Source organism: Trifolium pratense, linkage group LG5, assembly GCF_020283565.1.
Source record: "Trifolium pratense cultivar HEN17-A07 linkage group LG5, ARS_RC_1.1, whole genome shotgun sequence".
Lineage (NCBI taxonomy): Eukaryota > Viridiplantae > Streptophyta > Magnoliopsida > Fabales > Fabaceae > Trifolium > Trifolium pratense.
This window is the reverse complement of record NC_060063.1, coordinates 2,187,316-2,300,523: the sequence shown is the minus strand read 5'-3', so window position 1 is coordinate 2,300,523 and position 113,208 is coordinate 2,187,316. Positions and strand designations below refer to the sequence as shown.

General features: G+C 31.5%; 8 protein-coding genes across 58 annotated transcripts; 2 read left to right on the top strand and 6 right to left on the bottom strand.

Moving 5' to 3' along the window:
* Positions 1–8,516: 8,516 nt before the first annotated feature.
* On the bottom strand, positions 8,517–9,983 carry LOC123884372. Its single transcript, XM_045933456.1, has one exon. It carries the CDS (start codon positions 9,981–9,983, stop codon positions 8,517–8,519), a length of 1,467 nt encoding a protein of 488 aa, XP_045789412.1.
* A 3,846-nt stretch (positions 9,984–13,829) lies between these two features.
* LOC123884697 lies at positions 13,830–15,415 on the top strand. The gene is made up of 2 exons (XM_045933860.1): positions 13,830–14,188; positions 15,096–15,415. Exons 1-2 carry the CDS (start codon positions 13,986–13,988, stop codon positions 15,379–15,381), a joined length of 489 nt encoding a protein of 162 aa, XP_045789816.1. The 5' UTR covers positions 13,830–13,985; the 3' UTR covers positions 15,382–15,415.
* Positions 15,416–19,258: 3,843 nt separating this feature from the next.
* On the bottom strand, positions 19,259–27,829 carry LOC123884487 (arginine--tRNA ligase, cytoplasmic-like). Its single transcript, XM_045933584.1, has 18 exons — positions 27,612–27,829; positions 27,372–27,469; positions 26,129–26,280; positions 25,919–25,994; positions 25,532–25,633; positions 25,091–25,309; positions 24,434–24,514; positions 23,711–23,794; positions 23,518–23,622; positions 22,901–23,079; positions 22,562–22,646; positions 22,133–22,319; positions 21,889–21,958; positions 21,295–21,364; positions 20,590–20,679; positions 20,236–20,304; positions 19,915–20,016; positions 19,259–19,595 (listed from the first exon to the last, which is right to left on the bottom strand). Exons 1-18 carry the CDS (start codon positions 27,688–27,690, stop codon positions 19,485–19,487), a joined length of 1,959 nt encoding a protein of 652 aa, XP_045789540.1. The 5' UTR covers positions 27,691–27,829; the 3' UTR covers positions 19,259–19,484.
* An 8,502-nt stretch (positions 27,830–36,331) lies between these two features.
* Positions 36,332–38,604, bottom strand: LOC123884655 (metacaspase-7-like). Of its 2 annotated transcripts, none has more exons than XM_045933802.1 (4): positions 38,434–38,603; positions 37,514–37,572; positions 37,111–37,433; positions 36,332–37,008 (listed from the first exon to the last, which is right to left on the bottom strand). In XM_045933802.1, exons 2-4 carry the CDS (start codon positions 37,552–37,554, stop codon positions 36,623–36,625), a joined length of 750 nt encoding a protein of 249 aa, XP_045789758.1. In that variant the 5' UTR covers positions 37,555–37,572; positions 38,434–38,603; the 3' UTR covers positions 36,332–36,622. The 2 variants fall into 2 exon arrangements, with proteins under 2 accessions (XP_045789758.1, XP_045789759.1); XM_045933803.1 differs by having other exon boundaries at positions 36,362–37,008; positions 38,429–38,604.
* A 15,469-nt stretch (positions 38,605–54,073) lies between these two features.
* On the bottom strand, positions 54,074–57,196 carry LOC123884370 (probable polygalacturonase At3g15720). Its single transcript, XM_045933453.1, has 9 exons — positions 57,053–57,196; positions 56,809–56,940; positions 56,092–56,256; positions 55,590–55,797; positions 55,170–55,251; positions 54,670–54,778; positions 54,418–54,522; positions 54,212–54,301; positions 54,074–54,151 (listed from the first exon to the last, which is right to left on the bottom strand). The coding sequence occupies exons 1-9, from the start codon at positions 57,194–57,196 to the stop codon at positions 54,074–54,076; spliced, it is 1,113 nt and encodes a 370-aa protein (XP_045789409.1).
* Positions 57,197–68,405: 11,209 nt separating this feature from the next.
* Positions 68,406–71,356, top strand: LOC123884369 (probable polygalacturonase At3g15720). Its single transcript, XM_045933452.1, has 8 exons — positions 68,406–68,549; positions 68,669–68,794; positions 68,888–69,052; positions 69,284–69,491; positions 69,858–69,939; positions 70,643–70,751; positions 70,913–71,017; positions 71,129–71,356. The coding sequence occupies exons 1-8, from the start codon at positions 68,406–68,408 to the stop codon at positions 71,354–71,356; spliced, it is 1,167 nt and encodes a 388-aa protein (XP_045789408.1).
* Positions 71,357–75,829: 4,473 nt separating this feature from the next.
* Positions 75,830–84,614, bottom strand: LOC123883604 (casein kinase 1-like protein HD16). Of its 50 annotated transcripts, none has more exons than XR_006800295.1 (13): positions 84,026–84,464; positions 83,728–83,763; positions 83,364–83,432; positions 82,476–82,558; positions 80,203–80,258; positions 79,629–79,839; positions 79,392–79,475; positions 79,252–79,309; positions 78,465–78,526; positions 78,177–78,267; positions 77,469–77,626; positions 76,347–76,558; positions 75,830–76,231 (listed from the first exon to the last, which is right to left on the bottom strand). XR_006800295.1 is itself a non-coding variant. In XM_045932467.1 (9 exons), the coding sequence occupies exons 5-8, from the start codon at positions 78,492–78,494 to the stop codon at positions 76,367–76,369; spliced, it is 471 nt and encodes a 156-aa protein (XP_045788423.1). In that variant the 5' UTR covers positions 78,495–78,526; positions 79,252–79,309; positions 79,392–79,475; positions 79,629–79,766; positions 83,364–83,382; the 3' UTR covers positions 75,830–76,231; positions 76,347–76,366. The 50 variants fall into 50 exon arrangements, 4 of the variants coding, with proteins under 4 accessions (XP_045788423.1, XP_045788421.1, XP_045788422.1 ...); XR_006800287.1 differs by having other exon boundaries at positions 80,203–81,395; positions 83,892–84,433; XR_006800271.1 differs by having other exon boundaries at positions 83,892–84,433.
* A 10,692-nt stretch (positions 84,615–95,306) lies between these two features.
* LOC123887149 (protein DETOXIFICATION 51-like) lies at positions 95,307–97,298 on the bottom strand. Its single transcript, XM_045936438.1, has one exon. The coding sequence runs from the start codon at positions 96,974–96,976 to the stop codon at positions 95,504–95,506; it is 1,473 nt and encodes a 490-aa protein (XP_045792394.1). The 5' UTR covers positions 96,977–97,298; the 3' UTR covers positions 95,307–95,503.
* Positions 97,299–113,208: the final 15,910 nt, after the last annotated feature.

Below are 113,208 nucleotides of genomic sequence, written 5' to 3'. Positions count from 1 at the left end.
GCGGTGCCAAATAAGACCTGACTAAACATCCAAAGTAACTGCATCCTGCGTCGTCAAAATCTGATATGCTCCACGAACAGTATAACCACCATCCAGGTCAGACTGCCACTGCCACCTATCGAAAACATGATCCTGCAAAGAGAGGGTAAAAAGTAAAGTCTGACATTCCCCCAGCATCTCCCCCACCATTATAGGGTACAAGTTACACTAAAAAAGAAGATGGAAATTGTCTAATGAACTTAATTTAATTAATAGAAACATCATATTATATATATTATGTTTAAATGCAGTTTTGATCCCCCTATTTTGAATTTTTTGAAGTTTTGGTCCCCCTATTTCAAAAACCAACTTTTCAGTCCCCCTATTTTATATTTTTTGTACTTTTGGTCCCCCACTTCATTTTGAGTCAATTTTCATGATGTGGCAGATGACACATGGACACTACAATTACACGTGGCATTATTATTTATTTTATTTCAATAAATCATATTATTAAAAATTATTTTGATTACAGTAAAAAATAATTATTTTGATTAATAAAATATTAAATAAATAAACTAAAAGAGATTAATCCCATAAATCCCTAATTTTCCTAGAATTCTTCACCATCATATTTGTGTTCATCCTCTCATCTCCAAATCCAAATTTATTCGTCTATCAACAAAAAAAAATCCAAATTTATTCAACTTCATCACCAACCCCACCAAAACCTTTCTCCGTTTCCTCCACTTAACTCCTCGTAACCAAAAATCTCACTAATGTGAACAAGAATTTTTTTCATGTTTTTCAATTAGGAAATCGTTCATTGTTTCCCAATATCAATAAAATTAGGAAATCGTTCATTGTTTGTCACAAGAAAGGGGGGTTTGAATTGTGACCCTTTAAAAATTTAACTGCAAAACAATTTAAGCACAATAACACACTACGATAGTAAATGGTTAGATTAACTGGAGAACGTTCTCCTCGAATGTAAGTGCAATATAGTGATTCGTGTGAGTTAGTGTTTGCACAAATAAAAGAGTAAGGGAAGAGAAGATCACACAAAGAATTTATCCTGGTTCACCCCTTAATAGTATGGGCTACTCCAGTCCCCACTTGCGTGAGATTATCCACTATAATCTAGACCAAGATTACAGAAAACTTCCCTTTGATCTAAGCCCAGATCAAAGACCCTTTATGATCTTAAACCAAGATCACAAAGTATCCAACTATAACCAGCTGCTCTACCTCAATCAATTATACCCAATTGACTTGAGATAATCCTAAGGTTTTTTCAACAATTTCTTTGGATCTAAGCTTATACACCTAACCGGATGTGAAGCTTACAAATTGATACACTCAAAGTACTCTACAAATATATGATCCTAGATTTCTAAAGAGCTTTAGAGTAAGAGTGAAAAGGAGAGCTTGTTTGAATGTATTAGATTGCTTTGTGTGCTTGAAGTTCTTGCTCTTCCAATTAAACCAACGTGCTATTTATAGATGGAGATGCTCCTTTGTTGCTTGGACATCACACATATCTGTTGTGAGTGAGGAACTAGCCGTTGTGAGAGAAACAAAACAGCCCATGTGATTTTGTCTTTGAGATGCTTCAGGAGATCATTCTTCTAATGGTCTCTGACTGTCACATTGTACTTGTTGGTCAGAAATATTCTTCCACCAACTGTCAATGAGTTGTCTCTGAGTGTATATCCCTTGCAAATGTATTTCCCATGTGGGAAATTAAGATTTGAATTCATTTGGATAAGATTGCCACCTAAGTGCAGAAACTGGGAGATCATTCTCCAGAACGTTGGAGACCATTCTCTGAGATGGTGTGGATAAGGTCCAACGAAAATATAGCTGTTGCAAGTTGTTGCAAGTTGTCAACCAGCTGTAAACTCTTCATCAAAGGCATAGAGTAGCCACTGTTCACTTGTCCTTCAAAGGACACATGAATAGTGAGATAAGTACTATTTTATGGGAGAGTGTAGCCACCCATGTCATAAGCTTGTACTTTGGATCAGATATGAAACATCATTGCAAGCTGTATGTACTTGTTGCTGAGTTCTCATTGGTCTAGATTAACTTCTTTAATGATGTTCTTGGAGAACATAAAGCCTTGTTGCAAGATGTGAAGTTATTATTCCTTAAAGAAGCTTATTCGAGTAAGCTCAAGAACCAAAATCAATTCCTTGCCTTAAATGACTTATTTGCACGGTTATGATCCTTTAATAAGTCCAACTTAAAAGTTCTTTCTTGTCTTGTACCAGTTGACTTGAATAAGTGCTTATGCTTTAGAACACATAAGTCTGGAGACCAATCTGAGATCATTCTCTTGAGGCAGATTTGTCTAAAACGTGTTTGATTCTTTTCTTATGAGTGAAACAAGGTTAATTTAATCCATTGCATCTGTTCTTAAATTAAATCACTCAAGAGCACTTGTTAGATCACAAAATGATCAGAATCAAATTAAAATTTAATTAAGGGTTGTTATCTTTAAAACATCAAAATAGGATTTTGTCTCAACAATCTCCCCCTTTTTGATGATGACAAAACCTTTAATTAATTTTTGATTGTGATTCTGATTAAACCATATTCAGTAATAATACTTGTGATTTAATCATATAAAGCTCCCCCTCAATTTTAGCATTCTTTATCAATTTATAAAATATGCAAATGCAAATTGAGTAAAAATATGTAAAGACATAAATTTGAATCAAACATAACATTCATTAATCAAACTCATAATCAGAGAATATGACATTGTTCAGGTACATGATTAATGATCAAAACAAAGTGATTCAAAACATAAAAGTAATTTAAAACATAATCTAATTCTTAGAATTCAAACAACATACAATTAGAAGTTGAAACCAAAACAACTTCCAACTATATCTACAAATTCTAAGACTGATAATACATAATTAGAAACAAACATAACAATTCAAAAGAGTCTAAAAACTTCACAATCTCCCCCTAATTACTACAGAGTTCATTCTCCCCCTTTTGTCAACAGCAAAAAGAGGTGGGAGGCATTAGAAAACGCTTCTAAGGATCAGCTGGTGGAGAGTTATCAGGGCTGGAATCCTGGTCAAGTTCTGGAAAATCAGGAACTTGTGGAGGAGGATTGGATGGAGGTGGATTGATACGCATTGCTGGGCAAAATTCTTCTGTGAGCCAAGTTCTGAAGAGTTGGTGTTCATGGATGGTGTAGTTCATCAGAGTGTTGTTGATTTTGATGGCTTGGAAGATCTTAGTCATATCTTTTTCAACTTTTGATTTTTTGGAAGACTTGTTAGTGAAGGAATGGATGTTGGCAGAACTTTGATATGCAGCAGAATCATGTGGGATATTTGTGCAAAAAGAGCTAAGTGAAGCAAAATTTGGAGGAAAGGAAGGTAGTGATGGTCCAGCATCAGTAAACACAGGTTGATGCATCTGAGCATACTCAGGAGGGGTTTGAATGAAATTTCTCAGAAAATCTGAAGTGGTGGTGTTGAAAGAGGTTTGAGGTGATGTCATCAAAGGTGAGAAAATTGATGTATTCACTGGATTGTTTGAAAAACCATCAGTTAAGACAGTGGTGAATTGATTTTCAGAGTTATGTCCTAAGTTATCAAATTCTAAGGATACAAAGGGATTAAACTGAATGGAGGTGGTTTTCTCACTTACATTTTCCTTGCTTTTTTCACTAGCTGAGACAGGGAGAACGGTCTCTGGATGGTCTTCCTGTTGAGTAGTCATGACTTCAGCTAGAAGGTCCAGATTGTTGTCCTTTTCAAATTCTTCTCTTTTCCTTTTTTGGCCTTGTTCACCAATGGTGTGGTCTTCAATATCTCCTATGAACTTCATTCTTCCAATATTCTTTAGAGAGAATGTGGTAGATGAATTCTTTCCTTCTTCTCCTTCAAAGCTTACTTTGAACTTGTTGAAGACTCTTGTTAGAAACATACCATAAGGAAGAGTGACTTTTCTGGATTCATTTTCAATGACAGAAACCATATGTTTGAGCATGACAAAGGGTAGGTTGAGAGGAATTTTGTTGAACATATGATACATTATCAACATATCATTGTCAGTGACTTTATCCTTGCTACCTTTTCTGGGAAACATGGCATGAAGACACATGTTGTGGAACATTTTGAACACAAGTTTAAGTTTGGAAGAGGATGGATTTTTGAGAGAGGTTCCGGGTTCATAGATTTCAGACATGAATGTTTCTTTGTTTACTCCTGCCATGGAGAACCAGCTTTCTCCATACAGTTTGTGGCCAGATAAGGGTACATCTAGGAGATCACTCAGGAGTTGTTCAGTGACTTTGAATTTGATTCCTTTGAGTTCAGAGGCAATGTAGGTTTGTTCAGAGGAAATAACAGCATTGAAGCAAAAAGCTGAGATAAGGTTAGGATAATGAGTTTCTCTAATGTTGAACAAGTTTGTCCATCCAAGAGGGTTGGTATATTGAGTTAGGTCATGATCTGTGTTGATAAGATCATCAAAGTTATACACTCTACCAGGAAGAACAGGTTTTTTCTTTGAAAAGATTTCGAAGCTTTGTTGACAATCCTCATGAATAAGAGGAGCAGGTTTTTTGAGTTTTCTAATCATGATATCTTCTTCAGAAGATTCAGATTTTGAGGGTTTGGAGTGGTGTTTGGACGATGAAGGTCTTTTTGAGTAGGTTTTAATTTCAGGAACGGATTTGGCTTTTGGAGAGCCTGAGTGTGTATTTTCTGAATCATCATCAGAGAGAGAATACACAGTTTTATCTATTGCTGGTCTTCTCCCAGCACCTGAGGCTAATCTACTTGATTTTCTGACTTTTGAAACATCAAGTGATTTGGATTTTTTGGTTTTGTTCGAAGTTGAAGTCTTCTTAGAGATAGGGTTAGTTTTGATTTTTGGAGTGGTGGTTTTGATTTCAGCAGCGGTTTGAGAACATTGAATGGGTTCAATGACGGTTTTACAAGTAATTGGAATGGCTCCAATTAAAACTTCAGAGATTTGAACCATTGATGGTGGTGGTGATGCAGGTGTGGTTTCTAAAGTGGGTTGGTTTGTTTGAGGAGTATTTGAGGGATTTGATTGAACTTCAATCTCATTTTCACGATTTGAAAGGGATTTAGTAGAGGAGGATGATTTGGTACCTGACTTTTGAGAAGAGGATGAACAACTTTCCATTTTGGGAAGATGAACAGTGAGGGTTTGATGAATAGTGGAGAAGAGATAAGGATTACGGAAGTGATGATGAAAGAGTGTAGAGTTTGTTTGGATTAAATAAACCACTAATGAGAGAGTGTCTAGAGAATAGGAAAGGATTTGATAGATAGGTTAGGTGTAGCTTAGTACAATTATGAATAGTTGTAAATTGTACTTAGAAAAACTAAAAGGAGAGAGAGAGAGAGAGTTAAGGCGTGAGAAAGAGAGAGACAAATGTCATGGGAAGAGTAAAAGATTTAAAAGTTATAATTAATTGGAGAAATAAACACTCAAGAGTTTTCAGACATAGCTTATATCATTTTTAAGACATGATCTTTTTCGTTCAGGGAAAGAATGTTCTCCTGACGTTCTCCAGGAAGAGGAATTTTGTTCAACAATGTTCAGCTGGAATTTTTATAATTCTTAAATTTTCTTTAATAAAATTAAAACGATCTTCAACTAGAGGTTTTGTAAAAATATCAGCTAGTTGAGACTCAGTGTCAACAAATATTAATTCAATATCCTTTTTGCAAACATGATCACGTATGAAATGATGTTTAATTTCAATATGTTTAGATCTAGAATGCTGAATGGGATTCTTTGATAAATTAATGGCACTAGTATTATCACACAGAATTTTAATATTTGTGTACCTTAGAGAAAAGTCTTCAAGCTGGTTTTTGATCCATATCACTTGTGAACAACAATTTGCAGCTGATACATATTCTGCTTCAGTTGTTGAGAGTGCTATGGTGTTTTGCTTTCTACAGCACCAACTTACAAGAGCTTCACCAAGAAATTGACAAGCACCACTTGTGCTTTTTCTTTCAAGCTTATCACCAGCATAGTCAGCATCACAATAGGCCTTTAGGTCAAAATGAGATCCTTTCTTGTACCATAGCCCAACATCTGGTGTTCCCACCAAATATCTAAAAATCCTTTTGACTGCTGTAAGGTGAGATTCTCTTGGAGATGTTTGAAATCTTGCACAAAGACCAACTGAGAATACAATGTCTGGTCTACTTGCAGTTAAATATAGAAGTGATCCAATCATTCCTCTATATTCCTTTTCAGACACAGTTTTACCATTTTCATCTTTGTCTAAATTTGTTGATGGATGCATTGGAGTAGTCATGATCTTTGCTTCATTCATGTTGTATTTTTTGAGAAGATCTTTGATGTATTTTTCTTGACTAATAAAAATTCCATCATCTTGTTGCTTGATTTGCAAGCCAAGAAAGAATCTGAGTTCTCCCATCATGCTCATCTCAAATTCACTTTGCATAAGGTTTGAAAAATCCTCGCACATTTTTTCATTAGTAGCACCAAATATAATATCGTCAACATACACTTGTACAATTAATAAATCATTTTCATTTGTTTTTCTAAAAAGTGTTGTATCAATTTTTCCTCTAGAAAAACCATTTTCAATTAGAAAAGAGCTTAGTCTATCATACCATGCTCTTGGTGCTTGTTTAAGTCCATATAGAGCTTTGGTAAGTTTAAAAACATGATTAGGTTTTTGTTCATTTTTAAAACCAGGAGGTTGATGGACATAAACCTCTTCATTTAAAAATCCATTTAGAAAAGCACTTTTTACGTCCATTTGAAAAAGTTTAAAACATTTATGAGATGCATATGCAAGTAAGATTCTTATTGCTTCTAACCTTGCTACTGGTGCAAATGTTTCATCATAGTCTATACCTTCTTGTTGATTATAACCTTGAGCAACAAGTCTTGCTTTGTTGCGAATTACCTTACCATTTTCATCCATTTTGTTTCTGAAGACCCATCTAGTTCCAATGATAGAATGGTCTAAAGGATCTGGTACTAGCTTCCAAACTTCATTCTTCTCAAATTGTGAAAGTTCTTCTTTCATAGCAATTATCCATGATTCATCAGTGATTGCTTCTTCTATGGATTTTGGCTCAATTTGAGAGATCATAGCTAGATTGTTCTCATCAACTTGAAATGATCTTCTGGTTCTTACACCTTCTGCAGTGTCACCTATTATTTGTTCTTGAGGGTGATTGCTTACAACCTTCCAAGTTCTAGGAGGTTCTTGTGGTGGTGATTCCTGTTCTATAACTTGTTCTTTTGATGAGTTTTGCTCATCTTCATCATCTATTTCTCTTACACATGATATATCATCAAATTCATCAAATTTTACATGCATGCTTTCTTCTAAAGATTTTGATGTTAGATTATAAACTCTATATGCTTTAGAGGTTAGAGAGTATCCTAAGAAAATTCCTTTATCAGATTTAGAGTCAAATTTTCCTAGATTATCTTTAATATTTAAGATGTAACAATAACACCCAAAAATGTGAAAATAAGAGACATTTGGTTTTTTATCTTTCCAAAGTTCATAAGGTGTTTTGTTTAAAACTTTTCTTATAGACATTCTATTCAAGATATAGCAAGCAGTGTTGATAGCTTCAGCCCAAAAGTATTTTTCAACATTGGATTCATCTATCATAGTTCTTGCCATTTCTTGTAAGGTTCTATTTTTCCTTTCAACAACTCCATTTTGTTGAGGAGTTCTTGGACAAGAAAAGTTGTGAGAAATACCATTTTCATTGAAGAATGATTCAAAATAGGAGTTTTCAAATTCTCCACCATGATCACTTCTTATGGAAATGATATTTGAACCTTTTTCATTTTGAACCTTTTTACAAAAGATTTTAAAAGATTCAAAAGATTCATCTTTACTTTTTAAAAACAAAACCCATGTGTATCTAGAGTAGTCATCAACAATAACAAAGCCATAATTTTTACCACCTAGACTAGTAGTTTTGACAGGTCCAAAAAAATCTATGTGAAGTAATTCAAGAGGTCTTTTAGTTGAAATAAAGTCTTTAGGTTTAAAACTACTTTTGGTTTGTTTTCCTTTTGTACAACTTTCACATAATTTATCTTTGTCAAAACTTATCTTTGGTAATCCTCTTACTAGATCAAGTTGAGAAAGTTTTGCAATTGTCCTCATATTTACATGTCCTTCCCTTTTGTGCCAAATCCATTTATCCTTTTCAAGAGATACAAAACACGACTCAACAGGCAGTTCATCTAGATATATGACATATACATTCTTTTTTCTTGATCCATTAAAAAGAGTTTTTCCAGTAGATATTTGCTTAATTTCACATGTATGAGTTTTAAAAATTACTTCAAGACCATTATCACACAGTTGACTAATACTTATTAAGTTATGTTCTAGACCCTCTACATAATGAACATTTTCTAATTTAGCAGAATTAATTTTACCTATTATACCTTTACCTTTGATACTAGCTTTTTCATTATTACCAAAGGTAACGGTTCCTCCTTCCTTTTCCTCAAGGGAAAGGAAGCTGTGTCTGTCTCCGGTCATGTGCCTCGAGCAGCCACTGTCCAAGTACCATGGCTTTTTCTTGACTGCTAGCAGACATTCCTGCATTTGAGTTTAGTAAGACTTTTGGTACCCATAGTGTTTTGGGTCCTTGATGGTTAGTGTTTTTAAATGGTATTTTCTTATGAGGTGATCTTTTGTATGATTTCTTTTGAAAATAGTTTTGGAGATTATCTGGAGAATGATCTTTTACATGGTGTGTAGATCTTTTCTTAAAGCAAAAGTATCTTATATGTCCATGTTTATGACAGAAGGAACAAAATAGTCTTTTTATTTTTTGATCCTTTTTAGGTAAGAAATTTTTATCATAAATTGTTTGATACGTTTTAGAACCTATTCCATCTTTATCAACAACTCTTTGTTGAACTCCTATAATATTTTCAAAAGTTTCAGTAGCTTTCACACATTTGGTTATGTCTTTTTCTAAAACTGAAACACTTTGTTTTAGTTCTAAGTTTTCTTTTAACTTATAAACTTTATCTAGATCATGCTGAGCTTTTTCCAAAGTTTCTTCTAAAATTTTATTTTTAGTTTTATATTCATCTTTTTCTTGAATTACTCTAGTAAGTTCAATTTTAAGTTGATCATATTTTTGAGCAGTAATTTGTGAATCATATAAGAGATTATCAAATAATTTTTCAGTTTTCATGCATGATGAACAAGGTTCAAGGTTTACCTCATCAAAGTCAGTTCTTGCCATTAGGCAAACATTTGCTTCTTCTTCTTCTGGTATTTCTTCTAGATCGTCCCATGTAGCCATCATAGATTTGTAGGGAGGTTTTCTTTGCTTTAGATTTGGACATTCATTTTTGTAATGTCCAGTTTGATTGCATCCGTAGCATTTTACTTGGCTTAGGTCAGCTTCATTTCTTCTTGGTGGGAATGATCTTTTGATTTGATTTCTTCTCATCATTAGCTTTTGGATTCTTCTCGAGAGAAAAGCCATTTCTTCCTCATCGTCTTGTTGAAGATGATTCTCTTCATCACATCTTATTTCTCTTTTTAAGTTCTCTTCTACTTGTGATTCTAGAGCAATCATTTTGTTCTTTGCTGGTTTCTTTTCTTGAAGTATTGCTTCATGAGCTTTTAAGGATCCAATGAAATCTTCCAGATCCATTGTTTTGAGATCTTTTGCTACAGTTATTGCAGTTACTATGTGTCTCCATTCTTCTGGTAGACATCTTAGTAGCTTTCTTATTCTCTCATGTGTGGTATATTTTTTACCAAGAGAATTTAGCTCATTTATGATAACTGTAAACCTTCCATACATTTGATCTATAGTTTCACTGTTACTCATTTCAAACAGTTCAAACTTTCTTACTCCTATGTCAATCCTTGTTTCTTTTATGTGGCTGGTTCCTTCATGGTGTGTTTGAAGAGTGGTCCACATATCTTTGGCCGTCTTGCATTCCATGATCCTGTCATATTCTTCCCTGCACAAAGCACTTTTAATAAATAATTGAGCTTTAGTGTTTAGTAGTACCCTGTCAGATTCTTGAGTTGTCCACTCAAGCTGTGGTTTTGGTGTGAATGAGTCTTTGACCAGTGGAGCATAGTCTCCAACTTCTACTACAGCCCACATATTGATATCTTGTGACCTAAGAAACAATTCCATCTTGTCTTTCCAGTAGTAGTAGTCATTTCCTTCAAAAAGAGGTGGTCTATTTGATGATCCTCCTTCTGAGATGAATTTTGCAGGTTTAGACATTACTTCCTTCCTGAATCTTTTCCTCAAGCACTTGTTAGATGCTTAGCTTTTAGAGGCAGTGCTCTGATGCCAATTGAAGTAACAATGTTTGTCACAAGAAAGGGGGGTTTGAATTGTGACCCTTTAAAAATTTAACTGCAAAACAATTTAAGCACAATAACACACTACGATAGTAAATGGTTAGATTAACTGGAGAACGTTCTCCTCGAATGTAAGTGCAATATAGTGATTCGTGTGAGTTAGTGTTTGCACAAATAAAAGAGTAAGGGAAGAGAAGATCACACAAAGAATTTATCCTGGTTCACCCCTTAATAGTATGGGCTACTCCAGTCCCCACTTGCGGGAGATTATCCACTATAATCTAGACCAAGATTACAGAAAACTTCCCTTTGATCTAAGCCCAGATCAAAGACCCTTTATGATCTTAAACCAAGATCACAAAGTATCCAGCTATAACCAGCTGCTCTACCTCAATCAATTATACCCAATTGACTTGAGATAATCCTAAGGTTTTTTCAACAATTTCTTTGGATCTAAGCTTATACACCTAACCGGATGTGAAGCTTACAAATTGATACACTCAAAGTACTCTACAAATATATGATCCTAGATTTCTAAAGAGCTTTAGAGTAAGAGTGAAAAGGAGAGCTTGTTTGAATGTATTAGATTGCTTTGTGTGCTTGAAGTTCTTGCTCTTCCAATTAAACCAACGTGCTATTTATAGATGGAGATGCTCCTTTGTTGCTTGGACATCACACATATCCGTTGTGAGTGAGGAACTAGCCGTTGTGAGAGAAACAAAACAGCCCATGTGATTTTGTCTTTGAGATGCTTCAGGAGATCATTCTTCTAATGGTCTCTGACTGTCACATTGTACTTGTTGGTCAGAAATATTCTTCCACCAACTGTCAATGAGTTGTCTCTGAGTGTATATCCCTTGCAAATGTATTTCCCATGTGGGAAATTAAGATTTGAATTCATTTGGATAAGATTGCCACCTAAGTGCAGAAACTGGGAGATCATTCTCCAGAACGTTGGAGACCATTCTCTGAGATGGTGTGGATAAGGTCCAACGAAAATATAGCTGTTGCAAGTTGTTGCAAGTTGTCAACCAGCTGTAAACTCTTCATCAAAGGCATAGAGTAGCCACTGTTCACTTGTCCTTCAAAGGACACATGAATGTGAGATAAGTACTATTTTATGGGAGAGTGTAGCCACCCATGTCATAAGCTTGTACTTTGGATCAGATATGAAACTTCATTGCAAGCTGTATGTACTTGTTGCTGAGTTCTCATTGGTCTAGATTAACTTCTTTAATGATGTTCTTGGAGAACATAAAGCCTTGTTGCAAGATGTGAAGTTATTATTCCTTAAAGAAGCTTATTCGAGTAAGCTCAAGAACCAAAATCAATTCCTTGCCTTAAATGACTTATTTGCACTGTTATGATCCTTTAATAAGTCCAACTTAAAAGTTCTTTCTTGTCTTGTACCAGTTGACTTGAATAAGTGCTTATGCTTTAGAACACATAAGTCTGGAGACCAATCTGAGATCATTCTCTTGAGGCAGATTTGTCTAAAACGTGCTTGATTCTTTTCTTATGAGTGAAACAAGGTTAATTTAATCCATTGCATCTGTTCTTAAATTAAATCACTCAAGAGCACTTGTTAGATCACAAAATGATCAGAATCAAATTAAAATTTAATTAAGGGTTGTTATCTTTAAAACATCAAAATAGGATTTTGTCTCAACAAAAGGCCACTATTGTGTAATAGTGCACCTACACGTCTTCGTTGATGTTGTTTTTTGATTGGAAGGTCGAGAGCTAATTATCGAGACTTATAAAATGTATTTAGGCTCTGTTTGGCAAAAATAGTGGTTGACTGATAAACTAGTTGATGGCTGATAGCTTTTAGCTTATAGCTGATGACTTATGACTGATAGCTGATAAGCTAGTTGAAGTGTTTGATAAAATTAGCGATTCAACTAGCTGATAATGTAAAATGACATAAAAGGACATTCTTAACTCATAATAAAATTGATATTAATTTAATATTTGAGATACTTTAATTATTTATAATTATTTATTTATTTATTTTGATTATTTATAATTAACTTTTAAACATTTATATCCATTTATATAGTATTTTAATTTCATTTTATTTCATATCAAATCAATATTTATCTTCATTTATTTATTTTTTTGGTATAATTATCTTCATTACTTGTATGTAGGATATCTAGTTTCATTATATATAAACTAATATTGTATATAAATGTATATTTTTATGTTTAGTGGTAAATGTTATCTTTGAAATGGAAGCATTGACAATTGCTTTACATTCAGTAGATTGAACAATGAATAGTATAAGTATATAAATTGAAATTGAAATAGAGACAAACTGTAAAGGTAAAATATAAGAATTAGAAAGCAACCGGAACATGAATAACGTATTTATTTTATTTTATATTATACTAATACTATAATAAATTAGAAAGGATAAAATTGGATTTAAGATAAAATTATAAGGGTAAAATTAGAAGAAAAATTGATAAGTTAGAAACTATAAGCTCAGAAGCTACTTGAAATAGCTTATAAAAAATAAGCTATAAGTCAGTAAAATAAGCTATAAGCTCTTTCTGAAAAGACTGTTACCAAACAGGTCTTTTAACTTAGCCATAAGACATAAGCTATAAACTAGCTTTTTTGGCTCGCCAAACAGACCCTTAAACTGGTTCAAATACATGTTCAATCCATTCCCACTACTAGTTGGAGCATAGGATATCGATTCCCACGTAAGGCAAAAACCCTACTAATGAGGGGAATAGAGAATATCGTGAGGTGACAGTGTCGAGATCACCTAAATTGGTGGGTCCTGAGCTGTTACAGGTCCGTGCTCAGCCCTAACTGTAATTGCGTTATTAATAGTATGATTTTAGTAAATAGTAAAGATTATCTTAATTTATTTTGTCAATTTCACACTCATTGTGAATCAGGTGAATTATATGAGTTGAAATATCTCTATTTTGTATTATTTCCATTTATTTTTATTTTATAGTTTTAGAAATATAAATGTAAAATGTGACATTAAATAAATCAAAACCTTTTTTTATATATCCCAAAATATTTAAGAATTATAATAATAGAAAAAAGTTAAAAATCATATAAAATTAAAAGATCCTTACTTGAATATGAATTATATAGAGTAGTCATATAGATAATGGTGCATTAAAGGATGGGAATGTATTGTAAAAAAAAAAAAAAGAGATGAGAATGTATAAGATACCTATCTGTCATGACTTTACGAAACAAATTTGGTTAATGTGGACCTCACCTTCACCTTCTCAAAATTAAAAAAAAAAAAAGTTAATTAAAGACGGTGTGACTCATTTACATGGATATAGATGTCTTCAAACTTAGATCTTATCCTTTATCCTAGTTGTCTGATACACATGTTATTCATTTTCCACCATATATAACATTATCGGATAGTGACAAAAATTTATGATAATACTATACAACACAATCTTAGTACATATACAAAAAAGGATATAATTGGTCAATATTATCCAATAATATTCTCCAACATATTCTTATAAATTAGCCTATAAATTCTTATAAATACAATATAACGTATCATTGCTTTTTCATTGTTTCATTTCTTGTTATTAACACATAAAGATACAAAAAATATTTCTTCAAAGATATAATGGGTGAGGATAGAACAAGAAATATTAAGTGGTTGGTTAAGGAAAATAGCAATGATTCATCATCTATTGGAACGTTTTCAGAAGATTCTATGTGTTCTTGTTCATCTGATTTGACTGAGGATGCTGATTCATCTTCTTCATCATCACATTCAAATGGATCTTTAGGTGATTTATCAGAGCTCATGAACAATCTCCCTATAAAGTATGTAATTCCATCCTACATTTTTATAACTTTTATTCAAATCTTTCATCATACAATATTGTATATGATCTATTTATTTATCTATCTGTCTAGCTAGCTACATGAATTAATATTAAGAAGTCTCACATCGATTGTTAGATGATCTGAAGATGTTTTTTTTTCTTCTTTCGTAATCGAAAAATCAAAATTGATATATTTATTTATTATGAAATGAGCTTTATATTGTATCTTCTTAGTCCAATTTTCGAGCAAATGATAATATAAAATCTCTGTAATTTTTTATAAAAGGTGGATAGAACTTTCTCCTTGGGTTTGGACTTCCTTAATATAGTTTTATTTAATTATCAAAGAAAAAAAATGTCTAAAAAGAAATTATATGATAGTTTCTAAAATTTTGAGATGCAAAAACTATTTCAACATATATACAATAACTTATTAAATAAAATAAATAAACATGATTATTATAAGGTTCTTTCTTTTATTCATCTAAATAAATTGAAATTTTGAAATAAAAAAATAAATAAATTGAAATTCATCGAAAAAATTAACAGTTTTTTCATATAGTTGAAAATTGTATCCAAATTAAATATGTGATAGATGGTTAGTTGGTCTAGTGGTGATTGATGATGGGCTTGGTAGAAAGGACCATGGTTCGATCTCCGCAACTGTAATTAGAGTAGGCTGAAATCATTCACTTGATGCAATAACTGACTCGTGAACCAGATTAGGTGGTCCAGTGAGCCGGATAGTGACTGTGAAAAAAAAAGTGATAGTCTTTTTTGTCAAAAAAAAAAAAGAAGCTAGCTAGATAAATATAGATTAGATAGATTATTGTTTTTTTAAAAAAATTTATATCTGCTAATTGGTATGAGTTTATGTATTAATTAGTTGTTTATGACTTGTGCAGGAGAGGGTTATCTATGTTCTATCAAGGGAAGACACAATCATTCACTTCTTTAGCTGAAGTACAAAACATAGAAGATCTTCCAAAGAAAAACATGCCTTATAATAAGAGAATGAAGTCATGTAAGAGTTATGGTAGAGATTTGGATAGTCATAGAATATGGTATAGTCCTAAGGCTACAATATCAAAAAAGTCTTCAAGAGTTCCTTTTTCATCTGTATTAAGCAAAAAAGGGAGTTTCCTAGAAAGATCTTCTAGGCCTTCCATTGTTGTACATAAGAACTTTTGAAATCCAAATAATTAGAGATACTTTTTTCCTTAAACATGACAAATAGAGAATGTTCACTTACAACTATTCGTTTCTTGCCTTAAATGACTTATTTCACCGTAGGAATTCTGTCAATTAACTCCCTTGAAAATGTTTATTATTGTCTTGTACCAAGTTGATTTGCATATAAGTGGTTATGTTGAAGTACGAATTTCAGAGTGTTCAACTTTAACCGGAGAATGTTCTTTGATCATTCTTGTAAAAATATGTTCAAGAGTTTCTTTATGAGTGAGTAATGCATATCACGATTAATACGTCTAAATTTAAATTAGTCAAGAGCACAAATTAGATCACAAAATAATCATAATTATTTAAAAATATAATTGAAGATGTTTGTTATCTTTAAAATACCACAGAATGATATCCAACAATGATCATTGGCTTACCTTTATCTTCAAGTTTCTTTCTTTCTTTCTTTTTTAGATAAAGTTTCTTTCTTTTCTCTCAAGGAACATGTTCGATTTTGATCCTTATAATTTTTCTTCCCTTAAGTGGACATTATCATCCTTTCTTGGTGTTTTAATGGAGTAAATTTTTTTGTTTATTGTGAGTGGAACAACTTTCTCAAGGTTAGAGACGACGACGGATGATAATGTGCACGAAAATCAATTCTCTCGAGATCAATTCTAGTCACCAGAGAACCAAACACACGTAGCTGATTAACCTTTTCTCTCCCTTTGAATTTGTTTCATTTAGGCAACTTTGAAGTAATAGAAGCAGTGCAGAACTTCTTGTGGCATCATTAAGGAATTTTGTGGACGTGCTTACAATATTAGCAAAGAATGGTAATGTCCAAATTTCAGTTCTTGAATGTGCTTCGTCTCACCTCAGATCATATACTATCTTAAATTTTGATGAGTGAGTTTGAAACCATTTTATTTATTACTGTAGCTCATAAATTTATAAAAATTGTGATTGATAATAAAAATTCATAGTTAACATTTCTATATAAATAAATAAATACTAAGAAGAAGAGTTTTTGGAGGTGCCCCCAGCCCAACAGGTTTCAGTTTTAGCACAGCTAATAATACCGGACACCCAAAGAGAGGCAGAGCTTTACTCTCGGTTCTTGGTCAAGAAGAATCAGATTCAGAAGAAGAATCAAAATCAGAAGAAGAAGAAGAAGATCGTGGACATGTACCACTTCCTTCTGTAACCAAAAATCATATGAAAATTCTAAACCACCAAAAGAATGACCTTTCTTAAACAAGTAAAGTTTCTCCTTAAATTCTTTCATAGCCTTAGCTTTTGCCAGATTTTGATTACTGAGGGAGAAACTCATCCTCTCCAACATCTTGCCATTTTTCCAAAGAAATTCAGCTAAAAATAGCTCTTGCTCATCGCCTTTAACCTTTTCGAAGTTCACAATCTGGAGAGCAGATATCAATCAATCGCGTGTTGGAATATTTTATATTATTTAATTATTATATTTTAATAATTATTATGTGAGCATATATATATTTAAATTGATTAAGTGGTCAAATAAAATTAAAAGGCTATTAGATTTCTATTTAGAATTAATTAATTAATTATTTAATTAGTTAGATATGAGCTCAAATGAGTGGATGTCAGGATGACCCATTTCGGGATAATGAGAACTCTAATGGGCCATCACCCTATATAAGGCTATGGTCCCCAATACACCGTACGTAAGCAAACACTCTCTTCTCCCCATCTGAAGAGAATCAAGGCACTAAGGTACCGGTTGAGGAAGAACCAAACTAGCCGCAATCTTTTGTGTTTCAGGATCACTGCAAATGATTTTTCACCATGAATCCAGGTATTCCTAAAGATTATGTTGTCAATCCTATGATTTTATACATGCTTCTATGACTATTTTGTTTCCGGACTGAAGTATATGTCATAATATTGTTAAACATATATATGTGTTTAATCTTAATTTTAGATTTAATTCTAACATCGGACACAACAGCAAAATTCAGATGCTCTTCGGCAAATTTTGGTGTTTCCTGATCATTAATCATCGAAGTTAAAAAAACTCGTGAAGAGCAAATAAATTAGCTTTTTTTTTTTGACATAAGCAAATAAATTAGCTAAAGCATGGCAATATTAGAAAAATCCCTCCAATTTGTTAATGGAAATATTTAAAGCTTCCCTCCAATATTTTTAGAAAAATCCCTCAAAATATTTTATTAATCTCTTCATCCTCTTCACTATTAGCATCAATCTCATTTTCCAGAGAATTTTCTACTGATTCTGGAAATTTTGTTGAATCTTTGGAATTTTTCATGTTACTAATATGGAATAAATTAAAGTCTTTGTAGAAAATTTTGAAGTTTATAAAGAAGTCATGTACCAATGAAAATTTGCAATGAAACATCAGACAAGTAGTTATTTTTTCTCCCTCATATACTGCTATTCAAAGATGATTTTTCGTTGGGAATAGATACACGTACAGCAGGGACGGATGCACTAAGGGACATGGTGTGGCTAAAGCCACACCAGATTTTTTGATATTTTTTTTATAAACATATATATAGATATATATTGTGTTAAATATTGTCTTCGGATACTAGTTAAATATATTAATAAGGAAATTTTATCTTGTATTTTGTGTGTGTTTTTATTTTTTTTGGTAAAGTGTATTTTGTGTGTTTAATACCTTAAAAATAAACTACTACAAAGTTATCTTTTCAATATTAATTTTATCTTTGACTTCCTCTTTTAATATGTTTAACAAGTGGCCCCAAGTACTATTTAACATGACTCATAAAAAAAAGGTTAAATTGGACAATTGGTCCCTTAACTATTTATGGTTTCATATTGGGGCATTAACTAATTAACGTTACAAATCGTCCCTTAACACACCTACCAATATTACTCATAAATAAATCATTGTCATTTGGAGCTTTAGATGTGAAAAATTATCATCGTATTTCTTAACATCGCCCACCCTCCCCATAGCCACCACTCACCAAATTTGAGTCCTCATTGTCATTTGGATCTTTAGATGTGAAAAATTATTGAAAATAGTTGAGCTTAATTTATCCAAGTGATTTTGTAGATGAGCCAAAAATAGTGGTGCGACATCAACTTCAAAATTATATTAGAAATGTTTAATTTTAGCCACACCAGTTTTTTATGTCTGGATCCGTCCCTGACGTACAGACACACAATAAAAGCATGCATGGGAAAGTTTTAAAAAAAAATGGAAAAAGAGAATAACAAGGGTATTTTAGGAAGATCAACTATAATTATACATTAATATTGTAAAACGACTTACATTTTAGTACAAATTTTCTTCCCAAAGTAACTTACATTTTAGAACGGAGGGAGTATATCCCTGAATCCTAGCCCTCCATTAAACATGGGTTTGATTAACCCCTCTTCATAGCTTTCCAATGAATTTTATTGTGATTTCCATTGTTCCCCCACCTGAAATTTCAGATAGCTTTCTCCATTTGTTCACAAATGCTCTTAGGAATCAAGAAGCTACTCATTATATATAGGTGGGAATAGCTTGAATAATTGCACTAATTAGGACACCCCTCCCAGCAAAAGAGAGGTCTACCGATGCAATTACGAGCACCCAAAAGATCAATATGACAGTCAACAGTCCACAAAACAAGCCTCGCATTTATGAAACAAATGAATAAAAATAAATGAGATTAGCTACTACTACTTTCTCAAGGCATCTCCAATAAGACACCGTTCTTATTCCTTGCATTCAAGTTTAACCTACCATTCAAGTTTAAAAGTAGAAACTCCAAAGTCTATTCTTTTAACCTACCGTTCTTGTTCCTTGCATTTTATTTTAGCTTGTCCATTGAATCTACGTAACGTCCAATTCTTGTCGGTTCATTTGGAACACGACGAGTTAACTGAAATTTATAGCGCGCTTACAACAATGAAACAAATTTGATCCTCGTCAATAACATGTTATAAAAAAATTACAACTTCCCTCTTACACCTAATACAAATACAATAAACAAAACAAAAATGGGAAGAGATAATTTACCATAACAATTTTCATTTTGGAAGTTTTTTTATAATTAAATAAATAAATCCTATGAAAAAATTCATTTGAACTTCTTTCAAATAGGTTATAGCTTGTAAACAGGTTCAATTCCAAGGAGATAAAAGCACTTTCTCATCACAATAGCAGTTGCTTCGCATAGCAAAAGTCTACTAGTTTCCTCAGGCGATCCTACGACCTGCCAAAGGGAAAGAACTTGAATCAAAGAGCTTGAATTTAAACATCATATTTTGACCTCATCTTAACAGGAATCTAGATTGTGTGACATTGATAGTAAAATTTGAGAAAATTTTACGGATGAAGAGATTTTTAATAACCGACTAACAAGTACTTGACAAAACGATGACTAATAATATGATGTATAGTACCCTATCTTTAACATGTAACACAGTAAATTTAACAAATATTCTACTAGGCAGCTTTATGCAAACCTCGTCACTGGGAAATACGAACAGAAAAGCCATAGAAATTTGAATATATAGCATCATAATATATACCTGACAATTAGAATAGAACTTTTTTGTAAAGATTTCTGCCAAGTTATAGAGGTAATCACACAACACACTAGGTAATAAATTGCTGCATGCCTCTTCAAAAACCTGAAAAACAAAACAATACACGAAGTCATTATATGAGTGAGAGTATCTTCTTGGATGATAAGATAATATGCAGAAATGTCCCGGCTGCTTTTAATCATATGACATTTCAAGTCTTTTGCTTAAAGAAAACGGAGGCCCGGTAACAAAGTTATAAATATTACAAGTAATATGCAAAAGTCTAAAGCTAAAAAAAACATAAAAACTATTCACATGTCTTACCTCGGGAAATTGTAGCAGATGAAGCCCCAATAAACGCTCATCTTCATGATCCAAAACTATATACCCATTCTGTCACAACAAGAATGGCAAGTACATGAAATACAAAGTAAGAAATATGCACAAGTTGATTTCATCTAACCATAACTATTATATAAACACACGGAATACTGAGCCATATAACAACTGTAATGGATGGGTGCTGAATTGACTCGTTTCAAATCAACCATGGCAGGATCTAAACTAGGCACAACTCTTGTATCTTATATTGTAAAATTAAGCATATGATACAAAAACAAATAAATCAATTTATAGCAGATATGGTAGATCGTCATTTCAAGGAGAAAATAAACTTACTTTCTTTACTTCTTCTATGTCTTTACCAGATTTCCTGATAATGGAACAAATCCTAGCATGTGCGTATAGCAAATAAACAGCAGTATTCCCCTGTTGCACAACAAACACAGGAAGGTAAGACAAACAACTTGAGATCTTTTAGTTTTTTGGGGGATGAAGAAAGGGTTCATCAATTGCTAAGTTTCATAGCAAATTGATAATAGGAAAGAGCAAACAGTTTTAGCTGGAATCATGCTAAGGTTTTCCCAGGTGGTTTAACTGAGTGAGGAGTGATTCTCTCTCAGCAGGGGTTCCTTAGACTCATACATTTTTCTTTTCTGTTATCATCTTGTAAGGAACTCTGCTCCATCCATCTTTCCCTTAATTTCCTTTGCTAAGATTACTTCCATATTTTTAATTGAGGAATTATTCATCTGTTGACAGAAATGCAAAATCTGTTTTGTTTTCATTGTTCAGTCCAATTGGTTGGTTTTTCAAGTCCTAACTATTGAACTTTAGAAAGTTGTGAAAACAAAAGTCATAGGAGCGTTTAATCAAAATTTATAATAGTGATGTTTTCAATCCATGGTTACTGAAAGTTGCCCTATAGTTCGAAGGATCCAAATATAGTGGGACAGGGCCTGAAGAAAATGGCTACTAAATCTACTGGCTTCTTCACTGTAAGTTCACAAGCTAACTCTCAAAATTTGTATGCAGTGAATGTACCTTATCACTAAGCATCTGATCAAAATTGAATGTATAATTCGTTAATCTGTTGATTTTCAAGTCAGCATACCTGTAAACACAAATCAAAAGCACGAACATAAGGGACTATAAGCCTACAACTCATTTAGAATTTCAATCACAAAAGCAAATTGCAAGTAACACATTTGTGAAGTGGAACCATAAGTTACTAAATCAAGCTTCATAGCTTATGGACCAGAAAAACAACACCCATTAAGTAGAGCAATTAATTGGAAAATTCACAATAGGGTAACAACCGAGTAAGCTGAGACTATGCTCTTATACTTTACTTTTGTCATGATTTGTTCTACTTATCAGTTAGCACATGCAGTCAGAAACATCCGAGTCAAAATTAGGATACAATTAACAGGACTCAGAGCAATAGCTCGGGAATTAAAGCACCAAGTATATAACAATTTCAAAAATTCTGTCAAAGGGAAGATGTTTGCCAACACATCTGTCTCAACATTAACAAAAAAAATATGCCCCCTAAGAAGCTAATTATTGCTGAACAAAATGTTTATTTTGCTTTAAAGTGGGAAAATGAAAAAAGACTTTTAAGTTAAAGAAGCTTACTTGACAGCCCCATAACCAATTGCCTCTGATATTTTTTCGATCTCCTCCTCAGACCAATCACTAGTTGTATCTAGAAGAACATAGAATATGAAAGGTTAACGCTCAGGTGTCTAGACACTAAAACCTCACCCACCAAATGAAAATAAAATAGACAGTCATTCATAGATCATGATCAAACAGAAATTTTATATCATGAATGTCTTTATGCAGAGATAAGTAAAGATCATACTAAACAACATTTTACCGCGTTCAAGAAGGGCAGTTTTACAGCGCCTTTTAGCTTCATCAAGCAAATCAACCAAACGAACAACCTCACTGCTCCGACTCCGAAATCGCTTTCCGTCATCCCCAAGAACAAGACCAAAACCTATATGGGTACATTTTGGATACGCATTCTCATTATGTGGCAGCCAACCCGCACGTCTAAAGGCCTGAAAGGAAAATCAAAGGGGAACTCTGTCATTTTAACACATCGAAATATTAGCATTAGCACTATGTGACTAGTCTCTTTTGAAAAATTACAAAGAAAATGAAATGACAGATCCAATAAAAGCATTTTAACAAGTTAACAATAAGGAAAACTCAGTACTGGCAAAAGCAAGTAGAAAGGGTAGTGACAACAACAAAATGCAGTAACCATAGTATACCATGAAAATCATCACTTGAGATATACCTTAAATAGCATATCGAAGTGTTGTTGTTGCCCAATATCTGTAACATATACAATCCACTCAAGTTTTTCTTTATTTAGACGATACCTGCATGGTTCAAATAGCTCAGATAAATTTATCAAAAAAATAAATAAAAATAGCTCAGATAAACAAAACAGTTTCTTTTCCCAAGTCAATTCAGTAGATAATAATAGAAAAATAGAAATAAGTATACCAAAAATTTACAAGAAACGAAGAATATATAGTAGACATTTAAATGGAAAATATTTAGCAAAAAAATTAAATAACAAAGTTTGATTACTAAAATATATGCACAAAAAATCTGTAAGAGTAAAACTAACCAAAGTGAAGCTAGATCAGTGGAAAAATAGTTGTAGCCACCATCTCTTTTCACAGCAATAAGTGGAATATTTACACCCTCAACATATATCACACGAGCACCGTCGCTCTCTTCAACCAGTCCTAACTTATCCAGCTGCTCAATAACCCCGGGAATATAAGGATTATAGAAGCTCTCTCCCTGTGTTCAAACATATCATTCAGTACACTGTAAAAAAAAAATGTCAAAATCACTGATTGAAGTAAAAACTTCTGTAACTAATGCAACATAAATTAAGTGTGTGTATGTGTGTGTGTATTCAAATGCACCCCATGCCATTAAAGACAGTCAGTAAAAAAACAGTCATTTCACCCACAGATTTATTCGACAGCATATGGTAGATCCGGTTAAATCAGAAATGAGAGAATATAAACGGTAAGCCACATGATTAATCAAATATGCACAACAACTGCAAGATTTTTTAACAAACCCAACTAATATTAAGCATTTACAGAATTCATAATGGTCTGATAATACAAAGTAATAAAACTGCTCAGAAATTCCTCCTGGAAGGTACAAAACATAGACATCATGGATAAAATCCACAAATTATTAAATATACAAAACTAGAACCCTTACCATTTCCTCCAATTGAACTCCAAGGCGTTGATAGACCTTGTCGAACTCAGCCCTACTAATAGCACAAATTTGTTGCCATGCCTTGCGATACCTTGGATTCCCACTCTGAGATAAAAATTAAGGCATACACATAAGTCAAAATTAAGCTCTCCAATATCTCACGAGTAGGGGTTAAACTTGGGTTATCATTTACCTGGAGCAGGATCACTGCCTGTTGTGCCCTCAGCTTAAATTCGGGATCATCATCAAACCTCAGTTTTGATGCCTTATACAATGCCTAAAAGTGCACCAACTCACATGAGTTTCAGTATCAGTAATACTAATTCACTTTCCCAATGAAAATATATTTGAGACAAAGCAAAAGGCAAGAAAATAAGTGACAATTAATGAGAATGTTATCACTGATAGACCTATAAACATTGTCATTTCAATGCTGATGGTTCATTTATAAGAATTCACAAAGATTGATATTACTTTATCTAACATAACCCAAATGGTTTTTTCGGGTATCACTCCTTAACTTCTTTGTACTTAGGGGCAAAAGGTGAAAATACATGTACAACAATACAAACAAAGCCTAAAACAACCATTTCCAACACTAAATGCATAGGAAAACGATTGTGCATATGCAATTTCTCATTTGATAGCAACTTATAACTCCTAGCTAGGCTTAATGGTATTATATTTATAGCACATTAACTTCTGGATAGCTTGGAATGCACGGTTTTTACTTCCCTCTTGAAATGTATTCAATTAGAATTAGAATTAGAACTAGAACTGGAATGAGCATGAGCGTGTGGCAAGAAGAACTAAAAACTATGTCTTTTCTATCTGAACCAAAATATGCCAATAAAATAATATAGGATTAAACACCTGAATACGATTAACTAGAATAAAGTTCAATGTATGTTCTCACCTGAAGATCTCCAATGGCTGTTTCACTAACATCTTCTTGGTTTGGAAATTTTTCAAAGAGATATTCAATCAGCATCCCAAACTGCAAAACAAATGCATGAACTTTGAGCCCTATAGTGCCAATACCAAAATGAGAACTTTCCTAGTGAAATGTTTTAGAATTCCGGCAGATATCTCATTAGAATTCCAGCCCTATGGTGTCATTACTAATTTAGTGACTGATTAAATTAATTGATTATTTTGATAACTACAATATTATATTTAAGGATGAGACAACACTGTCTTAAGACATCAACTGTTCAAGATTACGGTCAAAGTAGAATAACACAGAACACACTCTATACCTACATTTAACTAGGAGAAGGAATCTAGTGCATATCTTGATCAAGAAATCAGTTAGAAACTCAACTTACATCACTATCCAACGTAATTGGTTCTCAAGCAACTAATTAATGCTAACAAACATAATGTCGAGTTAACTGATTGTTGCAAATGCAAAAATGAATCACCCAAAGTCATGAGATATATGGAGAAACCTAGCTTTACAGTGTATAGCAAATGATTTATGCTATTTCTTGGGCACTGATTCCCAGATTAAACATGCACTATATTCTAACTTGTAGCACAAAAATAGCAGAATTTTAGAAATTAAAACTACCTGTGTTCCCCAGTCCCCAACATGATTTCGGCGGGTAACAAGTTCCACACGTGAAAATTCAAGCATGCGAGCTAATGTGTCTCCAATTATGGTAGATCTAAGGTGACCAACATGCATTTCCTTTGCTATATTAGGTGAGGAAAAATCAACCATAGCCCTCTTGATTGGAAGTCGAGGTGCCCACGTATCAATACCATCACTTAGCATCCTTTGTACGCCCTGTAGGAGGATTCTTTTCATTAAGTATTAACATAGGGCTTGAATAAGCTCTATAACCAAAACACAAGTAAAAATCATAGCATTCTTGTATAACACCCTTCCAATCAATGGACATTGTGACTGAAATACCAATCTCCTCTTGCAACAAAAAAAAAACTGAAGTCTCAAACACATGAGAAATCTATTTATAAAGTAAAATTATAAGATAGAAAATGCAATCACCTGAGCTATCCAATTCTTTGACAAGACAACATTAACAAATCCTGGACCTGCTAGAGAGCATGAATCTATCATTTCAGATGGAGGAAGATTGTTAATGATGGCCTACACAAATAAACGAAACAACATTACTATTTGACAATAATAAATCAAAATCTAATTTCAAATCAACAATTAACTAAAGAGTTTAACAACTATACAAACACTCTAAACAAGTATTACACACGTCTACTTACAACATCATAATTATATTACTTCCTAAAATCTACTTATATTGTAGGAAGATGGTAAACTATGATCAGAACTTGTGAAAAACTTGTTTTCCACCATAAAATTGAAATACATGCGGGTTGCAGGGAAATAATAAGAAAAAAATGTCACCAACTATACCTGTCCAATAGAAGGGGGACCCCTAAATCCAGACTCCTTCCCTTTTAGCTTAGACCATATACCCATTGCATTATTACTGCACCAATTAAAAAAGTCTTAGTTTTCCACACATGCCCATTTGCCAATGCACAATGCAAATACTTTAGCTTATCAGACAACGCAAAGTTTGAATGCAAATAGAAATACACAAACCTTAGAAACTGAACTTACCATTGATAATCACCAAATTTTACACCACCGGTTTTGGCGGTGCAAACGTCAACTAAGGGCACAACATCTTCTTCATCAGGCACAGTTGCCTTTAAAGAAACATCAAAAATCTGTGCTAACTGTCTTTTCACACTAGCAGGATTATCAATATCCTATATCCAAATTCAAAACACATTAACCAACATTACTAATGCATGACTACTTCAAAACAAAATAAATTTGAGTAAATCACCAATTTACTCCCTAAAGTTTGAAACAGGCAAAAAAGACCCCGATTTTAAATTACCTCGAACAATTTAATTCTTTTGTTAACTCGTATCTAATTTACTGTCAAATTAGTTCCTGAATTATATCACTTCGTAACAAATTAGGACCTATTTGGATTGGCTTATTTGAGCTTATCTACCGACATAAAGTTTGTGACTGTCAGGGAGAACTTATGAAAACAGCTTATGACAAATCTCGTAAGCTTATTTCCGTAAGTTCTCCAATATAGCTTATGAAAACAACTTATAGCATATAAAAAAAACAATTTAACTTTATTTTATTTTTTCCTATAGAAATAGCTTTATGTAAGCTTTCACATAACCTCTTGTGCTATAAGCAGCAAATAAGTTGTTTATCCAAGATTCCAAACTGGGTCTTACTCTTCGTGTCTAAATATTCGACCCTTACAATTTCATGGGACAATTTAGTGATTTGCTCAAATTAAGTTAACTATTTTATTTTTGTCTATAGAAATAGCTTACGTAAGCTTATACATAACCATTTGCGCTATAAGGTGCAAATAAGTTGTTTATCCAACCACGGTCTCGTTTGGCCCAGCTTTTTTTAGAGCTTATGCAAACAACTTATGCAATATAAATTAGGTTTTATGCTATTTTATAAGTTCACACTAGTGAAAATTGTAATTTTATAAGATATTTTATCATAAACTACCTTGACAAACTTATAATAATATATAAAAATAAGCTCTAAAAAAAGCCGTGCCAAACGAGCCCACTCTGAATTATATCACTTATTAGTAGCAAATTTTTCACTTAATTATATCATTTACTGTCAAACTAATCCATAAGTTATCCAACATCATTCAAAATGAGATTTTTTTTGCATATTCGCAATTCGGGAAGATAAATGTCCCACCGTTACAATTTCGTAGGACTAATTGGTAATCTACTCAAATTAAATTAACAGAATTAAGCAAATAATTAGTAAATTAATGAATTGAATTGAATAAACTTACAATAGATAAGGTTGGAGGTGATTGAGTTTTAGAAGTTAATGGTGATTGAGTTTTGGTAACTGCTAAAGCGAATCTTCTAGATGCAACTTTGAGTAAATCTGTCTACACAATAACAACAACAACATTGAAAATGAAAACTACGTCGTTTTAGTGAATTAGGAATTCAAATAATACTAATAATAATTCTCTGGAAACAATAACAAAGCAATGAAATAGAGAGATAGGAAGTATATAGCTGACCAGAACGTGATGGTTGAAGAGAAGGTGGAGAATGAAAATGAGATAATCGATTAAGATTTAAGCACCCTAAACCTAGCATTTTTTCTCTTCTTTAACTATTTTTTTTTATTTGTTTAAGTTTAATTTTGAGGAGCTTCCACGGTTGGGAAGCAGAAGAAGGAGTAAGCAGAAGAAGCATTGTAGGTGTTTTGTTTTGTATACTGTGCTTCCTTTGGCTGAAGATAGCTCTAGTGGGCCACACCACCTATTATAAAATACTAAGTGATTTTGGTAAATAAGTTAGAGATTTTTAGGAAAATGTTAACTAGTGACCCGGGGTACTAGTTAAGAATACTAATTATAGTAAAATTACATTGAAACTTGTGTAGTCAATATTTGTAAAGTATAAAAAGTGTCATTTCCAATGCAAAAATTGCTTTTTTTTGTATCCTTAACTAGTGCCCCGGGCACTAGTTAGCATGACCCTTTTAACAAAGGGTCATGTTAACTTGTGCCCTAAGGGCACATGTTAAGCTACCTAAAAATAGAAATATAGTATTAAATACAAAGAATTTAATGTTTAGATAATTGAATACACCACAAGTTCAATAAATTTTTTCCACATTTATCTTCTTAACATGTGCCCTTAAGGGCACAAGTTAACATTCTCCTTTAACAAAACCATTTGTCTTAAGCCACATAGTAGTGAGAAGTTTGGTTAGTACTCTATAATCCCCCAAAATAGTTTTCCAAAAATAGGTGATCAAAAGATCAAATCACTATGCATATTTTGGTTTCTTTTTGGCCGACTCCTCTTTCTGTTCTATTGATCAGAAGTATTCGGCAGCACCACACCAGTAGAAAGAGTTAAGCTACTACTTTCATAAAAACATGAGCACCACCAAATTGAAGCACATGCTCTCTAGAATTAACAAGTAAATCACAACAAATAGTCAACTAATTTAACACATCAACCCACAACTTACCAAAAAAAAAAAGTTACATTAAAAAAACAAATGAGTTATACCAAAAAAAAAAAAAAAAAAAAAAAAAAAACAAATGAGTAACATTTTCATCTTTTCAACGGTCACCGGAACACAACAAAAAACTAGATCAACATATATTAAAGATTTAAAGTATACAAGATTACTTTATGAATTATAAGAATCGTTAAATTTTGTGGATAACTTTAATTAAATTATTAAAATATAATAAATTATGTGGAATATTGCACTTGATTTAAATAAATATAGGTGTATATTTGAGAATGACTTGTTATGGATTGAGTCATTTGTAGACGACTCGTTGAGATGTCCCTCTCCCTACTAGTAATTATAAATTTTGATCATCTCATTGAGTCACTATGCGTAAAACACATCGGAAAGAGAGCAACGACTCACACTCAAAGTCAAATTCTTCTTCTCCTAAGTCGATATATTATATTATCATACAAAGTACGATTTACCACTATAATATGGTATACATGTGTATCTATTATTTAGGTTTATTGTTAAAGAAAAAAAATTCTTCTACAGGCACAAACACAAATAATATTTGTTAGGCACATTCACATAAAACAAGAAAAAATAAAGAAAAAAAATGATTAAAGCGGTATAAATTGACGTAACAATTTTATTTTATTTTAAGTTTTTTGATTTGTGCGTCTAAAGCTTGTGTCCAAATAATTATCCCTAAACAAGTGTGTCTCTATTGTTAAATTCCTACAAGAATCTTTTAACCACACAAAGTGAGTTTTTTCCTCTTTTCACGCTGCATAAAAAAATTTAGAAAAGGAATTGCTAGCACAAATTTTGAGTTCAAATCCAATTATATGAACACAAACAATATTGCTAAAATCTTTTGAGAAAGAGTTTAATTGCTCAATATTTTGGGTTACGAGGGGAAGCCGGATGATTATCCACATTGGATTCAAAACAATTATAGAAGTGAGTTGGGCACGACATTTTCACCAAAAACCTTAAAACTTTAGGTTTATGGGTAATTTCACTTATAGAGTGTTCAACCTTAACTTTTTCAAGCAATGTGAAACTTAAATCACATTGCAGTTGTCACAATAATCTCTCTTCAAGGTTGTCAAAACCGGACCGGCCGGTCGAACGTATGAACCGGTGTCGAACAGGAAAAAATCGGTGAACCGGACCGACCGGTCTGGGCGGTTTGGCGGTCTGTTTTATTTTTTTATAACGTTTCTTATTTTTTTTAAAAAAATTTAATGAAAAAGATCAAGGAAAAGGAACAAACACGCTAACTCTATTTCAAGGAAAAGAAACAAAAACTGACCCCTTCCTCCTCTAGTGACCATTTTTTAAAGTCAGTTAATCATGCAAAACTTTTCAAGATTTTTTCTTTTGCAACTTATTTTAATAAATACTTAAATTTTAGCCTCTTCATTTATTTTCAATACCAATGCAGAAAGCCAACAACAACATATATAGATTAAAAATTCCAACTTTATTGAAATTGAAAACAGGTTGTGTAATGATGTTGTGGGAGTGGAATATGAGTGCTAAGAGAAGATTGATAAAATAACAAGGATGTATTGTTCCTTTAACAATAGATATTTGTAAAAAAAGAAGAGTTAAAAAGGTGGGGGGAAGAAGAAGAGTGGAATCAGACAATGAGACAAGAAGAATTTTGTGGAGGCTGCTGGTTATGCCTTATCAAGATTTGAGAGTTATAAATACTATAATTAGGGTTATGCCTTATCAAGATTTGAGAGTTATAAATACTTTTTTTATCAAGATTTGTGGAGGCTGCTGGTTATGCCTTATCAAGAATTTTGTGGAGGTTGCTAGTTATATCTTATATGAGAAGCCCAAAGCTCTTAAAAAAATAAATCTTCAACATGTTTTTTTTACACTATATTAATATTTTTTGACAGAATTAATTATATATTAATTAAAATATATATTTAATTAAAAATAGTCCGACCCGATTGAACCTCGATCCGACCAATTGAACCTTGAATCGGTAAGCTCACCGATTCGATGACCGGTCCGATTCTGACAACCTTACTTCAAAGTGTGAGTCATTCCATTTTTTATGCTCCTCACAAACGAAATTTTTCATTCATACACTTAGACTGCCGTTGATGCTTCTCAACTAGACTCATCTTCTGACCACCATAATCCTACTAACTCAAAAAAAATTACGGCTTTGGCTAACATGCACAAGTGCACCATATGGTGCACGGTGCACAAGTTAGCGTTTTCATTATATCGAATACGAATTTTACAAAATCTACCGTTGGATTGAAATTTTATATCATATAGATCATCCGTAAATTTTTTTGAAAAAATTGAAAATCGTTTGATATGTTATTGAGACTCATCAAAATTAACTGTTTATAAATTTTTATTAAATACCGTTAATCTTTATGAGTCTCAATAACATATCAAATGATTTTTAATTTTTTTAATTTTTTTTATGAATGATCTATATGATTGTTTACACTGATTTTTGGTAAACAACCGCTAGTTTAAATTAATTACTTGAGAGATCAACTAGTAAATCTCGGGACAATTGTTCATGCATGGAAAAAGAAGTTCGGATGTTCATCATTAAAGATATCCTTGTTTTGCAAAAGAACAATATGTTTGGTTTCTGAAACATAAATTAAATGCGAACAAAATAAGTTCACTCAAACGATAGAACCAATTAAATGCAGAAACTTGTAAATGCTTAGAGAATAAAGACTTATGAAAAGTAAATTTGCATTTAGAATGTAAAAATTACAAAGTAAATAGAATGGTTCACTGATTCATACATCTTTCTCGAGTAACTCGTTTCTCGCTTTAACATGGGTACTTTGAGTGTTTGAGAATTTGTGTAAATGAATTGTGACCCTTACTTCGACTATACAGACTCCTATTTATAGAAAACTAAGTAACGTCTACTTTAACGTTAAACTACTAAATTTTGGCCACGCGTCCCTTTGCATTTGAAATGAACCAAGGCTTTTGAACCGTTGTAACTGTCGAAGTCGAATCATATTTGAAGGATGAAAAATACTCTAAGTCCACAATCTTGAGTGTCTCGATTTATTAACTTCAATCGAATTAACCTTCTACTCGAAAAGCAGCATATCTTCATAACTTGCAGACTCATATGAAGCAATTTAAGGAATACTTTCCATCAGAACTCTCTTGTTCTTAAAGACATTACTCTTCACCTTCATTAAATGATAAGATAAGAGAGTTAAATTCTCTTGTTTTTGAAGACATTTAAAACCTGGCACTATTAAAGCCATTTAACAAGCTTTTTAGTAATGAATGTCTTTGGAATTAGAGATGAAAACATATTTTAGCTCAAGCTAAAATATGGGATAACAATGAATTTTTTTAAGTAATTTTAAGTAAAATATGAGATGAAAACATATATAAGAATTTTTTTTATATATATATATAATAACAACTTTTAGTCAAAAAAAAAAAAACTTTCTTTTAAGTAAGTTCATAAAAATATAACAACTTTTAAGTTTTTTTTTCATTTTTTTAATATTATATTATTATACAAAGTACGATTTACCACTATAATATGTTATACATGTGTGTCTATTATTTAGGTTTATTGTTAAAGAAAAAAAGTCTTCTACAGGCACAAACACAAATAATATTTGTTAGGCACACTCACATAAAACAAGAAAAAATAAAGAAAAAATGATTAAAGCGGTATAAAGTGATGTAACAATTTTATTTTATTTTAAGTTTTTTGATTTGTGTGTCTAAAGCTTGTGTCCAAAATAATTATCCCTAAACAAGTGTGTCTCTATTGTTAAATTCCAACAAGAATCTCTTAACCACACAAAGTGAGTTTTTTCCTCTTTTTACGGTGCATAAAAAAATTTAGAAAAGGAATTGCTAACACAAATTTTGAGTTCAAATCCAATTATATGAACACAAACAATATTGCTAAAATCTTTTGAGAAAGAGTTTAATTGCTCAATATTTTGGGTTACGAGGGGAAGCCGGATGATTATTCACAATGGATTCAAAACAATTATAGAAGTGAGTTAGACACGATATTTTCACCAAAAACCTTAAAACCGTAGGTTTATGGATAATCTTACTTATAAAATATTTAACCTTAACTTTTTTAAGCAATGTGAAACTTAAATCACATTGCAGCGGTTGTCACAATAATCTCTCCTCAAAATATGACTCATTCCATTTTTTATACTCCTGTCAAACGAATTTTTTTTCATTCATACACTTACCAGTGCCGTTGCTGCGCTTCACAAGGAGACTTATCTTCTGACCACCGTAATCCTACTAACTCAAAAAAATTCCATATAGTTTTTACAATTGTACACATAGATATCCAATTTAACAAAAATAAAAACTACTACTACTATAGAACTTCAACTAATGAACGGATCGACCTATAGGTTATGTGCACCTTACCGCATACAATCTTTTCCCCCACCATCCTTATCCAAATTAACCGACGTCCCATTCCTACAGTATCCCATTATTAAATCATCTAAACAAAATCCCGAAACTACCCTCATATTTTTATATATAGACCCTCATATTCAGTCACTACTCACTCAACTTTCTCACTACTCACTCGACTTCAACAATGAAAGACGCCGGAAAAAGCCACAAAGCAAACCGAAAACCGTCGTTAGCGGCGGCGGAAACTCGGAAGGATCGCAAATCATCATCAGGAATGAGCGGATCACCAAAGAAAGGAGGTCACGGTGGAAAGTTCACATGGATCGGACATAGCTACTCGGATGTTCAGATCGAAGATAATCATGCAGCTTTGGATTCTAAGGATCCAAACTTCGAAGATCGTGAAGAAATCGCCGCCGTCTGATTACGGTTGTTATCGGAACCAGATCTGTAAATAGAGTAATTTCTGAAATGCTAGTTTAACTTTGTATTTTTAATTCAATAATGTGAATTTTGAAAAAACTGAAATGAATCGTTATGTTTCTATGTGATTTTGTTAATTTCTCTGCAATTTACTTATGTGCCTTCATTTGAATTTCAATTATGTGCATCTGTACACCCATAATAATTTGAGAAAATGGTATAATTAAGTGTAATCATAAGTGTCTCGTGTCGTTGTCGGTACACGAAATACTCCTAATTTGAGGAGTGTCCTTGCTTCATAGAGCTTAATACTCCTAAAAAGTTAAAGTTGTAGTTAGATCTTTTTATTTTTTTGAATCATAGATTTTTTTCTGGAAAAAAAATGAATTGAATCTCCATGTTTATATATTTCAGTAAACAAACTGTTTATTTGTTCAAAAAACCAAACTGTTTATATATTAGTAAACAATTTTTATATTTTTAGCTCCCAACTTAGCAACTATGACTTTACAAGAATTTAACTCTTGGAAGATATGATGAATAGAAATAGTCCAATTCTTAACAAGATAATTTCGGATGAGCATCAAGAGATTTGTGTAATGATGGAATCACAAAGTGTTCTTAGTCACCAACTGTACCAAATGTAGCGAGTCAGAGTAATAGCATGTTTTATTTTTTATTTTTTTTGGTTTATAATGAGTTGGGGATATTGAACCCAGGACCTATAGTTTACTACCTGAATCCCTCACCACTGGACCAAACCTAGTGACTTTAATAACATGTTTTATGTCAAAACCGAATCGACCAAATTTAGTGGGTTGATTTAAGTTGAGTCGATTTAAGTTGACTCGACGAGTCATTAAATATAATGTTTTATTTGTAAAAATATATTGAAAATTGAATAGGTGGACAATTGTTTTTGACAAATAGGTCAATTAATATGAAACAGAGGGGGTATAAACTGGCGGAACTCACCTAATGGATATGTCGCATTTGTTCATCGATTAATATGAGCAACAAAATTCGCTTTGCCAATTGATAAAACTAACCCTACAGTTTTGTAAACGATGGATTATATTTCTGCATCTCTGCAAAATTAAAGCCAAATTCAGTTTCATTTTGTTTGATTTCCATTGATTCAACCCATCTACTACAGCCTTACAATCCACCTTGATATTGACCCTTTGGACACCCAACTCCTACAACCAAACCAGTGCCTCATAACACCCTGCTGCTTCCGCCTTTGAAGCTGACAATTGTTGCAAAACACTGTTTTTGCGCACATTAAGCTACCAGATCCGTCTCTTATGCAGATGCCGATACCATGTTGCCCTATGTTGGGACAATTGTTACAGTATCTGTGTTGCATTTAAGTTTCCCACTACCCAGTTTCTCCCACATCTGCATAATATATGCTAGCTCATGCTTGCTAGAAAAATTTGTTGAATCATGCTCCCTTCTTGCCATTGCTATTCATGCAATACTTACGATACGCGAACTTCTGAACTTTGTCATTTATTCGATGCCAAATGCACCAAAGCTGCACGACAACTCGTTGACAAGTAGTGCTGGAATAGAGGCCAAGTTAAAGAGACCCTCCTAAAATTTCTTGTGCAAAATTTATCGCGACTGTAAACTAGTTCTGTAGTCCTACTTCTCAGAATACTGCTTCAGTCTGTGCACAGGTAGAAAACAAATGCAAATCTGTTTCATCCGCACTGTTACATACTTAGAACAAGGACATTTACCAGAACAGTCCACTTGCTTGCATTGGAGATTAATTCTAAACGATTTCTTGCAGTTCCCCAAATAAACAACATTTCTGCTATGGATACTCAACAAGTGCAACAATCACTCTTTAAGGTATATATAATAAAATCTCAAATCACATTATGATTATAATAAATATCTATAATTCCACTTTTCTGTTATTTTGGAAATGAAGCACGCAGTCAAAAACATAATGAAATAACATTCCATGATAGAAAATCTAGTTGAATTATAAAAAATTGCATTCAGACTTTAATATAATTGGCTTTTGATGCGTCGTTGTTTCAGTTTTATTATGAATATGCATAAATGTCGCTGTAAGTGTGGAATGCCCTGAAATTCTTCCTGAAATAGGGACTCGGAAATCTAATACAGCCATTAGGAGAGATCCCGGCATAAGATGCCAAGCTTAGTCTTGAAAATTGTTTTCTCATTCAATTTTTATTCTATTCCAAGGAACCTATAAGTTCAATCTAAAATCACCAGCAAGTTGTATAATTCTCTCATCACTAGTCTTCTACAACTAGTACCTTATCTATCTGTGACAACACCATCATATAAATTTATATATGTCATGATAACTAACTAGTGTCCCCGAGATATTAGTTAAAAAAATTAAAAGAAATTTCACATTGAAACAAGCATTTTTTATATGTTAAAAAAAATAGAATACACAAGTCCATAACTTGTTTATCATATTTAGTTAAGCAGTGTCCAGAGACACCGGTTAACATTTTCCTATAATATATGACCTAATAATCTCATTTACCCAAATAATTGATAGATTGAAAATTATTTTTTGATGTCAACTACAAAAACAATAATCCATGTATAAATACCAAGAACCATGAAAGAAATAAATTAGAAATAGATAAAAGAAAGACTCATCCTGGATAAAAAAAATTGTTGATATTGTTAGGTCGAACGCCATGATCAGGGTTCAAATCTCAGCTCTCACTTATGTGTTATGCGTGTAAGTTTACGATGACTTTGTCATTTCGTTTATGTACCAAAAAAAGAAGAAAGGAAACAACTCATTCATTCTGTGAAATGTTTCTTGCATTGAATTAAAAACACAAATAAATACTATAGCAAAATATTTGCAATGGATTATATACCGAAGCTGAGTTGAGTGCATTATAAAAGTGATATATTTTATACAACACAACGATCAAATTAGAAGGACCTATGCAAGACTTGGGTGCACAATTTTTAAGATTGATACCATTCTTATATTACCAACATTCAAATACCTAAGTAAAGCATTCAATACCAAGTTCACATTCTTACTGCTACAGAAAAGATTACAAATATTTATCACAAGACACAAATAACAATCAGCATGGATAAGTTACTTTAATTAAAGGTGACTTTTGAAATCTCTAGTGACCTTGTAACCTCTTTCTCATAACATTCATGTTTCTATTCATAACAACGAAAAACCTTCGACTTTGCTTTCTCTTTAGTGCATAAGAGAGCCGGTGTATGTACGACGCCGCACTGACGGAATTTCAAACTGATCTTGTCTATCAAATCCTGATTAAGTATATCATTGTTTTCTTCAATAAAATGCAAAAAACAACGTGTAAAATTGGAACCTGATTCGGATATTGGGTTACGACCTCTTAAGTTCCTAAGAGAACCGTAACTTCCACTACTTATATGATCTTCATCTGTTCGTGAGGATGTGAATAACACAATTTCCTTAGAAAATATTTCAATAAAGCCTCCTCCATAGGGAGCATCAATGATAAACATTGCGGCACATCCCCTAGGTATTTTTTTCAGATGCTGTGATAATACCTCGCCTGCGCGCACAAGTCACAAATAAATAAAATTAATATATTGTGTAATATTATTTAACAAACAGGTATGTACATACATGCATTAAAATGTGTAATAGAAGTTACCATCTACAGTACAATGATCAGCTCCGACAATAAATCTCTTATTTTCGGGGTTAAAGTCAGTAAGACCACTAAAATAAAATACCAAACTATCACCAGACTTTGACGATTTAATTAAATCATATAACTTGTCGAGTATTAGATCACTATCAATAGGACCCGGAAGTGTATAGTTCAAGTTTGTGTCTAACATGAGATAAAGATCCTCTTCAGGAAATCCAAATCTTTTCACTAAGCATTCTTGCATTCTTTTGCAATTCACGTGTGTGAAGTCCATTAAAGGTCGCTGGTATTTTAAACCGACTAATAAAGCTCTTTTTCTTGGGCTGTACAAATGAATTTGATTGTTAGATAGAAAAGAGTTGTGTAAACAAAACTATACATATAATTTAAGTTGGTCCATTACCTAGTACTAAGAACCGGTCCTTGCGACTGATGCTCACTCATAATTGATTGTTTCACAACCTACCAAACAGGATAAACAAAAATCATAGCGAAAATTAGCGCATAACTAATTGAATGGACATTAAAACAGAACAATGAAACAAAATGAAAAAGAGTAACAACTACTAACAATTGAAATTGAAATGAAGTGGTATTTGAATTTGAACGAAGTTTGTTCAATCTTAAAGTCATAAATTCATACCAAATACACAAAAGTAACATGACATAAATCCATAACTACACAAACTGAAAATACATAAATTCATGCCAAATCAAATACACTAAACATAAATTTTTGCTCGTCCTTTTAGTCAAATTTTTGTTTAAAATTGTCCACGTGGCCAACAGATTTGCATACGCGGACAACTTAGGAGGATGTCATGCATGCGGAAATTTTAGACGAATTAACTCAAAATAATTTAAAAGTTAGACGAAATTAGCTAAAAAATTAACATAAAGGACAGGGACCAACTTAAAACTTTTTAAACGGTAAGAGACCAAATTAAAACCTAAAATAAACATAAGGACCAAATATGCAATTAAGTCTAAATCAAAGTTCATAGTTCAAAAACATCAAAATATCAAAGCTCATGATTTTCTGAAATAGAAACAAAACCTAAAATCAGACATCAGATTAACAAAACCTAAACCTAACAAAACCTAGAAAGAACCTAAACTTAACAATCTAAAATCAGATTAACAAAGTTAACAGAACCTAAACCTAACAATCTAACATCAGATTAACAAAGCTAACAAACAAAAAAACTACAAATCTAACAAACAAAAATCATAACCTAAAACTAAAATAAGAACAGAAGTTACTAAGAAAATGAGAGGAACAGGAAGATAAGCATAGAAAGAATTAACTTTACTTTACTTTACCTGTTAAGAATGGTTATGGCGCGAGCAGGTTCTGGTGACGGAGCGAGTAGAGCAGTGAAGCGGCGGAGCAGAGAGATAAAGTGAGGCAATAGGGAGGAGTAGTAAAAATGAAAACTGGTAAAGTAAATAAATGAAGAGTTTGGTAAGAAAATAAATGAGGAGTTTGGTAGAAAAAATAAAGAGTCTTGCTAACGAGTGCTCGAGGCATTTTTTAAGCATTAAAGAAATTTTTTATTCAAAAAGTTAAACACTATAATTTTTAATGCGTTGACTTTACGCATTTCGATAAATATTCTATAAAAAGCTTACTATTTAAGGGCTTAAAGAGTGCTCGGGGATACTATTTAGCATTTGCCAAAAATAAATGTATATAACCCAATGTTTTAAGAACCGAACCGGAGGTCGAGCCGGTGTGGTCACTGGTTCATGGTTCAACTGGTTAGACCGGTTCAACCACTATTGAACCATTTATATGAACCGTTCATATAATTTTCGTATGTGGTAGCTAATAAACAAATTATTAGTAACAGAATAACAAATACTTAGACATAAATTGACAAATTAACAAAATTTAGTTTTAAGGTGAACGATGTTCATAACAAAATTTAGAAAATAAACTTTAAATTGGTAAACAAAGCAACAAATTACTAAAATTGGTTCATAATAATTATTCTACTTCATAGGTGATAAACAAACTAATAAAATAGAAACTTTAAAAACCTAAAATAAACAAAACACAAATTAGAAACTACTGTAATATAAGAAGAAAAAAAACCCTTTTCAAATATAAGAAAAAAAAACTACTGTATTTAACGTTTTTTTTTTTACTGTAATATAAGGAAAAAAAAAACCCTTTTCAAATTTGAAACAAGATTCTGAAAAATATTATTCTTGTTGCAATCAATCAATGTGTTGAAACAAGATTTCCTAAAGCAAATAATATAAAGATGAAACCCATAAAAATTGAACAAAACCTTAGTTCTTCATTCCACAAATTAAGAAACAAATTAAGAAACCTAAACATAACAATAGGATAAATTTGTTTCATTCCACCATCTAATATAAAAAAGATTAACGAAGAAGAAGATAAAAATTGAACAAAACTTTAGTTCTTCATTCCACAAATTAAGAAACCTAAACATAACAATAGGATAAATTTATTTCATTCCACCATCTAATATAAGAAAAAATTAAAGAAGAAGAAGAAGAAAAAAAGTGCAGGTGTTCAATCCTTACCGGTGGTTTTGCCATGAAACTAAGGGATTTGGTTCCTTCCACCATTTTCACGCTCTTTGAAAAGGAAAAAATTAGGGTTACAGGAAAAAAAAAACACGTTAAATACACTGATATATTTTTTTTTTAATTTTCAAAAGATTCCAAACCGGCCGGTTTTTTCAAACCGCCCCCGGTTCACCGGTTCGAACGGATCCGGGCGGTTCGTACCGGTTTTAAACGGTTTTTTTTCTGATTCTGTAGACTACCGGTTCTCAACACTAGCCCGAACCGCTGCTGTGTCCGGTTTCCGGTTGAACCGATTGAACCGGCCGGTCCGGTTCTTAAAACATTGATATAACCACCTATTGCAATAGGATTAATTAAATTCACAAAAAGAAATGCCACGTACTTTGGTCAAAGTGTCAAATTTTAGGATACATCGTTAAAGACAAACGAAAATTGGTCCAGAGTTAATGTTAGGGATGATTTGTCAGATAAAAGAAATGGTGATAGATGATAGAGATATGGGAAATCCGTGATACTTTCTCCGGACATAAATATAAGAAAAAAAATTTCAAATTTTGGACACAAATATAACAAGAAGTCAACTATTTTTAAACTAATTAATACTACTATTCCTAATATAATTTTATTTAATCATTTCACTTTTCAAAAGTTTATGTGATTTTCAAGGCATAAATCACTTTTCAAAGGGTAATATAGTAAACTCAACTCATGTTTTACATTAAATCAAGAAAATTAACTACACTTAACTAAATTTCTTAAACACCACGTAAACAGTTATTTTTTCTTATATTTGTGTCCGGAGAGAGTATAGTGTAAGGAGTAAGGTTATGCATTAACTGCTCGATGAAATACGTAGCACAACAGCAGCAACACTTTCATTTTATTATAGGAGTAAAAAAGTGACAGGACACAATCTTCTTAGATGCTTAACTGCACTGAACCCAAATCCGAACGTGGAGTACTATGTCATGGCTAGTGGCTATAGGAGAGCCATCAAAACTCGGCCGGGCTAATGACCGGCCTATTAGTCTACGGGCATGGGCAGATCGGGCCTCAAAAACCTAGCCCAAATGAAATCAGATTTTTTGGTCCAAGTCCATGCAGCTCAAATTTGAGCTGGGCGGGGCTATTTCATTGTGCTTCGGGTCGGCCAATTATCGAAAAAATGTGTCATTTTTGTAAAGTTATTATCATTTAAAAACATAAAAAAAATTATCATCAAATTCAAAAAATTATTTTAAAAAATATAGTTAAATGTGTAAGCATAATAAAAAGGGTCATATTTACCTAATTTTTTAAAAAAAATTAAAGTTATAATTTATTATTTTGATTTAATTTCTTTTATAAAAATCAATCTTGAGTTTAATTGATATTTAGTGCTGATGTAAAAATTATTTACACTTGCATACAATTATATATCAAAGTCATGTAAAAAATATCAAAATGTAGAACTCAATTTATTAAAAATTTTATTTCAAAATGTAGATTCCAAACTTTATTTTCAGGGTCATAGATAAAAATTTCGGGAGATAAGAGAAAAGATGGAGCGGGGGAGGGGGAGGGAAGAGAAACTTTCTAATTCTGCAAGGTTTTCTGGATTGGGGGTAGGCCTAATTCATGTGTGAAACCGTCGAACCAATCAATTTTTGAGAGAATTTCTTAAAGATTAAGTTTATATTTTAAAATATGTTTGATATTTTTTAAAAACTCAATTTAGAACTGAATAAATGTGCTGAGAATTTGAGAGGGAATTTTTTTTGACTTAGTGCAACAATTTCAAATTTTCAATGGAAATCTCTTGCTAAAATTAATAAAGATATTGAGTTTATGTATTTACCTCTGGAATTTCGACGAGACAATCACTCACGGTACTAGCCGTTCTTAGGAAATATGACTATTGAGATTAAGATTTATTCACACTAATAAAAAAATTTAAGATTTACGAAGCGAACCACTAAAATCTAAGAATGCGTTTGATATGTTAAAAAATTGAGACTGAATTAAATAACTATTTATAGGAAAAATAATCTATTTTAATCTAAAAATATGTATGCTAAAAATATGTATGTTCCATAAAATTGATGAGAATTTTTAGTTTAAAAACATATTTGTATGTTCTGTTAAATACTATGTTAATAGTGAATTTTATTTCATATTTTAGTTCGAATGCTTCGTTAAAAACTTCATTTAGTGTTTTGTTTAAAGTGTTCTTACCAAGTAAAATAATTTTATATGGATCAAGTGCAACTTGTAAGTTGTTTGAAAAATAGAGCATGAAATGAAATAGATTAGTATGAAATATATTGTTTGAAAAAATAATAAGAAGAAATACGTAGATAAAATATATTTTCAGTCCCTAGTTTTATAAGGAGTTTTGATATTTTCAGTCCCTAGTTTTATAAGGAGTTTTGATTTTTGTTCCTGTAAAATAAAATCACTTGTTTTCATTACTACATTTTTTTTTCTTTTGTTTTTGGTCCCAAAGAGCAAATTTTTTACATTTTAATGTCAATATTATTACATTTTTATGTCCAAGATGATCTATATTATGTATGTATATCATATTAAACCTATATAAGGCCATATTTTTATGTATGTTTTGTAAAAAAAAAAGTCCACATTATGTTAAAAAATGTCTAATTTTTTGCCAATTAGGGACTAAAAACAAAACAAATATTTTTGTAGGGATGAAAAAAAGTGATTTCATTTTACGGTGACGAAAACCAAAACTCGTTATAAAAGTAAATGCTGAAAACATATTTTACCCAAAAATGATAAAAGAAAATACACATTACTATAATATTTAGGAAAAAAAAAAATATTATAAACCGATTTCAATTCAATATTTAGAAAACACCAAAAACCAAACACCGAAAATCACAAAAAGGCGATTCTGCAATAATCAATCGATGGGAAGCAAAAATAGCTCGACCGACGCAAGTTTCAGCTTCGCATGGTTCTGTTGTGCGTGATGGATGATTCTTACTCTCTAAAACCCTAAAAATGGTGTCTCTGCAACTTCGAAGACTCCTACTACTCCTCCAATCCCTATCTATGTTTTCGTTCAATTTCACATCTCAAAATTCAACCACCGCATTTTCCCCCTTCCAATTTTCCATCACATTTCCATCACCCAATCCAAGCACTACTTTCATTTTCTTACCATTTTGTGTGGCATTGAGAGGATTGATCATGCTTTCATCTTAGAATTTCCAATTTTCCATCACATTTCCATCACCCAATCCAAACACTACCTTCATTTTCTTACCATTTTGTGTGGCATTGAGAGGATTGATGATGCTTTCATCTTAGAATTGAGTATTGGGTCTAACTCAACCTTACAAAACCGGCATTGTAAAGTGAGGATTGCCTCTAGTTTATAAACACCTAGTCAGTCAGGTCAGGCCATATCGCAATCAATGTGAGACTTCTTAACATTTCAAGATCCTTCTATGATGAAGGCTTCAGTTCTTAGTTGTTATGGTTAGTTCTATTTCAATACTTCCACTTTTTTTTTTAGAAAGATGTTAAGGTGTGAACTCAGAAATAAATGTCTAGGCCTATGTTTGATTATAGATACCAGTTATTAGGGCCGGTTGGATTGACTTATTTTTTGACTTGTGAAAATTATGCAAATAAATAAGTTGTTATATTAATTCATAAGTTCTCACTTACAAAAGTTGTATCTTTATAAGACATATGTTCATAAACTATATTGACAAATTTATAATAATACATAAAAACTTATCTATTTACGTAAACTGTTTTGTATAAGCTCAAAAAATAAGCCAATCCAAACATGCACTTAACATAAATGTTTATTGGTCTTTAGGGATAACGTTTTATGTCTTCATTATTATTTAGCTTAGATGGAAAGTTATTTAGTTATTCTGAAATTATCGGAGTTGGTTCATTTTTTAGACATTCTATAAGGTCTCAAAGTTCCATGTGTGCCTTTTATATGTTTTGTTTTGTAGAAATTCTGTCTGTTGTTGTGGCTTTTATTGAATGTGTCGTGTATTTGATTATGTATTTTCGCCATATATTTTCTAAAGGGATAGATCTTTGTAAGAGAAATATAAGCAAAGTTTGAAGTGTAAATTAGACATTGATTCATTTCAAGTTTCAACTAATAGAAGTAAATTCATAAATCAATCTTCCGTAAAGCACCTTCCATTCGACTAACGGATTTCAACAAAAATTGTTAAAAAAAATCCTTCTCCTTTTTTTTATTTTGGAAACATCCTTCATTTTCTTTGAATGCTTTTCAATGACAAACACTTCTATGATATGCCAATTTTCGATGTTGGTGTTTTTGTAAACTGCTATGGAGTCTAAATAATAAGGGCCCATTTGGTGTACAAGATAAGAGACAGAATATGATAACTGTATCATATCCTGCTGCAATCCAGTGTTTGGTGATACAGCAGGATATGATAAGTTAATCCTGAAGCTTATCCTATCCTGTCTCTCTAGTTATAATTCTTATCCTGAATTTGAGCTGGGTTACCAGCAGGATAAGATAAGAAAAAAAAATTACTGATTTATTTTATAAAATATATTTTAAAATACATAAAATAAAATTAGTAAGATATAAATAATAAAATAATTCATTTTTAAATATATATATGAGATTTTCTCACAGGGATAATTTTGTAATTTATATATTCTAAAATATCAAAATTTTACTAAAATTACAATATTTTAAAGTAAAATGGTTATTAAAAAATTGACAAATAGGGATATTAATTTAAATTTTATAAAAAGTTAAATATAATGCTTTTGCAATAGTAGTTTTATTATTTACGTATGAGATATATCATATATTTATTAGGCTTATCTAACATGTATATATTATTGAGTTATTTATTTGATCATGATTCATATAAAAAATTTAACTTGATTATTTTCTCATGATTTTTATTTTAAATTATATAAAATTATTTGATTACTTCTTTATATTTTTTATATATAAAATTCAAAGTATTACAAAATAATTTTTAAAAAAATAACAATTGTTTTACAAGAGTAATTTTGTCAATTAAATATGTTATATATTTTATCATATTATTATGAGCAAGTATGTATTAAAAACAAAATATAATAGTTATCATGTTTGTTATCCTGTGTGCACCAAACACCGGATATGATAACTGAGTATAACTGTTATCCTGCTGTTATCCTATCCTATCCTTATCCTGTTTTATATCATATCATGTCACTATGCTATCCTGCGCACCAAACGGGCCCTAAGTGAAAATTGGAATCATTTAGAAACAAAAGGAATTAAGAGATACTCTAATTATGTTAATAGGCATTCATTTAGGTGAGGGTTGGAATTAAGGTGTCCTCTATCACAAAAATAAAAGAAAAGATTTGAAAAGCTTAAAACAATGGAGCAAATATTAGGTGATTTGGTGGAGAAGTATTGTTTTCAACAATAGAAAAGTAGTGGCTAATGGATGACAAATGTTGTAGTGTTGGGAAAATTTAGGGGAGGTTAGCGTCTCTTAGAATTTGGTTTGTGCCTAACTCAATTCTATACAACCGGCTTGTAATGTAATGATTGCCTCTACTTATAAAACATACCATCTCACGCCCAATACTATTGGGATCGGTGCATCGGTATAAATGGTGAATGGTTTGATAGCATAAATCTGATAGCTAGTGGTCCAACAAATCATAGAGGAAGCTCTGATACCATCTTAAAATTTGGTTTGGGACTAACTCAACCCTACAAGATTGACTTGTAAAGTAACTTTTCTGGACTGGGCCTTGAGCCCAATAGCAGAGGAAAACCCCTTGGATAGTTGAGCATAGACCTAATTGAGAAACAACCCACGAGGGCACTTACGTGCCAACGGTCTCAATGCTCGACGCATTGTAACGACCGTTTACCGGAATGATGAGCATTAACTGCTCATCATGGCTTTCCAGCCGTTTCCGGTAGCCACTTGATGGTCATTAACGTCATTAACGTCATTAAGGGCCTTGACCCAGTGCTGGGGAACTATATATACATAGCTCACTACCATCACAAGGTATGTATTGTTATTCAGAGAAAACCTATACTCCACATCAAAACTGACTTGAGCGTCGGAGTGTCTTCAGGTACACAACCCCCCTCCGTTTCACCGAGGGCATTCAACGGAACTACGCCGGCACGGTAGTCTTTCTGATCAGGTACGATCAGTAACGATTGTCTTTACTTATAAAACAATGTCTACTATAAAATTAGAAGGAGTGTTACTTGTTAGTGTCATTTAAAGAGAACTTAGGAGAGGTTAATGTCATTTTCCCTTATACTAAATATATAGTAGTTATTTTTATTTTAAAAAAATATTTAATAATGAGGAGGGATCCGTTGACTCTAGGAGTAAGTCTCCATTGACTTACTCCGCTTAATAACTCGATATCGACATTATATTTCTTCAATCCAACCGTTGAATTCAAAGATCTCATTGAGTAGATCAACTCCACAAATTTTTATAAAAATTCAAAACTGTTTGATACTTTTTCTGATAACTTCAATTGAACGCACGAAAAACTTTTGAAAAAACCGTTGAATTTCAATAGTCTGAATACATAACTACATTTTTTGAATTTCTATAAAAATTTGTGGAGTTGATCTAGTCAATAAGATCTTTGAATTCAAAGATTAGATTGAAGAAATATAATTCCGATATCGAGTTATTAAGCGGAGTAAGTTTACTCCTGGAGTCAACAGATCTCTCCTCTTTAATAATTACTGCAATAATTTATTATTTTTACTATTATTTAATTATGTTATTTGTTTACTTTTATAAGAAATATTTTCTATGGCAGCCTCATGTCATTTTTTTTTATTATTTTTATTGTACTGGTAATTTAAAACTTAGAGGCCCACATTTCTCAAAGCCTCAAACAGGAAAAATAAGCCCATTAGGTTATTTTGATATTTAAGTATGTAACCCTACATCAACAATACAACGCCGCCGAACTTCACACTTTGGTTTCCCTTCTTGCAAAGGGGAACCATGAAATGGCGCCGATCTGGCAATTTCAGCCGTATCTTGCAAGACGACCAAATCCTGTGATGGTGATAAAGGGGGACCATGAAATGGCGCCTATATGACAATTTCAGCCGTAAAAGTGCCTCTTGCTCCATGAAAACACAAAAGTGGGCTATACTAGCTGGAGTGGCCATGACCTGCTCCACTATCCTGGATTGACTACTATTGCCTCATGTATGAAAGAGGCTTTTATGATTGTTTCTATGTATACACCGATTTTTGTTTAAAATTTGATATAAATGTTTCTCTTCGTATGTATTTTTTATCTGAGTATGGAATTAGATCTACTGTGGAAAATAAACAATGTGTGATACCTTAAAAAGCAGTGACATATATATTACAATCAAAAGGGCAGTGTCAACATTTTGACATGCTTTTTAAGGTATCTATATTGTTAGTGCTACTGATAATATTCCAATGACTGACATCCCTTTTGATTTATCTATCAGGCCTTTAGATGAGCAGGGTGGCTTCCAAAGGATGCAAATGAATATCCAATATACACTCATATAGGTTTTGCTCTTGTTCTTAGCAATAATGAAAACGATTTCGGAGTCGCAGCAACAAAAATGCTATGATCCCATTTTCATCTGTCTGGTGTTACTTTGTCCTTGTTATAAGAGGAGTAGTAGCTCAGTTCATCTACAGAGGTTCAGATTATAAAATCATGGCATGATGTTAAATTTGATATTAATGCTTGTCTAAGCATGCTTCTGATGGTAATTGTTTCAATTTTGCTTTATTAGAGCTTGCTCAAATTGATGACTTACTGAAAGGGTTAGAGATGGGAATTATGGAGGTGATGGCATGTCTAGTCAGTCACATGGTGCACCTAAGGTTTGGAAGGTGTATGCGAGGAAAATTAAGAAGAGAGATAAGGGTGAGTTGGCAAGTGAAGGAGAAAATGTGTGAGTCTATTCAGTTTATGCGTGGAAGATTTGTTAGGGAGGAATCACTTTCGGATATTCTATTAGTTGTGAGAGCATACGGTAGATTCTCTTTGAGTTCACTAACTCAGAGAATCTACTCTCTGCTCACAACTAACAGAATATCCAAGAGTGACTCCTCCCTAACAAACTTTCTCCACAAATACGGAATAGCCTTACGCATTTCATCCTTCACTTGCCAGCTCACCCTTATCATTCTTCCTAGTTTTCCTCCCATACACCTTCAAAACCATAGGTGCACCATGTGACTGACTAGACATGTCGTCACCTCCATAATTCCCACGCTAACCCTATTACTTACTCTCTAATTTCACGAGTTTAGGTATCAATTTCGAGTTAAGTTGGCTACAAACTCAAAAATGTGACCGAGTTTACCCGATTGAACCTGATAAACTCGCAGGAAAGTTTTAAATGATATTTTTATCTTTTTTTCCATCTCACTTTTCCCATCAAACTTGTATCAGTTCAAGTTTTCATTCTGTGGTTATATTATAATACAAAATCCAGAGGCCTTCCCACTTTCAGCACGATTGAATGGAGTCTGCTAATTTTCCTCAAATTGTACTAGATGTAAATGTTCATTAAAGGTACTCTAGCTAATTGAGGTTTTGCTTGTTTAGTTTGTAATTATTTGTATTAGTAAAATAGCACAATACAGTTTCTTTACAACAATATAATACTCTCTAGCTAAATTCTCATGCTTTAATATACATTTCACATAGTTAATCAACTCCCTCCAGGATGAATTATACTTATCTCGGGGCCAAATTCTAGATTATCTGGTCCCCTTCTCTTGGAAATCAGAGGGTTAACACAATGTGTGTCTTAGAAAATGCATGTTTTAATAATGTGGAAGTAGGAGTTATTTTTTTAAAGAAATTGGGTAGAATTATTTTCTAATCATATAATTCATGTAAAATTGTCTTTTCCTTTAAAAACAGAAAGTTGCTGTCCATGACTCTAAGTGACTTTTAAATACTTCAATTTTCTCGTTGCTCAATTTACATGAATGATTTTATTTCAAAACAATATCTTTCTAAAACTAATGCTTTACAATTGACCAATGCTATATATATCACGAGAGTTATATTCACGAACAACTTATTACACTTTACAAGTTACTTGATACATTAGCTATCCTTCCTAATGCTTGTGTATCTTTACTTAGTGTACACCTTATGTAGAGTAGTCTAGCTTATAGTTTGTTAGAAGTTTGTTAGCAGTTTGTTAGAACTACCTTCACCTATATAAAGGTGCTTGTAACTACTTTGTTTAATCAATCAATGAAAATTCCTTTCGAAGCTTTCAATATGCTTCTTCTTCTTCTTCAATATTTCTCCGCGTTTTCTGTTATCTTCAACAACTTCATGATGGTATCACATCTCTTCTGAGCTCTGCTGCGCATCGCTTCCCTTCTTATGGCTCGTGGTGGTCATAACAACACTGCCGGTGGTTCAACCACCGTTCTCTTCCAAGATCTGTCGAACAATCCCGGCGATGTTTACTACGTTCATCCTTCCGATGGTCCTACTTCTGTCGTGGTGAAACCTGTTCTCAATCACTCCAATTATCAAGCTAGGGCGCGATCCATGAAACGTGCTCTTGGAGGTAAGAATAAGCTTGATTTTGTTGATGGAACAATTGAAGTTCCTAGTGAATTTGATCCTAATTTCAAGGCATGGAATAGATGCAATATGTTGATTCATTCATGGATCATGAATTCTGTTGATGAATCAATTGCGCAAAGTATCGTTTTCCTTGATAATGCAATTGATGTTTGGAATGAGCTTAAGGAACGTTTTTCGCAAGGTGATTACATTCGAATTTCTGAATTACAATGTGAAATCTATAGCATGAAGCAAAATTCACGCTTTGTTTCAGAATTTTTCACCGCTTTAAAGTCTTTATGGGAAGAACTCGAATCATACTTTCCTACTCTTGTATGCTCGTGTCCAATGCATTGTATCTGTAACACTGGTATACGCAACGCTAAGCATCAACATGAAGTTACTCGATCTATTCGTTTTTTGACTGGTTTAAATGATAACTTCGATTCAGTGCGCGCTCAAATCTTGTTGATGAATCCTTTACCTGCCATTAATCGCATTTTTCGATGATTATGCAACAAGAAAGGCACTATAATTCCAATCATTATGATGACTCGAAAGTGCTTGTTAATGCTAGTGACAATCGAAAGCCACAAGGCCGTGGGCGTGGCTATTCATCTGGTTCAAGCTCATCTGGCTCAAGCAATAGGTCGAACAGTTTCGGTGCAAAGAACAAAGAGTGTTCCTTTTGTGGTAAAACCAATCACATTGTTGAGAATTGTTATAGGAAGCATGACTTTCCTCCACACTATGTTAAATCTAATGCTTCAGAATGCTTCTCAAGAGGAGAGGGAAGATGTTGGTGACAATCAAGGTGCTCGTATTAGTGATTTTGGTCTCACAAAGGAACAATGTTCACAATTATTGAATCTACTTCAAACTACACAATCTGGTAATCAATGTTCTTCTTATAATGCTGGTAATCAAGCATCTTCCTCCACTCAAGTCAATATTGCTAGTGGACATGTTACTTCAGGTAACTTAGTTTGCACTTTGCACAGTAGTCCTGGTCAATGGATTATTGACTCAGGTGCAAGTGATCATATTTTCTCTTCTTTCGATTACTTCAACTCCTACAAATCTATCAAACCAATTAGTGTTAAGTTGCCTAATGGACAGGTTTCCATTGCAAATTATTTTGGTTTGGTGAAATTTTCTTCGATTTTCACCATTTCACATGTGCTTTTGGTGCCTGACTTCAATTTGAATTTGATCTCCGTTCCTAAACTTTGCCTTGATAACCATTTCCTTGTGTCTTTTGATAATGATAAATGTTTGATACAGGAAAAGAAGAACTTGAAGATGATTGGTTTGGGTAAGCTCAATGGAGGATTGTATTACTTTAATCAGAACCAAGTTCAGCCTAAATCGACTACCATTGCTTCTTCTCAAGTTACTCATTCTCATGTCATTCCTAAAGAAGCCTTATGGCATTTTAGATTGGGACATTTGTCCAATAGCAAGTTGTTAGATATGCATAAACAATTTCCTTTTGTAAAAGTAGATGATCATGCTGTTTGTGATATTTGCCATTATGCAAAACACAGAAAACCTAAGTTTTCTCTTAGTTCGAATAAAACTAAACACTGTTATGAACTTTTCCATTTTGATATATGGGGTCCCTTTTCTGTTCCTTCTATTCATGGACATAAGTATTTTGTTACTGCTCTTGATGATCACAGTAGATTTACTTGGATCATTCTTTGTAAAGCTAAGTCTGAAGTTAGTACTCTTGTTCAACAGTTTTTGTTAATGATAGAAAATCAGTATAACTGTCATGTTAAAACTGTTCGAACGGATAATGGACTTAAGTTTTTTATGCCAAATTTTTATGCCTCTAAAGGTATTGAGAACCAAACCTCATGTGTCGAAACACCTCAATAAATTGGTCGTGTTGAGAGAAAGCACCAGCATATTTTAAATGTTGGAAGGGCTTTGCTTTTTCAGTCGAAACTACCTAAGCAATTTTGGTCTTATGCAGTTTTGCAGGCCACTTACATCATTAATAGGGTGTCCACTCCCTTGTTACATAATAAATCTCCTTATTTCATTAGATTCAATCATGATCCTGATTTACATGATTTGAAATTTTTTGGTTCATTATGCTATGCTTCCACTCTTCAAAATCAAAGAACCAAATTCGATAGTAGAGCTGGAAAAGCTGTTTACTTAGGACATAAGTCAGGTGTCAAAGGGGCAGTTTTGCTTGATTTGCACACCAAGTCCATTTTTATTTCTAGGCATGTCACATATCATGAACACATTCTACCCTATCGAAACCACAATCCACCTTTTCAATGGTCTTATCATTCGATTCATTCTACTTCTGATGATATATTCCTGCATCAGACACAGTCACACCATCTACTCCCATTTTTTATGATGACTTTCTTGTTACCACCCAAAGCCATATACCTGACTCTGATTCTTCTCCTTCTTCTTCACCTACTCCTCCTCCACTTCCACCTGACAATAATGATATTGTCATTAGAAAATCTACAAGATTGAGGTCTCAACCTAGTCACTTGAATGATTATGTATGCAATATTTTCGATGCTCATTCCAAATCATCATCTCAAGGTATGCTTTATCCTATTTCACATTTTCATTCTTGTGCTAACTTCTCTACTTCACATACCAAATTTGTTTTGTCTGTTAACAATGATATTGAACCTAGCACTTACAAACAAGCTAGCCTGCAAGATTGTTGGGTTCAAGCTATGAATGCAGAACTTCATGCTTTGCAACAGAACAAAACTTGGATCCTAGTGCATGCACCACCTAATGTAAGGCCTATAGGAAGCAGATGGGTTTACAAGGTGAAGCATAAGGCAGATGGATCCATAGAGAGGTATAAAGCACGTCTTGTAGGTAAAGGATACACACAGGTCGAAGGTATTGATTTCTTTGAAACATTCTCACCTGTTGCAAAAATCACCACTGTGAGGACCTTGATAGCTTTAGCTGCAATTAAGTCTTGGCACTTACACCAGTTGGATGTCAATAATGCATTCTTGCATGGAGATTTGCAAGAAGAGGTTTACATGTCTATTCCTCAGGGTGTTACTACTTCAAAGCCAAATCAAGTTTGTAAATTGCTGAAATCCTTATATGGTTTAAAACAGGCCAGCAGAAAGTGGTATGAGAAACTTACCAGTGTTTTAATAGCTCAAGGTTATGTGCAGTCGAAATCAGATCACTCCTTATTCACACTTTACAAAGATTCTAGTCTCACTGCTCTTTTAGTCTATGTGGATGATATGATTTTGGCTGGTGATTCACTCGATGAATTTCTCCACATCAAGAAGCTATTGGATGATTTATTCAAAATTAAGTACCTTGGCCAGTTGAAATATTTCCTTGGCATTGAAGTAGCCCATTTCAGTCGAGGTATAACTCTTTGTCAACGCAAGTATTGCCTTGACTTATTACAAGACACTAGTTTACTTGGAGCTAAGCCTGCAAAGACACCTCTTGACCCTTCAGTCAAGTTACATCAAGATACCTCCACCATTTGAAGACATTGCTAGCTATCGAAGATTGGTAGGAAAATTGTTGTATCTCACCACCACTAGGGCAGATATTGCTTTTGTCACTCAACAACTTAGTCAATTTCTGACTACACCTACACAGGTTCATTATGATACTGCTTGTCGAGTGGTTAAATATCTTAAAGGTTCCCCGGATCGTGGTTTCTTCTTTAGCAGGACTTCAAAATTACAATTGCTTGGTTTTACTGATGCTGATTGGGCAGGTTTCCTTGATATACGACGATCTACTTCAGATTAACATATCATGGTCGCCATAGCCTCTAACAGAGAGACTAATTTGAGTGACATTTGAGCTAGTAATAGTATTGATGTTGGATCAACGTGCAATGTGACATGTCCAATTAAAAATGGCGGTACCTGACTTGGCATATGCATGGAACGTAGGGACAACCTCATCTGCCACACCAGCATAAGGATCACCCTCATAAACTTTTTGACTTAGATTGAAGTTAATACTATAGGAGGTTCTTCTTCTGATGATTTTGTCAACACCATGGAACGAGAAAAAGGTTATGTAAGAGAAACATCATAGGATGTTACATATATATGGGATAGTGTGTTACATGAGGTGAGTACCGATTGGTGTATATTATATAGGCTTTGGCATATATATAAGGTCTTTTCTTGTATTTATGGTTTGTTTCTCTGGTTTGCCTGATTGAGAGAGGTAGAGAGATATTGTTTTGCACCATTCAATAGTAATGATATGTCATGCAACCCATTTCTATTAGTGTCGGATACGTGTCAGACACCAACACTTTTTGGCATTTTTGGAGTATCGAGGCTTGTCAGTTGAGAACTACAGAAATTTAAGTCTGCTTCTCAGTTGACACCAACACCATTGCAACTGGCTGTAAATTTGTCATCCTAGGTAACCATAGAGATGCATGGACTTGAGGTAACTATGCCTTTCTACTTTGTAGATTTGGTTCTGTTTATGAGTATAATTTTGATGCACTTTATAGAAGAAATCATCTTATGTGTGATTTTTGAGGTAGTTGCGATTAGCATTGTTCATCCTTCGATTTAGGAAGGAATCCAAACTGAACCGTCACAAGTCACAACAGTTTGGTAAAACTGATCCAAATTGTTAATGGTTCGCCCCAAACTGAACTTGTATAAAGCAAAGGTTTTCTTATTCTTTTATCCTATAAAAGGTTTTCCTATTTTATTACAACAAAATTAATCATACATCCTTTCAATAATTTTTTCCCACATAATGAAATCCGGCCAATAAAACATTAATGAAGTAGGCAAGGGACACTTGGAATGGTGTTTGTAGCAGTTCCATAGGCATTGTGACAAATAGCTGAAACCTTCTTTCCTTGTTGATTTGATTTAATATTGATTTGATCCAATATAATGTTGTGACAACCAGCGGAGCTACAATCTAAATTAACAGCTATGTTGCCATCACAAGTTCCATAAACTCCTCGATATGTTACATCACTTACCGAAACATCTGTATCCTAAAAATTTCAAAAAAATTCAACACATATAACTATGTATTAGTATATTATTATGTATATGAATCTGTTGAAATGATAAGATATAATAACATGAGCATCTTGAATAAAATGTGTACCAGCTCCATATCTTGAAGATAATGCTGATCTATAATTATTGGGTTCTTAACATTAACTAGAATGATTTTTTCAAATGTAATATGTTTTGCATAACCCGAACCTCCCTGCAAAAAATTAGACAAAGAAGGTGTTGTCATAACATTACATGTTTGTCTAAAAGTAAGGACTAAAACAATCTCAATAACATATAAGGACTAAAATTGAATAAACTTTAACATAAAAATATTTAACCATATTAGTCATATACTTACCGGAGCTGTCTTTATTCTTCCTCCATTTGAAGTCCCGATGAAGGTGCAATTCCGTACATTAACATTAGAAACTTGATCATTAGGTCTTGTTTTACCAAGACTGCCAACACTGATCAATTCATGATGTATAAATTTTTATGAGATTTGTGATAAATATGAATACGTGTACAATATAAAATTTACAATTCTAGCACATCAAAACAAGTTTATTGATGTCAATAATTCAGACTCTAAACTAATAGTATATCATACTAACAACAATTGTTTATTAAAACTCATATTTAATGTTGAAAAATAAGATTTTTAAAAATATATATATCAATTTAGGATGTTAGTTGTCTAATATTCATATCATGATTGTGATCTCTTGATTACAACTAGTACTCTTAAGATGTAAACAAGTGTTCTTTCAATTACTTGCTCTCATTTTGATCTATGTTACAATACAAATAGTATATATATGAAATTGAACTTTAGATCGCGAGAAAAAATTTATAAACCTTATCCCATGTCCTGGTCCACAAGTAACCCCAGTAGCATTGATAAAAGAGGAGCCACCATTGATGGCAATACAATCATCACCTGTTTGAAAGAAAAACAATAGATTAAATTTACACAAAAAATGTTAATCATTTTAAAGATGACGAATATTTATATAAAAAAAAAACAAATTTTACAATTTTTAATATTTATTTATATAATGTTTAGTTATTATTAACTTTTTATTTTAATTTTTTTATTAAAATTTTTGCCTCTTTTATTCATAACAACTTATGTTTTCTCTCTTTTACAAAATAACATGTTAACTTTTTAATAATACTAAAAATTTAAAATATCATAAGATAATATTACAAAATAACATAATGATTTTTCAATAATACTAAAATGTAAAATCATAAGATAATATAAAGTTTATTTACCAGATTTTATGTTGGAATCTTTTACTAAGATATTACTAGAAAAAGAAATGTCAAAGCCATCAGTGTTGGGGCTAGTAGGAGGGGAATCTATGGATATATGAGAAAATGTTGCACCATTGCACATATTAACCGATACATGACTTCTTGGGCTATTAGTGATCTTTATGTTACTAACACTAAGATCATTGCAAGAATGAAAATGCAAGACCTGTACCATCAAGAAAAAAAGAAGTCAAAATATATCCATCATCACTTTAAAATATTAATTTGGGGATCAATCCTTTCAAAAATAAATTAAACAAATGAGTTCTATATTGAATTTAATAGTTCAATAAGTCAAAAATGTTATAATAATAATAATAATAATAATAATAATAATAATATAAAATGTCATAAAAAATAATAGTCATATGTGAAAGGGTTATACTTTTCACATATTAATTGTAACAAAAAAAAAAGTAAATAATAACTGAGACAAAGTAAATAATGATAATATATATACCCCAGGTCGTTGACAACCAGAACATTGCCACCATGTTGAACCACCTCCATCGGCTCCTCCTTGGCCATTGCCGTCAATTGTGAGTCCATTTAAATTCTCGATGGAAATCAAACTTTCCCCAGCTTTCCATGCTTCTCTAGATGGTGCAACTATTTTCCCTTCAAACTTCAATATAGATTGCAAAATATATATAAGGAGATTTGAACTTTGTCCTTTAAATAACATGTGAATAATGTTTATCTATATCTGTATTTGTGTGTGTGTTTGCTCACCTATTTATATATATATATATATATATATATATATATATATATATATATATATATATATATATATATATATATATATATATATATATATATATATATATATATATATATATATATATATATATATGTACTAGCAGCGTAAATATTTTTTAATTAATTACAACCATTAAATTTTGATTATATTTACGTTAAGAGTCATCTAAAATATGTTTTTTGATTGACGGTGTAAATATTTTTACACTAACAATGCATCATCAATCTCTTATTTTTTCTTATAGAACAAAATAAATATTTTTAACATATAATAAAACATTTTCGGAATGAGTTCCAAAGAATAAAATTATGCATATGTATATTTTCAATATAAACTATTATTTTAAAAACAATTAATATTATAAATAATATATATTAGTTTTTCCCATCAATATAAAACTAATATATTAGATACCTGAATGTGAATTTTGCCTTTGCAACGACCGCTGAAGTGTAACTTTGTCACCAAGAATGTTTTTTTTGCTGGTATAACTAGTGTTGACATCCCTACTGAATTGCACACATTGCTCCATGTACTTGCAAATGCCTACAATTGAACTTATACATATGATTAAAAATATTGTTAAGGGTCACTCAATTAGTGACATATGTCTAAATTATAAAAAAAAGAAAAGAAATATAAATAGAGAAATATATACTTGTGTATCATCAGATTTTCCATCGCCATGTGCACCATAATTCATTACATTATAAATACCATTTTGTGTTCCAATATTCAATCTTGTACATAGACAAGGAGAAATAAAATCAAGAAGGAGGACAAAAATAATGAACGATTGCATGTTGACTACAACAAAATTAAGCACGAGAAAGATTAATTAAGAAATACTAAGATGAATTGTAATGATATTATGTGGGAGTTAAATAAAGAATTACATGCATGCATGAAAAACACTTTATTATGAAATTTCTATGTTAGTAGAGAAGAAAAGTAAACGGTCAATATATAAGAATAATAAATATTTATAATATTATTCCGTCTTATCTTTTTAGAAATATATATAATTACTATTATTATTTTTTTTAAATAATACTATTATTATTATTATTACTATTATATTAATATAATTAAAAACTTAACCAAAAATGTATATGACTCAAAATGAGTCAAATTAAAATTAAATAATTACAAATAATATAAATCTATTTTATATAGTTTTTACCTCCCATTTAACGTCTAGTTATGTAATATTTTCATATTTTCTATTATATATCCGAATTTTAAATAAGAAATTAAAATGAAAAATATTTAAATTTTGTTAGATAAAATGAAACCATCAATGCATCAAGTTTAATATAAAATATTTATAATTTTATGTTCTAAAACATTATTACATTATGAAATTATATTTCGTAATGATTCCCATTATGTCAAAATAATATAAATGAATTTTTGACTAAATATTTGAACAAACTCTGCAAATTACGAAATTATCTTTCGTAATGACTCCCTTCTTTTTCGCTAATTTTTTTTAAGGAAGTTAAAGCAATTGATCTTTCGCATTTATTCTTCACACATGGGAGAGTGTGGGAGGTTTTTATCCCTAACAGAGTAGATAAGAAGGGTTAGAGGTTAAGATTTATCAAGGTTCTTACAAAAAAGTTTTGAATTAGGGGTTGACGAGTGGTTCTGCAAGTGCACAAAATCGCTACCAAGTAATAAAATGATAAGTTTATCGTTCTCCATAGAGATTGTGCAAAAGTTACTAGTTTCGCTTAAGAATTAGATAGTTTTGCATTCACTTTGTTTGTTTGGAGATAGTTGTGCGGTAAAAGTAAATTGCAGGAAAGTAAATGATAGAAAACTAAATAAAAGTAAATACAAGTGCATGTGTGACCACGCGGGGTGGTTAAGTGTGGTCGAATCTTTCCCTTACTCCTTTTTGGTGGTTAATTCCATTGTTCCCCTCTCTCGGGATTAGTCTTCTAAAATAGGTTCGGAAGCACGCGTTCCCTATTTCTATTACAAACTGTTCAGAGCCTAATTTAGGTTTCCTTACTCTGCATAAATATCATAGCCCCAGCCGGCTCCACTTACTCGTTTAAACTTTGGTATCATAACCTTTAAGGCTCAATGTGTCACAAGCTGTCACGTGTGCCTAAACTAGTCCTAACTCTGTCTCAGGTAGAATTTATCGTTCTTAACTAAGCTTTTAATCCTATACTAAGACCTCTGATACTGAATTTAATGGTCTCATGTTGGACCTTAGCACACGTCATTCGTTCGGGATAACTAGCTTAATTTCCTATCCGATATCCACTAGCTCCTTAGATTTCATTCTAATGTGATCAGTATTAAAATAAATATAAAATCAGACGATAAAAAAGTTTGAAAGTAGAAACAATTGAATTTATACCCAAATTATACAAAACCAAGCATTCGTAAGAGAGTTCAACGACTCCACCTAACCTAGGAAAAATAAATTACAAAGACAAAAAAGAAAAGAACTTTATTGGCTTTGGAGTTCCTTGACCCTCCTTGCCTCCTCCTTAGTTCTCCAAACTGTAGAGTGAATATTGAATATGCTCCAATATTTCTGAATATTTTTGAATTGAATAATAGCGAAGGAGGAATGCTCTATTTATAGTTTTTTAGCTGGGTTTGAGCTTTTTCTGCACGTCCATCGCACCCATCGTGGCCACGATGGAGTGTAATTTCGCCTCATCGTGGCCACGATGCATCATATCATGGTACGATGAAAGATTTACTCTACATTTTCTGCATGCTTTTGCCGTCATCATCGTGCCACGATGACAAGTCATCATGGTACGATGGAAAAGATTTGTTGCAGATTTTCTTCAATTTAAACTGCCTTCTCATCGTGCCACACTGGATCTCATCGTAGGTACGATGACTGCGCTGTTTATTACTTTTTTGCTGTTTTTTCTACTTTTCTTGCTTCTGGGCCAAATATCTTCACTTTTCAGGTATTTGCTTGCTTTTGAGCTTCAATTGCTATTAGAACTACCTTAATTTACTACTAAAATTATCATATAATTGATTGTTATTAGAGGTGGTTGAGGCCAATCTACTTAAACTTCAAAAATGTTTTATGGGTTTTTAAAAATATTTAAAGAACACATACTTATTTTGGAGTGGATGCACGTGCAAAAAAAAAAAATGCTTCCATTCCCTTTTGTATATCCAAATTGAAAATGAAATATTTATTTAATATTATTAATATTATTCCATCTTCTCTTTTTAGATGACTGGCGTCGATTTTACAACGGAAGGTGGAGGATAGCCGCCGGCCTAGATTGTCGTCGGAGACTGGGATTGGAGAATATATATATGTACTTCATCCGTCCCAAAATATAAGCAAAAAGTGGTCAATCAAAGTGAATGTATTTGGTTAAAAATTTAGTCCAAATACATCTATTTTGGTTGACCACTTTTTACTTATATTTTGGGACGGAAGGAGTATTATTTTTGTGTGTTGTGTGTTTCTGACGCGCACGTTGTAACGCCTCATTGTGGTGAAGAGGGATAAAACATTTTTGTTGTTCGGTAAGATTTGTGAGTTACCGGTTCAGAATTTCTCGAGAGATAGATGGTGGTTTGTAAGTGATCCTCTTATCCCCGTATTTTTTTTCTAACCTACTATTCAAGGTGAATTCTTTAGAGAATGTTGGAATATCAATATAAAAGTGAATGTGCGTTCTAAAACTATTGTGAATTCTAAAAGTGATGTTGGATCAAGGTGAATTCTAAAACTAGTCATTTACCTAGAAGCATACGGAGTAGAAATTATTGTGCGTTTTAATTCTATACTAAGATCTCAGGTACTGAATTTAATGGTCTCATGTTATCCCTAGCATACCATCCTTCGTTCGGGATTACTAGCTTCATTTCCTATGCGATATCTACTAGGTCCTTAGATTTTATTCTAATGTGATCAATATTAAAATAAATATGATACCGGACAATAAAAGAGTTTATAATAGAAATAACTGAATTTATACCCAAATAATATAAATTATACAACCAAACATTCGTAAAGGAGTTTCTCGACTCCACCTAACCTAGGAAAAATAAATTACAAAAAGCAGAAAGAAAAGAACCTTGTTGGCCTTGGAGTTCCTTGGCCTCCTTACCTTCTCCTTCGAGTTCTCCTACTCTAGTTGAATATTGAATAAGTCTCAATATTTCTGAATGAATAATAATGGAGGAATGAGACTTTATTTATAGTTTTTCAGCTGGATTTGGGCTTTTTTTGCGCATCCATCGCACCCATCGTGGCCACGATGGCGTGTATTTTTGCCTCATCGTGGCCACGATGGATCCTATCGTGGTGCGATGGAAGATCTTCTTAGGATTTTCTGCGTATTCTTTAAGTCATCATCGTGCCACGATGGAAAAAAATTTCTGTAGATTTTCTTCAATTTAACCGCCTTCTCATCGCGCCACGCTGAGACTCACCGTGGGTACGATGGTTGCGCTGCTTTATTATATTTTTGCCATTTTTTTGCTGTTTTTTCCACTTTTCTTGCTTCTGAATCTTGTAACGTGCTCCTCAAACGGACTGTTGTGATTGGTTTTGTGTCGATTTTGAGTTCCTTCTTGATTTTGAGGAGCACGTTCTTGTCTTGAGGGTTGCATTTCTCCGAATATAATGCAGGAACATCAAACATAATACTAGAACCACTGCAGTTCCACCAAACTTGGTTCTCATTTTTTGTTGTAATTTGAACTTTGATGGGAGAGAATTGAAATGGATTAATGGAACATCTGGACTTATAGAATGTAATAATAATGTGAAACACATGACTTTGTTGTTAGCATCACAGAATAAAATAAAATAATGAATTGTTGTAGTAATATGATCAATTTTCAAATCACTGTATGTTTCCTTGTAATTTTGTAAAAGTCGTAAATAGTAATCCATCCGTCCATATATAAGACATTTTTGCAAATTGTTTGTTATCCCATTTTTGCAATTTGTCTTTATTACTTGCATTTGTCCACACAAACGCTTGTTATGCAAATAAGCATAAACAACAAACCTGTCATGAAATCTCTCAGTCCCACCCTATCAATGCCGCTGGAATATTTCCATAAATCTTATTATGATTCACATCCAACCCTATCAAGCTAATCTAAAAAAAAAATCCAACCCTATCAAACTTTGTTTTGGAAAATAAACTTTCGAAAAATCAAACTAAAGTAAAAAAGTTTAGCGGCGCAGCTTGTTGTCCGTCTACCTTTTGTTCATGTGTAATTATTATAATTATAGCCAATAACAAACTCTTCCTTCACACGACAAGACTCTTTAAGAGAAGACTCTGAAACAAACACACACGGACTCTTAACAGTTAATTATAGGAACAATCTTTTACTTTGTTTGGGCCTTGTATGATTTGTTTATGGTTTTTTTTCCTTGACTCTTTGTAAATATTTGTAGTCGATCTCGGTACACCTTGTGCTGGGGAGACTGTTTTTTAATATATATCTCATTTTGGCTTGTTCAAAAGAAAATTATAGGAACAATGAAACACATAAAAGTAAAGGGATAGAGGATGACACATTTGATTTTTATATTGGTTCACCTATAACAAGTTTACTTCAGTCCACCCCACCTAGGTGATTTTGCCTTGCACCTCAATGACTTAATTCAATAATCTAGATAGATTACAACAACAAAAACACTGACTACCTATCAATCACTCCTTGAGAATTCTGACTTCGACAAGTCCCCCAAGAAGATTTCCAACCTTAATCTAGAAAGATTAATATTAGCCCTTTGTGTTTATAGCGTGCTTATTATAAGCAGATTACACAAATGATTTTTTGAGCTCTTGATACTTAGTGATTTCTTCAAAGTATTCTATACAGAAGATTTACAAAGAAATGAGAGAATTATATGTTCAAGTATATATGTACATTGTATTGTATGTGCAATTGTGTATATGTTGTTGTTGTACTTGCTTTGTCTTCTTTGATCTTCTTTTATAGCTACTTTGAGGAATTAGATCGTTGGAGTTTGAATAGGAGCGTCTTCCTCTTCATTGTTGATTGCCATGATTTTAACGCTGCCATTGCAACGCTTTCCTTATTTGATATCCTTGTCTGATGCTTCATATAAGGAAATTCTTCATTTAATATTGATGGCATTAGATCTTCTTCCAACGTCTCTTTTGATCGTTGACTTAGGTTGATTTATCATTGATGTGTAGTCAGATCTTTGGCTCCTCTTATATGTGATTACTTGGATTATTAATTGAACTTTACGCACAGTGTCTGAAGTTTAATACTAGTGACATAACTTTGAACTTCACTCATTCAGAGTCTTCATCTAGTTCAGAGTTAGAGTCTTGCTCTGTTCAACGTCCTTTATTTGAGGTCTTTCAGAATCATCAGTTACAACTTCTATTTATTTTTTGCAAACTCAACAAACACGTTAGTGCATAAAACTGTTCTCTCATATTTTGTTATCATCAAAACTCCTGAGTTAAATAGTTGCAGAACCAACCTTGTTCCAACAATCTCCCATTTTTGATGATGACAAACATATGTATTTTGATGAACAATTTTAAGTTCTTTTTGACAGAAAATAATGTACTCATTCAGAGTGAGGTTTGTAAGCTCCTCTGAAGGTGTTAATTCATGCACTTGATCATAGCGAGGTTTGTAAGCTCCCCTTGAAAGTGTTACTCATGAAAAAATTTCGTTTGGTTTAAAACAGCAGAGTTATGTTTGCAAGCTCCCTTGAGTTTTAGACCTTCAAAATTTTCTTTAGTCAAGGCGTGCAAAGTGAGGTTTGCAAGCTCTCTCTGTGTTTCAAGACTTTAGAAAATATCGAGTTTTCAGAAAATTTAGAGCATCATTTATGAGTATCTTAAGTTCAAGGAGTATACTACTTGAAAAATTAAATGTAGAGAGGGAAGGAATCCGTCGCTAATGTGTGAAATTTCCGTCACAAACATGTTTAGTAACGGATTTAACGACGACACAATATCCGTCACTAATGATTGCCCAAAAATGTAACATTTATTCTTAGAATTCCGTCGCTAATTATTGACGGATTTAACCTAGGATGCAGTGGAACATGATGATCAATGCTCTGCTAGGGTTTCACCTAGCTTGAGCGCAGCCGCCATTGCATATCGAATCGATCTGTTCAGTAGTTTTCATCAATTGTTTTCCATGATTGGCTGGCCCGACCATGGCCATGCTTGCTATTGAGTGTCAATTTGCATCAATTGGATCGACAAAGCCAAGTGGTGCAATGATTGGTGATTATGCTAGTCACGCATATAAGGTTAGTAGTTCTACTATTGCAATTAGTGGATGCAATCGGTGAAGTGGATACAAATTTACAAATCTGGTTGAGTGTCATGCTAATTCTTCAAATTCCAACATGGATGTAGCACCTACTAATGATGGTCACGCATATAAGTCACATGCTTCTCATATTTGCACCAAGCCGCATTCACAAAGTCACCAATCACATCATAACTTTTTTGTTTATCCCAACCTAACTTTTCATTCAAATTCAAATTATTTTCTCACTCTTAAATTTCACTATATACACATTTGAAATTTCAATCACTTTCATTGCTCTAATTTCTCTTTGATTTCAATCACTTTCACAATATCTTTTTTGCTTAAATGCAGTTTTACCCCTCCTATTTTGAAAAATGCGGAATTTTACCCTCCGTATTTTAAAATGCGGAATTTTACCCCCCTATTTTATAATTTGTTGGATTTTGCCCTCCACCAAAATTCTGCACAAAATCTGCTTATGATCCTCGAGTTCAAAGCTTCGCACAAATTTCAATTTGGATCAATAATTCACCAAACTGATACCGAAACAACCGCAATCGAGTTTGTTTTCCACAGAATCAAACTCCACTAAATTTGGAGTTACAGAGAGAGATTAATTACTGTTTTAGTGAAGGTATGTTCAAATTAATTATCGTATGAAACTACTACTGGTATTTTTGTCGTGTCTCTCACCCTGTAGCTCATTTTTGAATACTATTTACATGTATAGAAAGCTAACGAAATTATCCTTGTTGGCATTTCAATTTCGTCGAATTTGGAGTTACGATGCGTTCGGTAGACGATGTTGAATTTGAAGGTCACAAGTAGATTTCTGCAGAATTAGTAATTGGATAGACCTTCACTAAAACGGTAATTAATCTCTCTATAACTTCAAATTTAGTGGGGTTTGATTCTGTGGAAAGATAACTCGATTACGGTCGTTTCGGTATCAATTTTGTGAATTATTGATCCAAATTGAGTTCTGTGCGAAGCTTTGAACTTGAGGCTCAGAAGCAGATTTTGTGCAGAATTTTGGTGGGGGGCAAAATCCAACAAATTATAAAATAGGGGGGGTAAAATTCCGCATTTTAAAATAAGGGGGTAAAACTCCGCATTTTTCAAAACAGGAGGGGTAAAACTGCATTTAAGCCTTCTTTCTAAATATTTAACTACATTTTCCTTAAATATATAATAATTAATTTACTAAATAAATTAAACAATGGACAAAATATTCTACTAATAACAATTTTTTTTTTTTAAAAAAAAAACCATCTTATACAGGATAAGTTTTGACTGATATAAATTTCAAAATATCACCTGAAACAAATTTTAATTGATAAAAATTTCAAAATAATTATTATACGTGAGACAAGTTCTAAATTATATAAATTTCAAACTAACTATCATATAGAGAAAAAAAATTAACTGATAAAAATTTAAAAATAATTATCATACGTAAGACAAGTTCTAAATTATAAAAATTTCAAAATCATTATTTTATACGGGATAAGTCCTAACTTATATACAATTCAAACTAACTGTCATATATAGAACAAATTTTAACTGATAAAAATAATTATCATACGTGAGACAAGTTCTAAATTATAAAAATTTCAAAATCACTATTTTTATATGGGATAAGTTTTAACTGATATATAAATTTTAACTATCGTATACGGGACAAATTATAAAATGTATAACTAATAAAAATTTCAAAAAAATTATTTTACACGGGATGAATTTTAAATGATATATAAATTTTAACTATCGTATACGGGACAAATTATCACCGATAATAAATTCAAAATAATTATCATATATGTGAGTTCTAATTAATAAAAATTTCAATTTTTTTTTTTGCACGGGGTTAATTCTAACTCATATATAAATTTTAACTATCATATAAAGGATAAATTATCGCTGATAAAAAAATGCAAAATAATTATCATATGTGAGACAAGTTCTTACAATTTACTAATAATTTTTTTTTAAAAAAAAACTATTTTACACAGGATAAATTTTAACTGATATATAAATATGTTCTATGTAATTGCTTTTTTCAATTTAAATATTTATAATTGTAATCAATTTTGATTATCAAACTATAACTTAAAAATATATATCGTTGTAACGTTACGACCCGTGCGATAGCACGATTCGCACGAGTCTATTACTAATTTTTATATAATAATAACAATAGTAATATTTCTAAAAATGAGAAGACGGAATAATATTAATAGTATTTAATGTTTTTATATATTCACCGTTGACTTTTCTTCTATATACACTACACTGTTGACTTTTCTTCAAATGTTACTAAATCAAACAAAATGTTACTATTTCAATTTAGTATCATTTTATTAAGTGTTGCATAAAGCCTATGTTACTAAAACTAAAAGGCTTAATAACATTTCAGAGTAGTATTAGTAACATTTGATAAATGTTACCGATTTATATTTTTTGTAACACTAGAGTTTACCATTAGTAACATTAAAATATTGTTACCGGTTTGTTTCTTTGTAACATACAAAAATGTTACTACTTTGTATTTGTACATTGGAAAAAATATTACCGATTTATGTTTTTTGTAACATAAAAAATGTTATTAATATGTATTCAGAATTTTAATCTTCACAGACCACCATTCATATATTCATGTTTTGAGAGAACATAGCTAGTGAGCACGTGTAATCATTGAATTTGAAAATTACATAACAAATATTTTTACACAATTTAAGCAAATCACAATACTACATTTAGACCGTCACTTTTAGATAAGTTTCCATAACTAAATCTACTAATAATCATCCATGATATGATCTAAGAAGCTAATGAAATCTATGTGCAATACTAAGAAAACTTCTTGGTGCACTTTTAAATTGTTTGACAAGCTTTCAACACCATCTTTGCGAGCTTCACTTGAAGCCACATTTAGTGTTCTTTTCTGTGTTTATTCATGTCTAACAGTCTATGTTCTAGCTACAATTGAAAAGCAATCATTCGATACCTCTACTGCTCTACATATAGGTCTCATCGATCTTCCTTTTTTGCTGGTGTGTCATCTTCAAAATGAGTTTATTCACAAAGAGAATGCATGTTTTGAAATAAGAGAATGCATGTAGATGTAGCACCAGTGGCCATTTAGCACAATGAGATAATCATGTTTTGAAATATGAATGCTTATTTACTATCATTTCTGAATTATATTATCCACAAACTTTTATAAAAAATACTAGCTAGCTTACTGAAAAAAGACAATGACCTCTGCATGCTGAAGAATTGGAACCAAGCATAAAATTATTACACTTAAAACAAATAGAGAAATTTCTTGACGAACCTGAAATTCAAAATTTATATTTTAAAGTGACATGTTTCATATAAAAGTAGTTAAAATGTGAACTGGTTGTTAATTAATATCAGAAGCTATTGAGAGCAATAAGTGAACATAAGAAATAAGAAACAAGAAAACCAAACCTAGACCATCTTTCTTTTCTTGATGAGCTACTCAATTGACTTTAAACCATTCACAAACTAAGGATTGGTATCGTTTAAGCAATGCCCCCCTTATAGCAATGTAGAACAAACTAAGGATGCAGAGACATGAAAAAAAGAAAAGGAAGTCAATGACCAAAACGCTGCCTGTTGAAGATCATATACTTGTTGCTTCAAAGGAAACACTGCACCTTGTTGTAGTATTCTTTGTGAATAAATTCTCTAGACTATGCGTAACCCAACACTAACACTAACACTAACACATCACATTAGCTTTGGAAACACTTCTCAAAATTATTACAAATAGAATTTTCAATCCAAACAATAATAGCACTCTTTGAGTGGATACAGCTGCTAAAATAGCTTCTACATTTAGAAAATACAGAAAAATGACAAAACAGAATAACTAGTAAATTGGTGTAGCAAAATTCAGAATCAAAATTCAGTTTATTTACCATATCAAATCAAGCTACAAAATACAAATATCGCACAATACATAGAATGAGTTAACTATACAAGGTTAATTCAAAGTCTACACTAACAATAGATAGATATTTGTTCCTACAGCTCAAGAGTCATCATATGATATATGATATCATGTTTGTGGCATGCCATTGTTATGGAGTACCACAGCCTTCTACTTTATAAGGGTATATATGATCCACTCCTTTACATAAAGTTTGGTTGAAGCATTTTATCGAACAGAAAGCAAGCATTGTACAATGAGGCACAACAAAAGCAACATCAAAACAAAGCTAAAAAAAAAAAACAAACCAATTTTTCTTCTGAGAGGATTTCTAGTTAGGGATTTTACTTCTGAGAGGAAATCGAGAGCACGCCGTTTTTGCTTCTGAAATTTGCTTCTTGGTTTCTATCACGGTAGCTAGTGAGTTTTAAAACTTAAAACTTGAAATGTATATTAAAAGGCAAAGTATAAGCGCTATTAACAAAAAGAGCGTTAGAGTTAATTGTTTAAATGTTGCTTTAGATGCTAAGAGAATCCATGTAACACTACTGTTTGAAAAATGTTACAAAATCACCAGTAACAATTTTTTAAATGTTGCAGGTGAATGTTACTAAAAGTCATAAATGTAGTAGTGTATAGTAACATTCCATAATAAAATATTTTTCATACAAGTAATCTTCTATTTAACTCCCACATACTATCATCACATATCATCGTAGAAATTCTTAATTAATCTTCTACGTTCTTAATTAATTTTGTTGTAGTCATCATGCAATCGTTCATTATTTTTGTCATCGTTCTTGGTTTTATTTCTCCTTGTCTATGTACGAGGTTGAATGTTGGAACCAAAGGTTCTAATAATAGTGTGATGGATAATGGTGCAATTGGCGATGGAAAGTCAGATGATACACAAGTATATATGTCTCTATATTTATATATATATATATATATATATTTTATAATTTTGGCATATGTCACTAATTGAGTGACCCTTAACAATATTTTTAATCATATGTATAAGTTAAATTATAGGCATTTGCAACTACATGGAGTAATGTGTGCAAAACAGGAGGGATACTAGTTATACCGGAAGAAAAATCATTCTTGGTGACAAAATTACACTTTAGCGGTCCTTGCCCTGGCAAAATTCACATTCAGGTATTATTTACAAAGTTAATTGTTATTGAAATAATAGTTTATAACAAAGTGTTAATCCCCTTATATATATATATTTTGCAATCTATATTGTAGTTTGATGGGCAAATAGTTGCACCACCTAAAGAAACATGGAAATCTGGGGAAAGTTTGATTTCCATTGAAAATTTGAAAGGACTCACAATTGATGGCAATGGCCAAGGAGGAGCCGATGGAGATGGTTCAACATGGTGGCAATGTAATGGTTGTCAACGACCTGGGGTATACATATGATATTATTTATTTTATCTTAGTTATTATTTACTTTTTCTCTGTTACAATTAAATCAATTAAATTGTAGAAAGTATGATCCTTTCACATGACAATTATTTTTTATGACATATTTTTATTACTATTATTATTATTATTATTATATTTTGAATGAATTGATCCCCAAATTAATATTTTAAAGTGATTGGCATATTTTGATTTCTGTTTCTCTTGATTGTACAGATCTTTCATTTTCATAATTGCCAAGATCTTAGTGTTAGTAACATAAAAATAACTAATAGCCCAAGAAATCATATATCAATTAATAAGTGCAGTGGTGCAACATTTTCTCATATATTCATTGATTCTCCTCAAACTAGCCCCAACACCGATGGCATTGACATTTCTTTTTCTAGTAATATCTTGATAGAAGATTCCAACATAAAATCTGGTAAATAAACTTTATATTATCTTATGATATTTTTACATTTTAGTATAATTGAAAAAATATTATTTTATTTTTTAATATTATCTTATGATATTTTTACTTTTTAGGATTATTAAAAAATCATTATGTTATTTTGTAAAAGATAGTCAAACATAAGTTGTTATGAAAAAAAAGGCAAAATTAATATAAAAAAAAAGTTAGCAATAACTAAACATTATATTAATAAATATTAAAATTTGTAAATTTATATATATATATATATATATATATATATATATATATATATATATATATATATATATAGTCGTCATCCTTAAAATAATTAACATTTTTTGTGTAAATTTAATATATGGTTATTCTTTCAAACAGGTGATGATTGTATTGCCATCAACGGTGGATCCTCTATTATAAATGCTACTAGGGTTACTTGCGGACCAGGACATGGGATAAGGTTTATATATTTTATTTCGATCTAAAGTTTAATTTCATATACATAAACCGAAACCATCTCAAGAAAAAAGAGCAAGAAAGAAAAGCAAACCAAACAAAGGAAAGAAAACTAGAAAAATAAAAAGAAACAAAAAGAAACATCGGGTAACTAACCAAACTTCCAACCCGAAGAGCGGGTAGTATAACCAGATATTCCCTTCTTTTTCTTGGCCTTAGACACCACTTCTGTAAATTGCTCCTCCCTAGCAGCAGAACGGTTCTTCAAATAATTAATAGCTGCCGCATTCTTTTCCCCATCAATATACACGTATGACCAATGTCATTTGCCTCATTTTCCTTCCATTTTTTCAAAATATCTAAGTCATGAGCATCTTAGGGGTTTAAAAGAGGAATATAATACCGCACCAAGATGGAGGATCTTGAATGTAGTCCAACCTAGGGGTCTATTGGTCAATTCTTTGTTTTTTAGCCAGGTCATTAGCATGAATGTCTTCAACCAGATTTGGTTGCACAAGAATTGCACTAGCGGAGAATCAATGGGCAGCAGTTTTCGCTTGCAGTTTATGTTATACTATTAGTTTAGAGTTTGAATTATTGACATCCAAAAATTTAATTTGAAGTGTTAGAATTGTAAATTTTATATTGTACATGTATTTTTATTTTTCACAAATCTCATAAAAATGTGTGCTTTATGAATTTATTAGTGTTGGCAGCCTTGGTAAAGTAAGAGCTGATGATCAAGTTTCTGATGTTTATGTGCGGAATTGCACCTTCATCGGAACTTCAAATGGAGGAAGAATCAAGACAACTCCGGTGAGTATACGACTAATATGGTTAAATATTTTTATGTTTTCCACAAATATATGGATCTTTCAAATTTCATCCTTATTAAAAAAATTGAAAATCTTATAGTACTTACTTTTAAACAAATCTGCAACGCTATGACAACACATTCATTGTTCCATTTTTTGCAGGGTGGTTCGGGTTATGCAAAACGTATTACTTTTGAAGACATCATTCTAGATAATGTTAAGAACCCAATAATTATAGATCAACGTTATAATAAATATTTGGAGCTGGTACACATATTAGTTTACATGTTCATATTATTAATATCTTAACATTTCAACAATTCATTCATATACATAATATTATACTGATGCCACGGGTATATTTGTTGAAATTTTTAGGATACAGATGTTTCGATAAGTGATGTAACATATCGAGGATTTGATGGAACTTGTGAGGGTAACACGGCTATTGATTTAGATTGTAGTCCCGATGGTTGTCATAATATTATATTGGATCAAATCAACATTGAATCAAATCAACCGGGAAAGAAACTTTCAGTTATTTGTAACAATGCATATGGAACTGCTACAAATACTAATCCAACTGTCTCTTGCCTACTTTCTTAAGATTTTATTGGCCTCAATTATGTGGGAAACAATTATTGAAAGGGTGTATCCTTAATCATGTTGTAATGAAATACGTTAACTTTTTTATATGATCTTTTAGGATAAAATAATAATGAATCATGTGGTTAGTTTATTTTTAAAGGGGACTTTCAGGCATGTTGTTATGTAAGCTTATCATTGGAATCAATAAAAAACAAAATAATTCTTCTTCTTTCATCTCTAGTTGATTTTTTCATCTGTGCAGTCACATATTTGATTATCTAATTACACGAAGTATATATATATATATAGTTAAAAGTAAATGACAAAATGTAAAGGTAATAGGTGGTTTCAGATGAGAAAAGTAGGTTAAGTGCTTTCGAATCTCTCTCATATTCCTGCTTGGTAACTGGCGTTATATCGCTTACTATTCCTTTATTATCTGGCGGATTAATTTCTAAGAGATAAGTTTAGATTTCGCATTTCCTATCTTATTGCAATTGAAAACAATTACTGGCGCATTTCCTATCTTGTTGGTTTACTGACTTCTATCATCGTCTTTCTGCAATTTTTTTTACGACAATTCTTTCTTGCAACTTGAATAGAGTTTTTATGCACAACCTGTCTCTAAATTTTTGATCATTGATTGTTTATGATATATGTCCAGATCAAAACAAAAGTTCAACATATATTCATCATAGGACAGGATTTGTTAATCGTTCAAATACAGAATTGACTTATATTATTAATGGATATCTGTTTTTTGTCTATTTTTTTGTTTACTCATATCACCAGATGATTATACATAATTAATTAGGTATTTTTGTTATTAGGGGATTTTTTTTTTATCGTTTTTCATCTTTTTTGTACCTTAACAAAAAAAAGTATTTTTAGAAATTTTATAAATCTTAAAAATCCTTAAAATCTTTTGAAATCTTGATAATCTGTGGAATAAATCCATCAAAATCCAAATTGGAAAATCTGGATTGTAAATAGTCTTTCAAAAAAGTTTTAAAAGTAAATACAATCCTATAAAATCTTTTAAAATCTTCAAGACTTTGTTTTACCAAAATTGTCTTTCAAAATCTACTCAGGAAAGCCCGGCCAGAACTACACGTGCAAGTTTCCCTGCATGTGGCTCATCCGTAATAACTTATTCGGATTTGCGCGAACTAACGGACCAATCACTAAGTGGGGATGCTCCCTCCAGCATGAGCGGGCCTTTTCGAAACAGGTAATCCAATACATCTATTAAGTTGAATTTGTAACAAATTCTATTTTTCTGTTCGTACGTTGCTTGAATAAATGTTGCAATTGTTACCTTATTACAGGATTCTGTCATGGTCAAATTGTTAAATACTGTATTATTGGTAGAATATGCTTGATGGATACAAAGTGTTGGTTTTAACAAAGAATAAGCACACATTATGGCAAGGGATGGTATTGTTATGAACTTGGTGGTAGGTGATATAGTATGATGCATGTTGTAGTGTGAAGAAAGTTACTAGAAAGTGTTGGTTTTAACAAAGAATAAGCACACATTTGGGAATGTTGTAAAGCAATGGCTCTTGCATCATCCGGTGTACTTGTAAGTATGTGAACATTTTCTTACCTTTATAAACAAATCGTATTTAAGAGAAAATGTTCCAAATTATGTATATGCAATGACACTATTTTCTAATAAGTAGTAGGTTTTGATCCAAACGGGTTGATGAATTGGTAATCAGGGACGGATCCAGGAATTTTAGTAACTGGAGTCAAAATTATAACTTAAAAAAATATAAATTATTATTTATATAATTTTAACATTTTCTTATACCAAATTACTTATTTTGGTTTATTAGTCAATACTCTTAAGATACTCATTAGTATTATAAAGGCAAAATTACACTAGAGGTCCTTTATCTTATTTATTTGTAACAGATTGGTCCTTTATCTTTTTTTTGTCCCAAATTGGTCCTTTATCTTTATAATTATGCACATATTAGTCCTTTTTTTCATTTTTTAATAAAAATATGATGATGTGTCTAGCCACGTAGGATAATGTTATTTCTTCAATAATTTTTTTAATGAAAATTTAAAAATTCCAGAAATCATATGAAGATTCATCATTGTTCATCATCTTCTTCATCATATTCATCCTCTTTTTCATTACACTTTAACAAAAACACTCAAATACACCTCAAAATTGTATAAATCTATGTATTATGTTTACCTCGATCTTTTTTTAAACTCCAAAATCAAAATTCCCAATTCTTATTAAATCCTAATTTACCAAATCAGATCTGTGTTATATTTACATCATGCTTCTTTTTCCCTCACCAACTGTTCCACGAGCAAAACAGTTCTGTTCTTTAAAGTTATGTTCTTCAATTTTTTTTTTGATTTCTTTAAAGCTCTTTTCCAGAATTTCTTTAAAGTTTTGTTCTTCATTTTTTTCTTGATTTAATTTGAAGGGTGGTTCTTTAAAATTGGTGGTAAATAAAAATCCAAGCTTTGTGAGATTTGATAGGAATAAAGCAACATTGTAGTAGAAAACACGGTGAGAATTGGAAGTGTTAAAACCCAGAACATATTTTGGGTTATTTCAATTTTAAGATTTTTTGGGTCGATGAAAACTCATATTTATCATCTCATATTTTTTATTTGGTAATTTAGGGTTTAATAAGAATTGGGGAATTTGATTTTGGAGTTTAAAAAAAAATTGAGGTAAACAAAACACATAAATTTATATAATGAGGCGTATTTGGGTGCTTTTGTTAAAGTGTAATGAAAAAGAGGATGAATATGATGAAGAAGATGATGATCAATGATGAATCTTCATATGATTTCTGGAATTTTTAAATTTTCATTAAAAAAATTATTGAAGAAATAACATTATCCTACGTGGCTAGACACATCATCATATTTTTATTAAAAAATGAAAAAAAGGATTAGTATGTGCGTAATCATAAAGATAAAGGACTAATTTGGGACAAAAAAAAGATAAAGGACCAATCTGTTACAAATAAATAAGATAAAGGATCTCTAGTGTAATTTTGCCTATTATAAATTAGTCTTATTAATTTTATATTTGTTATAGTGTAATAAATTGACTCTATAAAAATGATAATATACCAGATATGTAGGGTCACATTGCATAAATAATACTAGTATTAACTAAAAATATAATAGACAAGTATGGTCGGCTGACCCCACTGCCCCACACTAAATCCGTCCCTGTTGGTAACCATAGCCAGATTCTATTAATACTTCAGTTATGGTTATTGTTTAATGTTAACCTATATAATGTCAATTTGTCTATCACTAGGGTTTTACCCGTGCTTCGCACGGGTGGATTAAATTTAAAATTAAATTTTTATAATATCAATGATAAGAATTTTGGGAGATTAAAACTCAGACTAAAATTATGATGTATCATTGAAAATATTTCTGTATAATTATTTTATGATAAATATTTTGATTATTAGGGATGACAATGGGTAAGGTATGGTAAGATTACTATGATACCTATTCCCATACCCGCACGTTGAAAAAATACATGTATCCATTCTCATACCTGCTTGGGTAACAACCTTTGTACCCGTGCACATATCCTATGGGTACCTAAGTATCCATATCGTACTCGCTACCCGCATTTTTACGAAAAATTCATCGATCAATTATAAAATATCACATAATTTTAAGAGAATTAAAAAAAATTAAGAGATTTTAATGTCGACTAATGAAAATTATAAACAAAATCATTACCAACCTCATGCTAAAATTCATATATTTGTTGATATATTCACATTGAGTTTGCATTATCTTATAAATAAACATTTTTATTAAAAATGTATAAGGTTTAATAGAGTTTTATTTTTTAAAATTGATATACATATATTATTATATAATAATATAAACAAAATAAATAGATATATATTATGTGGGTATGTGGTGGGATATAAAATAAATACCCGCTCATTTTTATGGGTAATTACTCATACCAATGCTCGTATCCAAATGTGGGTTTTACTCTACCCGTTGCGGGTATTTTTTTCGGGTGCCTACTGTGGATGGGTCAAATTTTCATCCTTATTGACTAATCATATTTAAGAGACACGTAGTAAACAGAATACACAATATTTTTTAATAATTATTGCCTATAATTTGTTTTGCAACTATAATAAAGAAAATACACAATTTCTTATTAAAAAAATACACAATTTTTGTCTTTTGAGGTAGAGCTGTTAAAATGGACTAACTTGTTTGGTTGTCTTGCCAAACCCGAATATATATAGAGTTTGAACCTTAAAATATTAGCCCGATTCTTTTTTATGACTTTTAGCCCGATCATAAAATTCAGTTTAAAATACGGGCTAGCCCATATGGGACACATGTAGCCCATTATTTGTATAAAGCAAAATAAAAAAAATAAATAAAGTTTCTGAATATAAGATAATGCATTATCTTATATCTTTTTTCCCCATAATTTCTATTTTTTTTTCCAGGAAGTTGATCTGAGAAGTAAAATTTTCGTTGCAAATAAATTGTCTAAAGTTGTAGAAATGTTACTGGAACACAGTAATTCTACGCATATACATATACTTGACCCACATGTATTTGAGAACGTTTATGCATACATAGGGTAGTTTCGTCAATTCAATTTTTTACATAGGGGCAGTTTCGTCACAATGGTTACATTTTCTCTCTGCGTTGTGAGTTTTTCTTCGATAATTTCTCTTCGGACCACGTGATTCTTTTCTACCACGATATTCCATGAACACAATAGTAAAAAAGATATCAGGTTCAAAACAGGCGCTTCAAATATCCATAATCTGGTCGTTGATCAAATGACAAGGAGCGGCAATAATGAAAGTAAGACGCAAACTCCACGGGATATGACTTGCAAAGTACCTAAGAACAACAAGTTTGTAGTCACGAAACTATTTTAGATGGACTTTTTCACTTATGTTCAATTCCGGAGCGAGTATGTAACAAGGGGAAACAAGGGGAAACAAGATGCGTATACCTCAGCACGAGTTGAGAACTTCATATTGCAAAAATTTTCATATTTTTGCATTTTGGTGGCAGCTTGCAGACCCTGCCAAGGAAGGCTAAAATGCAATTGCTTAATATAAGAGCATATTGATCCCATGTAGCAGCAGTTTCTGTGATCCTGTAACCATTATCCCATCGTCTATGGATTCCTTCGCTAGGATAGAGAAAATCAGGTTCAACAACCTACATGTAAAAGGTGGACGATGAGAAAGTAACAAAAAGAGATGTTAACTGCAGAGCAGAAGAGCAGAGAAGACAAGGGAAAAATTGCCGCTTTATTATAAGTAACAAGAAATTTAGCTTATGGTGTTTAATAAAGTGTTTACTAAGAGGAACAGTTTTTTTTCAGTGACATTAAGGCGGAAGCCCGCCAAAATAACAGAAAGGAAAAACAAAGCAAAAAAACTCAAGTCGGAGCTCCTATAGAATCCAAAATGAGCAAGGAGCCTAATCCCATCGGAGATGACCAATGACATAAAGCACCCACTGTTTAGCGTCACAAAGGACATAAGACAGAGAAACTGTCGAATCCCGATGCAGCAGGTCCACAACCTGCTGAAGCATATCTGCGCGTAAGAATGGAACCTGTGATGAACTCTGTCCGGGATAGTAGTAACTGCATCCAAGGAATCAGTCCTGCAAAGCACGTTTTGGTAATCCCAACTCATAAGCTAGGTGCCAACCATACTACTTAGTTCCAGCCAATTCGGAAAACAAAATGTCACCATCTTCATCCGGAACAATTAACAAACTCTTTTTTTACATGAATTAGAATGAGTTCAATAAAAGGACCAAATTGCTAACAAGACAATAACCACTCTCTAGAAAATGGGTGAATTTTGGCTAAATTCTATTAAACTTTGTTGGCAGGGTGGTAAAACTAAATTAAGATCTGATCCAAAGACGATTTCAAGCACACCAGTTTAGAATATTACTCAGACCAAAGCCAGGCCATGTAGTAATAGTGATTTTCAATGAAATACAAAACATTCCAAATAAAGGCAGGAAAGGAAAACAAATACTCAAACAAAGCATAAAAGCTTTTATTCCAACAATATCATATCATAGATTAGAATACAAATAAACAGCAAACCTGATCACTGAATCCCGCATTCCGTGACATAACAACACCCCAACGACTTCCAGCAGTTGCCATTGAAGTCACGTGAAAACCTTCTATCCACTTCTTGTTAATCCATTTGAAGGGGAAAGACTCACTTACTTTGTATGATTGTTGTGTATACTGTGTGCCTGTGGAAATCAGAACTCAAATCACAATGTAGTTTTTATCTCTTTTGTTCCCTCTCTAGAATGAAAACAGATAAACCCTCAAGCATGTGATCAAACAACATCCAGATAGATCTGCCGAAAAATGGAAAATCAAACAGGCACTAAATTTGGCAAGAGCTTCTTCGTCACACTTATACAACAAATTGGAACAGGAGGGAATATAAAAGAGACAAATCATGTGAAAATATAATTCCATGTGAGTGGAATTTCAAATTGCTCCAAATCAAAATATGCAACTGATTAACTTAATAATTCTTTAAAATTCACCAAGTTTATTCAACAACCAAAATGCCCTCCAACATTTAAACCCTCCTTATATTCTACTACAATCATATGACCTAACCATCTTCACTCCCATTTCTGTGGATCCTACAGACAGTCTAACAGTTCAGAAGAGAGACCCAAAATATGATCAAATGACCTAACTAAAGAGCCTCAGAATTGCATCCAATGCATCATCAATTAGGGGAAAATCTCATTCATCATTTGTAAGTACTTAAAGCAAACAAACCTTTTGACAACACCACAAGAGAGCTCCCATTAGTAACTCCAGCAATAGAAGTAATGTAATAATTCTTCTCCCACTGCTTCATGATCAATTCCTAGGAAAAAAAAGAATTGCATGGGTAAGGTTCGGCAATTGAAAAACAAGTTACAAACAAAGCATTTGAAATGCAAAAGAACATAGCCAAGAGACTCCAAATCATCTCTGTGACTTTGCTCTGAAGAAGTAAAACCAAAATTTAGAGAGAAAATTGTTGGTTACATATAAAGAAGGCGAAATTCTTTAAGTACTCACCAATTCCTTTATGAGTATTGCAACTTGCATAACGCGCTGTTCCTGTTAAGTTTTTGTTCTCTCTGGATGAATTTATCAGAGTTAAACAAAACATTAAGGCATAAGACACTAAAAATGAATCCAAAATTCAAAATGAATTTAATTCATTAACATGTTATTATGTAAATGAATTTAATTTTCATCAAGAGAAAAGACTCGCAACAGAAAAGTTGAAACAGAAAATTCTTATACCTGTAAGGGATATGCCTGTAACTAAAGGGGTAAAAAAATGCAACAAAATGATGATAAAAAACTAAATGACTTCAATAAAAATCCTCTTTTCTTTATTTTCCTTATCCGAGTAGAATGCCCTCAAATTGAAATTAACAAGCCGCTAGTATATTACATATAAATTTCGAATTTAATCTCTGATTTGTGTAAATACATAAATGTATATGTTTTAGGTTTTTTTTTTTAGTTTCCAGAAGTTCCATGCAGTAGTAAAACATGATAGAAGCTGTAGTGCTACTTAATCAACTCCAACTTAGTTTCACTCTTAATCCTCAATCCTCATGTTAACAACCAATTTAAGATACCCATATGTTAACAAAAATACATAATAATAACCGATATTTAACATATCCTACAACAAAAAGACGTTACTATTGCTTTAAATAGTAAGCTACCTTGCTACTACATACAAGCATATTATATTAACTTACTAATAACCAAGTATCATGTGCAGGGAACACACACACACCACACAAACACAGAGATCAACCACAAAAATGAAATTGTGCATGCATACCTTCATTGTCACTTTCGTCAACATCATCCAATGCATCACCACCCATCCCAGCAAATTTCTGCAGCACACACAAGTAATTAAGTAATTACAACATATAACATAAAAAGAAGAACAGCAAATCAATTGAAAACATCACTTACAGAGAAGTCCATTCCTCCTAGTCCTCCCATTCCTCCCAATCCTTCCATTCCGCCAAGGCCTCCCATTCCATCATCGCCAAATTTCTGCAGCAGCACACAATGTAATTACAATGTATAACATCAACAGAAGAAAATAAAATAAATTATATGAATACACCACACATTATCATATATTAAAAATTGGAAGTATAAAGACGAATTATACATAGGAAAAAATATACTAATTAAGCTAGCTACCCGAGTTGCTTTCTTCCCAAGACCCATGAGAAAATTATCTGGTTTGATATCTCTGTGCAGTAATCCCTTCGAATGTAGAACAGGTTCTTTGATTTTGGTAGCTCTGGAAAATCTGATCCATCACTTGATTAATCCCTTCTACAAAATTTACAGAAAATATGTCCCAGTCAAGCCGATTCCGACACCAATTTGGCTCCGTTAGAACCTGTCACTACAAACACATTTGATAACACATATTACAAAAATGTTTTAAGCAACTCTGGATTACTTCAGTCAGACCAAGCTGACATATTCCTTGGAGGAAGATGACATAATTGATTAGAAATAAAAATATTATGTTTACACATTAAAAGTTTTCAATTGTTTTGTAAAACTAAACATTTAATTTCAGCATCAACAAAACATTTTATTGATTGATCACATGAATCAAATGAATTGATGTTCAAGCTTCAATCTTTTTAAACACTGTACAAAAGACCAAAGATTGTCAACTAAATTGTCAAAGCTCATATAAAGTGAAGAGACAAAAAAACAAGAAATTGAACAGGTAAACAAGTCAAAGCTGTCTGCATACTTAAATGCAATGTAAGAAAAGGCAAATTTTGCCTCCAAAAGCTTTAAGCACAGAACCTGAAAAGCAAACCAGCCAGCTTTCCATAAAAAGGACCAAACTTGGAAGCAAAGCAAAGAAAAATAAAATAAATAAAACTAATTTAAAATATTAAAAACAAAAGATATGCATAGAAATTCAATTAGTGAACTCTTTTAAATTATAATGACAATAACCCACATTTTCAATCTCAATCTACACCATAAGCAAGTATCAATCTGTAATGCAAACCCATAGTTATTTGATTGTGGAGCCCTTGGTACAGATTTCTCTGCCATCACAACACTGATTATGTAACCCCTCAACGCATAATCTAAAATTGCAGATTCATGATCGGTGTAACTTTATACAAGTGGGGAAGATAGAAGTCATACAATTCTACAACATGTAGAAAGTTTTCTTCAATTGTTTGATTAGAAGACACAACTCCTGTCCAGTTAGATAGGCATGGGTCTCCATCACTATTCCAATTGCTCAAATGTCCATTTGGATCAAATAAACTTTCGTGTATGCTTCTCAATGCTAGCACTTCGCATACCAATTCAAATTAAATCATATATAATCATATCATCACATCACCAAAAACTCAATTAGTGCATTAGACACTATATCATGAGGTTAGCATGACCCTTTGATTTAACCAAAAACTATTACCTCACACCCCCTAAAGAAAGCATTTTCTAACAATTTCAATCATGATAGAAACTCCTTGAAATAAAAAGTAACAATCAATTACTGCATCTAAATTCTTGAAATTAAAAGTAACAATCAATTACGGCATATATTAGGGCAGAAATCATACTAAAATATCAATTAAAAACAAGAGTCACTGTGTGCACTAAATAATTATGCTAAAATCATGCTAAAAAGATCAATTAAAAGTAACCAAATCAAACTACATTCGCTGGCTGTATTTGTGCACAAACCAGTAGAATATCCAACAACCAGAATCAAATGTCTTCCTACTCTACATTGGCCTAAGGTACACTACTTGATAACAAAGCAAAGCTGTCTGCATACTTAAATGCAATGTAAGAAAAGATAAATTCTGCCACCAAAACCTTTAAGTACACAACTTGAAAAGCAAACCAGCCAGCTTTCCATAAAAAGGACCAAACTTGGAAGCAAAGCAAAGAAACCTCGGGAACACCTCTAAACTGCAATAAAATTGCAATCTTAAAAAATAAAACTAATGAAACTAAGAAATAGGAATCCTCACAATCCATCAATAAGGAAATCAATATGGATATAAATAACAATACTTTTTTAGTTCATATTTTAAATATGATTTGGTGAAGTCAAATATAAGTTTCTTAGATGGATACGAACCTAAGAATTAATGATTAGGCACAACCAATTAAATTGTTACAACTTACAACACATTAATATATTAAATAAGTATTTGTTCAGCATCATTAGAGTTATAGTTAAAAAAACATAAAACAATGATAAGATCTAAAACCATTTGAAAAAAAGAAACTTGGCAATACAATACAAATTTGACACAGGCAGGACAGGTTTTTACTTCCCATCACCCTGATAAGAGACAAGCATGAAATCATGTTCTTCTCCTGTTGAGCATAGTAATATGTGGGTAGTTTGAGCATCGTTTTCAGCTATGGATGCAAATGCACACCCCAATTAGTGACAGGGTCAGAAGCAATGTACAACATGAACATATAGATGTTTTCAATAAGCAAAACAAATTCATTAATGTCAAATAAATACACTTCAGGTGTTAACAACATCATTGAGACAGTCCCATAGTGTATCGGTTCACATACTCAGCCTAAGAAACAAACCAACCAAATCAAGCAATCATATTGTAAGAGAATTCTTATTCTTAATATAACACACAAAGTTTGTAAGAGACATTATTCTTAATATTAATTGAATTATGAATTTGTGTATATATATCCACATTTTTGTTCCAAACATTTTACTGCATATAGCAGTAGTGTACTTTTCTACATATGGCAGTGATGGCTAGTTAATATTAAATACAAGACGTGCTATCACTTGCCCAAATTCCAAAAATGACACAAAAATTTATCACTGCACTGGCATAGTGTGGGCATAACACATTAAGGTTAACTTCCAACTATGATCTTGATCAACCCAAGCAAAGAACAACACTTTTCTTCACAAGAAAATGAGAAAATATGTTGACTCATAAGAACCTACAAAGCAGACACAAACATAAAATCCTTTTGAAAACCTTTGAAGTTAGTAGTTACCTCAAATAATATTAGAAGGGTCACAAGCTACACAAGAAACAGGAAATCGACCTATCCATGTAAAAGTGTGTTTGAATCCCAAGCTACACAAAAACTAACACAGATCATTATGCACACAAACATATACGAAAATTAAATATATTGTGTGAAAAATCCACTTAAGGATGAGTAACCCACAGTGTATCAAGGTTCACATACTCAGCCTAAGAAACAAACCAACCAAATCAGGAAAAAATCAACAAAAGGTTTTATACAAAAAACCACATTACATCATTTTCTTCAAATTGGTCAGGACTATCCAATCAAAAAAAAAAATTGGTCTGGACTATATCAACTTCAAATCAGATTAAAAAAAAAAAATACCATGTTGAATATTGAACCAAGGAAAAACAGGACCTGAAAATAAAGGAAAAAATGCAGTGGCCAGGAACTTTGCAAAAACACAATTTATGAAAAATAAAAACCCAGTGCAAAAAGGGTTAGAAATATCTAAAACGAAAATGAACAATAGCACAATGAATACCTTTCCACACCTATCTCAGCTGTAAGATAAAAAAATAATAAAGAAGTGAAGCAAACACCTCCAAAATCCTATATACATTTTTGCCATTGCATCACCTCTAGTGATCCACTAGAGCTGCTTGAGCTGCATTAATTTTGGAGTGCAAAACTTGGGCTGTTATGAGGTATTTATAAACTATCAACAATGGAGATATAAGGGGAAAAAACCAATAAGTTACATAGTGATTCACATAGTTCTATTGTAACTATCACAAGGTTCCTCATGGACATTTTATCAGACACCTACAGTGCATTTTATTTCAATTGCTATAAAATTGTTTGCTTAAATCAATTAAACAGCATAAATGTAGAGACTTTCTCTCAAACCTGAGGATCTGTTCAGAGAATTGTTTGCAAGAGGAAGATGTAGTCAGGTGTGCACCCAACCTATAGCACCTGCATCAAAGTCAATCAATATTCTTTAATCAGTAAACAAGCACCTGCTTAGAGTAGACCAGAATCTTGTCAAACTCCCTCCTCTCAGCAAAAGCAACAACAACTTTTGGAGTAACAAGATAAACTGATATAAAATAAGCTAAAATTAGTAGAAAAACAATCGAAAAACAAGATAAAGCTCAAAATAAAACAAGCAAGCCCAACCCCAATTAAAAACCAAAACATCAAAACAAATCTACAAAAAACAAGAACAAGCTCAAATTAAATGCAAATAAAACAAGAAACAAGTTCAAACCTTGAAATGAAACAAACAAACAAACAAAATCAAACCCTGCAAAAGAAAAAAAAAAATCAAAATTGAACAGTTCAATTAAAGAACCAAAAAATAAAAACACACAAAATCTATTGAAAAACAAAAAAGAATAAACCAAAGATAAAGTTTGTAATAACAATACAAACCTTGATGATGCAGTCCAAGCCAATCAACCAAACAAGAAGCAATAAGTACAAAGTCAGAACAACTATAAATGAAAAAGCAGAATTGAAGAAAAGGAAATCAAACCAGTTACTTCCCATATCCCAGCGACCCTAACCTTGAATCGCCAAGCAGTTCTTCCCGGAAAGGCATCGCACAAGAAATCAAACCTATCGGCCATGGAGAGAAAACAAAAAAAAAAACAAATCAGAACAGAAACAATAATGAAGAGCGAGAGAGCGAGATAGAACGAAAGAAGAGGAAGAAGGAAACGGGTATATAGCCAAAACAAATTGGAAACGAGACAAACAAACTCCAAAAGCAATCTGCGATGGCAGATAGAAAGCCTGGGACTGACAAAAATAAAAAGCTTCCTACCAGAAAGACTGTCGAGTAAAACAAACGAGAAAAAGGGAATCGACATGGAAGGCGATTTGGAATGGTGAACAGGAGCAGGGAAACCGAAATTTTGCAATGAACAGTGGCACTTTGGGCGTCTCGGACTGTAAGGTTTATTGATTGTAAAATTTTCCTTCCTTTTGGCTAAGTTGAGTTTCTAATTAATTAACTTGTATTCTTTTATTTTCAATAGGTTCTAGATGCTTCTAGTCCCTGAGCAAACCAATTTTCTAAGTCCAGACACTATTGAAGATGGAAGAGGAATGAAGATTAGAGACTATTTTTTTTTCTTGACAGAACAAATTTGTGAATTTAGTGGATATAATTTTATATATTTAAATATATTATATTACTCTTATTTCAACTATTTGTAATTTTTGACATACTCGTAAGACTAGTTAGTTCTTCAATATAATTTAAAGTTTTCTTTTATTTTATTTTATTTCACTTTTTGAAGCATTTTATTTTATCTAATTAATAATTTAAATCATCTGTCAAATAAAAAAAAAGTTTCAAAAAAAAAAAAAAACCTATACCAACGGACAAAGTAGACGGAACAAAACGTCAGTGGGTATAGGTTTTACGGCCCATACGGATTTTGTACCTTTACCAACGGAATTTCGTCGTAGGTATATGTCAACGATGGATCTCATCTTAGCCACCAAGGTTATCAGAACCAGACCGGACCGGCCGGTCGGACTGTGAACCGAGCATAAAGACGGTTCGGTCAGGCCTCAAAACCGGATAGCAGATGGACCAGCAAAAAACCGTTCGAACCGTTTCTGAATCGGATCAAATCGGTGAACCGACCGGGGCAGTTTTGGAGGTTTTTTGTTTTTTTTTAAAAAAAAATAACTTTTTTTTAATATCATGGTTTTAATTTTTTTTAGATCTGACAACGTCGTTTCTTTTGTTTTCAACCTTGCCACAAAAATTGAAACTTGGAAAGATCAAACTTATTCCGTTAAATTCTTTTGTCTTTACATAGGAATGGAGATTGAGTTTTGGTCTTTTTAATTGAACTTTTTAAACTCTATATGTATAATATATTTTGGTCTTTTCAAAAATTACAGAAAAGAAAAAATAGAGATTGAGTTTTCTCATAAGGTCAAAGAGATGAATACCCTATGTATATATTACTAAAAGAAGAAGAAGAAGAAGAATTGATAAAAAAAAAAAAAAAAAGAAGAATAATAATAATAATATTGAAGATTAGCATCTAATCAAAGAAATTGAAGATGAGAGAAACAAAAAGAGAGGGTGACGGCCTACTATTGTTTCACATTTAGCTCATCACTTTTATAGTAGCATTTTAGGGTTATGATAAGTGGGCTTGGGCCATAAATGGATAAGAGGTAATTAAACTAAAAAATATTAACACAACTAAAAATAGTCATGTATGCCAATTTTTTTTTTTAATTTATACATTTATACTTGTATATTAATTAAAATATATATTTAATTAAAAACGGTCCGACCCAGTTGAATCTTGGTCCGGCCAGTTGAACCTTGAATCGGTAAGCTCACCGATTCGATGACTGGTCCGGTTCTGACAACCTTGGTAGCCACGATGTCGTTCAGGATTTGGTTATCGTGTCCACAATGGATCTCATTGTGGCACGATAGCTGGATTTGTTGCAGATTTTCTTGAAATTAAAAACAGATGTATCGTATTGTGATGGCTTCTCATCATGGGCACAATGTGATGCAAATTTCTTCCCTTTTTTTTGCCGTTTTTTTGTGTATTTTCCACTTTTCTTGTTTTTTTGATCAAGTAACTTCATATCTTTAGGTTTTCTGCTTGCATTTTGGTCTTCCATAACTACTAAAACTATTAAAACTAACCTAAAATACTACTAAAAATATCATATAAATTCTTGTCATCGAACATAGAAATGGAATATTTTCTATTTACGTTCTGGTGATAGAATGTAATCTGCTAATTTTCCTCATATTGTACGTAGTCTAGCTAGATGTAAATGTTTTTTTTTTAGCAGAAACAATTGTTTGCTGCTCAAAAAAAAAAAAAAAGATGTAAATGTTCATTAAAAGGTACTCTCTAGCTAATTGAGGTTTTGCTTGCTTAGTTTGTAATTATTTGTATTAGTAAAGTAGCACAACACATTTTCTTTACAACGACAATGTAGTTCAATTTGAATGTCTTTTTTCAAATGGATGATGCATGGTCCGAATATGAGATAGACTTGATATATTGGACTTGACCCTACGTAAAGGTACAGTTTAGAACTTAGAAAATATGAACATAGAGAATGAGTGGTACAATATACTACTATCGTGGAGCATGATATATTCATTGAAATGAAGATGAAATATATGTGGATTTGAAGACAACAAAAGTTGTCACAACTTGAACACATCCTTTATTGTGCGCCCTCTTAGCCGGAAAAACTCTTGTTGTTTTTTACTAATATATAGACAAAACACTATTTTGTTTTCATTTTCATTATATAGCTATCTTCTATGATCCATAATTGGTCTCTTCTTCATAGTGCATGAAGAGAGTTGTTCTTGTCATTATAGAATTTGTTTCCTTACTAGCATTCATTATCCTTTTCAAGGGGACGAAAATTAACCATTTCTTGTTGCCTTTTGGGATTGGAATAACATGGAAAGATTCTATTTTGAAATAATTATTTACATTTTGTAAAAAATAAAAATAATAATTGTGATGAGTACTACTATTGTGGTCAATGTTCCATTTTCATGCACACTTGTTTCTTCTTACTTGTTCATTATTTTTTGGACATCAATCAATAATTTTGGGTACAATATGGATAGGATTCCTAATGACAACTTCTATAAAGCTTTGTTGGATGGATACAACATTATCCAACACCTTATCATTATTTTTTTAAATAGAAATTTAGAATGAAGGAATGATGATTCAGTCCAAACCAAATAAGACTTTAAGACTAAAAAATTATTTATTTTACGGTCATATTCTTCTTTAAATATATCAAAATTGCAATTAGGTCTACAAGTTTTCCTCTTATTAATTATTTTGGTCCTCTAATTTATTTTTAGAAAGTCAATTAGGTCCTTAAATATGTTTTTCGTTAGGTCATTTAGTCTATAAAATTACTAACAAAAGAGGCACTATGGATGTATTTACATCCAAAGACCAATATGAGCGAGTTACACTTCTAACTTCTAAGGGCTAAAAATAGTAGTTTTCCGATTTACATATGTTGGTTATTTTAAAATGATTATTTATTTTTGTCTAGTAGCATAGTAGCTAGATTCGCACTTTTTTTTTGACTAAAAAAGATAACGATATTCATTCATTCCAATAATCGACAGAGTACATCAGATCCAAATACAAATTCAACATCGCTAAAAACAAAAAGGATGAATCTGCGAACAAACTCACAACATCCGTGTTAATAGCATACAACGGCAAAATGCCTACAAATAATAATATGATAAAATTAAAGTCACCGAAATGTCCATGCTTCCGGATCTGCAACGTTGATGTCCAAATCATTGATTGAATCTGCAATTGATTGAAGATGATCTTTCAATATGAACTAAACGAACACCGTAACAAGACGGAGAAAATCAACAACGCCGTACCAAGACGACCACCAACACAAACGCCGCACTCAGACGACGATATCACAAATAGAAAAGAAAAACAACTAAAACACTCAATCTATGTGATAAATCACTTATTTAGATTAAAACAACAATAAAAAAGACGCAGAGGGGTGATTTTAGGCCAAATATGACCTAAAATCACCCCCTAACTGGTAGAGGAAAAAGAAACTCAAAGAAAAAGAAAATAGAATATTAGGGCCGGCTAGGAGCGTAAGATTTAGCTAGATTCGCACTTTATAAGAAAATAAGTAGGGAATCTAGAATTCGAACTATGATCCTCCTATAATGTCCCTAATAACTACCAATTGAACTCATTCGGGACATTTTAAAATGATTATTTTGTTAGAGCAAATTAGTACCAAAAAAACAAATATTCAAAGATTGGTAACAAATAAATAAATAAATAAATAGAGTTGTGTAGTAATAGATAAATATTTTTGCTGTCCAAATAAAAAATTAAGAATGGTGTAAAGTGTGTCAAAAATAATAAATATATTTATAATATAATTAATTATGATTTAAATTTAAAAAATAACCAAGTTTTTAAAGGGTGTTTTTTTTCTTCCAAAACACATTCTACCAAAATTAGTTATTATTTCAAAGTATACATCAGCCGAAAAGTTTATTGATTAATTTTTCGAGATATATGGTTTTTTCAATAAGCTAAGTATTATTTTATACTCAAATATTAGAAGTCAAGCTTATAAACCATACCGTATTTAATGGATTTATTATTTGTGATCAACTATTATTTTATTACAGAAAATATAACTTTGTGTTTTTTATTTACCAAATTAACTTTGTCTTATTTTTATATAATGCTATTGATACATATATACACATTGAAGAAATTAAAAAAAAAAATTAAGTAAAAGATTTTTCGTCGCGACTATTAAAAATATATAGCCATTTTTTTTACTAAAAATAATATAGTTATAAGCATCGATATAACAAGTACTTTTTTCTGTCTTTTTTATAAGAAACAAAATGACAATTTTTTTCTTTTTTTTCATAATTTTTTTATCAATTTTAAAATGTATAATTTCACTTATTTATTATAAGAGAAAATATTAAAAATAAGTTAGAGAAATTAAAAATAATTAAAAATATGTATGAAATAAATTTAATTGAATTCATACGAGTATTAAACTAACTATTTCCTTTTTGGGTAAATAGGGTTTTACCCCCCTGCAAAATAGGAGAATTTTGCATTACCCCTTGTAAAATAAAAAGTTGTGATTTCCCCCTCGTAATATTAAGATTCTTTGTTTTACCCCCTGAATTGACAACTTGGATTTGGAATCTTAATTTTGCTGACATCGCAACCATACATGGTTTTTTTTTTACACATGGTTTTTTTTTTTTACTGTTTTTATTTATTTAATTTTTATCTTGCCACATATTGAGCTATGTCATTTAAAAAAAATAAAAAATAAAAAACAAAAAAAGGGAAAAACAAACAGCAAGAAACATCAACAATCTTCACCACTCTCATGGGAAGAACAAACAACAACAACCCATTCTTTCATTCAATAAAAAAAAAAAATCAAAACAACAACAACAAACTTCATCTTCAATCTTAAATTTCATCTCATCAATTCAATCTCAAACCCATAAATCTAAAACCATAAAAAACTCATAAGTTTCTCAAAACATAAAATCTCACAGTTCATTCTCCACCACCATCGTCGTCCATCTCTCTTTCCCACCAATTGCATCTCTCTTCCTTGCAGCATCACTCTCACTAATTTCCGCCGATTTTCAGATCTGAATTTTGTTGTTTGTTGATTTTCCAAAAAATTAAAATTAAATCAGAATTAACGATGTTTGGAGAACATGTGTTGTTGTTATTTTTCTTGAACTTGTAATTGCTAACCCAACCCATATCCTTCACCAAGATCAAAGGAATGAACACGTGAGAGGTAGAGACCAGGAAGGAGAGGGATGAAGGAGTTGATTATGTTAGGGTTGTTGGTGGTGGTGGTGGTTATGGAGGAGGTGGAGGAAGAGTTTGAATTGGAGGAATTGTGGAGATGATATTTTTTTTTTCCGATTTAGGGATTTGAGATGAAAGTTGCTTCCTGAGATTTGATATGAATGTTGTTTTTTGGAAAAAAAAATTGTGGGATTTGAGATGAAGATTTTTTTATTTTATTTTAAATAACAATGATATGGAATAATTATAATAATAAAAATAAATAAAAAATCTAAGAAAATCCACATATGCATGCCACATCATAAAAAAAGAGATTCCATATCTAGTTGGCAAATTAGGGGGGTAATTGAATGAATCTTTATATTACAGGTGGTAATCACAAAAAAAAATTTTGCAGGGAGGTAATGCAAAATTCGCCCATTTTGCAGGGGGTAAAACCCTATTTACCCTTGATTTTTTAATAATGAGTATGATCACTCAACAACATCTTCCTTTTCTAGTAATTGTTTTTAGCATATATAATTATATGATCATATATTTAATTTAATTTTTATGTCAAATTTTTTTAGCATTATATAATTATAAATTATATAATTATATAATCATATATTTTTATGTAATTGTTTTTAGCATATATAGTTATATATGATTATATAATTATATAATTTTTATGATTTAATTTTTATGTGTGTAATTTCTTGAAAAAAAAATTAATTAGTTTTTTCAAAAAATTATATATTATGAATATTCGATATGAGTGAATATCCTAGGACTTCAGTCAAGTGGGGTAGAGTACATCTGTCACCTTGCATTCTACAGTACCATGCACGTGTTTCTTTTACTTTTTTGTATTGGTTTATTTGATTTTTCTCGTCTTTTTGCAATTAAATATAAAAACTTTAAAAGATATTAACGCAATGTCGGTAATGATTATTGATTAGGTATTTTTTTGGGTTTATTACCGTTTATTTTTAGTACTCCTTCCATCCTTAATTATTAGCAAATGTTTGCTTTCTAGATTCATTGAATAATCAATGTATCTGGTCTATATTATAGATCAGATTCATCAGTTATTGAATGAATCTGAAAAGTTGACTTTTACCTATAATTAAAGATGAAGTAATAATATAGTCCAACAGGGGAGATTGAATAGACTTGTTGGGTTAAGCCGTCGGAAGGTGATTGAGTGAAGAAATTAAATACTGATGGAGCTTATAAAGATGGTCAGAGAGCATGGTTATTAATTAGCTGGGTGGTTTTGCTAAATATATTAGTATTTGGTAATTGTAGTGCTTTTGTGGCATAGTTGTGGGGAGTAATGGAATGTTTGAAGTTTGCTTGGACAAAAGAATTTTGGAAGGTAGGGAGTAGTTCAAGTTATTAACGATGGAGGATTGTAATGCATTGAGTTACTTGCTAGTTAAGCAGATTAAGCGTCGCCTGAGTCTTGATTGAGAAGTTAATGTTTGTCACTGTTATCATGAAGCAAACCAGGGTGGATTAGGAGTAAAAAATTTAGAACTTTTCAATACGACATTGCTTAGCAAATGGAAATGGAGATTAATTGATGAAAGACAGGGGGTATGGGCTGATTTGTTGCGGTTTAGATACCTACTAAAATTTTGACTGGAACAACACCTCAGGTTGGGGCTAAGGACTCTATTTGGTGGAGGGATATTTTGAGCATAGGCAGAACGGCTGATGAGGAATGGTTCAAATCGAATGTGGGTTGTTGCGTTGGTGATGGTAATGAAATCGAATTTTGGAAATTCAAGTGGTTTGGAAATAACAGTTTTGGTGAATTATATCCTAATCTGTATGCAAAAGAAGCTTTTAAGGATGTTTTGATCTCAGATAGGTTGAGCCGTAATGGAACAGATACCGAGTGGCATTGGCAGTGGTGTGAAGAACTTTCTGACAATGACGCACATCATCTTCGAGCTCTTAAGCAACTTTTACTTGATTGTCCTTTTGATCAAGCGAGGTCGGATAGATGGCGGTGGGTTCCGGATTCGGTTGGCCTCTTTACGGTTAAATCGTGTTATAGTTTGTTGCTTCAATATTCTAACACGGTTGTTTTGGAGTCAAATGTTTTGGATGCTATCCAAAAGCTTTGGAAAAACGATGTTCCATCTAAAGTTAATATTTTTGGTTGGAGATTGCTTCTAGAGAAGCTACCTACGCGGGCAGCCCTTCATCATAGAGGTATATTGAATAATCCGCATGATATTTCTTGTATTTTTTGTTCTCATCTATTCTTCAATTGCTCTTTTGTTAAAGGTGTGTGGGAAACTATATATAGATGGTTAGGACAGAGTTTACCGACAGACTTGGAAGGTTGGAATCACTTTTTATCCTTTGGTTCTTTGGTTAAATCAAAAAAATGTAATCGAATTCGTCATTTGAGTTAATTTTTTAAGTTACAAATATGAATGTTGTTGGACAATTTAATTTTTTAAGTTACAAATATTATTCATTATATTTCTTCTATTATAGATTAAGATATCTTCATATTTGTCATTTAAGAGATCGGAGTATTCGACATTCATATCTTAAAGGAGTAAAATGAAACAAAAATAACTTAATAGACCAAATTATAAAACTTTTGTAATTTATGGGATCAAAATGAAACCAAAAAAAAACTTAAGGAACCAAAATAAAGTCTAAAAACACATGGAGCCATGATCCCTTGGGTTGTATTGAAAGCTTTTAATATTTTGTTTTATATTGTAAGGGATTGAGTACCCCTTGTACTCCCTTATAATATATATATTTGCTTATAAAAAAAAAAGTCTAAAAATAACTTAAAGGATAAAAATATAATTTCATCTAATAATTACAAGAATAAATATGTAAGATTAACCCACATTCAGACAAATTAATTATTTTAACAATTTTCTAAATATCTAAAGAGAGTATATGTTTTGGAACAACCATTCTCGAAACCCAATGTAAGTAAGGGAGACAACAAAACGGAAGAAAAAAATGGTGCGATAAATTGGAAATTCTCCGATTTATCAACTTCAACTACAAAACTAATTTTTTATTAAATACTTTTTTTCTCTAATTTTCAATGGATCGATGAAAGAGATTTTAATAGACTATCAAGTTATATGACAACTGATGAGAAAGATAAGAATCTAATCGTTTCATTTTATATCATTCATTAAATCTTTAATTTAAAATTAAATCAAACGCATAAAATTTAAAGGGTCATGTTAACATGTGCATAAAGGGCACATGTTAAGCTTCTAAATATAGAAAATTGTATTTAATATTCGAAAAAAATTTAATGTTTAAGAAGTTAAATACACACATTCCAATATATTATTTCTACTTTTGTTTCCTTAACATGTGCCCTTGATGCACATGTTAACATTTTCCAAATTTAAAACATTCTCTCACATTCCATATCCTTTAAAACCCTCGAACCAAGAATAATGCTAGCAACACACTCTTTAACAAACACACTCCAACACACTCTTTTTTATTGGTTGAAATTCACATGGGTCCCATAAAAAAATGTGGACCCATATAACTTTTATGGGACCCACATAAATTTTAACCAATAGAAAAGAGTGTGTTTATTAAAGAGTGTGTTGCTAGCACTCCTCCTCGAACCAAACTAGCCCATATAGTGTGTTTTCTTTTCCCTTTTAACCTAGCAATAGGGGGGTGTAAAATTAAACCTGTTTCCTCTTGGTATTGGCCCCATTGGGTCAGAACTGGTGGGGGGCCTCCTAAAACACATGCGCCTCCTCTCAATTTGGATTTTGTAGGACCATACCTTACATGACTGATTCCATCGAAGATATTAAGTAGTAAATTGATTTAGTTGTGATTTGCGTTGGACTTTGTAGAAAGAATTACGGTTCGATCTGTCGCAATTGCGATTGCGAAGGGGTTAAAATTATTTGATGTCAGAACTGACCACTGAACTATATTAGACGGTCTAGTGGACTGGATATTGGTGGTGAAAGCAAAAATATATTAAGTTTTTAACCGTTTAAAAATTTCAAAATTAAAGCTAGTATTTGTGAATATAATTCTGTTGATAGAGGCATAGTATTTTATATGTAGCAATCGAAATTCGAACGTCGAACATTACACTTATTTATTTTACGAGTAAAATTCTAGCCACTACATTACCACACAAAAAAATTATTATAAAAGCAAATTAAAATCACATTAAGATTTTTACTGCAAATAGTTCAGTTAAATTGTTACTCCACACTTTTAGACTACATATCTTTAATTTCTAGTTTATATTTAAAATAGAAGAAAATACTTCTAATAGTGACAAATAATAGTCTCGTGTATATTTTTAATCAAAAATTAGAAATTTTATTATGAATATATAGAATAATTTAGTAAGTTTGATACTAATTAACTTTATTATGTATGTTATTATTAATTAATTATTTTTCCTATTTTTATGTATATATTGTTATGTTTTGTTGATATCTATAATCTATTTTGTTCCTATTTTTAAGCATATCATTTTTCTATATTTTTTTAATATTTATTTTAGTGAAATTACAATGAAGGATATAAAACTCGCAACGTGGTTAAAAGTAATAAGGATAAATTTGAAACTTTGGTGGTAATCGATTTTAATATATTAGTAATAGATTAAGAAATTGCGAAGATTAAGAAAGTGAGTTGCATCATTAAATTTGTTGAAAAATGATATTGTTTTTACAATTTTATCCTTCGAGAAAGAGAATGAGTTATTGTTTTTCTAAAGTATTTATTACAGATTTTAGAAAATATGCACTTTAATTAGGGGTATGTTGGTAAAGAAATAATTAATGCCCTTGAAAATATGAAATTTGTCTTATAAAAAGGGACAAATAAAAATGTAAAGAGAGTCTTATATTTAGGGACGAAGGTAGTATTTTTCACTTTTCACGGTTAAGATGTGTATAGTTTTTTTTTTTTTACTAAGATGTGTATAAATCATTTAATATATATAAAAAGAAAAGAAAAATAAAATAAAATGTACTCTTCATATCCTTGGAGCTTTCTCTATGCTTGGCCAAGACACCCATCCATGTACTCCATGTAGTGTTTGAATTTATGAGAATGAGATAAGAAATTAATTCTCACTATGCAAATTCATTAAACACACATTTATTAGCTTTTAAGAATAGCTTTGAAAACATTTATTATACACATGTGATAAGTTATTTTTACCGTGAATGTTAACATGTGCCCTTAAAGTACATGTTAAGAAAATAAAAATAGAAATTCTTAAATACTAATTTGTGCATTTAAACTTTTGAAGCATTAAATTTTTTGTATCATTAAATGTTGAGTTTTTTTTATTTTAATTGTAAAAAAATAAACTTTTTTCTTTACTATGGTAAAAAGAAACTCTATCTTACTTAATACTTCGTCACAAAGAAAAAGAAGAAAAATCTGTATCTAAATACTAGTAATAATATTAACTTGAAATAAATTTTATTGAAGATAAATGTCAAAAAGAAGACAGTCACCACATATATATCCTTTATCCACCCATGTAGCTAAAAGAAAAGGTGAAAAAATATAATGGTAGTCATTCACATTTATCTTTCAATATAAAAAAATTACAAACAAAAAAAATAAAAATATTACACTACACCAAATAAGAAATGAACATCAAGCACTTTCCAAACCACTAATCAATGGTTCTTTTAGTCCGTCTGATCCATTCTCCACTTCATCAAACGATGTCAATAACTGAGCCCGACGAGCCTGTTGTTCCCAATCAGTGGTCCCAACAATATACAACATTAGGCCCGCACAACAAACTTGGGCTGATAAAAGGCCCAACCAAAGCCCACAAAATCCAAAATCAAACCAAAAAGCAAGCCCAATTGCTACTGGCATTCCCACCATATAGAAAGCACTTAAATTAACATTCGCCGCCACTTTCGGCCGCGCCGTCCCTCTCACAACACCGCAACCAACCGTCTGCGGACAATTTCCGAGCTCACATAAACCTAAAATTGGCAATGCCGTCGCTGTCAACCGTAAAATATCTTCATCTCCGGTAAACATCTTTCCCCACCGTCGTCTCATCATCATAGCAAAAATCACAGCAGTAAATCCCATAACTGCTGCAAAAAACACTGCAATCACTGCCGAAACCCTCGCGTTTCTCGGACAATTAGCTCCCAATGCGTTGCCAACACGCGTTGAAACAGCAAGTCCGAGAGATGAAGGAAAAACATAAATCAAAGAAGTAGTTTGAATTAAAATCCCCATAGATGCCACCGTGGCAGTGGGGTCCACCAAAAAACCACACAAAACTATCACAATTTCATACCACCACCATTCCAAACAAACAGAAACACAACTCGGCGCGGCTAGCTTAACCAACGGCTTCCAGCCGGTAAAACATTCCCGACTGGGAGCATTCCATGTGGCAATGTGGATCCCACTTATCCAAACATAAAGAATCAAAACAACTAGAACTGAAAAATTGGAGGCAGCAGAAGCTATAGCTATACCAGATATCCCTCTCTTGAGAAGTAAAAAATTGAAAGGTAAATGTAAAAAAGTTCCGACGAGCGACGCTAACGTCACCGGATAGGTGATGGATTGAGCACGAAGATAGATCCTAATTGGTTGAAGAAATGAATTAGTTACAAGATCAGGTAAAAGAAAAATAAGAAAAGTTTGTGACATTTGGGTGATTTTATCATCTTGATGTAAAAAATGAAAAATTCTAGACATTTTAAACCATAGAAATGAAATGGGTAAGGAACATGATAAGAGAAAGATTATACACCGTTGAAGTGTTAATGATAGAAGTTTTGGACGGTTAGCACCAAAAGCTTGAGAACAAAGAGGTTCCATACCTAAAGATAAACCGGAAAGAACAGAATAACCGGTTATGTTTGCAAAAGCTATAGCTAATGAACCTGATGCAAGTTCCACGTCACCAAGTTTACCGAGGAACATCATAGATACGATGGAACGCGCGTAGAAGATTAGTGCTGTTAGTGCTGTTGGTAAAGCTAATGCTAAAAGGGATTTTGTTTCGGTAATTATCATATCTCTTTGGTTAAAATTTGTTTTGGAAATTAATGGGTCGTTTAAGGTTGTTTTGATCTTTGATTCACACATGTTGTTGTTGATGTTTTTGATGTAAACTATGTTTGATTTGAGGAGAATAAGGTTATGAAGATTGAATGAATGAATGAATAAAATGTAGTGTTATTTTTTTGTTGTTGTATGTATTGTATGGTATGTGTGTGTAAAAATGGAACTTGAGAGAAGAGAAGAAAAGAGATACTCTCGTAAAGAGCACTCTGAGTTTTTATGGTGATGGAAGAATTTGGTGAGAGAATGAATGGTTTTGAGTTTGAGGAAGATGGGTTGTGTTTGGGTGAGTATAAATAGAGGGTTTGAAATAAAGCGTGCGTGGTTTTTCCGTTTAAAATAAGCGTTTTTGTTAATTACTAGAAGTACTTTTTTGTATAAGTTGCATTGCTTTAAGTAGAGAGGGAATAAATCATAGGTTGACATAAACTATAAAGTCAATTTTTTATATTACATAGGTGTGGTACTACTTTATGCTTATGCATTAGTGTGTTTTATTCTTTTTTTTTTATTGATTATAGTAACAAATGAATTGGTAAGTGTTTTTGCCCCTTAAACATGTGGTCAGAAATTCGATTTCTGACTCATGTGTAAAAAAAAACTATGTTTATAATTAATATTGGTTGAAACTATGTATCAATATCATGATAACACAAAGAATAAAATGAATTGGCGAAAAATTTGAGACTTACAATTGATTTACAATCGGCGTGAAATCATAGTAAAAAATTTATATTTATAATATGTTAAAAAGAAAAATAGCATAAATCTTAAGCCTTAATGGTGATACCAACCAAAATATTTTGTACTATCACAAAATTTATGTATACCATATTTAAGCACATATACAAAAGAAAGAAAAAAATCTAAATGTAGAAAGAATTTATTTTTTGTGTGGCTAAATAACTTTTTGTTTTAAATTGTGACTACACAAATAATTCTCTCTTATCAACTTATCACAATACTTTATCAAATTTCTTGTTTTTTACCCCAAACTTATATCAAGCTTTTTCATTTTTATTGTTTTTTTTCCTTTTGTAAATTTTAAGAGGGGAATAAAGATAGTAACATTTTTATTTCATGTTTTTATTTTTTTGTAGAGGGTAGGTTTCAATTTTTTTTCTTCTTCTTTTGACAAAATTTTACTAACTCCTAGAATTTTAAAAAGATGTCACTAAATTTCTGTATAAATTCTGAAAGATCAATTCCCAATGTCATGTGGTATTTTCTCAGCCATGTACTGTAAATCCTTGTATGCTGACCTGACTTCATAAAAATTTACATGAAAATTTTGTTTTTCATGCATTTATTTTCCCACTTCGGTAACTGCAATATCAATTATCAAAGGAGTAACAAAAACTTAAAATTAATTAGTAGTACTAATTGTAATTACTTTTGGTCTTTGGATTTTATTAAAAAATTTAAGTACCTCATGACTCATCAGGCAAGGCGTGATTCAATTCATATTTTAGTCTTGTTTGCATTTTGACTTGTATTTTATAAAGGTGTACTCGATCCTTACAAATATGTATTTTAACTTTAATTCACCGATTATTTACCGTATACCATGAATCCAATATCGTTGAAGAAACAAATATCTAATTTTAATGTTTCTGTCTCCGTTACATAATTTGAAAGGTTGATATTTAACTAAAAAAAATATTTTAATTAATTAATTAGATTTAAGTGGTTAATTAACTCTTTCTAAAGATGATTAGTTAGAGAGAATTCAAATTGAATTTTTTTTCATCATCGGTATAATCCGACTCACTGGATCGTTTAATCTGATTCGGTGTCAGTACTAACATCAAACTTTTTTTTTGATAAGCAAAAAAATTGAATTAAATGGAGTGCAAGAGACACTCAACCATTACAAAAATTGCGAAAACCATTAGATGCTTAGTATTAGCATCAAGTAATTTCAACCCCTTCCGATTAGAGTTGCGGGCGATCAAACCATAATCATTTCTATCAAGTCCAGGGTCAATCATGATTGGACCAATTAACAATTGGTAAAATTGAATTTTTGAAATGAACAAATTTTTTGTCAGATTTTATTTATTCTTCTTGCAGCTAAACTGGGAATTTATCAATAACTTGTTGATAAACTTTTTTCTATAATTAACTTTTTTTCTGATTTCAACTAATGAAGTTTTGATTAATCCATTAACCTAAAAACGTTTTGCGTATTCCACTATAGTTATAGTTAATTAAACGTAAAGGAGAAAATGAAAACCCGTCACTAGCTAGAATAAACTCTTGCGGGTCAAATACTAATTAATAATTTGTCTTGTGTTAAGTATGTTTATTTATAAATTGGAGCGTGATCTTGCATGCTTTTATTCCTTAAATTTTGTTAAACTACAATATGCATTTAATCAAAATATACATTCCTCAAATTTTGTCAACATTGTAAAGACGCATTAACGCTTTCCTCAAATTTTGTCAACATTGCAATGACGCATTAACGCTTTTAATTTTATTGCCTCCTTCATCATACGTCGAGTAAGGTTTGACTTTAACCCAACAAATAAGGAGGTTAGATATAGATTAATTTATGACATTAAAATAAGGAGGGAAAATTATTTTTTCTACCCCAACAATTGTCAATCTACCATAACATTAATTTTGAATTGACGAATTTACCCTCATATATAAACTAAAACTCTGAAGAAAAAAATTTGGTTACCGGAACACTTTGGAAAAAAGTGTTCAGGTATGTAAAATTTTTCTAATTTTTTTTTGTTATCTGAACACTTTGAAAAAAAGTGTGTAGGTATGTAAAATTTTTCCAAATTTATTTTGTTACCTACACATCTTGGAAAAAAATGTTCAGGTATGTAAAATTTTTCTAATTTTTTTGTTACCTGAACACTTTGAAAAAAAGTGTGTACGTATGTAAAATTTTTCCAAATTTATTTTGTTACCTACACACTTTGGAAAAAAGTGTTAAGGTATGTAAAATTTTTCTAATTTTTTTGTTACCTGAACACTTTGAAAAAAAGTGTGTAGGTATGTAAAATTTTTCCAAATTTATTTTGTTACCTACACATCTTGGAAAAAAATGTTCAGGTATGTAAAATTTTTTTAATTTTTTTGTTACCTGAACACTTTGAAAAAAAGTGTGTACGTATGTAAAAATTTTCCAAATTTATTTTGTTACCTACACACTTTGGAAAAAAGTGTTAAGGTATGTAAAATTTTTCTAATTTTTTTGTTACCTGAACACTTTGAAAAAAAGTATGTAGGTATGTAAAATTTTTCCAAATTTATTTTGTTACCTACATACTTTGGAAAAAAGTGTTCAGGTATGTAAAATTTTTCTAATTTTTTTTTTACCTGAACACTTTGAAAAAAAGTGTGTAGGTATGTAAAATTTTTCCAAATTTATTTTGTTACCTACACACTTTGGAAACAAGTGTTCAGGTATGTAAAATTTTTCTATTTTAGTTACCTACACACTTGAAAAAAAATGTTCAGGTATCTAAAATTTTTCTATTTTAGGTAACAAAATAAATTTGGAAAAATTTTACATACCTGCACACTTTTTTTTCAAAGTGTTTAGGTAACAAAAAAAAATTAGAAAAATTTTACATACCTGAACACTTTTTTCCAAAGTGTGTAGGTAACAAAATAAATTTGGAAAAATTTTACATATGTACACACTTTTTTTCAAAGTGTTCAGGTAAAAAAAAAAATTAGAAAAATTTTATATATCAGAACACTTTTTTCCAAAGTGTTCCGGTAACCAAATTATTTTCTTCAGGGTTTTAGTTTATATATGAGGGCAAATTCGTCCATTCAAAATTAATGTTGGGGTAGATTGACAATTGTTGGGGTAGAAGAAAAAAAATTTCATAAGGAGGTTTGACTTTAGCCCAACAAATAAACGGTAGGTGGCCCGATAGCGGAAACCTGATAACAGGTGGTCCAACAGATCGTGGAGAGACTCTGATACCATCTTAAAATTGAGTATTAGGTCTAACTCATCCTTACAAAACCAGCTTATAAGGTGAGGATTACCTCTAGTATATAAACACTTAGTCAGGTCATCTCTCAACCGATATGAGACTCTTAACACCACCTAATGAAATGAGTCTTCTACTAGGTGATTCAAGTGGAACATTATTTTCTTGATTTTTTTTGTTGTTGTTTGTTTTTTCCTTTCCTTTCATTCCTTGTACCAATTCATGTTATGGATTTTTTTTCCTCTCAAATTTCATATTTTTATAACGTCTGCTCGCTATTTAAGTAGAGAATTGATAAAAATCTTGAATTTCATGTAGGGTATTTTTTTTCTCGAAATTTCTCATTTTTAGAGTGTCTGCTACTTAAGTAACAGAAGGGTAAAACTAAAAACTCATAGGGCGTGCGAGAAACTGATAGGGTGGTAAAAATAAATCTCTCAAATTATTAAGTTTAAGTCCTATATTTTAGTGGGCTTGATAGCTGACCCATTCAGATTAGCCTATTTTGACAGCTCTATCAGAACTCCTAAAAGTAAGCAATAGAAATGGGATGATTTTATGTACCAAAGAAAAAAAAAATGGGATGATTTTTTATTGAATTAGTATGTAATTACATATGAATGAAAGAACGCGAGCAACAAGTTGTACTGTTAATTGTTTTTAATGTTAAAATCAATATAACCCCCTAAAAATAATATTCATAAATTTAAGAGACACACTATTATTATGTACAATTTTTCAAATTTTTTACGGAAAATTCAGTCTCTGTGCTAAGAAATTAAATGTGTTAAATGCAAATTTGCATTTGAATTAGGAATAGGAGGATGATAATATAAGAAGGTGGATTATTTTATTGGTTTGTGATTAGTGGAAGTTGCATTGCATGGACCCCATTAAAGAGATAAAAAATCACGTCAGCTAAAGCAACAACAAACTAAATTGGGGTGAAATTATTTCTCCATCACATGTTATGGTTTGGTTTGATTAATTAACGTTCCAAACACTCCATTGTTCTTGTTTGGATCATTATTCCAAACTCCTTGTTTTACGTAACTATTCATCACACTCATGAACAAACAAAATGTTGTGTTTTCAATTTCAATGACACTCTTTTGGGTGTTTCATATGGTAACCATTGATGAATCAATTCAAATTTGATCAATGTTTACTGAATATAACATCATTAGTTTTTTGAATTGAATAATGATCACAATTGAGAGGTACCACAATCGGTGTTGATTAAAAAAAAAACATAAAAATCGAATATTGTGTCTCGAAATTAAAATTAATATTGGCTATATATTTTTATTGGATCAACACTTATCATATCATTATTTTAGTCGTAGAGTGAAAGATTCCAATTTTCTACTAAAAAGAGTGATGTTGATTGTCTTTAAAATTTTGAGCGATTTTCAAGCACCAATTTACAATGATGTTGATTGTTATTGACTTCACAAATTCTAAGATATATAATTAATTTTTGAGTTAATAGGTATTTTGTCCAGTACAATTTGGGGGAGTTTTGTTTTACCTTCCTATAAAAAAATTGTTTTACTTCCTATAATTTAAAGATTCCCTATTTTTAACCACTGACCCTACGTATTCGCATATAACTATACAATTTGACGATGTGACATGCATACTTGTCATTTTTTATTTATTTTTAAATTTACCGGAATTTTTATAACTTTTAATACAACAAAATAATAAAATGTACATGTGAATTTATAACTTTTTAAATCTCTCTTTCTTATTGTTTAATGATTTTAATTTGTTTGTTTTATTAAAAAGTTATAAATATCCAGGTAAATTTAAAAGTAAATTAAAAAACAATAAATAGACATACATGTCATCAAAATATACAGTCATATGCAACATGTTTATTTAGGAGGGTTAAAAAAAATAAATCTTTGAATTACATGGGATGAAGCCAAAAATAAAATAAAATGATAAGAGTTAAAATAAAATTCATTCAAATAGCATAGATAAATATATTAACCTTAACTTTTTTAACATGTAGTCTCAAAATACATTTTTAACCATCATCAACAACCAAATAGACACTTAATTACTTCACCATGTGGATGGACCAAAGTGGAATGGTATTATTATCATATGTAGTCAAATCGATGGGCTAATATTTGTTTGTTTTTTGCCCGTAAGAGGGAAACAATAAAAGAATAAGAAATAGTTTATAGATAAAATGAAATACATAAAAGATAGGTATGATATCAATATCATAGAAATCATGTGTTGTGTTGTTGTGTTGTGATTGGATTAGACATATATGCATTATATTTTCTTGAGTTGATTTTCCAATGTTACAAAAATAAAACGGTGGTCTCCACACATGGATATGTGTGCGTAATTAACGGAGGCTCCCAATTTCACAAACAGATGGTTGGAAGGAAACATGAAACATTAAATCCTTTCTTACATCAATTGGATGCATGCATGCTCATCTTATTACTTCATTTTCTTTCTCTTTCTATCTTTAATTCTCATAGAATTATGATAAAGGGTAAGGTTGTAAACATTTACAATATCTACTCGATTCACTATCTCTGTATTAACCATCTGATTCTTAGAAGAAGAATAATTTCATGTTCTTTATTTTAACCGTTCGATTTTTAGGAGATGAGTTTTTGAATATTTGAAAGTTTGATATATAACGAAAAACTAAATAAATTTTTACTAGTGAGTGTTGTATTTGTGTTTGAATTCTTTGAATAATTCGTCAAGTTCATTACACATTTGAATTCAACCATTTGATTTATTCTATGCATGACTAATAGAAAATTTGATGAAATCCGGGGAATAGCATAATTATTTTTAGGAAGTTGCAAAAAGTTGTTGTTAAAGGTAAATGTTAACTAGTGCACGTTAAGAGTACAAATTTAACCTAATCTTGTTATCTAATGTAGGACTTCAACTCACACTTGACATATCACAAATCACAACATGTCTCCCTCAAGTGTGAGATCCTCCACATCCTTGATCCAACAACTGGAATCTCTTCCACTCCCCCGTCAATTTGAATTGGATTCTCACTCAAATATCACTGTTTGACCACAAGAAAAAGTCTAAGTTGATTTGATTAACCTTCTTCAAAAAAAAAAAACTTGATTTGATTAACACATTAGACTAAGAACAACTACACAAATAAATTCACCATATTTTCATTAAATTAACCTTAAAATATATACGGATTCTCTCACTTGTATCCAAGATTATGATAACTCTTAAAATTTGACATTGGGCCTAACTCAGTATACAAAACCGACTTGTAAGGTGAAGATTGTCTCTTACTTATAAACATTTGTCCATGCCAACTCACCTCCGATGTAGGACTCCTTAACACATCCCCCAACCCCAACACTATTGGACTTGGTGCGTGGATATAATGTTAAACGATGGGTGGCCCAATAGAGGAAACCTAATACCAAGCGGTCCAACAGATCTTAAAGATACTTTGATACCATCTAAAAATTAAATTTCTGGTCTAACACAATCCTACAAAACTGTTTGTCCAGACCAACTCTTGGGACTTAAAAACCAATGTAATTCAATAAAAATGTGATAAGTGATGAAAATAGAAGATAAATACATTGTATATAATCTCTAAGACTTGTTGTAAGTATTACAAGGGTGGTGTGTGTGAGATGCAAAATATAATAAGGAGTGATCCCACCATCCTTCATATCTGACAGCAAAAACAGTCTCAAATTTAGGAGGCATCACATTTTCTTTTTGTTTTCTACCATAAGGGGAACCTCACCTCTCTGCACTTCTTTGTCCCACACACTACCCAAAAATCACTTCCTTCTACGCCCTTCGGACCCTGCAGCCACCACATAATGCCACATTTGCCACGTATCTACTATTTAACCACTTGTGCCTCCATTTTATTAATTTTTAAAACGAGTATTCTCTATACACAACCGTGGAAAGTGAGCATATGTTTAATATCACGATAAATACGTTAGAATCACGATGATTCTTATGATTTTTTAAAAGCTACACTTTATATATGAAATTACGGTGGGTCACCGTGATTCTGACATAACCACTGTGATACTAAAGATAGGCCGAGTCTTGTAAAATTTAAATGGACAACAACCTCTTTTTAAGAGTATTATAGTTGCTGCATGCCAAACTCGTATTCTGAGACTTTTTTTATGTTTACCCTCTTGTTTTTAGAGAAATGAGATTTTATGTAGAGAAGTAAGTAAAATTTAACTAAAATATATTATTTATCTCGTGAGTTAATCTTGAATTCTATTAAATAATTCGTCCATTACTTGAACTTAATTAATCGGTTCAAACCCACATTTTAATTTATTTTGTTGGACAACCCTAATAAAATTGTTTTAGTATTTGATCTTTGCTGAATTAGAAGAAACAATAGCTATTTATCTTTTTGGCATGACAAGCTAAAAATGATTGGATATAATTTGTGCCAACTATTTGCTGAAGTTTTTTTGACTAAACTATTTGTTGAAGTTGTTTTTATTATATGTGGAATCATATGAAAAATAATGATAGTCCTCCTTAAACAAAACTTTCAATTCAAGGTAATTATATATGTCCTGATCGAAATCTTTAAAGTAGAAATTTGATTAAGTTAACAATGGTGCCAAAATAAAATAAGATGGACACTTCTACTTTAAAATTTTAAACGGATATGTAGTGATGAAATTTATATCCATCCAAAAAAAAATTGCAAAAATTGATAAAGAAAAAAAAGTACAAAATCCTATTTTATTGGTTTTTTGTTGTGCAAATTAGGGGTGTTTACGTTTTGAGATAAAAACTCATCTGATCCAAAAATAAATTATGCATAGTTTAGTCTCTTATGTTTATTTTAGGTTTTAATTTGATCTCTTACCTTTAAAAAATTTCAAGTAAGTCCTTTAGTCAAAATTTATCGAGAAGTTTGACGAAATTAACTCAAAATTTAATGAAAAGGACGAACTCAGTTTTATGGTTTTTGGTTTTTTTATTAGTTTGCGGTTTTTATTTGGATCTGTTTGAATTTGAACACCCCTAGCACAAATTGTTCAGGTTGAATTAAATTTAACACTAATAGTTTCAACTTCCTCTCCTCTGGTCGAACATATCGGTGTCAGATACGATATTTGGCAATTTTAGAGTATCTCGGGGCTCTAGACCAAATCACATTCTATTATAATCATGGATGACAAATATTGTTTGTTGAAATCAATTCAAAATAAACGTTAATTAACCTTATGGTTCCGTTTGTTTTAACTTTAAAAAAAAAAAATTGTTTGTATTCTTTTTTTTTTTTGACAAACAAATTGTTTGTATTCTTAAACATGAGATTTATGATAACTTAATAAAAAGTAAAAATTTATTAAGTAGTCTGTTGACTAGAATTTTACCATTTAAGAAGAATAAGTAGAGTACCAGAGTTGTCAAAATAAAAAAGTGGATGATGGTATGGCTCTGTACACAACAAAGTAATAAAGTGATAAGTTATCGTTCTTCACAGAGATTGTGCCAAAATTACTAGTTTCGTTTAGGAATTTAAAATATAAAAGTACTTGCATTCACTTTGTTTGTTTGAAAGAGTTTGACTGATAAAAGTAAAGGACAATAAAATAAAGGACAAGAAAGTAAAAGCAATTAAGATAAAAAAAAAAAAGGGGTGTGTGTGTGGACACACGAGGTGTGTGGTTAAGTGTTTCGAATCCCTCCCTTACTCCTGCTTGGTAACTGGCGTTATACTTTTACTTCATTACTAATTATAATCTACCGGATTAATTTCCATCAAAATAAGCCTAGTATTACTATTCTTATTTCTATTGCAATCTGACTTAGGTCTAATCAATAAAGCTTTGATAGGTTTAACCTTCGTTATCTCATATCATTACCTTTAACAGGTTCAGCCTCTTAGAGTGCGTCCTAACCTTTAGAAGTTCAGTATTTAACAAGTTCTCTACTCCCGCTCGATTTCTTAATATCATTGCAGAATTTAACTACGTGTGCTTTATCAATCCTGCCCACATACCTCAGATAGTGAATTTAATGGTCTCATAGTTGGTAGGATGAATTGTCTTTTTAGTCTGGCCTATTAATGTTGTTGTCACGATATCAGTTAATTTCCTCTAGGTTCATTCAATAATGTGGTCAATATTAAGAATGAAGAATTAAAACAAGAAAATTATAGAAAATAACTTAATAACAATCGAATATAAACTTTATCAAACCGTAACTACATGTCTCAAGCATTCATAATGGAGTTCATCTACTCGACCTAACCTAGGAAAAATAAATTACAAAAACAATAAAAGAAAATAACCTTATTGCCTCGGAGTTCCTTGTCCTCCTTGCCTCCTCCTTAGAGTTCTCCTAACTCTAGAGTGAGTATTGAGCAGCTCTCAATATCTCTGAATATTTTGGAATGAATAATTGTGAAGGAGGATGACTCTATTTATAATTTTTCAGCTGAATTTGAGTTTTTTCCTACGCTCCATCGTATGTATCGTAGCCACGATACAATATAAAATCATCTCATTGTGGCCACGATGGGTTATATCGTGGCACAATGAAGATTTACTCAAGATTTTCTGTTTTTCTTCACCGCCTTTCATCGTGCCACGCTGCTTCTCATCGTGGGTATGATGGCTCGTTCGGTTTATTACGTTATTGCCCTTTTTATGTTTTTTTTCTTCACTTTTCTTGCTTCTGGGCCAAATAACTTCATTTTTCCAGGTATTTGCTTGCTTTTGGTCTTCAACTACTATTAAAACTACCCTAAATTACTACTAAAAATATCATATAATTGACTGTCATCAGTGGAGTATCTGGGTTTAAACTCCGGTCCTTGTATAATATATGTAATGTTCCTACCAACTGAGCTATGTTCACGGGAACAATAAAATTTATTTTAAATAAATCTTTTTATAAATTAAAAGATTAATTTTGATATTCAATAACTTAAATATTCATATTAAAGATGTTAACTTAATAAAAATTCTATTTTTTATGAAAAATTACTTAAAATAGTATAATTTTAGGGATTCTTTTTGAAAGTTTTTGATCCAAAATTCTTTTTAACAAAATGATGTAATATAGAAAATAACCTTTTAAGAGAAACTATTTAAATTAATTTTTATAAAAAAATTCTTTATTAGAATTGCGTATTGGGCCTAGCTAACTCATCCTTACGAAATCGGCTTAACCCGATTTGTAAGGTGAGGGTTGTCTCTTACTTATAAACCATTGTGTAGGCCAACTCACATCCGATGTGATCAATACTTCTTAACATTGACTAAAATTGTTTAACAAAAAACAATAGAAACAAATATTTTTTATAAAAAATTTAAAACAAATCCATCCTATATATAAAACTATTACTATTTTGTATCCTCGTGAGTTTAACTCAATTTGTATGGATATTGCATTATGTATTGAGAGTCTCTACTTCCGGAATAATAACCGTATAATTTCTTTTTTTGAGTTTTTTTTTATTAATCCCAAAAAAGATAAAAATAAACCATCACATAAAGCATACTAGATGAGTACATGTGATGTGGCAATGTAATTTAAAAACTAATAGCATAGCAGGTGTTAAACTTGTAGAACCTTGAGGGTTTGTGTTTGGGGAACAAGCTCATTTTTATTTGGTAGTGGGTATAGTGGGACCTTTCATTCATATTAGTGGGGCATCTTTTTCTTGGGTGATGAGCAAGCTATGGTGTGGCAAAATCTATAACCACTTGATCTTATGGAGGGAAGCACATGAATTTAGGAAGCTTTGAACTTGTAGTCTTTATAGTTTATTGCTGTTGCCTACCTTTAATTTTCTGACTCCTCTAAGAATATGATCACATTGATCTTCTAGCCAGAATTTTAAATAGTGTGTGCGATCACATTTACTGTTGAGTTGTGATTCTTGATATTAATTATAGAAATTATGACGCACGGACACAGACACGGATATCGGATATGACACAAACACTGACACGTCGATACCGATAAAAATTTTGAAAAAATGACATAATTTGAAATTATAAGTGTCGGTGTCGGGCACGGACACCGACACGTATCCGATACGCCTAATCTGAGAAGTGTCGTTGCTTCCTAGATACAAAGTGATAGTCAAATGAGGTTGATTTAACCTAAATTGCAACCACATTGTGATTACAACATAAAAACCGTTATGTCATGTTTAGGTTGCAGTGGCGCAAACCTATAACAAATTACTTATCATTTGATCGGCTACATTGTAACAAATTACTATATTTTTGATTAGGATCGATTTTTATTATTCGTCCAGGGCCTCCAAAATCTTGAATCCAGTCCTGCTAAAAAGGTGCAATTAAGACATAATTTTTACCAAGTTATGTCCATGATCTAACTAATTAAATATAACCTTACTTTATTTTCTTTAGTACATATATAACATGGTATGCATCCATTGCAAATGTTGAAAACGGTGGCTTAAATTATTATATATTAGAAATCAAAATAGGAAAGGAAATTTGCTACTAATATCCTTATATCATATGGCCAGATCATGAATTTGCAGTTAAACCTTCTGTATAAATTATCATTTTCCTGGCAGACTTAGATTCTATTCCAGCACTGATTTAAATGTGAGATCAAACTCACTTTTAAAATGGTCATATATGTATATTTGACATTTTTTTATATTTTATCTTCTAGATTGTCACACTTTCTTTTCTTATATACTGATCATGCAAGCTATAGCTTATATATACACACATCACACATGCATACAACATTCTAGTGATGAATTATTATATGAATAAAATAAGAGAATAATTTTGATATACTATCGGCGTAAGTTTTTTTTTTTTTTTGCATCGTCAATTTAATTAGCTATTAAATTTTTTTATTTGAATGACTTTTAAGTTATATATAAAATAAAAATCACGTATTTTTAATGATCGGGCAATTAAGATTAATTGAATTTTTTATATGAATTAAATTCATGTATTAATATTACTAATACTACAAAGAATTTTCTTTTTCTCAATCTTAATGTATGGGGTTCAAGAAGCATTATTTAGAAAGTGAGATAACATTGATAATTCTTCACATACTTTTTAATTGGCTTCCAATAATTTTTTATTTTTTTATTAGATTGGCCATAACAAAAGAGATTACAATTTTGACATCATGCAACTTATAACATGGCCTTTGAAACTCTTCTACCAATTTTTCCATTTTTGGTGGGGTTGTGCTAATTCAATATACATATTTTAGAAGAAAAAAAATACACTTATAATTTTCACATATATATATATTTCAAACAAATAAAACAAAATTCAACATATCTATAATGGTACACATGGCATCACCCCAAGACATAATAAATAATAACTAAAAGCAACAAATTTGATTCTCATGTCTCTTTTTCTCCATTCTATAAGATATCACTTTTAGAACTCAGCTTTCATTGCCAAATTAAAAAGGTCAATTGAAAGGTGTATGAACGGTTGAACACAACACAGTGCATACCAACCTATATTTATACTACCCTATAGTCCCTATAGCTAGACGAGTAAAGAGAGAAAAGAATAATTCAAAAAAAGTCTTTTTTAACAGCTGCACAAGGATGTGTTTTATTTTCTACCAAAAGAAGGGAAAAATGAAGAATAATTCAAAAGTGGCAACTCTTAAGGAATATTGGCACATAATAAGTTGAGGAGTGATTGAAAAGGCTTGTTTAAGGCAGACAACTAAAAAAAATTAGGGCATTAATCTCAAATAATCAAATATTGCCGCTACGGTATCATTTATTTTGACACCGTAGCTGCTATTATATTGTTTTTAAGATGTTTTGTTTTACTTTTTTAGTACTTAGCGACATGTGCTTTGACCAACTGACTCACAATTGAGTGACCTACCTTAAGGCCAACTATGTGGAGTGCTTTATTACCTTTTTTTTTTGTTATTGTGCCTATAATTTCCAACCATTTTGGTAGTGGTACACAAATACTTAACTTGTACACTTGTACTACATTGGCACAACATCAACATAACACGTCATTTGACAGGGCATTAATTGACAAAATCATTTTTAATACAAGAATTCGATCGAATCTGACTTTAATACTACTATTGGGTTTTGAAGGGAGCTTGATGGATCTTCACTTTTAAGCTTTGAATAATCACTCAAGTGATTTGAATTTACATTTTCACTAAAATCTTTAAAATAGTAAGTATATGAATCATCTCACTTATTTGACGCTCGACTATTCATTTTTCCATTTAATATATAGGACTGTTATTCACACTTCACACACCAATATACTGCCATGTTGCTTGTGAGTGTGGTCTGCCAACTTGAAGAAAAATATGGGAAACAATGACATGCATAGTGTTCATTTAAAAAAATCATTAGTCATAAATGTCAAAAGAATTTTAGAAAAAAAGAAGGCAATCAATGAAAAGTGAAGAAAATATGGCACGTGATGCATGATAGGATGTCTCAAAACAGGGTCTTTGCAAGAGCCAGCTACATGCCTAACACTCACAGCTCATTTCCATACCCCATTACAATAGTGTCCATTCCAAAGAAAATTAAAAGAGATTTGGATTACACGCAATTACGGTTTGACATTGTTATTGATGTTAGTATTTTGATCTCGGATCAATGTTTGAGATTATTTAGTAACTGAAGATGGAATATGAATTGACAGATTTTAAATCAATGACCGAAATAAAAGGGATATGATTTTACGCTATTACAACATCTTATTGTAGTATATCTAAACCGTCCGATTTCAAATTGGTGGTTTAAATTGTTTTATAGTGTGAAACAGTGTAATAATCCGAACCTTATGATTCGTTACTATGAGAATAAATAATAATAAAGAGTATTGTACTATTACCTTAGGTCAGCTTGCAATTAACTAATATACATATATGAATGTACATAATGTACTTTTATGATTTAACATTGGTTGGATCTTCTTTTCTTTCTTTGATTGTGTGTAAGGCTGATTTACCTTTACTTCCTTACATGGAAACTATGTAAGTTACTATCAATGTGCTGTAGCTTACCAAATTTGTCAAAGAAAAAGAACAAAACAGAAGCACTTAAGAGTTAATTGAGACCCACACTCATGTCATATCCCACGTGGGGTGTGTATAGCATCCACATGGTTAAGAGAAATTCTTGTCTAAATCACAACCTTCATCAACTAACTAATTTCTTTTTCTCAGCTGAGTCATGAAAATCTCACTCTCATCAAGCCGTTTAACTCAAGCTTCAAGCTCTTTGGCTTGTTTTCAACTCCATAATAAAATATGGAAAAAAAAAAATCTCTGCAGTTACGGCCACTACAAGAATTCCTTGCATTACCTACAAATAATTTCGTGGGAATAGTGCCTATTTTCGTAGGAAATGTAGCATTTCCTACGATATTTCCGACGAAGAGGTTTGTAGGTAAAAGCACATTACCTACGAAATTTTCGTAGGAAATGTATTTGTGTCAATAACAACTTTAGTCAACATGTGTCAGCACATTACCTACTAAATTTTCGTAGGAACTGTATTGCATATTAAAAAAAAAAAATAGCTATTTTCAGCAATAATATGAAAAAATTAAATTAAATTGAAAATAAAATATATAAAATTATGTAATAGATTTTATAATAATATGAAAGATATAATTCAAAAAAAAATTAATATTTAAATTGTAGATTGAAATAATCTGAGCCTCATAAAAATTATTTCACTCAAATGTTACAATGGTATTCACCATTCCATTATACATTAACAGTTAATATGGTTTTAACTGAAAAGATAGATTTTCAGTTCCATCGTAAACCAAAAACAAAATAAAAGACAGATTTTAATTTAAACCGTTTGATTTTAAATTGATGACTGAGATTAAAAACAGCATGAAACTGCGTGTATTTACTACATCAGCGAAACTAAACATGATACTGATACATATTTAGATTTGTCTACAATCAACAATTCACTCATTCACGTAATTAGCACATCAATAACAGTTAATTAGGTCGAGATCAGATAATCTAAGATTTCAATCTCGGTATTTCAAAAATAATTAATCAAAATTTACATTGAAACCTAAATTGTTTAACTGTGTGAGAATGCATGAAATTGCTAATCAAAAACAATCAAAATTTAACCGATCACATTTACACAGATAATAATTTACTAAATAATTTTTATATTTCCATATATTACTGTCTAAGACCGACACGTATAAGAAATCGAAAACACATTCGGTATGAAGTATCTATCTATAAAACATATTAGTA

What these genes read in the sequence shown, in the direction of transcription:
- LOC123884372 (XM_045933456.1), bottom strand. Translation starts at nt 9,983, where the DNA reads ATGGAATGCAAGACGGCCAAAGATATGTGGACCACTCTTCAAACACAC.
- LOC123884697 (XM_045933860.1), top strand. Translation starts at nt 13,986, where the DNA reads ATGGGTGAGGATAGAACAAGAAATATTAAGTGGTTGGTTAAGGAAAAT. An exon ending in ATGAACAATCTCCCTATAAA is followed by an intron (nt 14,189 to 15,095) that starts GTATGTAATTCC and finishes TGACTTGTGCAG; the next exon opens with GAGAGGGTTATCTATGTTCT.
- LOC123884487 (XM_045933584.1), bottom strand. Translation starts at nt 27,690, where the DNA reads ATGCTAGGTTTAGGGTGCTTAAATCTTAATCGATTATCTCATTTTCAT. An exon ending in CAGCCATTGGAGATCTTCAG is followed by an intron (nt 23,795 to 24,433) that starts GTGAGAACATAC and finishes GTGCACTTTTAG; the next exon opens with GCATTGTATAAGGCATCAAA. An exon ending in ACTGATCTAGCTTCACTTTG is followed by an intron (nt 22,647 to 22,900) that starts GTTAGTTTTACT and finishes TGAACCATGCAG; the next exon opens with GTATCGTCTAAATAAAGAAA.
- LOC123884655 (XM_045933803.1), bottom strand. Translation starts at nt 37,554, where the DNA reads ATGAGTGAGCATCAGTCGCAAGGACCGGTTCTTAGTACTAG. An exon ending in GGACCGGTTCTTAGTACTAG is followed by an intron (nt 37,434 to 37,513) that starts GTAATGGACCAA and finishes TCATTTGTACAG; the next exon opens with CCCAAGAAAAAGAGCTTTAT. An exon ending in TGATCATTGTACTGTAGATG is followed by an intron (nt 37,009 to 37,110) that starts GTAACTTCTATT and finishes TTGTGCGCGCAG; the next exon opens with GCGAGGTATTATCACAGCAT.
- LOC123884370 (XM_045933453.1), bottom strand. Translation starts at nt 57,196, where the DNA reads ATGCAATCGTTCATTATTTTTGTCCTCCTTCTTGATTTTATTTCTCCT. An exon ending in GAAAATCTGATGATACACAA is followed by an intron (nt 56,941 to 57,052) that starts GTATATATTTCT and finishes GTTCAATTGTAG; the next exon opens with GCATTTGCAAGTACATGGAG. An exon ending in ATCTTCAAGATATGGAGCTG is followed by an intron (nt 54,302 to 54,417) that starts GTACACATTTTA and finishes TGAAATTTTTAG; the next exon opens with GATACAGATGTTTCGGTAAG.
- LOC123884369 (XM_045933452.1), top strand. Translation starts at nt 68,406, where the DNA reads ATGCAATCGTTCATTATTTTTGTCATCGTTCTTGGTTTTATTTCTCCT. An exon ending in AGATTCCAACATAAAATCTG is followed by an intron (nt 69,492 to 69,857) that starts GTAAATAAACTT and finishes TCTTTCAAACAG; the next exon opens with GTGATGATTGTATTGCCATC. An exon ending in GGACCAGGACATGGGATAAG is followed by an intron (nt 69,940 to 70,642) that starts GTTTATATATTT and finishes TGAATTTATTAG; the next exon opens with TGTTGGCAGCCTTGGTAAAG.
- LOC123883604 (XM_045932467.1), bottom strand. Translation starts at nt 78,494, where the DNA reads ATGCAAGTTGCAATACTCATAAAGGAATTG. An exon ending in CAATACTCATAAAGGAATTG is followed by an intron (nt 78,268 to 78,464) that starts GTGAGTACTTAA and finishes TTTTTTTCCTAG; the next exon opens with GAATTGATCATGAAGCAGTG. An exon ending in TCTTGTGGTGTTGTCAAAAG is followed by an intron (nt 77,627 to 78,176) that starts GTTTGTTTGCTT and finishes TGATTTCCACAG; the next exon opens with GCACACAGTATACACAACAA.
- LOC123887149 (XM_045936438.1), bottom strand. Translation starts at nt 96,976, where the DNA reads ATGTGTGAATCAAAGATCAAAACAACCTTAAACGACCCATTAATTTCC.